At 39.1% G+C, this 144,179-nt stretch overlaps 1 protein-coding gene and 1 long non-coding RNA gene across 4 annotated transcripts; one reads left to right on the top strand and one right to left on the bottom strand.

Moving 5' to 3' along the window:
- Window positions 1-27,879: 27,879 nt before the first annotated feature.
- LOC103278835 (uncharacterized) lies at window positions 27,880-41,990 on the top strand. Of its 3 annotated transcripts, none has more exons than XR_010006876.1 (4): window positions 27,880-28,983; window positions 29,219-29,309; window positions 39,478-39,697; window positions 40,717-41,990. It is a non-coding gene; the product is annotated as an uncharacterized LOC103278835 (long non-coding RNA). The 3 variants fall into 3 exon arrangements; XR_010006877.1 differs by having other exon boundaries at window positions 27,885-28,983; window positions 39,478-39,499; window positions 39,607-41,990; XR_010006875.1 differs by having other exon boundaries at window positions 27,888-28,983; window positions 39,478-41,990.
- Window positions 41,991-64,749: 22,759 nt separating this feature from the next.
- Window positions 64,750-128,560, bottom strand: nuak1 (NUAK family kinase 1). The gene is made up of 7 exons (XM_003220888.4): window positions 127,616-128,560; window positions 95,307-95,427; window positions 81,241-81,392; window positions 79,748-79,813; window positions 72,500-72,619; window positions 72,067-72,199; window positions 64,750-70,069 (listed from the first exon to the last, which is right to left on the bottom strand). The coding sequence occupies exons 1-7, from the start codon at window positions 127,925-127,927 to the stop codon at window positions 68,925-68,927; spliced, it is 2,049 nt and encodes a 682-aa protein (XP_003220936.2). The 5' UTR covers window positions 127,928-128,560; the 3' UTR covers window positions 64,750-68,924.
- Between the last annotated feature and the right edge of the window lie 15,619 nt (window positions 128,561-144,179).

The raw sequence follows: 144,179 nt of genomic DNA, 5'->3' as shown, positions 1-144,179 counted from the left end.
AACAAGAGGCATAAACAGTCTGACTTGTAGTCTGTTTAAACAGTGAAATTGTAGTGTTATGATTCTAATTCAACATTCATGGCAACATTTGATGGAATCTTGAGGTTGGCAGTTTAGGGAGGAATACTAAGAATTTTCAGTCGGAAAGTTCCAGTGCCTCACCAGAGTATAAGCCAATGAATGTTGTAGGTTGTTGTGATGGTAGTGAAAGGGGAATGGTTGAGTATTGTGAAAGGGTCCCTGAAATGAGACAACATTCTGTGGCTATTTGTAGCTCATTGGGGGATAATTTAATGTCTTGAAATTGTTAGTATCCCCTAGAGTAGACCTACTGACTAAAATTTTGAATATATTGCAACAAGTCACCTCTATTTGTAGCTCGTTGGGGGGGGGGGGGGTAATTTAGTGTCCTGATATTGTTAGTATTCTCTTAGTAATAATTTACCCTGCTGTATGGACTTAAATGCATTTAATACTTTTTAATTGTATTTTAGTATTTTATTTTATCCTAAATGTTTGTTTTATTGTATTCTGTCATTGAAGGCATTGAATTATTGCCTATGTTGTAAAGCTGCCTTGAGTCCCCCCCCCCCCCCCCGGGAGTTGAGAAAGGTGCTGTAAATAAATAAATAAATAAATAAATATTCACTAAAGTAGACCCATTGGCTTACATTTTGAATATATTTCCACAAGTCTACTCTAATTGGCACTACCAATAGGATTCAGGCCAACATTTCAGATTACCACTGACTGCATGATTCCAGTTGTTTCTTGTTTGCAGTTTTCATTCCAGAATATTCATTGCCGGGATTAATGCAAACAAAAATGAATGTCTGTTGCCTTCAGAAACAAAAAGAATCTGCACAAAGTATGGACCAAGTTCTCAACTCCCTCTAGGAATATTACATGACAAATCAGAAAGAGGAAGTAGCCATGAGTTTTATGTGCTACTTATGTCCCTAATTGATCACTGTGAAATGCGACTTATTGATGGCATTTGCTAAAAACAAGCCAATAAAAGCCATAAGCCTCTAATGACAGATGACAATACGCCCATTCATTACTGTGCCTGTGCTTAAGAGGGGAAGCAATGGAGCCTGTTGCTATGGAGATTCAAATGAACCAACCCTCATTTCCTATATTTCAGCACAGTGAGCAAATTTACAAAGTGAGATAGAATGGCTGGATTTTCATGGCATTTAAAAGGTGTTTTCATATTAAAGCATTTGCATGGCCTGCAGGGTTTTTCTGAAATTTAAAATGGGAACAAAACAAAGTGCATATTTTATAACAAAAACAAATAAAATGCACATTAAAATACAGAATACATTTTACCCAATGAGGGAAAGTTGCATTAATGAAGAAAACTGCACAAAGAAATGCACAAACCAGGGAGGATTTCACCCCAATAGGAAAATGGGAATTTTGACAACAAAATACAAACCAGAAGGAAGAAAATGAAGGGGATATTTTGAAAAAGTCAACACTGAAACTTGTACATCCCTTGTTTTGATACAGAACCTTACAAATTAACCTACTCCCCATGTGTGCAACTGCATGTTTAATGCCTTAGCTTACCAATAGGTTTTAGAAACCAGGAGAGAAACCTATTAAAACTAAATGTATATTTTGCCACCCTCATGGAAGCAGGACATGTTGGCAGAGATATGGCAAGAAGTCCAATGAGGAGCCTTCTACACAGGCAATACAATTTAGTTTGAAGTTGTTTCACAGTCACAGTGTCCACAAAACATCCATCCTCAGTGCACAATGCAATGTTCATCCAGCTGGGTGACCATATGCATTGTTCATATGCATTTAGAATTCTACTCATCCTGTTTTTAAGTGGTCTTATCAGTTTATGATTCTGCTATGCACTTTCCCTGCTGAGCAAATTGGATCTTTGGGCTGTAATAAAGATTGATCAATTGACTGATTGATTTATAGTCAATGCAGAGCATAATCCCAAGACCAAAATGTTGAGTGCTTGTGAGGACAGGGCTAGCGCTGAAGCATTCAGGGGAAGAAGTGGATACACAAATTGCCCAAAAGATAAACAAATTCCAACATAGAGGAAACCACAACTTTCCAACGAGAACATTGGCTTTCTTTTTCTTGCTTTCCCCTTCTTTCACCTAGCTCTGATCCTCATTGGACAGGCACATCTTGCAGATGAGGTAGCAAAGCCAGGTCTCTTGTTCCACATTCTGACCTGGTTTAAATGGTTGAGTAGAAGAAGCCTATATTTAGTCATACTTCACAGGAAAGAATAAGCTTTGTGTGTCATGGGTTTACCTTGCCAGCTGGAGTTGTCAGATCAGAATTATCCATGGCTCTGAGATTTCATCACCAGAACCTAAGATCTTGGAATGACCACTTACAGTCTCACAGAAGGCAGGTCTATGGAGATATGACAAAGGGCAGCCCTATGGGATGTCATTAAGCAAGTCACATCAAGCACAGTTGTACAGAGCATGTCTCTGCAATAAAAAGAAATACTTTTCAAGTTACTCACTTTGAGGTTCTTCCCTTTTGCCTTGAAGGCTAGATAAAGGTTCCAGATCCTCAAGGCCTGGCCCTGAGACCAGGGAACCCCACTGCCAGCAGCAATCCTATATCATTCAGGATTATAGTTACAAATATTGTATTAATGTATTTAATGAATGATAGAGATACCTTTTTATACAGTTACATAATAGTCCTTTTCTAATCCCTTGATTTAATGATCCGTGTGAAGGAAATGGCTTTATCTTCCCCTTCTTCTTCCATCCTTGCTGCAGATTTATACTCCCTTTCCAAAAACTATGATTTAACGCTGTCATTTTTATACGTTCAGATCTCCTTTTTTCTCCCTCTTCTTTCAGTCTTTGAGACTGGTGAAGGCTGGGTTGTTTTAAAAAACTAACAGCCATAATCTATGTAAGCAATAAAGTATAACGCCATTATTTGCGTTTCCCCTGTCAAGAGGAATTCCACCTCTCCCAAGTCCTCATCTTCATCAGTGATTGTGGTACAGGAAACTGAACATAAAATCACCACCCTTTTCCTTTTTCCTTTTGGCTGTGCTTTCCAATCGGCTTGGTGAAAAATGCAAGATTTGAAATATTGCGCAGGAAAAACAAAGCCACTCCCAAACCTCTGGGATCTCTACTCTCAAGTCTGTTACTGATAGTGCCTATATTAACTTTAAAAATGAAGAAATTAAGTCTAACTCTAATTTGTTATGCCTATCTGGAATAAACCCACTGAATCAAGCATTGTTAGTTAACACTGTCATTCCAAACAAACTGCAGAATTACAATTTGGCACCACTTGAACTGTTATAGCTCCATTCTATGAAGTCCTGGGATATGTTGTTTTTTGGAACACCAGAACTCTCTGACAGATTCTACCTCTGTAAATACCTTGAATTCAGTGGATTTATTCTATTTGGGAGTAGCAATTACATTTAGGCATCAATGTTGGGAACATAAGAGACCATATAGATCAGGCCTGCACAACCTGTGGCTCTCCAGATGTTTAGGACTTCAGCTCCAGGATTTCTTTACCATTGGACAAACTGGCAAGGGCTTCTGAGAATTTGGAGTCCCAAACACATGGGTGACCACAGATTGTATAGACTCAGTTTGGACCAAATCTCAGGTTCTATTTAGAACGAAAACACAGTATTACTATAAAAAAGATTTTCAGTCTTTCCTTAAAACCAGGTGAGATATGTTCATAGAAGGACATTTAAAAGTTTCTTTATAAGAAGGATATAAATGACACCTTACCCACAATGTCTGACTTTTCCTTGAATGTGGAGCAATGCAATAGGTACAAATCTAAAGTTTGCTGTAGGACAGTGCTTCACAATCCTTCTCAAGCTTCAGAATTCCTACAAAATGGTTTTTTTGGCATGTGAATCAATGCAGAAATAAAGAGTTCATAGAGAGCAATGTTGCAAGGCTATAATGGCCAGAAAATATTAGGATCACCCTGGATAAGTGACAATCAGGGATTGTCAGGAAGACGCAATAATCAACCAGGAGGAGGTAAATGCTGCTTGCTTTATAGTGCAGCAGAGGGGGGCATATGGCAACTACCCAAAACAAATTTACCTTGTGATAAATGCTTTCTCCCTCCTATAATGTATTTCCCAGCCCTCAGATTCAAAGAGTTTTGCTCCCCACCCCTGTCCGGTTGTGCATTTAGAGAGTGTTTATTTTTCAAAAAGGCTATTATCAGCCAGCTGCTCATAAAGTCTTCTTTCCAATGCAAGCATTTTTGTGCTGTGTAATTGCCTTCCTTTGCTAAGTGCTTATCCCACTGGTTTGAATTAACTGCTAACTCCTTATGATTATGGCGATCATTCATCTCCAGCAATTTAAGTCAGGTTTAGACTGAGCTGTGGTTACATCACCCTGTTGAAAAAAAAAAGCCCACAGGGACTTACTGTCCTCAAGACAGGGCTGGACCTGTGCTGTGTCTTTCCTTCTTCCTGCTCTCTTTGCGAGTATATAGAAATCAACAAAAACTTCTCTCTGTCATTTTGCTTTTATGCTATGTATCTTATTCCTATCATGCATCCCTTGGGAAGTTGGGTGTTATGTCTAACTAACTACTAGGTTCCATTTGTAAATGCATTCAGATTGAAATGGATTTACGATCTAACTTAATAAAAAAAATTGCACAGCACATTCTTTATATCTATAGTTGTCTCCCTTTTTGCATCTGAAGTCCATTGTGCAATGTTTCTTTTTGCTTTTAAATAAACAAAGGCATAAAATGTTTAGTTTCAGTTTGGTTGTCTTGGAACAGACACACGCTCATACACAAACAAACCCTCTGGATCTACCATAAACCTTCCATCTATGATGCACAGTTTTCATGAATTGCAACTGCTTAGTGTAGAAGCAATAGCTCAAAAATGTGATTTACTGGACGATATTGTCTGATATCCTAATTCAGCTACTTAGTTGTATACAAGACCTACTTGCTTCCATGTGCAAGTGCAAATAGAAATACAGTAGAGTCTCACTTATCCAACATTCACTTATCCAGCGTTCTGGATTATTCAACGCATTTTTGTAGTCAATATTTTCAATATCACTTATTTGGTGATAGCCTTCCCCATCACATTTGGAAGAAACAGGCTAACTTAGGAACTGTGTGTGTGTGTGTGTTGGGGGGGGGGGATATATGGCACACACTGGTTCATACAGTATGTTTCAAATGTTTCCAATGATCAGTCAGGTGAGGCAATGGTCCTAGTCTTCCTAACAAGGCCAGCTCTAAGTTGTGGACCACAACAAACAATGAAGAGTGTTTTTAACAACAAAAATTCAGGGATAACCACAGAGAGACATGTCTTATATATTGGTTTAAGGAGGCATAACAAACAAGAGCAGTAACCCTTCCAAGGTCCTTCCATGTGAGAGCACCTGATACAGTCCAAATAGTTATCTTACAAAACTCAGTGGGTTCAACAATATTTAGGGGTGTCAGCAAAGGTAAAAACCTTAGGTTGCAGAGTATTAAAAGAAAAATTTAATAAGGCTGCAAGAGAGAGAATACAGGCAGAATGCAGAGAATATATAAATGAAAAAATAGCTCCACCTGTATCTGATTGATAAAGCTCAAAATACAAGCATACTACCAGTTAAAGGTACAGACCTACTGACTAAACATGAACTATATAATTTTGCAAACATTATAATACTTTCAACATGGGGGTTGGGGGGCATAGTTTTGCTAATCTCTCTGCATATGATAATGCTGAAACTTATTTCTGGCAGCATGAAAATAAAGCAAAGATGCCCTTGCCTGTATCATTAAAGACTTCACCAATAGAGTAAGGGTCAATTTTCATAAATTTGGACTGTTCTAAATGAGTAGAATTGCTCATTCATTACAGCATCCCTATTTATTGGAATTACACACCACCATTAATTTGGGGCTCAGTTCATTCAGTCTACAAGATTTCCCTCATTGCCTTCTCACAGTACATAGGTTTCCTCTCCACTCCTAAAGTTGCTGAAAGTAACAACAATTTCACCACCATCAAAAAAGGCCTCCCTAACCTTCTGCCCTAGCTCAGATAATAACAAGCCATTGGAAGAAAAATGAACAGAGCACAAGCTGTTTGCTGTTCTAAATGATGGCTCCAAATTCCAAGAGCTTCCTGGCCCAGCTTGTTGTTCTTTTTTCTTCTCTGGGCTGGAATTTTAATGGCTGTGATAAGAGAAAAACACCAGCTTTCATCAGATGGTTGTTGTGTTTATTTTAGCCCTCCATTTCCTTCTCTCCAGTTGCTTCTGCACACAGGCCAACACTATCAGTTGAAGACAGCCAACCTTTTCAGCATCTGCACCAAGGCACTTGAACTATCCATTACCCCAAACCTGCTTGAGATAAAAATAATAATCTGCACTTGCAGGGAGATGTCAGCAAAAGAAATGAGGCTCCACATATGCTGAAGTTCAGCCTTGGTGGCAGGAATGAAAGATCAAATGGGCCAACCAGTCTGTCGAAGGAAACTTTAAAATGTGCTATAGTATTGTTACTGTGTGATTTCCAAATTATAGGAACCCAAGGCGAACCTATCAAATCTTCTCAGCAAAACTTACTCAGAAGAGGTCTGCATTTCCACTGTCAAGTGGGGATTTGAACCCTGGCCTCTCAGAGTCTCAGCCAAATGCTCAAAACACCACACCATACTTGTTCTCCTAGTATTTTACAGGGATCAAGAAGAATACATAGTTGTGGTTCCTGGTTCAAATCTAATTTCATAGAATCATAAGGTTGGAAGAGACCACAAGGGCCACCCAGTCCAATGTCCTGTTATACAGAAATATATAATTTCAACCATGGATCCCCATCAAAATGTGGCCCTCCAGATGTTGCAGGCCTGCAGCTTCTGGAACTCTAGCAAATTGGGTCACTTTAACAAGGAAGAGAAAACTGCAATATCCTTTTATGGTCGGGGTTTTCCACATATTGGACAGATATAGGAAGGTATGGCCTTCCAAAAGGTTTCTCTCCCAGGGTTCCTAACCAGGACTGACCAAAAGTGAGGAATGATGAGGATGCAGATGTGAAGGCTCAGGAAAAAACATGGAAACATTGAGAGGGAGGAAAGTATTTTTTCATTCATTATTCAAAGAAAAAGGGAGAGAAGTTGAGTGTGTGAGAGAAGGAAAGAATAAAATGTTTATGAGAAAGTTTCATATATTTACTCTCCGCAAAGTTATTTCTAAAAATTATGTAACAGGAAGATGTTTATGTAAGACCAGGTACAGTATTATATCATTGCAATTCCCCATCTTTCCCTTTTTTTCTGTTCTTTTTCATGAAAATGACTGTGTAATGTCTGCTTGACATGATGGAGAAGTGGAAGAGGCAAGTAGATGGTTTCTTCTGTTTTGGTTGGGCTTAATAATAATAATAATAATAATAATAATAATAATAATAATAATAATAACAACAACAACAACAACAACAACAACAACAACAACAACAGGAAAAACTCAGCCGCTATCAGGACCTCAAGATTGAACTTCAAAGACTCTGGCAGAAACCAGTAGAGGTGGTCCCGGCAGTGATCGGCACATTGGGTGCTGTGCCAAAAGATCTCAGCCGACATTTGGAAACAATAGACATTGACAAAATTACGATCTGTCAACTGCAAAAAGCCACCCTACTGGGATCTGCGTGCATCATCCAAAAATACTTGAGAAGTGTTTGACTTGTGATTTTGTGATACGAAATCCAGCATATTTATCTTGTTTGCTGTCTCATACAATGTTGTTATGTCAATTATAATAATAATATATTCCTTATAACCCACCTCCATCTCCCCAAACGAACTCGGGGCGGCTTACATGGGGACAAAGCCCAAAAAACAAGAAGTTCAATATACAATTAAAACACAATACCATATACAAAATTAAATTGAATAACAGAACAAATAATTAAAAACATATTAAAATACACCACACAATATCATCATCACAGGACAAGAGTAGGACTATTCAAATTGCATGGGAAGGGCAGGCTTGTGCAAAATACAGATGATAGGACCTGCTTTGCCAGCTTCCAGTATGTTGGCCAAACCAAACAGGTTCCTTACAGTTCAGGATCTTGTGTTTATATTTGTAATGACAATAAAGTAACAAAGTTTAATAAAGATAATTCAGCTCAAAAGAGAGCTGGTGTGGTGGTTTTTGTTGTGTACCTTCAGGCTGTTTCCAACCAAATAGTAACCCTATCATGGGATTTTCTTGGCAAGATTTGTTCAGAGGGAGTTTGCCTTTGCCTTCCTCTGAGAGACTGACTGCGACTTGCCTATGGTCACCCAGCTGTGTTCCATGACTGAGCAGAGATTCAAACTCTGTCCCACATAGTCACACTCTGAAATCACTACACCTGAGAGCTGGGTCTGGTCCTTGCAAAAGATCAAAAGGTGCACCAACCTCCGCATTAACCACAAAGAAGCAGCAATTGTGGAACAGGAGGTAAACATAAGCCTGTATGTGTCACTAGCCAAGTGCAAGCTCATGACTAAGAATTGATCCATTTATTAATTTTATGAAAAATTTCATAGCAATAAAGGTTAGACTATAGGTGCATTCAACATTGAATAGTTCAAAGAAAGAATTCCAAATGTTTTGGGCCATTTCCTTTTTGTCAATTCTTTAGGGGGTATTATTATTATTATTATTATTATTATTATTATTATTATTATTTAAAAAAAACTATACAGCACAACAAATGACATGACAAGTTACTTTTAAAACATTGTGATTATTAGATTAAATAGCAGGGACAAAACTAACAAAAAGAATGTCAACAAGGACAAAGTAAGATACTACACTTATGCAGAAAAAATGAAATGCAAAGATACAGGATGGGTAATGCCTGGCTCAACAACAGTCCATGTGAAAAAGATCGTGGAGTCTTTGGGGACAAGTTGAACATGAGCCAACAATGTGATGCAGCAGCTAAAAAAAGCCAATGGAATTTTGGGTTACATCAAAAGTATAGTGTCTAGATTGAGGGAAGTCATGGTGCCTTTGTATTCTGCTTTGGTTAGTCCTCACCTGGAATACTGTATCCAATTCTGGGCACCACCATTCAAAAGAAATATTGACAAGTTGCAAGGTGTCCAGAGGAGGGTGATAAAAATGATCAAAAGTCTGGAGACCATGCCCTATGAGGAGTGTCTTAAAGAACTGGGTATGTTTAGCCTGCAGGTTAAGAGGAGACATGATAGCTATGTATAAACACGTGACAGGGTGTCACAAGGAAGAGGGAGCAAACTTGTTTTCTGCTGTCCTTGAAACTAGGATTAGGAGGTGGGCTGTGGCACAGCTGGTTAGTAGCCTGCAATAAATCTCTACTGACCAAGAGGTTGTGAGTTCAAAGCCCAAGTCGGATTTGAGAGCCTGACTGTTAAATAGCCCCAGCTTGTTGTTTACCTAAGCAACCTGAAAGACAGTTGCATCTGTCAAGTAGGAAAATTTAGGGACCACTTATTCGGGGAGGCTAATTTAACTAATTTACAACACCAGAAAAACGTCTAGCAGCTTGCGTGCCGGATGAGGAAGTACTCCATCCAAAGGACCCGTCACAGTGGATGATGAAGCAGCAGCTCCTCCTGTGGCTGGAATTGAACATACCCTCACAAAAGCCAGAAGCTGGAAAGTTAAATAGTCTCTATGTCTGTCTCTGTGTTGTTTGTCTAATGGCATTGAATGTTTGCCATATATATGTACATTGTGATCCGCCCTGAGTCCCCTTTGGGGTGAGAAGAGCGGAATATAAATACTGTACATAAATAAATAGGAGCAATGGGTTCAAATTACAGGAAAGGAGATTCCACCTGAATATTAGAAAGAACTTCCTGACCATACGAGCTGTTCAACAGTGGAACTCTCTCCCTCAGAGTGTGATGGAAGCTCCTTCCTTGGAAACTTTTAAACAGAGGCTGGATGGACATCTCTCAGAGATACTTTGATTGTGCTTTTCCTGCATGGCAGGGGGTTGGAATAGATGGCCTATGTGGTCTCTTCCAACTCTATTATTCTATGATGAGTAGCAGCCACAACTGGTTTTGAAACAGCTGAAGTGGCAACACATTACTTTTAAAATGGTTTCTTCCAAGTTCTGTTAAATGTTGCGTGTGAAGCAAGGGAAGCAAACACTTTCTGTATGTACAATTTTACATACTTCAAGCATTTGCTCTGACTATCTAAAAGTAAGGCAGAGTGCTCTTTTATCCCGTAAAAACACTTGACATTGTCAGACATATTTTGCTATTTGACAAATTTACCTGTTTCAGGATGATTGAATGAAACGGTGCATTCAGTACTGACAAAAGAAACTATGTCTTTCCACACATCTTGCATTGGCTGTGGTAGTGGTGGAAAATGAGGAGGGAGAACAACATGAGAGAAAATATTTTAAGGACCAGAACTCCATAATCAAAATGGCCAATGGCTCTGTTGAACTGGGGGGATTTGGGGAGATATAGTCCAAAATGGTAAATTTTCCAAGCTCTGGAAGCTAGCTGCTATAACACCACAAAGGTTTGGAAAATACAGTACTGGATGCATTGTCATTACTTCAAGACATATGGCAAAAGTGCATAAGAAATCACTGGCAAGAGTCTTCAACAACATTTCACTCCCTGTAATGTATTATGTGCAGGTTTTTTATGATAGCCAATAAATATTATTTTACCATGTTGTACCAACTAGGTAAGGTACATCTTACCTTTCAAAGACACAAACAAGATATCATAATAAGAAGTTTGGAGAACAGGTCTGGCCATCTTTGATGGAAAACGTATCTCACTGGAAGACAGATTTACAGTGCAATGCTAAAACATGCAGGAATTCCAGATATCACAAAAGAAATCATGTTGTTCACAGAACTATATATGCTAAGAGAAATGGAGATGGCGGGGGGATATCTTCTTGGGGAGAAAAATAATTTCCTTGGCTAATTCTGCACTTACTCTGGAAAAGGGATTTTCTGTACTTTAAGTAGTTTTCCAGGTTAAGACAAAGTTAAACTAGAAGCCTTTAACAATGGGCTTTTTATAGCAATCTCTAACCCTATCAAAATAGCATATATATATTTTTTTATTTTCTTTGCTAGCAAGGGGAAAACCGATTTCAGAGAGAGGATATATGCTCAACATTTACATTTCTGCCAGATCTTTTTTTCTCATGTGATCATTGCAAGTAAGGGCTGAGCTTGACAGCAGAAGTGGATTAAAATCCCAGGCTTCCATATTGTGTCTTTGAAGCACGTGTGTGGCTTCCATCAGAGTCATGGAAGCACAGATTGGACTCCCAGTTTTCATAGTTTCCCTACGGAAGTTAAATTAATGCATGTATTATGGACTTGTCTACACTGATGAAAAAATGTAAAACTGAGGGGGAGGGGAGGTTTTTGAACCAGATTAAAATCCAAAGAAAATCATGAACATCATGTATCAGAATTGCAGCATCTATAAGATGGGCATGGTATTTTTAAAAGAAAAGCTGTTACAGATATTTCTTTCCTACACAGGATTCACTGTGCATCAAAAATTTGGTAGGAATCTTTTCTCCATGATGCCAGTTATTCAGGCCCAGCATTATCTTCTTACATTCCTTCTATCTTTTGTTTGTTGTTTGCTTCACCACATAGAGCACTGAGGGCAGATTACAGTAGAGGAGAATGTTTCTAAGAGTGTCATTCAACAACAACTATATAATTCCCTTAGAGATGAGGAAAGTTAATTTGTTAAGACTTTAACCCTCAGAATCCATCAGAATCCATCAAGATGGTATTTTACAGTATGTTTCATGCATGAAAATAAACCCAAACTGTAGTCCAAAATGATAACTTTCTCAAGCTCTAGAATTCCCTATTCTTAGGTCCTCTGGAAAATACATATTGAGCTGAGAACAAGAAGTAGTACTGGAAGTGAATTCCAGAAGGTGGGAGCAGCCACTGTGAAGGCTTTTCCTTATTTCCTCACCAAATGAGCCTGATATAATGGCAGAACAAATAGAATGCCTTCCCCTTAAAATTTTAGAGCTCAGGTAGGTTCATATGAAGAGATGAGATCTTTCAGAAAGTCTGGACCTAAGTCGTATAGAGTTTTATACGCCATAGCCAGCATGTTGAATTGTGCCCAGAAAGAGACTGGTAGCCACTGAAAAAAATCTAACAACATTTCTGGGAAATTATGTTTGCCAGGATCACCACTGATGAGTTCTAAATACCATCTTCTCTAGAAAATAGTTTAAAATCTTAGCAAAATAACGTATGCTCAAGGCTCTTCTGAGCCACTAGCTGGAGAATCACATCAGTTACACAGCCTCAAGAAAAACAGGAAGATGCATGTTTCCAAAATGTTTTTTTTAGACTCATCAATTTATTTAAGTACTGCCTGTTTGGTTGTTGCAAAGTGGAAGCTTCACTATAATTGCCTTTAGCAACAAGCAGACCACAACAAAACAGAGGTTTGATGTTAAACAACTTTGAAAAGACAGAGAATAAAACTTTAAATGTTTTTTGGTGGACATGGATTGCTAGTTGGTGCATCTAGAGAAGATGCAAGAAAACTAAAATTTACATTTATTTCAAGCCACCAATTAAATCAAGACCATAAATTAATAAAGCAACCAGTCATGAATGATCATCCAGTCCATCAAAGTCTATGCTGAATGGAGTTGGATTGGCTCCTCCCTGGGGTCTCTTCCGATTCTATGATTCTAAGTATAGTTTCACACCATGTTTACACCATGTTCTTGTTTTAATCATAGTACCATCATGACTACAGAAAGTTTGTGGACAACACAATGCCCTACATTCTGGTGGTTAGTCCCAACTTGAGTAAACCCACTGAATTAATTTCTGATGGTCCAATTTCTTATTGTTTCACTGTTTTGGTTTTATTGTAAAATTTCAGTTATGTATTATTACAAGTGGTCTTAACCACAAAACACCATGTTTATCGACTAAGAGATGTATCCAGCATTTCCCAGATTTAAAACCACATTGTCCTCAACCAACCCTGGGCTCACTCTTTCCCTCCACTCTTTCTCTTCTCTTCCTTGTCCTTCGACTCTTCTTATTTTCTAATCAGTTTGCCTCATTCACTTTTGGTGCTTACTCATTTTCCTTTCAGCTCATGCTCCTCCCTGCTATCTAATCTAACAGCAGAAGTTTTTCTTGTTAGGTCTGTAAGCCCTATGCAATGCCATACAATGCCATACTATATAGTGTTCTATGGAACAACGAATGTCCCAAGACTGCCTCTAACTTGATGTTTAGGGAAGGCTGAAGAAATCTGCCATCTGGTGATTAAAATGGTATGACAGAAAACTAACAGATTTTATTTAATGAGAATTGAGCAATCAAAACACAGTAATTTTGCATATGCATTCTGACAAGTTGAAAATATGTAGGCTTTATGTTCTTGGAGCTAGGGCAGAGAAAAACCAACAAACTGATATTAATTTTTAGGGACACGGTCCTTACCTTGAATTTGGAGTGTTTACTTTGCCAGTTCTTGTAATACTGGCATTTCACTGGACAAAAAAGGGCTTTCTCCATGAAACTTTATTTGTTCAAAACATTGACATTGCACTAAAGTAAGCCTGACTCATATTTTTGCTCCTCTGTGTTGGAAGAATATCTAGAGGGCATAAGCTTTTTTAAATGTCACAAGCAGTAAGTAAATATGGGAGATATAAACAATATTTAGATAAACTAATGCCACTTGTAAAAATAACAAGCAGCTTAATATACTTCAAAAGTGCAAATACTGAAGTCAAGATGATACAATGGTGCAGTGGTATAAGACCAAACAATATCAGGCTCCATTTCTTTGCCCTCAAAATGCCATAAGTTTTGGCACGGAGATAAAAGTGGGAATAGATTCAACTGCTAACTACACCAGAAGCACTTTTTTCTTCTAAACAGCAGTGCTGCACTATACAAAAGCAATTCAGCTGCACATGTTTGGTCTATCATTTTACTGTCCAACCAACCCTGTTTATTTTTTGTGCCTCATGGAAAATTGGTAAGGTTTTTGTTTAAAAGTTAGACTTGATGGATGGATGCCAAAAATGTTTTGAGTTTTTTCACACACAAAAAAACCCTGGAGTAGAAGCATTTCCGCTTTGTGTGCATGCTTGAGGAGTTGGGTGGTTGATGAAGTTGACACACCAGTCCACATTGCTGCTGCAGCCACATGAGAGATTGTGGGCAGAGTGCACATGTTTGTTTCCAGTGCTTCCTCTGCAGCTGCTCTCACAGGTACTGTTGAGCCAAGACAGGCAGGATGGGTGGTGGCTGAGCCATCTGGCAACTTGGCATGGACATCCATGAGAACTGCTTGCACACCTCTTCTCAAACCCACTTTGACTTTTACCAAGCATAAGAAGACGGGGCAAGCACAGCCCACAAGATCAAAAAGCACCAATTTTGAGAGGAACAAACCATGTGCTTCCTGTTAGCTCCATTCCTACTGGGAGACTTTTAGGCCCGCAATACTAAAAACGAAGTGCTGTCTGCTCCCATCCTCAGGGTCTGCTTGACCTACTAGCAGGACTTTGAATCAGAAAGTTGGCAGCTACTGCAAATATTCTTTACAACTCCCCAAGAAAGACCTTTTTGACCTTAGCATAACCTGGGTTATTGTCAGTTAGACATTGCCCTTCTTTGTGTGGCTGCTTACTGTTGTATCAGACCTGCTTGTTTCCTCTTTATTTCCTCATGGCTTCTTTATTCACTTTCCCCACCTGATTGGTTTTTTTTTAGATCCCACTAGTTTATATGTCATTAATCTATTGTTTACTGATGGATTACACCAGTAAATAAAAGAAATTAAGTATCTAGGCCAATCAGTCATGGCCACCTGATTTGGATAGCAATTCTCATAAACCCACACCATATGCCATGTTGACAATTCCAGACCTGGGCTATGGAGGCTAGGACTAAGGGGAGTTGTAATCCATCACCAGTTTGAGGAATGGTCTAGGTCGGAGATGCAAGCTCTCGCAACCAGAAAGAGCCAACTTTGTCAGAGGAAGAAAATGCAAGATATATATCTCAACTGTTCTTCTGTTGCAGAACAGACCATATAAGAAACCTCTTAGTCCAAATGTTCCATAACAAGGGCACACATAGTCCACGCCATGTAGACTTCGGCATCAGCACCAAGTGCCAATTCTAATGTCATCAAAGCCAGGTATTTCCTTTGAATTATATTAACACAAAACATGTTCATTCTGAAAGCCTTTGTGTTGTGTGTGAGAGAGAACAAAGGAGACCTATAAAAATGTAATAAGCCTGCAGGAAATGCAACAAGTAAAATTCACTATAATATCATTAAAGAGACTTCCAGGTGTTTGTTAATGGAAAAAAAAAGTGACATTAAATGTACATGAGATTGGACAGGGCAATGATTTGAAATCAAGTTTATGTTAAATTATTATGATTATTATTGACACAACAACATAATATGACACAGCAAACAAGATAGATATGCTGGATTTCATATCTATTATTATTATTATTATTATTATTATTATTATTATTATTATTATTATTATTTATACCCCACTTTATCTCCCCTGAAGGGGAATCAAAATGACCATTTAAAATAAACAAATATACAAACAGTAAAACAGGATTAAATTTAAACAGTATTAAAAATTCCCAGTTAAAAATCATTAAAACAAAATTAATAGATTATAGCAGTTTAAAGACCCTCTGAATGGGCCTGTATTGATTTAAATATTTTTCTTGCCAGAATGATAAAAACAGAGAACTCCACATATCTATAGTCAAAGGGAAACAATAGTTTTGCTTTGACATCAGGGACATCACGGCTAACTTACTATATTTTCTTGCTTTTGAACATCTTCCCCAATTTAACAGAAGCATCATTCCTCAACTTGAATCTCCTGCATTACAATTTCCATAATGTCCAGTCAAGCACGGCCAATAGAATTGCTGGCTGGAAAAGATGGAAGTCATAGTGTGATATATCTGGAGGTTAAGATTGACACAAGTTGAGGAGAGCTGCTGTAGAAAGCTACAGAAACACGGGGAATCTGTTGATAGGACAATCTTCAACTTTAGTGCTACTCAAAGTGGTGGTCCACAGACTGATGCCTGTCCCTGAGCCATCTGCTGCCAGTTCCTGGAAAGCTTCTTTAAAAAGAAAGGAAAAAAAACAATTTTAGCAAATGGACAACACAATACCTGTCCCTGGCACAACGGGGAAAAGTTGCCATTCCTCCATATCAGAAACACACTACTTTACATGGCATCCTTTCAGATATTAAAAACAAGGTTATTACATAACTCACAATAATTATCAAAGTTACACAGCTAGTAATTCCTCGTAGTTCATGATTTCCAGACCTTTGACCAATTTCGTTGCCTTTCTCTGAACATGGTCCAACTTGTCAGTCTCCTTTTTGAACTGTGGTTCTGAAACTGGGGCGCATTATTCCAGGTGAGGACTGACCAAAGGAGAATGGAGTGGCAATACTACTTCTCTTGATCTGACACTATACTCCTTTCGGTGTGGTCTAGCAGTGCATTGACTTTTTTTGACATTACATTACAGACTCATGTTTAGTTTGTGGCCCACTAAGACACATACATGTCAGATTTCACCAATTCTGCATTTGTGTTTTTCATTTTTCCCTGTTGAAATTCTAAATAGTTCTCAATAGATGTGTGACAGCTGGTGTGACTAGTTGCCACCTGGGAGAGGGGTAAATATGGAAGTACAGAGAGCTAATTTGGGTTGTTTGATATGTTTTCTCTGTTTTGTCTGCTCCCCTCAATTCCTCCCCTTTCCCTTATACATGTAGCAGTCCCCATTTTATCTCTCTTTTCCAAATAGACAGTTCATTCTAATAAACTTTCTGTTCACTGAAGTTTATCTTTTGTTGATGATTCCAGACGTGGACATTCATATAGATTAACACAGATGTCATTTTTTTTAAAAAAAGGTAAATCAGAGGCAGAATGGTTTCCAGAGACAATTTAACACAGTTATTAAAATTAAGGAAACCTTTTCTTTTCTTTTTTTGGAAATACAGTAGATTTTTCTAGGATGTTTACTTTTTCTGAGCTCAGCAACATCTTTGTTTGAACTATTTTCGTTTTCCTTTAGAAGGACAGTAGCAAAGCAAAGAAGGGTCTCTCTGGGGTTATGTAGCTGGTATTTTAGCAGAAGAACCAGATGTTACTCTGGAGCTTTGTGGCTTAACATGCGTATTTTATTTTATAAGAAGATGCTATTTTTGCCTTACCAAGCAAACTTAATGGCTCCACATTTGAGGGTAGGGGCAGAGAAAGGCAGTTTAAATTTCTTTTTAATTCTGTATTTCTTGGCCTGTTGTATCAGGATTGAAAGACTGTATGATCCTCACATTATTCCGTTTCTATTGTCTGCCTTTTATTCTTTTGGTGCTTTTCAAAGAGCACATCTGTTAAAATAGAAGTCTTGTCCTAACACAGCAACAATACATGTAAGGATTATATAAATGATACCATTTCAGTTTCTTAGCTGGAACATTCAAATATCCAGGTGTTTCTTTAATCTTTCCAGCGTTAATCTTAAATATCATAAAGTTACTCTGGACCACACAGTTTTGTGAATGACAGAGCATCAGCCAGCCAGCCATATAACTTCTCCTCAGATGTAATGATGCAAAAAGGTGTAAAATCAATAAACCAGACACTGAAGTTTATCCTTTTTGATGTCTGAACTCACTAAACCTAAAGGCCAAATAGCCTAGTATCAAAGCTAGAACGCATTGCTTGTTTGGATTACATCAGCATGGGTTTTCACTTCAGGAACAATGATTTGTTGGATTCTGAATTTATTGTGTCTAAAAGTAAATCTCCCAAATTTGCTTGGCATGATCAGCTATTACAAACAGCTGACCATAGCCCAAACCCATTCCCAACTATTGAATTCACTGTTGAATTGTGAATCAACGTATAAATAAATCTTGTTGTTTGAATTGATCTTCTCTAGTTGGGACTAATAATAGGATCCTGACCCCTGAATGCTGGAGGGCTGCAGGCTGTGCAGGCCTGATCTAGGGCATTCTGAGAAATGTAGTCACAAAAAGAACTTCATACCACTGTTTGTTCACTTGCTCTGTTCTTCAGTACAATTATATGTTCAATTTCATCCAAGAGGGGAAAATCTCAAAGCAAGCAAGAATCCTGTGTCAATTCCTTACTTTTGTCAATGCTTGTATTATCAGAGGAGCTAAATGAACAAGTACCAAATGCAAGGAGCAGAACAAGACATTTTATTGGTCAGTGCTATCTCCCTTGAAAGCATGAAGATTTTGGAGATATCCAATAATTCAGATACCACTGCCAGCCCTGCAGCCAAGTTATGGATGGGTGATAGGGTGAATGTTAGAATATACAAATATCTATTATTGGCTGGACTCAGCTAATTTTCCTGATTAAATTATACATTGGCATGGCAATTCATAATCTTGACATGACATATGTATTTTACTAAGTTACCTACAGGATCATCTGAGGTCCTCTTGGGGGCAGTGACTCCAGCCCACCAGAACCTCACTGGCCACCTTTTCATCATCTGCCCCAAGACTGTGGAATGATTTGCCAGAAGAGCTCCCACCGCTAAATGAGCTGTTAGAATTTAAAATCCATCTAAAGACTTATCTCTTCTGGTTAATATGGACACATTAACCTTTCTGATATCCAAATCATAAGGTAGACACATTAAAACAACAGACTGGACTCTCTTCAAGGAATGGTTGAAATAAAATAAAATAAAGATATTAATCTAATCACAAGAAAATCAGAGACTAGAATACCGCCACAGATGGGGTAGAAAGTAGAAGAAGACTAATGGACCCCAGTGGATGAATCTTTTTACAAAATCACTATAAAGAAGAATGGAAGTACAAACATAAACCCCATTACCCCCTTTCCTCCCCCACTTTTTTCCCTCCCCCTTCCCCCTCCCCCTTTCTCTTTTCCTTCCTATTTCTCCCTTCCTTTTTTACCATTCTTTCCCCTGTTTTATTATGTGTATTAAAATATTTCAATAAAAATTATTTTAAAAAAATAAAGGCCTATCTCTTCTGGCCTCCATGCAGTCATGCTGGCCACATGACTTTGGAGGTGTCTACGGACAACGCCGGCTCTTCGGCTTAGAAATGGAGATGAGCACCAACTCCCAGAGTCGGTCACAACTGGACATAACGCCAGGGGAAACCTTTACCTTTTTATCTCTTCTGGAAAGCCTACCCAGATAGTTTTAAGCATAAATATATAATCTTGTGTCTTGTGTTTTAAAATCTGTCCTATGTATTTAATATGTATTTTATAGAAATACATTTTAATATGTATCTTTTATATGACTATATTTTAAAATGTGTGCTTTTTGAATTTTTGCAATGCTTGTGTGTTTAACTGTGCTGTGACCCGCCTCGAGCAACAAGGAGAGGCAGATAAAAATATTATTATTACTATCATCATCATCCTCATCATTATATCACTTTATGTATTTTTTGTTTTCATTCGATGTTGCCATTTGCCTAGCAGGTGTTTTTTAAGTATCTTGTTAGAAGTCAGCTTTATCCAGATAGGTTTCCTCCTATTTATATCCTCCAGTATACCCTCCTGCATTTCACAGATGGCAATCAGGACACATATGGCCAAGCAACATCAGAGTCTGGTTAGGATGTCAAATAGTATTAATGAGGGAGAAGATACAAGATAGCAGAGTTTACAACAGCTCCCTTTGGCTTAAGTCTACTTGAAGAAGTGAGACTTTCTTCTCCTTTCCTCTATGTCCTGCTCTATCCTGCTGAGTTAAATTGAATGCAAACTACTTTTCCACTTTGAATGCAATTTGCAGAATTTTAAATAAGCTGAAGAAAATTAGAAGGAGGGAGGGGGAGACACTGGGACATTTTTAAAGTAGCTTAAAAATGGAACAATTTAGGATTAACTGGGATTGTCCCTATCAAATTGGATAGTTGAGGGTATGCATTAGGTCAGACAGTGCTTTTCAAAATTAATGGATAAATTGGTGTAACACTTGTTTCTAGTCTCTGTTTTGTTGTTTGGGTACTCTGCTTCCTGAATTCAAAGGGATCAAAAACAAAGTAGAATCAGGAACTGGATTCTAGAATATATCCCTAGTGTAATTTAGACTTTTCCACATAGTCTGATATTCCATCCCATAGTTATATTTGACATTTCATGGAAGTAACCACCACATAATTATAGCTAGACAGTATATAGCTGAATTGAGACCTTGTGCTAGTAATCTTACATGGGCAGTACCACAGTATAAAATGGATTGCCGTCCTCATCTTTCCAAACTGTAACTTCCTAGCATGCAAGAAATAGAATGATTCCTAATCCTGCACACTATCATTTTCTTTTCTGGAGCATTAGCAATGAGAACACTAGCAATTATCTTCGCAGCAAATACTATTAGGGGAAATAAAACTATGTAACGCTTGGCTAAATCCAGCCACAGAGTTTGACTTGCTGACCTTCTGTTGCATCAAAATCCTCGAGATGATTTGTAGGGTAAGCCGCTTATTCTGGCAGCTTCCTTCAATGGTTACAATTTTCTCTATTTCCAACTCATCATTGGTCTACTGCACCCTTCCAAATGGAAAGATTAAGAGAAATGAACTACTGTTGCTTTAAAGCTATAGACAAACAAATTCCCACTCACCTAATCTGGCCTTCTCTGGTGACTGATAGATTTCCTGTTGGTGGAGTGGTGAATCTCTTCCAAGTTTTGATTCCAACTTCAAAACTACTGACGCCTATGTCCAAATGGGTTGAGCAGTTTGGGTAGCTTCTAAAATTTCAAATTGTAAACCCAGAGCACATCCAAAATTACCAAATAGTTTGTAACTGTAGTCACCATCTTCACAGAAATCAAAGATGGTCAACTGCTGCTGTTTGGCCATTTTCCTATGCCAGGAGTGCCATGACAGCAGGCAGAAAAGTAACAAGCAAATATTTCCCTCAATTATGCTACCTTCTTGTTATGGAAGGCTTCACTTACATAGCTTCTTTGCCTGAGATTCTGCATCAGTCATGCACAATATCATGGCTACAATTGGTCTCTCGGTTTGACTCCAGAAACCCACCTTGAAATCGAGTCAGTTCCACCAAGAGATGGAGTTCTGCAGGGTAGGGCACTGAAGGGCCCAGACCATTCCTATTCACAATTGGCAGTATGCTGAGAAGAATCAGGAACCATTCGATAGTTCCTCAGTATGTCACCAGTTGCTGGTGGAAGGAAGCTGAATATGTTGGTATAACAGACAGGGCCATAGCCAGAAAAAAATTTCCAGGGTAGAGGGGTTGAAACTCTTTTTTTTTTTAGCAGATCATGAAGAGTAGTTCCACAATGCAAAATAATTTAGAAATCAGGCTTTATGGATAAACTTCAGTGGACACTCAAGACAGATAAACTTCAGTGGACACTCATGGAGATTTGGTTAATCAGTTAAAATTCATGACTACACCAGGTTTTTTTTTTAAAAAACGTTTAAAAATCGGGGGGTGAACCCCTAACCCCCACCCCCCCTTGGCTACAGCCCTGATTTTTGTTTTGTTTTTTTCATGTCAGGAGCAACCGGAGTTGCTTCTGGAGTGAGAGAATTGGCCGTCTGCAAGGACGTTGCCCAGGGGACGCCCGGATGTTTTGATGTTTTACCATCCTTCTGGGAGGCTTCTCTCATGTCCCCGCATGGAGCTGGAGCTGATAGAGGGAGCTCATCCGCACTCTCCCCGGGTGGGATTCGAACCTGGCAGCCTTCAGGTCAGCAAGCCAACCTTCAAGTCACAAGGCTTTTATCCCCTAGGCCACCGGAGGCTCCTACAGCCCTGATAACAGAGGATTAGTGCCAAACCAGGATGCTGGAGTATTGGTGTTACAAAACTTCTCTTTGTGAGAAGTGCAAAACATTATCTAATGACCTTTAAAACACTACTGACCCAATGAAGAGAAGTCAGACAAAGAGTTTCTAGTGCAAAGAGAAAATCCATCAAAAGATGAGGGTCCAATACCAAAAGAAGGATGGAGGGCAAATGACAGAAAGGTTTTATAACAGCAAGGTTCTATTTGTGGAATGCTTTGTTCATGTATGCAAATGGTGCTTTCCCAGCTGAGACAAAGTTTGCCGTAAACAGGCTGCCTTTATTTAGTTTTTAAACCAAGGATGAATATTAAAGTTTGAATTTGATTACCTATTTATGTGGGCCACTCCCCACTGACCAGATTCAAATAAAAATATTAATATTCTGTCAGAGAAGCAGCATACAAGATAGGGTGATAGCAAAATGATTTGCTTAACCTTATAAAATACTGATTTCTTTTTTATCTGACATGAGCATCCTACACACCATATGTTTCCCTAAAATTAGCAAGTATGGGACTCATATGTGCCTTGTTCTTTTTATAACTGCAGTGCCTGCTCTCCAATATCTGTACATTTTCCTCCCACTTTATATGCTTTCTTTTTCTTCAGTTAAACTTACTGCTGTACATGTGGAAACATGAATCCTGAGGGATGGTGATTTCAGGAAAGTGGCCAAATAATGGCCATAGTTACAAAACCATTCTGAAGGTGGAGCATTATGTGGTTTCTGGGCTATATGGCCATGTTCTAACAGCATTTTCTCATTTTGTTTCACTGGCATCAGAGGATCTGATGGTAGTAAAGCAAGTGGAGTATATATACCTATGGAATGTCCAAGGTGGGAGAAAATGACCACTATCTTTTGATCAAGTGTAAAGGGTGCAATTAGCAAGCTAGATTTGTATGTGTTGAATGGGATCCACTCATTAGCATATGAGTAACCACGAAGATAGCATAGTCAATTTGTGAGGGCTTCTGCATAGAAGTAGCCTGGCCTTTGTTCCTTTTGAATGGTTTGCTGCCTCAAGACATCCTTTGTCTGCATGGTGCATGCCTTTGATTGGTGGTGTTCATTAGCTACTGTCTTGATGCTAATGGTTTTTCTAATGAAATGATTTTAGTGAGAAACATTGGAATCAAGTCAGTGACAACACTACTCAGACACAGGAGGTCTCCAGGCAGGAAGCAGTCAATGTTCCCCTTTTTTAACTATTGGCAAAAGGAAAGTTTAGCAGTTGGATCATTAATGAGTCACACCTGTGTTGCTGAATAGACGTAACTAATGAGTCACTTAGTAATGAAGCTGAAAACAAGATGGTGAAGAAACATGTTGAAGCTAGTTGAAGATCTAGGGTGTTTCCCTTCGTGTTCTGGTTTGGATTTTATCATCTACTGCAAGAAATAAACTGGAGGCCATGTGTTTGCTGTCAGGTGGTAAGGCACTTGATCAAAATCACATTGATGATATTTGTTTTCATGAGGCCACTCCTTAGAAAATATATTCTTTAGAGAATCCCCCCCCCCCAATATGTAGTAGGATTTTGATCCTACATATTGGATAACATATTGGTTTTCAACAGAGCCACAGGATTTAGAATTACAAAACATGCCCAAAGCCACATACCAATTTTCTAGAGGTGAGCCTGAAATGGAGGTGGCAAAGTGTGTTAAAAGCACTGAGCTGCTGAACTTGCAAACCGAAAGGTGCCAGGTTCAAATCCCGGGAGCGGTGTGAACGCCCGCTGTTAGCTCCAGCTTCTGCCAAGTTAGCAGTTCGAAAACATGTCAATGTGAGTAGATCAATAGGTACCGCTCCGGTGGGAAGGTAATGGCACTCCATGCAGTCATGCCGGCCACATGACCTTGGAGGTGTCTACGGACAACGCCGGCTCTTCGGCTTAGAAATGGAGATGAGCACCAACCCCCAGAGTCAGACATGACTGGACTTAACGTCAGGGGAAACTTTTACCTTTAAGGAGAACAAACTACTGAGCTTGGAGAAGAACAATGGATCTGGGGGTGACTCACAACTTTTTGAATGCTTGAAGCAAAAGTTGGGAGGGAGAGGAGGGGATGAATGGAAATGATGGTTAACAATGAAAGCAGCAGCTGGAAGACCCTGCAAAAGAACAGGAGAGGTGTTTGGTCCACTGGGTATCTTTTTAGATCATATATTGGCAGGTGGGGGGAAGGAGGGAGTGTGTACAACAAATTCATTCCTTGATCCAGGCCAATTTTAGAATGTTCTGGAACCAAATATAGCCCATCCACCCCAGGTTTATGTAGTGTACAAACTGATAATTGAATGAAGTGACTGCTCACGTTTTTTGGGGTGGGGCACTGCTTGTTTGCTTTTGCAGTCACCTGCACTCAAGACCATCCAAACACCATCTTTTTACATATTGACTAAGCACTTCATGAGATATCAGGTAATAAAATCAGCTGCAAGGTTTCTCTGAAATGTGCTGATCTGGTAATATGGCAGTACCTCCTGTTCCAGAATAATAATTCTGTGGCTTCAGGGGAACAGACAGTATGCAAAACAAATGATAAAGGAGGGCACAGAATAGAAATGTGCAACCAATACTGCCATCTCAAAACAACCTTAGGAAAACAAGGTACTAATTATGGATCCAATCCAACAAGCTGCAAGTCAAAGCAAAATTGACAGTAATTCTGAGAATGGGTTGCATAATTCCCTTGGTAAACATTGTGTAATGCTAGATGTTTTTCACTTTGTCAGAGCTCACCCCAGGAGTCTTCAAGGGAGGCTTGTACTGACACTGAATACTCCATCCATTGGAGAACTGAATATTCAGCTTTGCATTACGTCAATGCTGAAGAGCAACAGTGGACCCATCAGCTTCTAACATGAGCATAATTTTGACCATAGTTTGGAGGCATTACTCCTGGTCAGTAGGAAGGCAGACCAGGGAATAGGGATTCAGCCTGTGCTGGATGGGATTACACTCCCCCTAAAGACACAGGCTCCCAGGTTGGGGGTCCTCCTGACTTGGCATTGAACTTGGAGGCCCAGGTATCAGTGGTGGCCAAGAGGGCCTTTGCACAATTAAAACTTGTACTCTACTGCGCCTGTTCCTTGAGCAGCCAGACCTGGCCATGGTAGTACATACCTTAGTAACATCCCTTAGTTACAGTATCAAAATGAGCTGTACGTGGGGCTGCCTCTAAAAAGTGCTTATCTGGTCCAAAGAGCTGCAGCCAGGTTGCTAACTGGGACTGGCTACAAGGAGTGGACAACCCTTATCTACCTGTTTTCGGGAACAATTCAAAGTGCTGGTTATGACCTTTAAAGCCCTAGATGGATCAGGTCCAGGTTATTTGGCTGACTGCATTCCCCTTGTACAAACCTGCTTGGGCTCTGAGATCTTCAGGAGAGGCCTTTCTCTCAGTCCCACCTCCAGCTCAAGCTCAGTTGGTGGGAACTTCTTCCATCATATTACTGCTCCAAGTGAATTAGAACTCCTTGGTAAACCTCACCAGCTGCTTTTCCATAATAAAAAATGAGTTTAATCATGGATCTGCCATGTAAGACAGTTTTAAGTGGTTTGCAGCTATGGTTAACTGCAGAGGACAGAATTGTTATTTGTCCTGCATAGTTTGCTGCTTTTCTAAATCTCCATTTATTATAAGTACTTTGTGGTGAGTCTGGCAGGTCTGTACTAGTACTTGCCAAACTTATATATGAAAGTTATATAACAGAATGGGACAGTATATTCAGGCTTCTTGTTGACACACAGAAATGCTCAAGGCAACAACCAAGCAGGGTAAAAAACAAAGCAGATTAAAACCAGATCAAGCGATGAAATCATTAAAACCATCACAATCAAAATAATTAAAACCATCACAATGGAGTTCAATTCAGATTAAAGAACCAGTTGAAAGGTCCTCACGTTCTCATACTCCCCAACATTTCAGAGATTAAAACTGGGACACATGAGGGCAAGCAACATCAGAGAATAGTCAAGATGGCAAAAGTTACTTAGGGACTCATCAAGACTGAATAAAAAGACCAGAAAGTCCCTGATTTTGTTACCCCTTTTCTGATTCTGTTTTCGAGAGCCATGCACATTTTGTTTATCCCAGAATATTTTCTGTCAGCTCCAGATACAATTTTTTTTAACCAACTACCCAAGTTAGATGGGAAAGAACAGGAACAAAATCAGGGATTTTTCAGTTAGTCTAGATGTGTCCTACAAGGAAAAACAGATAAGCTAGGGAAGGCCACAGCCTTATAGGAAGGGCAAGATTCAGCCCCTTACTCTTCTGCTGAAATAAAATCTCCTCTAAAAATAAGTTAATTTTCCACCACATTTCCTCTATTGCAGTGAAGAATCTATCACACACTGAGGGCATTTCCAGACAGCATCAAAATGTGGGTTTAAAAACTGGGGTAAAAAATCCCAGGACCTGACAGCAAGTCTACACACAGACCTGTCAGTCATGGGAAATGGTCCCCCATCCACCCCACATCTTCCTTTGAAATGAATCAAAATGGAGGGGGATGGGGACATCCAGCAGAAGTTTTTTAAAAATCTCTCCAAGATGCACTGGACTTCATATGTGCCTATGGAGATCCCAATGTACATACAAACAGATTTTGTATCACCCAACTGTTAATTCAAGCTCTGTTTATTATTATAAGAAAAAAGGAATGGTTGCAGAGAGTTCTAATTGCTTTCCAGATGTGCTTCCCTTTGGCCACCTGTGTCTCTGTGGCTCTATTTTTTAACAGCACGATCAGATGTTTCGGACTTTTAAAACACGCATGTGCACTGGAGCAGTCCACACAAGGGGATGGGAAGTAAGTCACATGTTTTGCATGACTGCAGGAATATACAGTCATGTGAAGGTGCACATTTTTGGGTTGGAATTGGGTTTTAAGAGAAACAGATGGTCTGAATTATATTTGCACATTCTAATCCATTAGCAGGGGTATGAACAAAAACAATGGCCTCATTGCACACTGCATATATTAACACTAATGTTCTTGCTATTGAACCTTTAATAAAAAGGAATATTTTCAGAAAGGGTTTTGAACCCAAGGAAACTGACTTTTGGTAAGTAGATTTATTGCTTTCACACATCAACATGAACTTGTAGAGATCTGACAGACCTGTATCACTTTCCATAACCCTTTGAAAATTTAGGGCAGTTTCCAGATCTTATTACATTCTGTTCCACTCCCATAATTGTGTAAAGATTCTTTATATCTCTCAGCATTCCATCCAAGGAAGTGGGTTTATATCTATGAAAACTCATGCTAAAGTAAAAATTAGTTAGTTTTAAAAATCCTGCCATTATATATTTTTCTTTCTTTCCTTACTTTCCTCCTTTTTGTGAATAGAGTTTGCTCAGAGGTTTGAACTATGAATCCATTTATTAAATGAATCCATTTAATCAGTATCAAATGGCGCAAGATCCCAAAGTGACTCTTCCTACTGCAATAAAATCTCCAAAAATAAATGTGTTTTCCACCACATCTCCTCTCTGGCAGTGAAGAGTCTAGACATTTAGGGATGGTTTTTCAAGCAGTTCTTTATTACGAATGGCTAAAATAGAAATGCTAAGCTTACATAATGAATGTTAAAGGTTTGTTACTTTTCCCTGTATGGCTAGTTTAGCCAACACTTAACCATAGCAAGTTCAAATCAATATATTTTATTAAAGCTACACTGAAAGTTTGCTCCTTATCGTATTTCAGGTGAAAACCGCTGGTGTGACATGGGGGGTTGTATATACATGCTGTATGCTGTGAGGCCATCAATAGGACAGTTCCGTTTAAAGTGGTGTCAAACTGCATTCTATAGTGTAAATGCACCTAGGCGTAATTTCTCATGCCCCTATTATTGGTAATTTAAATATGCTACTTATCTTGGTGCTCCCCTGAGTCCAAATTAAGTTGGATCAATTGAAGTTTTTTGGGAGGCGGCTTGGCCCTTTCCACAATAAATTTCTTTCATCCAGAATCCCAGACATTTTATGTATACTATTTGTGACAGGATACATAAACATATGTCTTGCAAACTAAATAGGAGGTGTAATACCCCTTAGTCTTTAAGTAAACATTCATGCTTACATTGCTGGATTCTTGGAAACTTTCTTTTAAGAAGTATTTTCATTTGATGTAGCCTATGCAAAGACAAGGTGATTACAAGTGCATTGTAGTGTATGACCAAAGAATGATCCTGCCACATTGAAACTCATCATTGAAGCAGTTGTCAGTTTTACCAAGCACTTGCAGTATTGCATTGTTTTAGTCTATGAATGAATGACATGAATCCTGAAGCTCTGAAATTCTCTAAAAGCCAAGAACTAAAAAGAAATACTATTGAGCATATAATCCCCATGTAGCAGATGGGGCCATTTTCAAGGTCTTCAAATGTTTGTTAGATATATGTAGGTCACGAAGAGTCGGAAACAACTGAGTGAATGAAGAAGAAGATGCGTATATGTGTTATTTACATTTATTGGCAGGCTAATGGCTGCCCATCTCTATTTCTTAATTTTGGGGATATTAGATAACAAAAATAGAGGCTGAATTTATCAAAGAAAATGTCTTCATTTTGGGGAGGTAGAAACAGGATTATGTTATACCCTGAATGAAGATGAACGTTAAACTACAATTCTAAGAATCATCCCCCCATTCACTTTGGTCTACAGCTCAATTTTGTCAGCTTCCTGTTAACAATTTACACAAAAGTACATGCAGATTGTGCACGCCTAACCCTTTTTGGAAGCGGTGCAGAGAGCTATTTGTGTGACCTTGCACTCCATCCAAAGGCTTCTCACTGATAGCAAGTGTCAAGCTGCAGGAACAGGCCTTACGGATCATGCTTACTGGGGAGAGAGGAGGCAATTCAGACAATAAAGATCTGACTGACTGCTCTGTGCTCTCAGTGGAAGGAAAGGTCGGGTTCTTCCCTCTGAGAATGGCCTGTCATTTCTCTCCTGATGCAAGCTGAAACCAGACGTGTCTACTGAATCACTTCTTCCTCTTCTGGTAAGCAACAGGTCCCTTACTGTGGTTGACTAGTGTTAGGTAGTGGTATGATATAGAACTATGCATGCAGAGCTATGCACAGGTGTAGGATCTCAAACTACACATGTTACCTTATGAAGAATTTGGGAAGGTGACTTATCTGAACCACAAGAACAAGTGGAAAGATACTTCCAACTATCTGACTGTCTTTATGTCTATTCTCCCCTTCTCTCTCCCCCCCCCCTCCAAATTACAGCTTCCAACTGTGACTTCCAAAACGTCTCCAATGAAGAGAATAAAACTTTCTGTTTCACAAGCAAAGTCAAGTCAACCCTCCACATTTGCAGGTTTTCACTTTTGTAGGAATCTCTAGGTTCTCCAGCATGACTTTAAGGGCAGCTTTTTTCCAGAACTTTGGTCTCTAGGTGTTTTAGACTTCAGGTCTCAGAAACCCTAGCTGACTTAGCCAACCGTTAGGCATTTTGAAAGCTGAAGTCCAAAACACTAGTAAGACCAAAGTTTGGGAATCACTGTTCTACTGCAGTTTGGCTATTATACCCCAACTACATTCACAGCTATTGGGTTCTTGTTGCCTCAGCGGACAGCATATCAAGCACAATCACTGTTCTTTTTTCTCTTTTGGCATTTCATGTGTTGGCAATGTCTTGGCAAATGTGCTGTTTCTGCTCCGATGCCACCTTCTTCCTCCTGCTTTGGAAATCATTTATCACACCTCTTAAAATGACCCAAAGATGTCATACTTCTCTCTCCACCCCCTCCTCTCTCCCTCCCTCCCTTGGTACATGTCTGTAAATTAGGGATTTTTATTTCAAACATCAAAGCTGTCATCAAGCAGGTAATGCAAATTACGTTTATGTAGGAAAAATATGTAGTCATCAAAAGGATGACAAAATTGGAGCAAATTAGATAATATTCTTTGTTTCCCAAGTTTCCTAGGCAATTAAAGATAAACATGATCACTTAGTTTTACTACTTTCTAATGTAAATACACTTTGGTTTGTTGGGTTTTTTTTTTAGCTTATTAGCAATTAATTAGAAATATCAATCTTTATTAACTTCTCTATCTCTGGAGGGTAGACTTTATCGTTCACATATGGTGCAGTTTTGAAGGATCTAACCTATAGTAATAAATAATCTGGATGACAATAGAAAAAGTGGAAATTGCTTTATTCCATGTCAAACTACCTGTCCATTTATCCCAATACTGGCTATTGTGAGTGGGGAAAGTATATAATGTCAACCTGCATCTGCAATCTGAAGTGTAACAGTCCAAACAAGAAGTAATAGTTGAATCTCTCTATTATATATGCACAATTCTGAGCAAATATTTCACCTAATATCTTAAAGGAGAGAAATTCTCCAAAAAAAAATTCTCACTAATGGAGCTTGTTATCAATATAAGTCACATCAACTATGTTGGTAACATGGGTCCTGTTTTGTACTTCTCATCATTTTCTAGACCTAGTATCATTCTATGACATTTGGGATAAGATGGCAGGGAATGTCAGGCTCCAGATACACACAAAATGGATGGAGAGTGTTTAGATAAAATCCCACAAAATAGCATTTTTCTAGGTGGTTGAGAAAGCTACATCTCAGCATTTTGTGTTATTTGAAAAATTCAAGTTTCCTCTCACTCCAGTCAAAGGTCCAGGGCAGAGAGCACCTATCTCATGTTATTGTTGGTGCAGATTAGTGACAATCAAGAAGAGGAGATGGTTTTCAGTATGATTTGAAATTATCTGTGTAATCTTTGGCTTTTGGGAGCCTGCCTACATAAGAAATTTACAAATATGAGTTTTTTTTATCAGAATGTCATTAGCCGCCAGTAACTAATCTGTAAAGTGACTGCTCTTATAAGCTATACCCCCGAGTGAACATTTTCCTGGCTAATCGTTTTGCCAGTTGGGGAAGAATTACACAGGCTTTCTCTGAATCGTTTCCCTTGCTGATTAACATCCAGTTGCATTCAGGGAATTAGGTTCTTTCTGAAAAGGTTTTACCACCTACACATATCATCCTAATGCAGTACTTAAATTTTATACTGACATGTATGAGCTGCTTTCCTAATGTCGGTTGAAGTCAGAAAGAAAATGGAGCTAAATTTAACCATTAGGTATTGATTTTGCTGAGCTTCATCTCACAAAAGTGGGTCCCTAAAATGCCTTTAAATCTGTGCTGTTAAAGGAACTATGATGCATCTGTCATCTCAGGATATATATATACTAGCTTTGCCCTGCCACGTGTTGCTGTGGCTTATGGGAATCATTTGTTGGCCAGGTGGAATAGCAGTGAATAGCCTTGCAGCCTCAAAGCCTGGCCATTTTCTGGAGTAGCTGGAGTAGCACCCTCAATCAAAGAGCCTCTTTGAAGCCTGGCTACATCCTTTGTAGGGGAATCATTGTTTTGCCAGATTGAATTGCACTAAATAGTCTGCCTGCTTTCTACATCGGGCATCCTTTCTAGGCCAGGTTGAATGGGATGGAGTAGCCTCGTGGCTTCAAAGCCTGGGGATGTTTCACCTAGGGGAAATCTTGGTTGACCAGGTTGAAAAGTACTGAATAGCCTTGCTGCTTGCAAGCCTGGCCGCTTTCTATATTGCAGAATCCTTGGTTGGCCAGTTTGAATAGCAATTAATAGTCTTGGTGTGGCAGGTATGAATGCTGCAATTAGCCACCTTGATTAGCATTTAATGGCCTTGCAGCTTCAAAGCCTGGCTGCTTCCTGCCTGGGGGAATTCTTTGTTGGGAAGTGTTAGCTGGCTCTGATTGTTTCCTTTCTGGAATTCCCAATTTTCCTGCTTTCAGAGTGTTGCTAGGATATGAAGAGGGCGGGGCCTAAAGGCAGCAGAGCCTACTTTTCTAACTGGCAGTTAGGGCGAGAAAGGTTATTCCTCATCCTCTGTAATTTGGACTATTTTTCTATGTTTTTTTTATTGAAAGACATATTTTGAATGACTATGTCTTTTGTGGCCATATTTGGTGTGATTTGGTTCAGTGGTTTTGTTGTTTACTCCATAGTGAAACGAACATTACATTTTTTATATATAGATAGGCAAAGTCTGTATGGCTGTAAACTATTGCTTGGAAAAGCACATAAAATGCAGTGGTACAACTTCTGATTGAAAGCCCCAGCATCTCCAGTTTTAAAATAAAAAGATCTGATGTAACTGTCTAGAAAAAAAATGAAGTGGTTGCTAGTCAGGACCAGATAAGATGTGGCGTTATTCGTAGTTTAGTATCAGGTACATGCAGGTGTTGCTTTAACTAAATAACCAGTGCATGGGGAACTGTCTTAGATTGGGAGCAGAGGATCAATCTCACTCCCTTGCTGCAGCTATCAAACAAAAATAAATACAGCATGCCCCCTGTATTCACGATGGATACCTTCTCAGACTGTTTGAATTAATATGCAAAACTGTAGACAATTGTGAACCCTAGTGAAATGAATAACTTCTGAACCAAGTATACCATAGAGTTGTGCTAGAGAATCTAGAAAATGCTTAGAGAGGATATATTTTGCCAGATGTGTATAAATGAAAATACAGATGTCAATCCTGTAGATACAGGAGGTCACATTATGTGCCAACTGAAGTAATAATGTGCCATATCTCTTATAGCCATTGGACTAGTAGCCTAACTGAGCTTCAGGTACATTGAATATTCTTGAATATGCGAGATTCTTGGCTGCTGTATTAAAGCCGCCCTGAGTCCCCTCTCGGGTGAGAAGGGCAGGATATAAATGTTGCAATAAATAAATAAATAAATAAAATGAAGAGGGTATTTATTTTTATTTTTTTATTTACCACATTTATACTATGCCTTTCTCACCCCAAAGGGGACTCAGAGTGACCTTACAGTAAGCAACAATTCGATGCTACACAAATACATACAATAAATAAATATGTTAACATCCAAAAAGTTTAAAACATCAAACATTAAATCAATTCATTAAAACCATGTAATCCAAAATCGTAACCCAGAGCCATTCCATTCGTCATTGCTTTTAGTCATAATGCCTCTCACTCACAATGGAGCCACTGTGATCTAGAGTTTGAATGTTGGACTTTGTAGACCAGAGTTTGAATTCCTGCTTGGCCATGGAAACTCAGTGGGTGACCATGGGCAAGCAACACGCTTTGAGCTTCAGAGGAAGGCAGTGGCAAACCCCCTCTGAACAAATCTTTCCAGGAAAAAGTCCATGATAAAGAGACCTTAGGGTTGCCATAAGTTGGAAATGACTTAAGACACACACCAAAAACAATATTTGCCATGACAAATGTATAATTAATTGTAGATGAAGTAAAGCAAATATCTGTTTATTTATTAGGAGCCAAAGAAAGCATTGCCATCACAGTTTCTAAGCTGGCCAAATGCCATTTTCATCATTCAGTAAGATTACTATTTTTGCTATTACTGCTATTATTCATAGTCATCAAATTTATAGTTCTTTTTCTTTCATGGTGAAACTCCAGGATAGTGCACATAGGTTTCTTTGTATTGACTAGAACCAAATCTGTTTAGCTTCAACATGTTTGCTGTGTCGTGTGTCTTCAATATAGACTTAGATTACAGTTTCCTTAAATCATTATTCCTAACTGTAATGAAAACAGAATGCAGAAGGGCTGAATAAAGCAAATAATTGAGGTCTCTAGCTGGAAGCTTTCCTGTAGATTAGAAGGAGAAACCCAGGAGGCCAGATGTCATTTTCTTTGTTCATTCTGCTTCTGCTATTTGTTTGCATTACATTCTGGCAAGAGTTAATTCAATGCAGTCATGGTTTTGATGGAGACAGGTGGCATTAGAAGTGAATGGCACCAAGTAGTATTGCCAATATGGGCTGTGTTAAGCGGCTCAGATATCAAAGAAATTCTACTTCATTCGAGAACACATTTAGATGATTAAATAATGTCTCGGGGTCTGATTAGCCTGCTGCTGCTGCTGTCGCTGCACTTTTAAACATCATTTTAGCCTAAATGCAATTGCTTTTAAAAATAGCAGCAAGAAATCAAATAATTATGATGATACATATAATAACAACATAGAAGGGAACAGCCCCAAACCTATGTGCATGAAAACAAGCTAAAAACAAAGTAAGAAACATTAAATACCCCTGGAAAATATTTTTAAATAATTGTAGGATTAAATTACCCATGAAAATCTTCAATGGGATTTCAAAGCAAAGACCAGAGGCATGAGAAGGGTCTGACTGTAATAAAGAGCAATGGCTAGAATAGGGCCCGAATCCTGTTTCATCTGTTTCTTTCATGGTTTTGTACTGTTCCGTCTATTCAGATAGCATGGAATGGTACAACCCCCACCGGAATTAAATAAACAGTGAAACAAAAGAATGAGGGGAATGGTAGCTATTTGATCAGCTCATTTTTGGCGTTTGGTTGTAGATGGTGGCTGGACCTACAGCCAAGCGCTGGGCTCTCGATGCTCATAGGCCTGACTTGCAGGGCCTACAGCTAAGCGCCGGGCCTGCTTGGCTGTAGACCCTGGTTGGCAGGCCCTGTGCTGCCCAAGACCCAATAATCTTTTTTTTTTCAGACCTTGGATGGAAAAGCCCATTTGTATAGGCGTCTGTTTCTGTAAGTGCCAGGCAGAAACAGAAATGGGGCCATACGAATAGTACAAATAGAAACAGACAGTGATTCCATACAAATGCACAAGACTAACAATGGCAAAATAAGAAATCTTGCAAGGAGAAAACTGTTGATGTATCTTAGATTTCCAAAGTTAAAGTCTGATTCTGCAGTTTAGAAGGCTGACATTAAGTTGAATAATTATACATAATAGTTCCCTCTTTAATTGTACTCTTCCCTATTTGCTAAGCTATAGTCGAAGCCAGAACCTTATCCAAAAAGCGGCAAACCACAGCTGAAGAAATCCTCTAATATTTTATCTAGTCTCTCTCAACCTGCAATTTCTATAGATATTTTATCTGGAGATGGCTTCCTTATGTTTGTATTAATCCCAATAATGGAACACAAAAGAGATTTGGTAGAAATATGGACTATTTTGCAATGTTTTTGCCTCCTCTTAGAATCATAGTATCATAGAATAGTAGAGTTGGAAGGTGGGGACTTCTGCTTTGTCACAGAATGCTCCCCCAATAATGATACAATATATCAAAAGGAAAGAATATAATTGGTTAGTTCATTTAGCAATTCATCATTGGCATCACTAAGGATGCACACCACTTTAACTTTCCAATGCTATGGAACCATGGTAGTTGTAGCTAAAACAGTGCATGTTACAAAAGATAGAAATATTAAACAATTCTATTATATCTGTAATTAAAATAAGTTTTAAGAGCATTTCAAACATACCTTCAATATGTTTTAAGGAATTACAGAACCTCCTTTAAAAGACCATTTGCAACCACCAGCTGACAGCCAAAGGGCTGTCTAATATTTTTAAAGACTTTTGCCAGCAAGTTGAAAGAGAGCAGAGGGGCCACCAAGCTTCCCAGTCTGAGCAGCCACCAAGACAGCCATCGCTGTCACAATGTATGTGACAGTGACAGGACCACGACAAAAGAAAGCCCTTCCTGACTCAGGTGGGGTTATAGTGAGATATGGTTTTCTGATGTTTGGACCCAAGCTGTATAAGGCTTTATGGGTCATAACCAGGACTTTGAATTCTGCCTGGAAACAGGCCAGTGGCCATTGAAGAAATCTAATAGCATTTCCTTTTGCTCACCATCCACAATACATTATAATCAGAGGGTACTCTGGGAATAAACAAGTGTCTCTTAATTTATTTCCAGGTTTTTACCCTAGTTTCTGTTGTTCTTGTGCTATGTCTAGCACTCTGGATTTCGTATACTGTTCTCTACATTGTGCAAGTCTAATGATGAAGTGGGAACTCCCACACCCAACTTCTTTTGTCACTTTATGCCTGCAGAAGTGATGATAAAGACTTGGGGTGTCACTTGCCATTTGTGGGTTATTTCTGGGAAATAGCAAAAAGGACGCAAACCTCTCCCCCATCTGACAAGTAACCAACCTGGTACAGAGAGGAAAAAGTTATACAAAGGTTATTTTCTGCATTTGGCAGGTAAGGCCCTGGCACCTTGTCCTCCCTGATTATTGCAAATAGGAAAAGTATTCTTTTTAATGAATCCCTCAGGCACAGAATAAACTGGGCGTCAAATTTTTCATCCTTTGCAAATAAGCTGTTAATAATAGTACAGTGGTGTGAAACATACCTTCAAAAACCTCAAACTGGCAAAAGCTTGTCTCCAGAATCCAACCCACGTTTTCCTAATGAGTTTATTATGGTAAGCAAAACAGAGCCAATTGTCGGCAAGGTCTCAAGCAAAATTGCTTTTGGAAAAGGCAGTATCCTGCAGAGTCTGATGATTTCTGGTGGAAAACATGGCAAGGATATTGTTTTGTGTGGAGAGTGTCCCATTTGAGCTCAAAATCCAATGTCAGCTCAGGGAATTTGAACCCACAAAAAACAAATCCAGGAAGCAAATAGTACCATAGTGCCTGCAAAATGAAATTGCTGAGTGTCAATGGCTCCAGTAAGCTGAATGTTCTTGTTGTGCACCTACTCTTCTAAGAAGGACAGCTATGGAGAAAACACTTTACCTGTAACTGATTGATGTGCGTATATAATGCAACAAACCTCCTACCATTTGGGGGGGGGGGTTGTTGGGTACTGGTTCTTATTTACACAAATTTTGTATTCCTTAATACCAAGTGTGTGACTGGACTATGTGGTAAAGACTTGCCCAATGTAAACAACAGTTATGTGCATGGAATACAGCTTGCGGAGTCCCCCAGCCAGCATGGCCAATGTCCAAGGAGCTTTTCCTTCATTCATGGAAGGCATCTCCCACAGAATCCATAAAGGTTAAGAAAGCAAGAATCATTTTGTCCCTGGTAAATAGTTGGCATTCTCTGAAGACAATATAAGGCCATGGCTGATTACATTTCTTTTGGTAAACCATCTTTTGGTAAACTCTTACATAAAGCCTTTGTATGAGAAGAACAGGCAGGTCCATGCATGCAGTGAGGCCATATGACTGGCATCTTGGCCATTCTGAGGATACAGAGTTAGCACGTAGACCCTCTCTGTGCCACATGTCAGACTTTGCATAGCATTGTGTGCCTTTTGCTGCTTTGATTAAGCTTAGACCTGCTGACGGCAAGCCTGTCAAACACACTCTGTAAGAAACAAGGCAGTCTTGGCAGGCTATGCTGTTTTGTGAATATTGCACACACGCATAGAGAACAACTCCCCAAACTGGGCACTCCTTCTAGCAACACCTCGGAGTCACACTTTGAGACTGTCTCCCCACTTCATTTTGGTTAGAAAATACCAATGTCTACATAAATGAAAAATGTAGGATTTTTTAAAACAATAACTAGAATATTGGGACACTCATACAATTTCTTTATCAGCCATGAACCTCACTGCATGCCCTCAACAGTCTTCTCTCTTAGTTCAGCTTTACTTGTACAGTCTGACTCACAGGTTATGATAAGGTAAAATGTCTTGAAGCTCCTTGAAGAAAAACGGCAGACATTAATAAATAATCCAACTTCTGCCATCATGCAGAACTATTCAGTAAGAAGAATACAGGTGGGGAAAATTACCGTACATACACAACTCCACAAAAACTGGGTCGACTTGTTCATGGATCAATATGAGTACTGTACCTTAACAAATTAAACATCCCCTTCTCTGAGTAGAGTGGCAAAGGGCAAGTGCTCAGTCTGTCCTGGGAGAACTTAAAAGAAGCATTAACCTTTTCTACTTTCTCTGCTGTGATGCAGCTTCTGGGATTTTTTGAATGCCTGGGTGGGAAAAAACATGGTGGCAGCAGCAGCCAGGGACTCCTAAGGTGGCATTAGTGCTGTCCTCTCTCCACAGAATGACCCTCAACTTATTTAAAGGTCTAATCAAAATCCAGAATATTGGCCCAAACCCTGCTTTCAACTTATACATGTCACAGACAGAATGCCACCAGATAAGATTCAACACAGTTTATTAAAGATACAGAACCAAAAAATGCTCGTAAAAAACAAAGGGCTAGGCAAACACTCGCCTTCAATATGAAAAGTCACTCAAAAACGGTTCAAAAGATAAACCGGATTAAACAGGAGTTTAATCCGGGTTAAACCAAAAATGCTTATTTCAGCCTGGCACTTTTAACAAACAAAAGCTGGTAAACAAAGATTCAACAAAACATAAATACTGGCAGCAGATTCCTCTCTGCTACTCAGCAGCTGTGGTTGAGTAACTAAGTTGTTACTCCTCCGTGCAGCGGGCGAACTCCGGGTCCAAACACATCAATCAGGGTTGCAGCGGTCAGCGGGGTCCCAATCCGGTCCGAGGTCGATAGCCAGGTGCAGGCGTCTAAGGTTCCACGAACTCCACCGATAGCCACAGAAAGGATAGTCCAAGGTCGTAGTCAGTCAGTCAGTCCAGCGTCAATCCAGAGTAGGTAAACAATGTCCGTCAAGAAGACGACGGAGGTCCAAGCTAATAAGATTAAACACAGGTTGCACAACAAAAGCCCACACAGTTCCTCCCGCCGTCTATGCCCAATGTCCTTGGTAACTTACGTATTCAGCAAACGAAACACACCCGTCTTCAGGAAATTCCCAACAAGAGCCCAAGCGTTCGTCCAGATTACCTTGCCCAACGCAATTAGCCCTGGATTCAAGACCCCATTTTATGCCAGATACAACTCCTCATCACTATCAGCTGTTACCCTAATTCCAGGTGCCTCATCATCATCATCCTCATCAGAGCTGAAACATCTTTGACTACACCCCACAGCATCCCCAGCTGTGGATCCCGTCCCATCCCTCCAACTTGTCCACGGGTCCGATCCTGCAACCCGCCAGTCGCTTCCCATGCTATCATTACCAGGAACACCCAAATCCTCCCTTACACGAGTCCATTCCATGTCATCCTCCTCTGAGCTAACCACCTCTTCCTCCATTCTCTCGGTAAAACCCTCAAAGGAGTCTTCGTCAGATGGTTCTGCAAATAAGTCCCGCAGCCGTTTCCTCTCTCGCTCCTCAAGAGAGTCTGACTCTCGAGGAGTCTTACGACCACGTCTCCCAGTATTGGAGCCATAAGGCTCAACCATAACAATACATGAGTTGAATATTAATACTGGTCATTGACTGAAATAAAAAATATTCATTGTATATGTATGTGTCTGTTTATATATATATATATATATATATATATATATATAACACCCTCTGCCCACATTTAAAAAGAAAAGGACTTTTGTAGAATTTTCTATTGGTAAAATGGTTTGCAAACATATTTTGTGCTTTTTGGGGCTTCATATGACCTATAGGCTACATTTCACAGAAATTGTTGCATTGAATTCCTCCTAACCTGTTAGCCATAATGTGACTAGCCACTTTATCCATTACTCTGACAACCACATCCAAATCCCTCACTTAGTAATAAACTGTTTGTTTGTTTGTGTGTGTTTCTGTTCTCTTCTCAGGGCATGCTGTTTCCCCCATAAGGTAAGATAATGTAGCTGTTGCAATTTTCCCTCTTGTGTATATTTTTAAATCTCAATATCACACTCATATCTATTTGCTGCCTGTAATTTTGTTCACTTCTCAACTAGGACTACCTAACTGAAAACCAGGGCAATCTCTCCTGTACGTTTAATGGTTGTGTAGAAGAGGGATTTCAGCAGGTGCTTGTCAGGCAGCCAGGTAACAAGCACACTTGCTGTAATCCTATAAAATACATCTGTCATAAAGAAAGGTTTCACAATTGTAAATCAATTGCAATTGTTTTAGAACCCTCTGGAGCTCATAAAACATGAACAAAAATATTCTTAATAAGTGAAATCCAAGATAAAATATCCAATTCTGAAAGGAGCAAAGAGTTCCAAGACGACTCTAGTGAGATTTCACAGATAAATTTCCACATTTCTGATTTTTTGTTTCCTTTGTGAGCTAGTCCACAAAGTAGCAATTTTAATATAACGAATTTGTCCATTTAAAATTCAGTCTTAATCAACTAGTATGAGCAAGGGCACCAGTGACACAATGGGTTCCAGATGAAGTGCTGATCTGAAGGTTGGTGATTTGAATCCGCGAGACAGGGTAAGCTTCCGTCTGTCAGCCCTAGCTTACAGGGACATGAAAGAAGCCTCCCAGCAAGTTAGTAACACATCCGGGTGTCCCCTGGGCAACGTCTTTGTAGACGGCCATTTCTCTCACACCAGAAGTGACTTCCAGTATGTTCACTTCTGGCACCATTAAAAAAAACTAGTATGGGCCAGGTCTTGACTAAATCTGTTCTGGACTTTTCTGGCATAATATAAAGAGCCTTCTAAACTATACTGGTTTTCAGTGAATATTAGTTATTTTGCACCAAGAAAAATAAATAAAATGGCTAATCAAATAGAAGTATTTGGATGTTACCTAACACACAAAGTATTCTTTTGGGGACAAATGCTCCATTTACCAGCCAAAAGGAGAGGCTGGGCCATAGTTAGTAACTACACAGTCCTGGTGCAATTGCATAGTAATTATGTGTTCCAGCAAAGTTAAACAGCTTGGTAATTATGTTCAGTGGTTCCCAAAATATCATTTAACACGCGTCCTGGTTTGTAAAACTAAAATAATGATGAGTTTGCTTGGTGATTACATAGCGCTTACCACATATATGTTCTGCCAGTGCACGATAGCTATATACCCTGTCATTAAATATCACAATTTTTCAGGTCATAGAAAGGATCTCTAAACAGTTCCGCCTGTATATTGAAGCTTCATTGGAAATGCAGCACACGTATTCACGGGGCTATTCTTCTATATGGACACATTGCAAAGCCTTCAGATGAACTTCATGTAGAAGTCTTTCTTCTAGATCCCTGATGCCAATTAGTAAGGAGAGAGCAGTTTTAAAGGCACATGCCTCCTGCTCCCATGCCTATTTACTCACAAATAACTGAATTCAGCGGGCTTTCTCTCCTCATACAAAAGAGCAATTTCTCAAAAGTAAATCTCATGGAATTTAATAAGACTCACTTACTCCTGACTCCAGGTTTCCATCTTTTCTTCATCATGCTCCTGTGGCTTTAACAATTTGAGTTCAGTACTCTGGTTTTAATTATCCTTTCACACCATATAGTTATAGCGCTATACTCCAAATTAGCTGTCATCAGAGTGTCCCATGTAGGTGTGATGTCTCATGGGCCTTGTAGTCCCGTTCCTAGTACTATTGTGGCAGACGAAGAGGAAAACATGGGATTTTCACCGGTTCAGCCAGAATCGGAGCCTCTGCACCTGGAGGATGTTTGCCCTCAAGAAGTCAGCCAAACAAGCCTTGGGCAGAATTTTCCCCCGTTTTCTCGAAAGGACAATTATAATAGAGATAGAGGAGCGAGGGAGGCGAATCGCCGGAGCCTCAGAATCGCAGCCAAACAATTAGCTGATTAGGTCTGCTTCCCTTGGGAAATTCTAAGGAGTCATGCATCTGGACAGAGTTGGGTTTCACTTCTAGTTCTCCGGGGAAAGTGTTCTTCTGGCGGGAAACGAGACCCTATTTAGGTGTTTTGCCGCGAAGGAAACCTTGCGGAGTCAACTCGTCAGCTTGAGGAGTGAGATCGTGTGTGCACTTCGTAATCCCCAGTTCCTTGTTTCCAGGACCAAGTTCCAAGCCTGCCTTGTTTCACGTTTGCCGCGGACCTCGCCACGGACCTTGTTCTTGCTTCTTGTTTGCCTCGTATCAAGTCTTGTCTAGCCAAGTATCAAGTTTGTTTTCCAGCCTTGTTGTCAAGCTTCAATGGACTAAAAGACCTTGTCATCTCCCCACACTATTGCTTAGCAAAGTGTGTGTTTCGGTTATTGGATTATAACTTTGGACTCTAATATCACATATTGGACATTGTTTTCCTGGACTATATTTGACCTTTCCTGAAAGGTCTACTTCTGAACTATATTCTTCACTTGTTTTTATTGACTTTATATATTCCTATAATAAAGATATTAGATAGAATCCGGCCTCTGCGCATGGTTATTGGTGTTCTGTAGCCTGGGTCCTGACAGTAGGGACAGTTTTAACTACCATGGTAACATCCCTAAGAATCTAGGGATTTGTAGTTTAATGAAGCACTAGATCTCCCTGGGTGAGTTCTAAACATCCTTCCCTGAAATCCCCAAATAAACCTTGATTTTGCCATTTTATACAAGTGACATCCTTTTACTATGCCATTATATAAAATGGGACTTGAGCATCCAGGGTGGGTCCTGGAACTAAACGCCAACAGACATCAAGTATCCTCTGTAATACATGGCTGTTATAACTGTATATAGATGCCAGAGTCTTCTAGACATCTGATGAGGGATTGCTGGATAGTCTTCAGTATTACTGATATGCAGAAGGCTTTCAGAATAAGTATTTTTTTAAAGCCCAGTTAAACAGATGAAAACAATGAGAGCAGAGAAAATGAAGCCATAGTAAACACTGGACCCTCCTTCACCCGTGGGCTTATTTCCTGCTCAGCAGGTGCAGTATTTAAATGGCTTGGGCAGGGGGAGAGGGAGCTAGACCACAGAAAATATGCCAGACCACAACAGACAGAACACATGTTGTGAGCTGCGTTCTTTGTTCAGTCGTGATCACAAATGCCTTCTTTGAAAGCCACATATTTTCATTAGCCCCAGCTTTTAGGGGAACCGCTGTTTCCCAGTTATTTCTCAAATGTTCATTTGCTTTGGGCCTCTTGGAGACATTTAGGGAGCTGATTAATCTTTCTTATTTTGTCTTTTAAATCACACACAGGACTGCATGATCCATTACACTGAATATGCTACAGCTCAGAACTCTAGACAAATTAAAATGCCTTCTAGCATTGTTTGTCCTTGTTCTAAATAACTTGCACCACGATTCTACTATTAGTATGACAAAGAGGTCTGGTGAAGCTCAATGAACTATAACTATCTAAAATAACACCAACAAAGGCGAGTGTGGGGACTAATATTGGAAGGTCCACAGCACCCAAAGCTCTACCGAGAGTGGTGGTCACACATAGCGAAATATAAGGAAGGGAGGAGTTTTTTTTTTAAATGACAACCTTCTCACACAAAACTCTCACTTGTCTTGATAATTTTTGTCCCTATTACAAGCTTCCTCCCATAGTTCAAGGTCATAAGAGGGAAATGGAAAAGCTCTGGATCCAGTGGATTCCACAATCTCCCACCTACCATATGGAGAAAATACTTCTCCATTTTTTGCCTCAGTGCTCCAATGTTAGTGACACCCAGATTCTTGAGGTTTTGATGGTAGATTGGTGGCATTACCAAGGTCAGATCTGAACCTCCAACAGTGACTTCTCTCTTTATCTTGGACGTGAAGATCCCAACTTCCTACAGTGGTTGGCACATCTGCCCACAAACCACAGAATTATAGCCTGTGTATTTAGAACTCTAGTCCACAATTTCAGTTTTAAAAGGTTATATATTTGAACTGTAGTTCTCAGAATCCACCAGCCAATTGTCATAATGGCTGAGTTATTCTGTCCTCTAGAACAGTGGTTCTCAACCTGTGGGCCCCCAGATGTTTTGGCTTTCAACTCTCAGAAATCCTGACGGCTGCTAAACTGGCTGGGATTTCTGGGAGTTGTAGGCCAAAACACTTGGGGACCCACAGATTGAGAACCACTGATCTAGATGATTAATCCTTTGATCATTTACTCAGATGGTAAGTGGAGATCACAGCTTTTCTTCTTTGCCTCCCAGACTTTAAGAAACTAACAGAATGGTCATATGTACATGGAACACTTTTTCATCCCTGAATCTCCCTCAGTTGGGGAAATGTACACCTGTTGAATTTCTATCAGACTGGCTGCTTTTAGTTGCAGCATATTTGCACAAACTTTGTATGTGAATGGTTTGGGAGGACAGACGTTCTAACCTGAAGTAATTTTCCCTGGCCAAATAATCTCTTTCAGCCACATCTGCATAGTGGATCACAGCTAGAACGACATTTTGTTGGCTCCATTTTCTGCAAAGTTGAGGAAAGAACTCCCACTTAGACAATTCCATAACCTCACTGGAAACTAGAGGTGTGACCAGACATCTCTTATAGTCCTCGGAGGAGAAATGAAGACAGCTCCACATCTGCTACCCTTCACAGGAATGATACAGCTCAAACATGCAGTTTAGGCCATCAAGCTGCTTCAGAAACAAAATCGCATGTCAGCATTTGCATGATTGTAAATCAAGGTTAATAGCCTGAAATAGTGTAAAAGATACTAAACATATAGATTGCTGTTGAACAAAGTGATCCTCAAGATACCAATTGAGACTGTGCTGTTCAAATAAAAAGAGTGGCTTTCATCACCGAGAAGTAAAGTTCCTCGAATATGTTATCTCAGCTTTTCCAAAATAAGATTCAGATTGAGAAGTCGTGATGGAAGGTTTTCATACCTCTCGGACCTGAAAGTTATTTAGAGCTACAGCTCATTGCTTCAGGTTGGAAAAAATGTTTCTGGTGAAACATCCTGTAATCTGTGCAGTCTGTTTCACACAAACAACAGATGAAATGGGGGGAAAGCAGTTCCACTTTAAGCTGCAGGTGGGAGGATTACATGATAAATTCTTCATATTGTAACCCCACCATTCTCTATTCATGGAGAAAAGTTTGTTTCAGGGACAGCTGGTGCTTAAATGTCTCACTGATATGCCCATTTTGCATTTCAAGTATCTGTATTATGCACTGTAGACTTTGTTTCAGAAGAAGGAACTGGCAAAATCACCTCTGCATATTCCTTGCAGAAGAAAAACTTGTGAAATTCATGGGAGTGCCATAAATCAACAATCAACGTGAAGGTACATATAAACACACCTGTAGCTTAAAGGCACCAAATCCTGTCTGATTAGTACTTAGAAAGGAGGCTGCCAACAAATACCAAGTGCTGTAGGATATATTTTGGAGGAAAGAAGTAACAAAACCACCTCAGAAAATTCCTTGCCTAAGAAAAACTTAGGAAATTCATGGGGTTACCATAAGTCAAAAGGCAACTTAAAGGCACATAAATGTATATTCCTAGCCATATCCCAGGGAAACATTCCACTAGGCCATCCAATGCCGGTGGTCTGCATCCAGGAATGGTATCCTACTCAACCACAAAATTGGGACTCACAATTTAAAACATAAAAAGTGAGTATTAACATACACTCCTCCATGTGGTGTCACCTACTTTAACACATCAGAAAGGTAAAGGAGTTAAAAGAACAAGTTTAAATAGCTTTTAAAAAATTTTAATTGTAAATATCTTTTAATGAGATATTTGAGCTGTTTTAATATTGTGGTTAATTTAATTCTACTCAAATGCTAACTTTTTGTATATTTTAACTCAATTGCTCTTTCAAACTGTAACGACCTTGAATTCCAATTTTGGGAGGAAGCCAGGATACAAAGAAAAGGATAATGATAATAACAAGAGTTACATTAACAATAATATTTAGCAAGCAGCTAAAGCAAAACTCTACAGTACTGGAATGGAATGGCTGTACAGCTGGCCCTCCACATTTGTGGATTTCACTTTTGTGGATTTGATTATTTACAGATTTGATAAATATGTTATCTCCAGGAGTTTCTAGGTACTTTGGAGTGACTATGTGGTCAAATTGTATCACAGAACTAGACATTTCTAGAGAGAACTTTTTTTCTAGCCTTTTGTAGGTCCTCCAGTGTGATTCTATGGTCAAAGTGTTTGACCATAGAATTACACTGGAGAACCTAGAGATTCCTAGAAATAAATTATCTCAGGAAAAATTGTATGTTTCATACTTCATAGTTTTTCCTACTTCTCTCTCTCTCTCTCTCTCTCTCTCTCTCTCTCTCTCTCTCTCTCTCTCTCTCTCTCTCTCTCTCTCTCTCTCTCTCTCTCTTTGCAGGGGTCCTGAGCCTCTAACCCAGTGGTTCCCAAGCTTTGGGCCTCCTGGTGTTTTGGACTTCAGCTTCCACAGTTCATAACAGCTGGTAAGCTGGCTGGGACTTCTGGGAGTTGGAGTCCAAAACACCTGGAGGCCCAAAGCTTGGGAACCATTGCTCTAACCCCAGCAGATATAATACAATCAACAATTTTCTCTCCAGCAGAGCTGTGTACAAATACTGGGGAATTTTACAACCAGTGATCCAGTAGTCAAGGTGAGAGGTTTCTGATGTAGTTGCAAGTACATGTACTGTATTATGAGGAAAGTCCCAGGGTGCTCAAGCTGTCTTATATAGGAGCAACAAGTTTAGAATCACAGGCACTGTTCCTCTAAGGCACACTCCTGAACTTCTGTCTTTCCCATTGCCCTGAGATGTGTATATATTCATTAACAAACTCAACCACCTCCACACCAGATCATCTGCATTCAACAGCATACAGGGAGGGTAAGATTTAATGATCCACCTACTCTTGAAACTACATCTTCAGGGTCAGTGGAATTTTTTTATTTGGTCCAAGTGCAGGTGCAAGAATATGGGGTGGTCTTTTCCTACGCAGATGTAATGCAGACATTACAGTTAGAGAGATAGCATTGACTCTGGCAAGAAGAGCTTCATGCTAAAATTTCCACTGAATCACAGTGCAACTCACTGGGTGGCCTGGGACTAGTCCCTGCCTATCAACTTAAGTCTACCTCACCAATCTTATATATTGTGTAAACACTATGGAGGTTGCACAAAAAGCTTTCATTACTATTAGAGTGAAAGGCGGCAGGAAATCAAACATTGGGTTCATGATACATGTTTTATATTATTGAGATATTTAAAATCCTCTTCTCTGGAGCAGGAAAAACTATAGTCTGCACAATATCCCCAGGAACATCAGAATGATTTTGAGATTTGTAATCCAAAAAGTAACTTTTCCAAGTTATGATGTCTTATTATAACTGGAAACAAATAGCAGATATACATGTCGTTAGAATGTAAATCCCTCTATATTCATGAATACCCATAGATCCCACTATTCACAGTTTTAAAATATTCTTTTCCCTCCTCCCCCTCCCTCCCCCAGAAAGATCATGGTTTTGGGGCCATTTTATATAAGGGATAGTATTTATATAAATATATATTCCTCAAAGACTAAAACCTTTTTATTCAGACAGGCTTTCAAAGAAGGTTTTAAAGATCAACGCAGGGGATACTGTGGTTTTAACTTTAAATATGCATTAAATATGTTTGATTGGTTTTTAACTGTGCATTTCTAATACTTTATATTTAATTCTGCTTTAATGTTTGTATATTTGTATATTTTAAATTGTGTACTAATGCTTATACGTAAACCACTTTGAGTCCCCTTTGGAAGAGATAAAGCGGGGTATAAATAAATATAACAGCAACAACAACATTTTTCTACATTAAAATGGCAAAAAAAAAGAGAATAGACATCGTCTGAAGTCCAATTCTGTTTGGAAAAAAACTACTAAGAGATGTAGGGTAGGCCTGCAACCTATTTAAAGGATATATTAGAGCTTGTGAAGGTTTCCAAGAACAGTGCTTCACATTATTTCATTTGAAGAGATATTGGCAAGAGATTTGGGGAAATATGGTCTACATACCACCACAATGGTGCATGAAGTTCCAAAATCTACCAGTATAGAAATGCAAGCTTGCAACAAGCATCCAGGACAGATTTTGACAAGGATGCTCAGAATCTGTGATTGAACAAGATAGAAAGCAAGTGGTTTAAAGTCCCCTTCTACAACTTTATGACTGTTAGATATTTGGGGCTGTATCTTCCAGACAGTAGCATCAAAAGTCTAAAACACTTGGGGGCAGGTGGTCATGCAACCTGTTATCTGCATGGAAGCTTTATACAAGCATTAACCCCCTGATCCTCCCTTCCCCCCCAGAAAAATCAGCTGAAAAAATGTCCTTTTGAGTTGGAAAATTACTCCATTGAAATATTGCAAAATTGAATTCTGGTAAACTGGATTCACTTCCAGTTAGCCCCACATACAGGGTTGGGAAGAAGCTAAAATAGCATACCAGTCATCTGAGTATGCCCTCTCTTTGTTTAACAAATCTGGAAGGTATGTAAAAAGTTCTTGTAGCACCTTAGAGACTAGCTGAGGCCCCTTCCAGATTGTCCTTATTTCCCAGGATCTGATCCCAAATTATCTGCTTATCCAAGATTATATGGCAGTGGAGACTCATATAATCCAGTTCAAAGCAGATAACCTGGGATCAGATCCTGGGATATAAGGACAATGTAGAAAGAGCCTGAGAGAACAAAGTTGGTAATATAGTATGAGCTTTCATAGACTAACTCTTTTTTCCTTGATGCATGGAGTGAAGTGTCTAGAAACAAACCTTTATAGGCAAATTTGTGTGTATATAGCTGTATAATTACAAAACATGTGGGTATGGTGACAATGGGTTGACCAGAGACAATGGTATCATGGCATACTACACATATTATAATACAGTGAACAACCCAGCCTCATGAGGGCTTTTTTGGCCAGCTAATCATATCTTCTTTCTGGTTCCAGCCAGCATTGATCACACTACATCCCAATACTCTCTCCACCATTCATTGAGTTATCTACTCACTCTGACTTTAGGCAACAGCTTTCCTGCTGCCTTTGTCTCCCAATGATCTTGCCACTTAATTCAAAAACTGAACTTGTCGCTTTATTACTATATGCATAGAAAAATGAGGGTGACTGCTCAAGTGTATTCAGTTGCAGCACAGTCTAGGGACTCCATACCATGATGCCATTCCAAGCATTTCTATACACTTGAAACACGGAGCCCCATGGAACCCATCAGACAATGCAAGATTGCTCTGTGGTTTCCCCATTTGAGCCCCTTTCTTAAGTTTGTAGAAACACAAGGAATGTAGAGACATTTAGGAATCGACTCCAGATGATTCCCTGTGCATAGAGATGGGTTAAAATGGTGAAATTTAAGTGTAATGGGAATTGTTTTCTGTTTCCATGTTCTTACAGTTGTGTGTTTTTTTTCCCCCTGTGAGTGGTATTTAAATGTGCCCCAAAGATACAGTTATGACAATTATTCTAAGGACAGTAGACAGAGAAGTAAATAATTATATTTCTTTTTTTTATTAATGAGTGTTTGCAATGCTGAAGTAATGTTACTTTACTGTATAGGAACCGAGAAGTCCTCTTTTTTAAAAGAAACACTGGGAGGAGCTTGTACTCTCCTGTTTAATGGCAAAGCAAACAGATTATTTCTGTAGAAACAGGGGAAAGAAAAAACAAGTGATGGGGATAAGCCACCTCTCTGGATCCTTTGGAGACTAAGCGACATGAAATGCCATGCTGAGAAGACAATTTCCTCGATCTCTCCTTCCCATGGGATGAAGTCCTAGCACTCATAGATAAATGCCTATATCATTTGATTTATCTACACCAAACAGCCCAACATTAGTTTTGATCTGACACCATTAAAATGTTATCATTAAGCCATACATAATGTGATGAGAATTCTTCCATAATGGCTCATTTATATGTTGCAGTCAAAGAAGAATGAACACGCAAAGGGAACCAGCTCTGCCTCAGAGAGGGACCTTCTTACAAGTTACTAACACAGATCTTATTCATTTTAATAGGGCACACACCAAAGAACACCCCAATTGGTTGTGACCAGAACAATCTAACAGCTGGTGGAGCTGATTTCTTATTCTTGCGACCACACATCACCATTAAAATATGCCTCTCTTGAGGAAAGGGGACTGGAGAATACTGTGGCTCATTATGGTCTTTAAATGTCTTTTGAACCTTTCTAATTCCTGGCAGGTGGCATCAGAGACTAGCTCGGCACTTTGTACTTCGTTCCAGGGCATTCACTCTTTGAAAAATAAAGCGGGGAGGTCATAAAATTTCCACCGGTCCAAGCAATGCAGATGATGAAAGGAGGGAAAGTGAGGAGGGAAAGATCTCATTGCCAGACTTTGAAAGAAGGAATGCAACAGCACCAATGATCACCTAAAAGCTGCATGGGGAAATTCGTTTGGTTTACCACAGAAAATGGGATTTTCCCCCCACACATTTTTCGTGAAATGTCTCATATGAGCTGATAACAGACTATCCTGGATTATGCAGAATGGACAGTCCATTGATTGAAATCTCCAATCCACAATCAACCTTAATTCATGAAATAACACGTTCTCCACTTGACATCTGGCTTGCTGCACTGCCAAGGAGTGCCCATCAGTGTCATTTCTTTGCATAAATATCAGGCATAGGCAAACTTGGGCCCTCCAGGTGTTTTGGACTTCTACTCCCACAATTCCTAACAGCCGGCAGGCTGTTAGAAATTATGGGAGTTGAAGTCCAAAACACCTGGAGGGCCAAAGTTTACCCATGCCTGATAGATAGCAATGAGACCCCTAACATATGGTTTCCTAAACACCGCCATCTCTTAATCATCTGCCTAAGTTCAGCCTTTGAAGGGAACTAGATGAACATATTTGCATGTGCAAGCTCATCCACTAGATGAGAGCCTGGAAGTAATGTGTTATAAGTATCTGTACATTATAGTTAGTGATGTCAGTTGCTTAGGTGGTCACTCAGTATTTTAAGTAAAAAGTAAAAGCTAGTAGCAATATCTTCTAGTCACATGTATTAATATTTCCTAAAACGTTGCTTTGGGGCAAGCATTTGGTGGGATTTCTACTGTTTTCAATAACAATAGTCCAAAACAAGTATCCAAAATGAAACTCATTAGCCAAATTCCTTCTTTAGCAACAAGCAATGTTATTAAGGTAACCCAAGCTCTGAACTGAAGGACAATGAAAGAGAGTCACTTCTCTCTTCAGCTGGTCAGATTTTTTTGGACTTCCATTCCTGGAATTCCTGTCATTCACCATGATGTCTAAGGTTCCTGGAAGTAGGACTCCAAACGACCTGGAGTCCCAATAGTGCAAATGTTTGTAATGATCTCATGCTAGCCAACTACAACAGCAATCTGAGATAGAAATCATATTATTTGGTCCTTAGTTGTGACTAACATACAAGGAGGTGAATTGGAGATTAGTCCTCCTTCTGAACTACTTTGACCTAAGCCATGAGAAGGCTTGGTGGACACAATCCACCAGAAGGTTCACCTTGATATGCCCCGATTATATTTTTGGTGATATTCTTGAACAATCTCATTCATACCAATAGTACACAAAGGCGGGAGACCTTTGAGAATTGCATTTTCTGGAAATGCAATTACCTCGCCAACCCCAGCTCAAGTAAATGGGATATTCCCAGCTTTTTTTCCATCCACAACATCCATAATCGCCTGTTCTTGTTCTCATAATTCAGTCTCTTTCACATGACTTCCTGAGCAGCCTGCATCTTTCAGGGAAGACTGGAGCAGGGTACCTTACATAACCTTGATGGGGAAACAACTTGCTATACCAATTGTTTTCGAGTTGCTAATCAAGGAAATACACGTCCGTCTCTATTTACTTAGAAAAGAATTAATGACCCTCATTCTTGACTGCATCCTCTCACACCTCACCTTTGCAATGGAAAGCAGACACAACTTGACTGCTAGAGTATTTAAGCCCTGCTCTATGACTTAAGTACTGTGTGCCATGCACAGTGGTTGCTAATGAGACCTAATAATTCTCTCATTGTTATTTTAACACGGTGCACCAGGACAAGTGAGCCTGTAAACAGAGCTCCAACTAAAATAAAACAATTATAATCACAGCCTGGGTTGTAAATCACAAGCTAGGGTGTTCAGCTGCGGTTTGACTCCAAGCCAGGGAATAGTCAAATAATCAAACTGCAGATGGCAGGGCAGCAAATCTACTTACATTTAAACAGTGGCAAGGCTCCAAACGACAGGCGGAAAAATGCTTTGCATGACACAGGAATTCTCCCACCTCCCCATTTCTTGTTAACTAGGTCTATAAAACGACCAGATGCATTAACTAATAATAATTTTGGTTCCTTAAAAATGAGTGTGCCAACATGGATTCCTGGACTCAACCGAACCTGTTATAAGAACCACTAAAGAGGGGCCATACTCATAATAATTAACGTTTAATTTCCAGGCAACTGCAAGGTTCCTGCCACCTTCTAAAAAGATGAATTTCTAGTGCGAGGAAAATCCAGGTGGTTCAGCAATTTTGCAATGCAAAATTCTAGCTTTGCCACCTAAGATAAAAACACAGCCATTTTTCATACTGACTCCCATTATTCATACTGGTGTTGCCATGACCACAAAGGCATCAATTGCAAGCTCATACAAACTGAACACCAGATAAAACAGGCCTAGGTTTGTGAGATCATAAAATCATAGAATTGGAAGAAACATCATGAACCATCCAATCCAACCCCCTGCCAAGAAGCAGGAAAACCGCATTCAAAGCAACCTCCCCCGCCCATAAATGGCCATCCAGCATCTGCTTAAAAGCCTCCAAAGAAGGAGCTTCCACCACACTCTGGGACAGGGAGTTCCACTGCTGAACAGCTCTCACAGTTAGGAAGTTCTTCCTAATGTTCAGGTGGAATCTCCTTTCCTGTAGTTTGAAGCCATTGTTCCATGTCCTAGTTTCCAGGGCAGCAGAAAACAAGCTCCCTCTTCCCTATGACTTCCCCTCACATATTTATACATGGCTATCATGTCTCCTCTCAGCCTTCTCTTCTGCAGGCAAAACATGCCCAGCTTTTAAAGCCGCTCGTCTTACAGATTGTTCTCCAGACCCTTGATCATTTTTGTCACCCTTCTCTGGACACATCCCAGCTTGTTCATGCTTCAGGGAGGGATGAAACCTGGTGAAGCAGAGCACAGTCGTTAATCCTTGATGATTGGTTTGCTTTTAAAGAATGATTGGTTCATGGAGTGACTGTTTATGATATACAGAGCTTTTACTATTTAGGATACCAGTCAAATGTTCCTTAGAAATGTGTAATCTTTGGATCTGCCATAATGCTGTTTGATGCTAAGGAAGACCTAGAACTGTTGTACAAAACGGTGGATTAACACTGTTGATTAAAATAATGTCTTATGGCAGTCTATATTTCATGTTCAGAGACCCCATGTCATTGCAGGTTGATTATCACTTATCCAAAATGCTTGGCATCAGGGTGTTTCAGATTTTGATTTTTTGGAATACGTGTGTTGGCACACACATATAGTTATCCTGGAGATGGGATCTAAATCGAAACACAAAATTCATCTATGGTTTATACACACCTTGTACACAAATCCCAAAGGTAATTTTATCTACAATATTTTAAATAAGTGTGTGCATGAAATACAAATTGTGTACACTGAACAATCAGAAAGCAATATTGTCCCTATCTCTGTGACTCATGTTGACAATTTAACAAAATAGGCCCAGGATTGTCATAGCCTCTGGGAAGGTGATGCAAGCTTCCCAACTTATATCTCAAATGGGAAACAACCCTAATTTTCTCATTAAGTACACTAATATTGAGGCTTTCTGGGCTTGTTGGTTAAAAGAAGGAAGGAACTTGCAACACTTCTATGTATTCAACACAGTTTATTTATTGTATCTTGTGATGGATTCCTTTACTAGGAATTCTGCTACTCACCCTGTTCTTGCTTCCCCAATTTTTCCTCACTGAGTTTGGTTATTGGGCAGGCTGATCCCTATAATTGTTTAAAACAACAAGAGACAAGAGGAAGAACTAGAAAAATATAACCCCCCCCCCCCAATACCCAATTTCAAAATCCTTTCTCAGTCAGCTTAAAACCCTTTCTGTGACATCTCCAAATCCTGTCTGAATCATCTCAGAGGCAAGTCTCTGACTTTTGATACATTCTGTTCCCTCTCAGCCCCTTCACAGCCTCCCTGAGCTGTGACTGGCGGTCTTCATGCCAAGTCTATTTAGTGCCTCTTTCACATACCTGTATTAAATCGGCATTCTTTCCCCTTTCCAAAACTGTTTCTTAACTATGGAAGACACAATGACATTCAGACAACATCCTGGAATCCTTTTTTTGTCTGCCAGTCGAAGCTAAACAGAATAGAATAATCATAAGTGGCTGTGTTGAACATGCATAGTCCAAACTGTCAAAGAGGATGAGAAGAGAGTTGTAAAATACTAAAATCAAACACATTTCTACTTCTACTTGTCATGGTGGAATGTGTTTAAGCATTTCATATCTTCACTTCTCTCTCCATGCTGCCAGCTCCCAGCAGTATTCAGAGACCACCTGTCAGTCATAATATTATTTTTAAGAATAGAAAAGGCTTAAGAGAAAAATCCAGTCACTCAAGAAGCAAGAAACTCAGGGCCCTTCCACACAGCCATATAACCCAGAATATCCAGGCAGAAAATCCCACAATATCTGCTTTGAACTGGGTTATCTGAGTCCACACTGCCATATATCCCAGTTCAAAGCAGAAAATGCAGGATTTTGTTCAGCTGTGTGGAAGGGGCCTCAAACAATGGGTTTCCATGGCTGAGGAAGGATTCAAATTCTTTGGTCTCCTAGTCCAACACTCAAAACACAACACTTCATGCCTTTTGTACAGAAGAGTTAAAACATATCATTAAGAATCAGCTCTACTAAGGACCAAATGCTAAGAATATTAAATACTGTGAATAACCCTGATTTTGTCATTTTAGATGTACTCTAGCAATCTTTCCATTTGGTTTGTGCGGCACACTTTTCTGTTTTCATTGTACAAAACAAAAGACACTTCTCACCACCTTACCATTGATCAAGCTACCTGGGATTTCTGGAGGTTGGAACTCAAATCACCTGAAGAACCAAAGTTAGATTAAAAAAAACTGGCTTATGTGAAACACAAGGAAAATTGTATGTGAATGTTATGGTGCTTTCCAACTATCCATAAATATGATAGCATGAATCCAAGGCAAGCAATCTATGCCACATGTGAACTAGAAACAGGAACACACTCAGAAACTTGAATACATGAATTCCAAAAATGTAGGACCAAGAACTGAGAATCTGACCAGACTACAACACCATGTCCCACCAACTCCACCCCCTTGCAACCTGCCTACAAGTATGGCCAACCTTTCTAGCCTCCCAAAATCCTCAGACATCAGAGTTTAGAAAAGAAAGGTTAGATTAAAATTGAGCCCTGGCATTTTCTTCTAGGAATCAAGCACTGTGATCCTGTCTGAAAGAAGGAAATTGTTGTCTGGACTAGTCCCGAGTCTTGCTTCCTTTAAAAAGTACACTGTGTTCTTTAAAGGTGGAAAACTCCCTGACTCTAAAAAAAATCCCTTTTCACCAATATAACATTAGACGGAAACAAACGTTACTCTCAGAAGCCTTGCTTCCTAAATTATTGCATTACCTTGGCTTATACAAGTCCAGTATTTCCTCTCTACTGATTTGAAGTTGACACATGTTCTCCAGACTTTTTTAAAAGTGCCATTCCTTCACACTTAGATTTACAGTAAATCGGTGTTGCTCAGAGGAAATTAGCTGAGAAATCCTTTTCCTTTTATGCATTCCTAAGTCTCTTACTTAGAGAACAAACCTGGTCTGGAATGTATTTCCCCTGCTTACCATCCAAAAGATAAAAACAGAACAACATTTCATTGCCAAGATGGTGTAGGGGTTTTTGGGTTTTTTTTTAAACCCACTACGTCTATTATTCTTCTATCTTTTATGCAGAAATTGAGCTAGTCTGTGTGCAGCACTGAATTAAAGTAATTTAATCTTTGAATAAGAAAAAGTGTGGGGGAGAATGTCACATCTTTCATTCTGTGATACCAGAACACAAAAGCAATGGCAGTGATAGTTAGTGTATAGTATTGTGTACCCCCATAAGACAAACCTGGGCAGAATTTCCTGTGCCTGGCCATCAAATTTAGTGGGTGGTCTTGGATCAGCCACTCATTCACAGTCAAATCCGCATATGAATGGCACAGATGTGAGCCCATCTGAGTTTAAAGATCCTCACCAGTGTGCTTTCTTTCAGTCCCACCACCATCACAGATACAGAAGAGGGTTGGTTTTTGGTGGCTGATGTTCAGATAAATTCCCTCATAGCAGACCAGGTTGGCCCCTGCTCTGCTTTCTTTCTCCCAATGGACAAAATGTTAGTAAGTTGTTGCAAAAAAAAGACTTTTAATAGCTGTGCTGTGCTTTTTATTTTCACTGCTACATGAGTATTATCCCTTTCCCAAATACTGCCTTTTCCCCTCTTTGGAAGAACCTTATAGGTCCCGCAGCCTTAAGAGCTCAGATCATTCTTGGGGATCCATTTCACCTACCATATTCTTTTTTAAAAAAAAAATATTGCCATCTGGCAGACGAGACAGGATGACAAAGACAAGGACAACTAGTCTGAGAGATAGCTTTTATCCTAAAGCATTAACTATATTGAACTCCATGGTTTCACATTGATGTGGCACTGGAGGCTGTGAGGTGGTGGTTGGAGTGTGAAGGGATGAGTGCGTTATTTTGTGGTGTGTGCTGTGGAAAGCATTTAATTCCATTGTGCAATAGCACAATGACAATAAAGATATTAAATTCAATAAGAAGTGTTTTGGGTTTTTCTGGATTTTGGAATACTCGTGTCTGCATATCCATACATAATGAGATATCTTGCAGATGAGACCTAAGCATAAATATGAAATCCATTTATGTTTCTTGTACACACAGTCTGAAAATAATTTTATGCAATGTCTCTAATAATATTCTGCATGAAACAAAGTTTGTGTAAATCAGAAAGAAAAGGTGTCATTCTCACAGCCATCCATGTGGACAACTGCAGATTTTGGAAACCTGTTTAACATGAATATTTTAAAATGCTTTTAACTGTTTTTTTTATTTTTAAACATTTTGTACTACTGGTTGTTTTATCTGCATCTTGTTTTTAATCTCTGCAGAAAGTTGTCTTGGCTCTCAAGTTGGAAAAAGGTGGAAATATTGAATAAACAAATAAATAAATAATGTATCACAATGAAGGATTAAAATAGGAGAACTTTCTTTAACACTTTGGAGGAAGAGTAGGATACAGATGATTTGAACCACTAGTCTCCAGTGTCTTAACTCATAATTTATCTGTTCTGCAGCCCCAGCATACTAGCACAGTAGTTGAAACATGTTGGGAGCATCCGTTTCCTACATTAATCTTTGGAACGCACCCTCCCATCTCTCCAGGTACAGTCACTGCATTCTCTGCTCTCCAGAACAGATTTTAAAAAAAAATTGCAGACAGTATCACAGAAAAATCTCTTTGAAGAATAGTCTGTGGGAATGTTTGCAGTTCTTACAGTCCTTTGAAGATTTACTGCTTTAGCCACTTTGTTTTCAGTGGATTTCTGCCCTGTGCTGTTACTCTTTATGTTTACTTTTGCTTGTAATATGTGGAATCCCATGCATATTAGCAAGGCAATGATTTAGGGCAGTCAAGTTGAGAGTTCTCATTTACAGACAGTGAAGTACCGGTATTTATTCAGGTTGGCTTTATTATGGAACAAAACATGAAGTTTGTATAATTTATGATGCCGTTGTTAGAATGGATTTTGTATTTGTTGTTTGCTAATCTGAAGATCTTAGGCCCCATCAACACTGTCATATCATGCTTCTTTCAGAATGTAGTTTAACTGCATTGAACTGGATTGTATGGCAGTGTGGATGGGACCCCAGTTGCTGAAAGTGGTTCTCAGCATGTGGGTCCCCAGATGTTTTGACCTTCAACTCCCAGAAATCTTAACAGCTGGTAAACTGGTTAGGATTTCTAGGAGTTGTAAGCCAAAACACATGGGGACCCACAGGTTGAGAACCACTGCTCTATATGGTAACACCTTCATAAAAGTATTCCTACCAAAGGGAATGATTGTCTATCATATGCCCTTGGAGTTACTATGGAGTTGTAATGGATGATCTAGAAAATTCCTCGAGAAGATACCTTCGCCTTCCAATGCAATTCTATGGTATACTGATGTTGGAACTATACTAATTTGAAGTGTTACATGAAACTCTTTCTTTTTTTGATGTCTTTATTCTGAGATAGAAAATAAAATCCTAGGTTTAAAAAAACGGGGTGGGGTTTGTGTATTTTGTTGGTTTGTGTATTTTGTTTGGTTTTTTGTTGGTTTATGGGACTAGCCTAAGGCAAAAAATGGTGGTAGACAAAGAAAGAAAGCAAGAGCATATGGAAACCAGGGCAGAGAACTGACAATAGTAAAGGAGATCTTTGGGAGAAGACAAAAATGATGGAACACAAACTGATTTTCAAGAGCTTACATGGAATTACTGGAAGGACGGAAGAGGTCATGAACCTTAGCAGGTGGCATCTGACAAAGCCAAAAGAAAAGGAAATTTGGAAGTAGGGAGCTAAGCAGAATGGGCAAGGAGGAAGGTTTAACAATCACATTGAGGGACACTGTTCTAGGAAGAGAAAGAAAGCACATGCACATAAGAATGATTTTTCTTGGGAACAGCAGGTACCAGTAGTGCTCTTTCCACTTTAGCACACCATCTTTGACAATGCCGTTTTTATCACTGATCACAATCTACAAGTTCACTTAAAAAAATTATCCAGAAATAAATTCTGTCTTCCTCTGAAAGGCAGTATCACTGTAACACATTTTTAATGTTTTTCAGAGTTATTTTTTGTTATTCACTGCATTGCAGCTCCCAAAGCAAACTGAAATGACCTTTCAACAATAGGTTGCTTCTGCTCTGCCGGAACTGAACAAAAGCTTTCTATTTTATAAGCATGTTTATTGCAGCTGTAGATACTTCGTGGTGAAAGGTCAAGACATTTTGTGACCTTTGCAACGGATGACCTAATTGAAGAATCACGATGCCCTCTTTTGTTGTTGTTGCTGCTGCACTTTTAGGCAAGAACGAATGAGTCGCTTGAATCTCAAAACACTCCAATTCTACAAGCTTTTTGGAAATTACTGGAGCGCACTGAGCAGCTCTGACCTATTTCAAATAAGAGAATGTAAGTAATTAATTCAAGTTGTCATGAGTGCACCTTCCATATAATCTTGGGATGTGCAACTTATGGAGTTCAATGGTAATTTAAGACAGAAGTTATCTTAGCCCAACCTCTGTAATAGTATTATCACGATGAGAGAAACCAAAAGGTGACTTAATTTGCCCCTTTGCTCCATTCTTGCCTGTTATCTCTTATGCTGAAACTATGCTTAAACTGGGTTAACAGTCATGGGAACTACATTTCTGTGAGGCGTATGTTTCACAAAAGAAAATCACTGGATTTATGTGTAAATGTGTATAGATGTTAGAGCTTAGAAAAATTACTCCTTCAGACTGCTTTGGCATGGCCAATGGCCCTGTTGGCTAGGGCACTCAGGGAGTTATAGCCCAAAATTTTTCCCAAGCTTTAATGTGAGGTGGACAAACAATTCCACCTCAGGTGGACACCTGTAACAATGTTTGCAGGTGTGTGTATTAAATTATAAGAATCTATAACTAGTAGTAGATGATTGTCTACCATCCTCTTGCTAGATCTGATGGCATGAGCCAAGAGGTGTGGACATCGGGTTTTCAGCCTTTTCTTTTGAGTACTTCTCAAAGGAAGTACTTCTTACCGTAGCACTTATTTAACTGTTGGCTTCACTTCCATAGGATGTAATGAAACTGTCAATTTGGATAACTTTTTAAAAGTGGTTAGACAAATTAACAATGAATAATGCTATCAATAAATGTTAGACACCAGTTAAACTCAGTGTTGGTTGATGGCAATGGAAGTGAGAGGGTTGAAGTGGACTTGTGCTGTTTGTGGGCATCCTATGAGTTGGCTACTGTGGGAACAGAATGCTGGACTTTATCGATGTTTGATCTACCAGGAAGGCAGGTGTGGGAGGAGGTTCACATTTTTACTATGAAATAAGACTGGAGTTTCTTTTTCAATTAACAGATAGACTGGCCAGGCATAACTGCATGAAAAACCTGGATCTCTCAATTGATTTTTATAGGGCAGCAACCATTTGTCCCACAAGCCAGAAAAAAATAAAACAAAATGACATAAATATGAATCAGTAATATTTTCTTTTAAGACAATATATACATTTTGGCATGAGTGTGTTGATTGACATGCCACCTCTTCATGGGCCGGGACATTGCACCGGGAGTCAACGGCGAAAGGGAAGGTGTGAGAGGTGCCTTGTGATGCCCCATGCACTCTTCCTCTTTCCCTTATCACATGATGGTGACAGGACAGGGCGCATTGATCACACTGTCCGTGTCGCCATAATATGGAAGAAAAGGTGGCAATGCGCATTGCCCCACCACACTTTCCTCCATCATATGGGGAAAATGGAAGGGAAGTGCGAGTAGGGACTGGAGTTAAAAGAGAAAAACTATTTTTATATGTGCTACTTTAAACTCTTGTTGCATTTCTGTTCTTTGGGTTCCGGGCCATCTCTAAATTATATTGGATTGAATATAAATTTATGTTTTAAATTATTTTCTCCTGCTGTCTATATAGCATTAACAAGTAACACATGCCAGACCAAAAGACATTCTAAGTCCCTCACTTTTTAAAAATATGCAGAGCTTTTTCCCAGCTTAGTCATGCAGTCTGAATGCCGCGTTACCTCCTTCATCTGGGAGAGTGTCTCCCTTTTTCAATTTTGTCCCAAGCAGTACCAGCATGGTCCCAGTCTTCTTGATAATTTGAGAATAAAACACTCTTTCTGAATGCTGAATGTAATGCAACTACTGTCTTTCATTAAACTTTGTCTCCTGATAATTACCAAAAATATATATAATGGATTTGTGTTGCAAATTTTATTTTTGCACGCAAAGCAATGGAGGTCCCCCAAGCTCCTTGTCTGCTGTCAGCACTTAAAGAGGCAGTCAAGAGAAGCCCTGTCTCCCTGCTGTGTTAATGGGCACTGCCTGCTCTCAAACATAGGACTGTCTTGGCTCTTGGTCTACAGAGACATAAGAGAGCCTGCTGTGTTAATAAGTAGTATCCCATTCTGTAAAAAAAAAAAAAAACACCACTGAAAATATTCTGGATTTACATGCCTATAATCTTCTGCCATTACCATAGGCCAATACTTAAATGAAGGAATAGCCCAGGCTCAAATTTAGTTGAAAGGAGTGGTTAGATCAGGCAATTACTATAGTTGCAGTTTGGGATGTGGAGGGGGGAAGATGGAGAGAAACCATCATTTGGCCTGATTTTGTATAGTTAAGAATGTGACCAAAATATTGATTTAGGAACTTTTTTTGTAAAGGGCCACTGTGCAACTTTTAAAAATACGTATCGATCCCCTTTTCCTATGGAACTAATTGAAAATTTGCCATGATTAGTAATTTAAATGCATCACAATTCAATCTTTTTTGAAAAGATTGAAGTCACCAGTTGGTGACTTTCTGCGTTGACTTTAGGCAACAATGGGCTACAGAAAGCATAATGTTATGTGGCCCAAGGATTAGTTGGCTTTGAGCCTACACAGTTATAGCTCTATTAATCTGTCATGGTTCTGTCCTATGGTAGCCTGGAATTTGTAGTTTGATGAGACTCTGGTGTATTCTGGTTGGGAATTATATATACCCCTCCATAAACTGCAAGTCATAAGATTTCATAGCATGGAGCTGTGATACTTAAAGTCGAATAACATTGCTTTAATTCTGTACTGTGTATTGGCCACTAGTCTAGCTGCAGATTGGATTGACAGGACCTCTTGTTGCTCTTTACTTTAGCATAACCCATAAGACCATGGGATTTTTTTGACAGCTTCCTTTCTGTATTCATGAGCTATCCCTAAATACATAAAAGCATTTGTTTTTGCCCATTTCAATGTATTACCATCAATATTATTAGATAGTTGGTTCAATAAGATCCCAGCTAATGAGCAAAAAAAAAAATGTGTGCAAGAAGTACTGGAAACAGTTGATCACAGAGTTTTGTTCAAGATTGCATGTAATATCTACTCTGTTAACAACTTTTTTCTGAAAATCCTTTTGTAAATATTTCTTCTGATTATTTTTAATATTCCTACCCCTTAATTTCTAAAAGAGCAGACAGGAGGGTTTTTTTTTATCTCAAGGAAGATTAGTGGCAGGAAAAGTAAAGATCTGTGTTTTATTAAGTGTGCAGTTGTTTGACTTTTTGCAGTCTCCTGTAAAATATTTTTTGGTCTGTGGCTGCAATGAACACCAGTGACGCTTTGAAAAGTAACTGTCTGGTCTAGAACTTCCAGACTCCCTTATCCAGCATCATCACCATAGAGCAAAAATGTACTTTTCCAAGTTCTGATTGGAACTGGGCTACAAATGAGACTCAAGGTAGCATGGTATTCAGTATATTGCATTTGTGATGGAAAAGCCATGTTGTGCAGTTTATTTAGTAAACGTGGACTATTGTCTTGAATTTGGGGAAATTACTGTGACATATTCTAACCTTCCTGAGTCATTTTGAGAATGAAATAAGGCAATGCCACAACACAACTAAACATACATTTGTTATGTGTATGTGCCTTTAACGGCCCTTCCAGACAGGGCCCAAAATCTGAGGTATCCAAATCTGAGGTATCCAAATAACGCCTCCGGTAAAAGAAATAATTTGGGACAAAGCAGTTAAACTCTGCTTTGTATCGAATTAGATACCCCATTAGATCCAGGCCTTCCTGAAAGGACCGGGTCTAATGGGGTATTGGGCCTGTGGGGACTGAATCCCGGGCATCAGTCTCCACAGCCCTCTTGGTTCTTTGGGCTCCATGAACCCAGAGAACCAAAAGGACACCCCCCCCTTTCCAACCCCCCCCCCCCAAACCTGCTTTAATAGTTTAAAAAACTTACTGGGCTGCCATTAAGTTCTTTTGGCAGGCCTCCTGGCATGTAGAAATGATTTGTCAGGAGGCGGAGAGGTGATCTAGACACCCCTCAGAGAAAGCCTGGGTTTTGGAGGAGGGTGTGTGGACCCAAATCCGCAACAAACCTTGAGAATATTATCAAGACTTTAATAAGACTACTTTATGTACCAATAATTATATTTGTTAAAATTAGACATTGAAATATGTACTTATCTGTACAGTTGGAATATATAAACTAATACTACAATCATAATATATAAGTGAAAGTACTTGAGAAAGTATAGAACTATAACTTACTTTATATTATATTATATTATATTATATTATATTATATTATATTATATTATATTATATACCATACTTTTCCTTTTTTTCCATTTTGCTTTACCCCTCAGAGAAAGCCTGGGTTTTGGAGGAGGGTGTGTGGACCCAAATCAACACCAAAGCGGGTTTTTAAACCCCATTTTGGCATGAATTTGAGCAATGTCCGGAAGTGCCCCAAGTTGCCTGTTGACTTATGGCAACTTCATATATTTTCTAAATTTTTCTTAAGCAAGGAATATTCAGAGATGGTTTTCTCAGTCCCTTCCTTGGAATCATAGACGACAGCATCTGGCATTTGTTGGTTGCCTCCCATCCAAGTACTAATCAGAGCTGACCTTGCTTCACTTCCAAGATCAAGTAGTATCTGATACCTTTTGGATACATTGGTAGCTTTCTCTAATCAGTTGCTAGGACATCACTTTCTCCTTTCAAGTATCAGACATTTCCAAAAAAATAGAATCAAGGGAACCTTTTATACTTCTGAAAGCTCTGGCTTCATTACATCCTTCCATGAACTTAAAAATCTTTTCCAGAAGAAGGACCTTTTTATTCAGACTGAAATTTTATGGCTTGATGGAGGCTTTTACTTTTATTTACTGTACTTTACATTTAGATTTTCAATGCATTTTTAAAAGTTACTAGCAATAACTCTTTTTCAAATACACGGAAGCATATAAACAAGAAGAAAAAATACATCATTGAAATGTCTCTCGTGGGACCCTAAAAAAAGCCTAAATGAATCTAAGATTCAGTCATGCTTGGCATTTTAAGAGGGATAATAATTAATGCAAATAAAATCTAGATCCATGCACATTTTTGTTTCCTCCCAGGCAACCAATTTAAAAACTAAAAATGACCTTCTTTAAATCATTGCACATCTGATCATAGCAGATGGTGAGTAACCTTTTGTTCAATTAGGGTCTGGATACAAAAAGCTTTTAAAAAAGAAATCAGGAAAGTATAATTTCAGAGGAAAATATGCGGATTTTATCTTTCTGCTGGTTGTTTAGAATTTTATTTTTGTAAGTACTCTCGGCAACAAAGGTCCACATGGTTAAAACAATGGTATTCCCCACAGTAACCTATGGATGTGAGAGCTGGACTATAAGGAAGGCTGAGCAAAGGAAGATAGACCCTTTTGAACTGTGGTGTTGGAGGAAAATCCTGCGAGGGCCTTGGACCACAAGAAGATCAAACCAGTCCATACTCTAGGAAATAATGCCCGAGCGCTCACTGGAGGGAAGGATATTAGCAGCAAATATGAAGTACTTTGGCCACACAATGAGAAGACAGGAAAGCTTGGAGAAGAGAATGATGCTAGGAAAAAGGAAGAGGGGCCGACCAAGGGCAAGGTGGATGGATGGTATCCTTGAAGTGACTGGCTTGACCTTGAAGGAACTGGGGGTGGCGACGGCCGACAGGGAGCTCTGGCATGGACTGGTCCATGAGGTCATGAAGAGTCCGAAGCGACTGAACGAATAAACTATTACTACTACTACTACTACTACTACTTTTGAAGTATTTGAAATGAAAAGTGGAATATACATTCTCTTTAAAAACCTGCTGAAAATTCCAATTCTTTCAGGCTGCAATCATACTACAGTTTATGGGTCATATTTGAAAAGTTATAGTATTAATTCCCAATGTCAGACAAAGCTATGATACCATAATTGTAGAATTCATAAATACAGAATTCATGGAAAAGAATAAACTCCATTCACATTTTTATTTATTGTTTTTATTTCGTACAAAAAGACAATATCGGATTAATAAAATACAAACACTTTGGGTGATTATCCAGCTTTTCCCCCTGCCTCATAGAGATCAAACCAGCCAATGAGCAAAACAAAAAGAAAAGCAAACATTTGAAAGGTAACAATTTGGCCAGAGCTGTAAAATAATGCTGCACCAATTAAATTACACCAAAATATATTATTATACCTTTGAAATGGCTTTCAGACCAATAAATAAAAAAAAACGACAAATTCAAATTTTAAAAGTCAGCTTTGAAATTAAAAAAACATTCCCAAATTAAATAAGTAAAATACATAACACTAATAATAATAATAACAATGTGCAGTCAAGTGTTCTGCTTCTTCTAGGAATGATAACATGCCAGTAAATCCCTACAGAACATTCTTTTTCCAGTTTGGCAGCAATCAATCATTCATTCACATTTGTACTCAACATGGCAGGCTTGGGCATCAGCCTAGGTAGAGCTCAATCTGGGAATGATTCTTGCAAATTCCCTCTCCTTCATTACATACATCAATTAAATGTTTACATGAACTTCATGGACAGGCAGTATAAATCAGCATGGTTCGGCTGAAAACAAGCTCCATTGCGGCAACTTTAGGGAGCAAGGCTTGCAAATCCCTGATTCAAAACATTCCCTGTATGCTGATGCAAAGTATATCCAAATCACTAAATGATCAATTTCCCCAAACTCAAAAAATGTTCCAAAAAAGGCACAGCAAACCTTTAAACAGCTCTACCCCTCTAAGGCTGTAATCCTATGCTCACCTACTTGGGAGTAAGCCTCAGCATATTCAGTACAACCTATTTCTGAGTAAATATGCTTAAGGACTGGGCTGCTTATAGTATACAGTACAGGTTCATAAAAGGTATAACACTGGGCATTAGACTGTCTCAGATATCAAGTAGTATTTAAAACAAGAAAAGTTCCTTGCCATGGGGGAGTAGGGAAATTGCCCTCAAACCTGTTAAATATGGTGATATGGATTTGGTGAGTATTCAGTGCCATTTTGATCAAGGTTGTGATCTGGAAGAATCGTTATTGGAAACTAGAACTAGCCTACCTGCAGTAGTGCATTGAAAGTGTTTTTATGTGAAATCAGCCACCTGGACATAATTATGAGAAATATAAAACCACACATTCTTCTACCTTGGATATTTTCATGTTTCCTTTGGAATATCTTCAATTTGGCACTAGTTTCCTGAGATTCTGGAGCCACCATCAGGTGGACCAATTTCTGTTCTCAACTAAAATCATGACGTTGGCACAGGTTAAACCTAAGAACAGAGTCTTGGTCTATTACTCATTGTTAGATGTGACTACTGACTTGAAGCTGCAAAGAATGTGACATGACCTTAATTCAACTCTATTGAAACTAAAGAGCTGTTTACAGGAACTGTGAACCAAAGTAAGCCAAGTGGTTCTGAATAGCCCAGACTTGTCAAACAAATAGTGCCTATTTAAAAGGAGGCTTACATTCACATAATCCAGTAGACCCAATGGTACCTTTATGGGAGTTGAAGCCTTTTAATAGCAGTATTTAAATAATATCCATCAGACATGTGTCCTGTCATCTCTCATTTTGACCTCACTGGCCATGCAGTATCCACAATACATATACATTCTGAAACTAAGTTCCTCATCAAGTCTATTATCTTTTCCTTCTTCATGAACTCTGTTCCTTCCCTTCCCTCACAATTAGTGACAAGGGCTCTGGAAATCTGTGCTCAGGCTCCTGTTATCTGTAATTGTAAAACTCAAATTCTACAGTTGAATGTTCCACAATTCTATGATATCAATTGCATAAGTCAAGGTATAGCATACATATTCTTAAGCTTCATGGTTCATACAATTTGAAAAGATGAATAAATGCATCTGCCTCAACATTTCTTCTTCCAGGGCAACTGTCTTGGTAGCTTTTTAGAGACATCCTGGAAGGTCTTCAGTGCATTGTCTCAATTATCTTAATTGATTCTAGCTTTTCTGTGGACTGCATACATAATGTATTAGAAGAAGTTACCGGCAAGGAGATATTCGCTCTGACTGGTACTGCTTAGGTTTTCTATTTCCCTGCATATTGTCATCTTGTCCTTACCTTGTTTTTGTTGGAATTTAATCCCACACTGCCCAAGACTGCAATCCTCAATGAGGAATAGTTAGTTAGCTTAGAATAGGCTACAGGAAATCCCTTCACTCTCCCCCCCCCCCCCCACTCCTGAATGACAGCTGAAATATATCTTTTTCTTCTCTCCTCTCTGTTTCTGGTCTCATTCTGATTGGTTATGTAGAATGGATACTTGCAGGTGCATGCCTTTTGCTTCTGACTTTCTACTTTTACATCTTAGTGCAGGCATGGGCAAATGTGGGCCATCCAGGTGTTTTGGACTTCAACTCCCACAATTCCTAACAGCCTCGGGCTCCTTCTTTTTCTTAAACAGCTGAGGGGGAAAAAGAAGGGGCCTGAGGCTGTTAGGAATTGTGGGAGATGAAGTTCAAAACAGCCGGAGGGCCCAGGTTTGCCCATGCCTGTCTTAGTATGTGCTGTATGTATTGAAACCTCTCTCTGCTTGTATGCCAGGAGAGATGTGTGCTTGGAGATTTTTCCCTCTCTTTTGAACCCTAGAAAGATGGAATTAGAGTAGCTCAGACCCAGTTATTTACTATGATGAAATGTAATTATCATTTTTGTAAATAAACCTTTTGTAAATTTCAAGACAGAACTCTGGATCTTTGCTTCCTATGCTCTAAATTCTTTACAGCCACAACACTTCACACTCTGCTTGCTGTGAGCTGAATGCTCAGCCATAAGTATCGTGTTTGCGTATTTTTGGATGCTCTGCTGTATTTCTGGGAGTTTTCCCCAACAGAAAATCCTAACAGTTTTAAATTATCAATTGCTCCTTGTAGCATGGTGTTTTGATCTGACCCGTTCAGCTATATTTAACTTCTTCCTGTATTATTTTGATTCTGAAAATACTAAATATTTTTCAGTCTTGTTGTCCAGCCTGCCTAGTAGAAAGGGAAAAGAAATGCAAGGAAGATATAGAATACAGACTAATGCAAAAAAAAATCAATGTATTCCTGAAAGCAGTAGAGCACAATTCTTTAACAGAACAGTAAAGGTACATAATTTGCAAAGGGAATCAATTACCCTTTCTTTGGATTGTGTCTACAGTTCAGTGGAAAACACAGATGCACTGGTAACAAGACTATATAGAAAAAGCAGGTGCATTGAAGTTTAAGTAAAAGCTCCCAAGATATTTTCAAGTTTTCCCCCCTGAAACATAGTGAAAACTCATGATCTCATTGAGATGGCCATTTCTCTTCAATTTAGAGCCATATTCTGGGGTTTGCTTACTATGCAGATTTCCAGAGCACTTGTTTGATTCGCTTTACTTGGAAAAACCTTCTTCCTTACTCTCACCTTTTCATTAGTTTACTACATTGCTATGTCTTTCTAGCCTAACTTCTATACAAAACACTTCCCACTGAAATCCTAAATGCTTTTCACACGACAGCTATAACTGATAATGCCAATCTTCAGCTGGGGCAGCATGTATTCATCCATGTGTGCAACAGTAGGCCTTCTGCTGCATATTTATATCTCTGGATCATGGCGTCATTTGGCAGGGAATCTGAAAATATAATTAACTTGAGCATATGGATGCTAACAAATCCACCTGCAAATAATTTTTAAAACTTAACTTCTGTTTTTTCTCCCTTTTAAACAATTCTTTCAAAAACCTTTTAGCATTATAGCTTTTCCAGTGGTTTGTTACCTTCCCTAATATAAATACATGTACTCTTTTTTCCAGTTTACATTTTGTCTAGCCTCAACTTACAGCCACTGGAATATGATCTTTTTCTGTCTGCCAGATTCCAGAGGTTTTGCTTCATGCATTATTGTAACTTCTTTGGACATTAGGTAGTATTTTGATTACATGAGCTATAAGGTTGCATAATGAGCATGAGATGAATTTTTCCTTAACATAACTGAAGGATTTCTGCTCAGCCTGTCTGTTCTGTGTCACTTCAATGATTATATAACTGTCAGCAAATTGATAATTGAGCCAACTCCATCATAAAGGTACCTCAAAACCCTTCCCATCCAGCCTTCTTATCTCCTATCTGCTAGTTAAGTTTGTTACAGATCTCCAGAGCTTTCTTGTAGACCTGAGTGACATCATCCATGTCTGTAAGGAGGGAAAAACTGCTGTCGCCTGTCCGATTCCGATAGCGCTTCAGGTACTGCGGTCGTGAACGGTTTTGGAGTCCCTGGAAATCTTGAATCTGAAGGAAATTTTCAGCTGACACACAGCTCCTGATTCTAAGCCTGTTTTCTTGAAAGTCCACCAAGTCAAAAGAGTCACTGGACAGAATGCTGTCGTCGCTAATCACGCTAGAAGGACGGCTGTAACTTCGAGATAATCCTTCACCAGGCAGGACTGGCCCCTCCATGGCTTCCAGTGTTGGTGTATCAGGGCTGATCAAAGCTGAATCTGTGCTGCTGGTTGAATATTTGCTGCTGTGTTTTAAGATGCCCTTGCGCCTGTAGGAATGGCTGTGAGACTCTATCCGTAAAGTTTCAATGATGCCTGGAGATGTGTCTCCATTTGTTGCTTCCTCACCATGGTCCAAGAGTTCGGAAGATTCACTCCGTTCTGGAGATGAATAGTAGCCAGACTCTCTTTGCTGAGTTTTCTTGAGGATTCCTTTTTTTGGCATTAAAGAAGACTGCTTAACACTGTATTTCCCTGTTACCTCCCCTTCCACAATGTTCTTAATGGACGCGCCTGTCCGACATAACTCCTGCTCCAATTTAAATGTGGAGGGCAACACTGGACTGACTACTCCTTCAATGAATCCTGCACTGTGAGACCGGTGTTCACTGTTGCTCCTCTTTTTCAAGATGCCTTTGGGCCTCTTGGAGTTTAATTTGCATGCATTTTCAACTCCTCCTTCCTGGATAGACTGTGAAATGTCATTTTCCTTCTTTGATTTTTTCAGGGACCGTTGTCTCTCTAGCGTGACCTCAGATCCCTTTGGTTTGGAAAGGCACTTCATTTTGGTATCAGTGTCTGGCTGGAGGCCACTTGAACGATGATGCCAGTCTATGAACCTAGACAGCAGAGGGGATTCAGAGTCCTGGAGGGCATCACAATCACAAACACTGCTTTTATAGCCCCAGTTCACCCACCAGTGGTTGGCTATGTCTTCAATGGTTGCTCTGCGTTCAGGATTCACCATCAGCATCCATCTGATCAAACCGCGAGCATCTAGTGACAAAGAATACCAGTTAAAAATCATTGTATCCTTAAAAATTCACTGTAATTATAAATCAATAATATTATAAAAGACAAGGCACTTCAGTAATGCAATAGCTATATGGAAGCACATATGTATGCTATTCCCTTACAAAAGCATTGTGATGAAAATTATCCCTGTTTCTGTAACCCAACCCAGTTTACTCATTATTTCCAAAGTGGGGTAGGGGTGAACATTTTTCCATTTTTAAAGGTACATGTGTGCATATCTGTGCTACTAACACATCACCCTAATCCCCAGTGAGAATATTACAATACAGAACCATTAACACTAATGCTTTAGATATTTTATATAACATTTCAAAGTTCTGAATAAGCCAGATCTAAGGAGAATTCAGAGCCAATAGTTCTCTCTGATTTCCAGCTGTTGCATGAAGCACTGTTCCATTCTGTCATGTAAATTCCCACTTGTAGTGAGAAGGAGTGTAGACCAAATCAGGAATTTTTCAAGGTTTGTGGATCTTTTGCTTTTCATAATTCTCAAAAATTTGGCTTAGTGCAACTGAAACTTGGTGCAATATAATTCTGGGTTCAAAGAAAGTTTGAAATGTTTATAACAAAGCATAAAATGCATATCTTAGAATAAAATGCCCATAAAATGTATATTTTAGAGTAAAAGCATGCAACTGTGTATTTTGTAAGGAAAACACATAAATGTGGTCTGTATAAATTGCAATCTGATGTGGAATAAGCATGAAACAGATTTAGGAAAGAAACTGGCTTAGAATGGAAGTGATCTAATTCATCTATTCATAGACCAGATTCATCTCTCCATATCCAACTATTTTGCATTCATAAGTGGCTCACAATAAAATTTTCTCTAGAGTCAGCCACTACTTTTCTATGAACTGCCTAACATTTTTGTTGTGTGCATTCAAGTCAAGTCTAATTTATGACAACCTTGGTGTGGGGTTTTCTTAGCAAGATTTATTCAGGGGAGGCTTGCCATTGCTTTCTCTAAGCATAACTTGCCCAAGGCCACTCCATGGATTTCTATGTCTGAGCAGCGACTCCAATCCTGTTCTCTCAGACACCAACACAAACCACTACATCATGCTGTCTCAATGCTGCCAAACAATAACGCACTAACATAGTTCATGGCACTCAAGAAATCTTTAGACATACAGTACTTAGTAATTTTATGTTATGTTAATAACCGCACCACTACATGGCAATAGACTCCTGAAATATTGATATATAATTAGACAAGCAATGTGTTTTTCACTGAAAGATATTTTAAGATATATCCTTGGTGAAGTTCTGGTCCCCAGGCATGACTTATTTCAGGAACACCTATTTATTATAACAATGAAACGAACCAAAAATAACCAAGAAATGCAAAGCCTCGTGGAAATTAAATGGTCAGGCTATTAGATTGTCTTAGCATTTTAGGTATAATGAAACATTTATTTGGATTATTGTTTTTAACGTGTTATCTATGATAACTACATTTGTGCCTAAAATTGTATTAACCTTTTGAAGTTATATGATTCAATAGCATTCCCCTGGTTGTATGATTGGCAAACCTGTCTCCACATTTTTCCTTTTATTACTCCAAGTAGTAGCACAGTTCAAATTGAGAGAATTCCAGGAACTACATGGCCAACCCATAAAATAAAATAAATTATGAATTGTAGTATCCTGATTGTTTCCATTTCTGTGGAGTAGTTTTCCTGGAGGAAAACCTATTAAAGCTATCAAGAGCAATCCACTAATATGTCTCCACCATCTTTACAATGCTGTTCCACAATTCCTGCAAATGTCTTTTACAAACTATGTATATTTCAACTAGGTGGCACCAATACAAATCAAGAGCTACCAGTTTTCTTCTATTCGTCTTTTTGCTTCAGACACTACAGTCTTTCATAAACCAAATTTTACAAAACAGGTAAAGCAAGGCTTTATAAATGCTTATCATTCTAACTCGCTATGCCAGATCTCTTTGATACCTGAGGGCTGCGTTGGTTCACGATATTCTCCACTGCTGATCTGCCTGATCAGATTTTTGTGATCAAAGCCATCAAATGGCATTGTTCCATAAACCAGAGTATAAAGCAATACACCAAGGGCCCAGCTGTCAACCTGAAGCAGAGAGACAAGAAACATAAAGACTAAGAAAATCAGCTCCCAAAGCCCAAGAAACTGCAAGAACAGGATATCTAGCTATGCTTAATAATGAACACACTGATATCTTGTTTGAAATCTGGCACTCAATATGAAAACCAAATGAAAGAAAGATCTCATAGGTCTTCCATGCCAGAAATCTATTTCCGTTATGACAAAAAACTTGTGATGATTTAGTCAGATTCCAAATATTCAATGCCCCAACCATGGGAATATATTTTCCTTTTTCTTTCTTCCTTCCCTGCTCCTTCTGCTTACCTCTGGACCTCGGTAAGGTCTTCCATTGACAATTTCAGGAGATGCATATAGTGGGCTTCCACAGAACGTTTGGAGAAATTTATCCTTCTGGTAAAGATTTGAAAGTCCGAAGTCTGCAATCTGCAAGGAAAAATACAACAATATTCTAAAGGACAATGTATGAAAATATAAGTAAACATCAGCAGTAGATATCATTCAGGAGCCTTAGCTGGTGTTTTTGTTTTTGAAATGGCTAAAAGTTTTTTTTCCAGGCTGTTCCTTTATAGTTCCACAAGTTCACTCTCAAAATAAAAATCATGAGCGATGCCTAAAGATGTGGGATTCCTAATTTATTTCTTCTTCTTTTTGGAAAACAAACATCAGGCAATTTGGAAATCCAAAACCCAAGGTGCAAGATTGTCCCCAGAAAACAGTGTTTTATGGCACCTTGTAGACCAACATTTTTAATTTGCTATAAATCTTTGAGAATTACAGTCCTTCTCATCTGACGCTCCAAGTTAACCAATGACTCCAAGGAATCTCTCCTTCCTCCGATGCATATGGATTGTTTTGTTTGCCTGAGTAATCTGCACTGTTCTACTAAATGCTTCCTGCACTTACTAGGCAGTGTTAGAAGGGGTAGTTTTAACCATTACCTGGCATATTAAGATTCAGATGATGTAAACCAACCTGGAAAAGGTGCCATAGATATAGTAAAAAGTTGTGGTTTAGGGAAGAAAACTGAAGATGACCCGCATAATGATTTCCACCAGCAGTTTTGAACTCTTCATTATTATATACAGGACAGGAACTAGATTGTAGTTCATGATTTCACTTATGTCATCTTTAAACATTATTTATTTTGTGCTAGTTCACCATGCATTTACACCATGTTTGCTGAGTGCATGTGTATATGAGGGGGGATGATGCTGAATATGCAGCTGTTCTCTTTTCATTTGAAATCTCATTTTTGAAACAAGTCAGCATTTCAACCCACATTTTAGCAGTTTTGAGTATGCAGACAAAAACAGTGCTCTATAAATTCTTCAGCATACATCTGGAATCTAGTTAGAAGAAGTTGGTGTACAACTGCAGTCTGTAAATGTAGTCTTGAGGATCAGATTGCAGTTAATTACCTTAAAGAAATTCTAATTTCTTATCAAGTCACTCTGCCTGGTTAGCAACAAGTCAGTCATGTTGGTTCTGATACTGTGGTGTATGGTTGCTTAGGACAGTCTGTTCCCTTATCATCACACAATCTACAAAAACATGGATATCTCCATGCCAATATTAATATACACAAAAATGCTTTTTTTGTATTCATTGTGGCCATTCAGGAAAAAGTAATTCTATCACAACCAACTCCCATATTCACAGACTAAAGTTTATCAGCTTTTCCCATTAAAGTTGTCGTTTTCCCTCCTCCCACTATGGAAAAAATGTCATAGTAGCCAAGATTCTTTCATGTTCTTGGCACTTAAACACAGCCAAAGTATTACATCAAAAAAAGCTTTCCCAAACAGGGAGGGGTTGCAGAAAAGCCAGACTTTGTATTCCCTTGCTTTACCTTAAAGGAAATAACTGTTTCCACTGCTTACAAGAAATGTGATGAAACATACTCATGGACCATGAAACATGTACTCCTCTGAAATATTTGGGCTTAGTGTAATTTGGAATTGCTACTTTATTTTACTTCAGTCTGAAACTGGACCTTTCTCTATTAGCCTTTGATTTAGAAAACGTCGCTGAATTATAGACAAGAGACTACAATGTTCATGAAATCCAAGATTTGTCTGTGGAGTATACCGTACAGTTCCAAAGAAACCAAATTATATGTATAAACAGGGTTACTAAGCCTAATTTCGATTGCTCTATTTATCTTGTTTTCTCATTCTATTTTCCATTTGCTAGTAAATTGACTTTTTTTTACTCCTGCTGTAGTCAATTTCTCTGTGTGCCAGAGAAGACAGTTATCAATTCATTATAAATATAATGACAATTCTTTAGCTTAGGTCTCCTGGCTTCCTAACTGTATACTGTCCAGTTGCAGTAAAGTGTAACATTTTCCAAATATTGTGACTCTTTCTTGTCTTTGTAATTTCCTCATTCAAAGATCACAACCTTTAATTCACTGCATGTCCAGGAAGGCTGACATGGTCTGTAATTGGATTTTAGGTACTGCTACTTCAAATGTCAGATTTGTGCCCATTTGTCCTCTTGTGTAGCACTGTCCTTTTCATTCAATGTTGAGTATAGGCAAGCATTGTGAAAAACAAGGACATGTACTTCTCATGTTGTGAATGATTTTATTCCCCCCCCCCCCCCCGGTAATATTGCAGGGACAGTAATGTTATTCTCAGAAGTGTAATAATTATGAGTGAGTAGAAATTGGCAGAGTTTGGTGGCTAGGTGTGCTGTAGCCTCATTCAGAATGGTATTCTTGATAGTCTGTAGTTCATCCTACATAGTGTGAGATGTTGCTGTAAAAATACAAAAGAGGTTGTGGACAGACTATATTTTCCTCAGAAAAACAACTGGATCCTTCACATAGGTCAGGGTGGTATGTCAGTCCCTTATAATATGGGATTTCCCTTGTTATTGAATAACATACCCTAAGAGGGCCTCAGAACACTTCCATCAGATCCAGGAACTAGTTTTTATCAGGATTGCATTGTAGCCAAGAAAAATTTAATTGCAAAGATTAAGATCCATAAGGGAACTCCCTTGCAATGTTTACGGGAGATCAAATTCTTCTTTAAAAATATACAAAACTCTCCACAAAGCTAAAACGAAGTACAGCATGACCACCCATATCCATGGGAGATACATTCCTGGATTTCACATGGATAGGCAAAACCACAGATAACAAACCCTATTTAAATGAAGTGTTGCACCTCGGGTTAGCTTCACCTTGCTAAATATACCAGACAACACACAGGCTGAAGTCTTTTGTAGTTTATTAAAAAATAGAAGGTTAAAAGTTCTTTAAAAGCAAAAATGAAGTTCCAAAAGTTCGTTACAAAACAAAGCCTTAAACTATAATCCAAGAAATCACAAAGAATAAAACAAAGTCCCAATAACATGAACACAAAGGTTGCAAGATAATCCAGGAAACGAGAGCTTGCTTCTTGGTTAAACAAAAGTTGCTTTGGCAAAGGTTTTTTCTCCAAACACACTGCTTTAATACCCTTTGCCAAGCATGAAAGCATTTCTTTGGCCTCTGACCTCCTTCTTATTTGCTATTCTCACACTCCTTCGAACCCTGATTTCCAAATGAATCTAAAGATTCTGTTTCATCAAGGTCAGTCAGCTCGTTAGCGTCAGCCTGCTTGCTTATCAGACTGAGAACCAGACTGAGAACTGTCCTCCCTTTCTGAGTCAATTTGCACCTGGCTAGTTTCAGTTTCATCAGCATCATTTCCTGCTATGGAAAAAACTCTCTGTTCCTCATCCTCTACAACAGAGACATTCTGAACCTGATTTTGAACCTGAATCCCATCATCCCCATCAGAGTCAATATGAGGTTCCAGCTGAGTCACAACATGAAGGACTTCCGGCCATGAATACCAGAGTTGAGCTGGAAGACCTTGAAAATGCCAAGTGAGGCCATATTTTGTCAGAAGTGGATAAATACTCAGTAAACCATAAGTCCTAGTTTTGCATATATGGGGGTCATACTATATTTCTCTTTAGCCCTTTAGCCAAACAGCTGAGTGGAATAATCTTGTCCATGCAATAAAATCTGGTTACACGGTTTCCTGTTGGCACTTCATAACAGCACATCTTACTTCTGGTTCTGTATGTTCCCATATCCCTGCAGAGAGCAGGGAGACATACATTTCTATTCTATATTTAGAAGAAGAAGCGCTTAGTTTTTGTCCAGAAAGTATTTTAGGTCTACTATCTAAGTTTCAGAAGCAATCAAGCTGATAAATCTTGCATGTTGGCATCCCCATTTTTTTAAAAAAGGAGGAAAGTCAATTCCAAATAGTATTGCTCAATTGGCCAACTTGCTACATTTATTTATTTTCAGTATTTATATTCTGCCCTTCTCACCCCGAAGGGGACCCAGGGTGGATCATATTACACATATAAGGCAAACATTCAATGCCTTAACATAGAACAGAGACAAACGCAGGCTCCGAGCTGGCCTCGAACTCATGACCTCTTGGTCAGAGTGATTTGTTGCAGCTGGCAGCTGGCTGCTCACCAGCCTGCGCCACAGCTTTTTGATGGAAGCTCCATGACTGGATGATATGAGAAAGCATCCTGGATAATGAACAAGGCAATTTCAGGTCAGGCTGATCTACTCTGGATCAGGTTTTACTTCTTCAATGCTTACTGGAGAAATATACCTTTACACTCAAAGGCCTTAGAGCTGCTTTGGTCTCTATCTCCAGAGGTAGATCCTGATTTAAGCTTAAAGCTTTGACAATGGATCATTCTGATGCCATTGCCAGGTACACACCTGGCAACCAAAGTCCAAGAGAAACCGCAGAAATAGTTTGGCTGAATGGAAAAGAGGATAGGGTTCCTAAACCTAACATATTTGTGCAAAAAATAAAATTTAACCAAGCTGTGCCATCTGAAAATCCCTTTTCTGCATAACTATTAAAGGTGCAAAAACATTTTTCCCATTCCACCTGGCCTTCTAATTACTATAATATTAGACATCTTTATCTTCAGAGACAGTTACCGGTATATTATCATATTCTGGTCACTACTTTTATGAAGCCTCTAAAGATGACATTGAAAGCTCTTTTACTCAGAATCCTGTGACCCTGATAGAGCATTATCACATGGATATTTGCCTGACTTATAATTATGCAAACTATTAACAAACCATAGTCCTTTGAAAATTGCTAGATGAAATATATTACCTAAGGCAAGTTAATAAAATCTTTAAAATATAAAAAGCATTTACATTTACTTGCAGACAGCCCATTTCTAGTTTCCTAGAAATACACATTTCCCAATATTTTTGGTAAATGAGGTTTTCCAGATTTGCTCGACTGAACATCAATAATTTACAATCCCAGATGTGTTTCCTTGCCAACAAATATTGTTTAGTGAAACAATGGAGAGGCAGAAGTCCCTGAGATCAAAACAGAAACCACACTAAAAATGAAATCTAAACCTACAAAATCAAACATTATAGTGTCATTTGTTTTATATGATCACTGTTGATGTGCCTGAGCGCAGTATGGCAAAGTAGATATAAGGAGGAAGGGAAATGTTTAGTTTGACAAAATCCAGATTCTGGTATTGTAGGCAGTGATGAGAATAAGAGTGGGGGATAAAATGGAAATTGTCTTCAGTTCTAACATCTCAAAATGTTTATTGTTATCAAAACACCAGGAACTTCCTTGAGTACACAAGGAATATTAGTATGGACATTACTTTTTAGTGTATGCATATTGATGATATTCAGTCATCAGGAAAGTATGAACAAAGTAATAGGAAAGGAGGGGTATGTTTCTTTTTCTTCCTATTGAATTAATCCAAAGAAGAATATTAAGAAAAAAAGCCATACACTGGATTCTCCTTGAATATTTGTTTTTGGTAAATAAAGTAAACAAAATATTAGGGGAGACACTATGCAATATCATCATACCTTCCAAGCAATTCTAAAAGAACACAACTTAGCACTAGATTTATAACTTTAAAACCGCCAAATTATGTTTTATTGAGGAATAATTTGGGTACCCGGCAGTGCTTGGGTTATTTGAAAAGAGCCTTGTTTGTTTTTAGATGTTAGGTAATATCAGTTTAGACATACGTTACGCTATCTCTTAGAAAAAAACTCAGTCTTTGCTTTTGTTTTTTATGAATGCTCCCATGAGATAAAGATGTGGATGAACTACAAATCCCAAAAATCTTGGGTCAACTCTCCCCAAACTCCGCCAGTATTCACAGTTGGTCATGTTGGGTCTGTGTGCCAAGTTTGATTCAGATTCGTCATCAGATGGGTTCAGTATTCTCTGAATATGAGTGAACTATAACTCCTGGATGTCAAGGTCAATCACTCCCAAACCCCACCAGTATGCCGATTTGGCCATGTTGGGTCTGTGTGCCAAGTTAGTTCCAGGTCCATCGTTGATGGGGTACAGAGTGCTCTTAGATTGCAGGTGAACTATACATCTCAGGACCTCCAACTCCTATAAATCATGTTGAATTCTCCCCAAACCTCTCCAGTATGTTCAGTTGCTGATCAATTCCTCTGTTTGCTGTGTCCCATAGGAAAGGGTAGGACACGGTTAAGAGAGAAGCAGTGGGTGGGGTCATACAAATAGATGTGCTCCTTGTAACTTGAAATGTCCTGGGAGGGAATGACTTGGTGGCTCCTTAGCACTGGGAACTATAGCCTATTTGTGGAGGCTGCGGACACCCATGCCACATACACACATACAGATTTTCACTTTTATTCTGTGTATAGATTTATACGGGGAATGCTATGGATGGAGTAATTGTATGTGAAGTGTATAACAATTGAAGTTTGGGGTTTTATTCCTTTTTTTTTTTTTTGCTTTTATTTTTTGTGCCAGCAAGCTTTCAGTATCGTATGATTTCCAACCATTCCTTGTGAAACCAACTGGCAATGAGAGGAAAGTCTCTATCATCATTCAATACTTTGAGTTTTAAACAGCTGAAGGTAACCTGGGAAATTAGTGCTGTTCCCAGAACATCACCACATATCTTGTATCATAGCCATCCTTTTCTTCCAGGAAAAATGAAAAGGTCATTCCCATACTTGCACTATGGATTTTTGTCATAGTTATGACATCACAAAAAGGCAATCTGAAAGCTATCATTGTGCTTGGAGTTCTAAGGCCACTTCCTAATGAAGGACATGTGCTATGCTTGAGTTTATTTTGAAACTAGATTTGCTTATTTTTCAGACATGATCAAAAGGATGTTCAGAGTGCTCCAGAGGAGGCACTTGAACCTTACAGGCCAAGAACGTTTTCATGGTCCCAGCAGCCAGCAAAAATACCATCTGCAAAGTAAATCAGCTTGTGCTGAGAGTCTACTGTTTTGCCTGCTGATTTGCTATTGTTCCCCTTCAAAGGGAGGAAAATCCCATTCCCTTTCCTCCACATAACATTTGAAAAAAACTAAACATGTGCAAACTTTTGAGAGCTCTTTGAAAAAAATTAATTGGGGCAGCAACTCAATTTAATGTTAAAGTCACATTATCTGCATAAGGCTTTGTATTGTGACATTGTGAAAGTTTTACAAACTATACAAGAACAGCAAAAAGAAATTTACCTTAATATTGCAATTGTCATCAAGAAGAATATTTTCCAGTTTTAGGTCCCTATGGACAACGCCATTCTGTGGGGAAAAAAGAGAGAAAAGGACATTAGGATGGACAGACAGGCATTTTGTGGGAGGGCTTGATACCGAATGGATTAAAGAAGGGAGCCATCAGGGTGGTCTTTGCATTTCGATTGCAGTCATGACACTTGCAGCCTAGTAACTAGTGACAGGAGATGTATTAGTCACTTGTTGTGTGGTTAAGGGAAGAATGACTGGAATCTGTCCTCCCACAAAGCCTGTAAAACAGCAGGGGATGCTTTTAGGACCTTAATTCCAAGGCCAATCCTTCTTCTACTGTGTGAAAGTAATATATGCTTCCCAGGCACCAGAAAGCCCAGTCACTCTCACTTTCAGTGTTAAGTTAACCATGATAAAAGATCTGGTTGCACAACTGGTCTTTTAGGCATGATGCTATAGCCCTAAAAGACAAATGTTAGAAACTAGATCTAACAAACTGAGCTTGTTATAATGTCACTGAAATCTAAACACACAGAAACATGCTGTTGATTTCCTGTGTTGTAAAATAGAAAAGCCGAAACCTACAGTCTTAAAAAATGTAGTTAATTTTAAAATATAAAATGCAGTGGAAAAGGATTTAAACTTATTATCACCATGCCAGAGTTTAGAGAAATTTTCTAAACACTTAACAGATTATACCCCTTTTTCAAATAAACTTTTGTTATTTAAAAGTCTTTTATTTAAAAAAATATTTTATTTAAATTTTTTATTTTTATGGTAAGGATTCAGAACTCTATTTTTTTCACTATGAATTAGTAGTGGCACGTATACATTTGGAACAGCAAGTGTGTGTGTCTTTTTATGCCTTCACCACATATACTGGAGTCCCTGGTGGCGCAATGGATTAAACCATTGTGCCGGCAGGACTGCTGATTGAAAGGTCAGCAGTTTGAATTGGGGCAGCGGTGTGAGCTCCCGTCTGTCAGCTCTAGCTTCCCATGCGAGGACATGAGAGAAGCCTCCCACAGGATAGTAAAAATCCGAGCATCCCCTGGGCAACATCCTTGCACATGGCCAATTCTCTCATACCAGAAGAGACTTGCAGTTTCTCAATTTTCTCCTGATGCTGAAAAAACCCACATATACTAGTGTCCCTGTATCAGGGCCAAAGTGAGATAAAAATTAAAAAATGCAAAATATTTGAAGCCATTTACAAAGCAATAGCAAGCATTAATGCAGATATAATCAATATATGAGACTATTGTGCAATCACAAATACACATGTCTTTCACCATGACATATCTGCTTAGAAGCCAACAGCAAACAACATCCAAAGTATCTGATCACTTTTAAAATGAAATGAATTCCATCTTCAGCTTCTATGAAATAATTTTGGTTCTTGGGACACAGCCACTGGGAACATAGGGAACAAGATACAAAACAAGCATCACCACATGAATGTGCCATCTGTTGATGCGGCTCACCTTATGGCAGTAATGCACAGCAGAGACAATTTGCCGGAAGAAGTGTCTTGTCTCTCTCTCATTCAGCCTCCGCCTTTCGCTGATATAATCATACAGTTCTCCTTTGCTTGCATACTCCATGATGATCACAATCTTATCTTTATTCTCAAATACTGCAGATAAAGAAACCCTCCACATTTAATTCAATACATTTAAGAATTAAACTCATATAAACTCACAAAAAATCTTGAAGCAACGTTCTCTTCATCCCCACCCTTCTGCTGCCAGCATCTTTCACTTAAAAGGATGGATAAATCAGTCTGTTTCTATTCTGTGTCAGGGTGCATCTACACAATAATGCAGTTTGACACCACTTTAATTGCCAATTGTAGTTTGGTGAGGCACCACTACTCTTTGGCAGAGAAACAACAAACCCTGTGATTCCATAGCATTGAGCCATGGCAGTTCAAATAGGGCCAAACTGCATTAATTGTACAGTGTATACACCCTCAATTTCACATGTGCTTATTCATAACCTTGTTCGTCTTTTTTATGTGATAACCTGTAGTTTTCACTCTGTAGTTTTGTACACCTTGAACAAAAATTAGTATTTAACACATTTGTCATAAAATGTACATTCTCTGAGTTTATTATTTGCATAAATATAGCCACACTTCCATGCTCCTTCTGTCTTAATATACACAGTTTCTGGTGCCAATTGACCTTTAAATTAAGAAAGCAAACAAGTAAGAAAATACAGCTGGTGGTAGGAGATATGAAGTTGTCTAACAGGACTGTTACTCACTCAAGTCAAGAGATTAAGTGGCTTAAATGGGTGACACAAGGTATAACCCGCATAGGAATATACTGACATACCAACACAGTACTAATTTCATTCCAACATGTTTGTCTTGTCTAGTCAAGTAACTGGATTCCCAACTGAGAACAGAAATGAGGCCAAATTGAAAATTGAAGCCACTTTCAGTTCTCCTTCGTCATGCAATTACATCAGGAAGACAACCCAAATACTTCATGCACAGGCATGTAATCCATGTAAAGCATACATTTCTTCCTAATGCTTTGCAAAAGAAGAAAAAAACAAAATTAAAAACAATTAGTTTTGTGGGAAATTTTAACAAAAGCTGATTGAAATAAAAGCAAGCTCTTACGCAGTGTTTAATTCACCTTTTTGTTTTCATTTTATGCTATTGGAAGTATATAACTTTATTACTGCTATACTATTTTACATTTTATAGCTATTCCAACATGCCTTCATTGAAAAAAATAGTGTGTGTGTGTCCTAAAATAAATAAATACTCTCAAATAATCATTTATTATTTGATCACTTTTCAATTGGTTTCATCACTACAGAACATCTTAACTTTTTCTCTGTCCACAATATTCATTGGATACCTAAGGAGGGAAATCGTCCATAGGATAAGAACATTGCTTTTTCACTTCTGCATGCATTCAGTGTCACTTCATTCACACAGAGAGAAGCCTTGCAGAAGTAAGATTATGTTTGGCAGGTCTTTTGAGTTAATGAGATTATCCTAAACTGATATAAGTAATCTTACTTCAACTGGTGCACTGCCTTAAAGTTATCCCCAATGCACATTTTAAGAGTGGTAAATACACAGGGAGGAGGTCTCAAAACTAAAACTGGAGTTTCATTCCGAGTTGTCATAAATCCCTTCACACTTTATCACTGTTGTATGAGACATAGTACTGATATGTTTTCCATCCTGTGTGTCTGTGTGTTTAAAAGAGTGGGGAGAGTGATAGGAAGCAGCCAGATAAACACTAGCTGCTGTTGACTTGTCCATCCCATTACAGCTTATGAGGCCCTGATGCGTTCCAGTGATTTCACCCTCATTAACAATGAACTTTGGAGACCATGGGAGCTGTTTATGGATGAATTACATTGCAGCATCCAAATATGATAGGCTGAAATTCTCTAGGATTGAGTTAACATTATTAAAATAGCCTTAGTTCTTACATAACAAGAATGGCTCGTATAATAGCAATTACACAGTTTCTAACAAGCCAGTATTGAAATGTTGCATAGGTGCATAAAAATAATTTAATTTTTGGAATGACAAACTGGTACAGTGTCCAACATAATTTTAATAAAGTATTATATTTATATAACAAAACGTATGGATATATTTTGTTATATATTTATATAATGAACTCTTACTAGATGCTACAAATGATTTATCATGCTTAGATCAAAGCTTTCCAAACACTTCATGTTGGGGACACACTTTTTGCAACACAATAATTCAGTTTTACCAAATGGTAAAATGAACCCCTTATAAGAGATATAGATAAAGGTAAAGATTTTCCCCTGACATTAAGTACAGTCATGTCCGACTCTGGGGGTGGGTGCTCATCTCCATTTCTAAGCTGAAGAGCCGGCATTGTCCGTAGACACCTCCAAGGTCATGTGGCAAAAATGACTGCATAGAGCACTGTTACCTTCCTGCCGGGGCAGCACCTATTGATACACTCACATTTGCATGTTTTCGAACTGCTCGTTTGGTAGAAGCTGGGGCTAACAGCGGGAGCTCATCCTGCTCCCCGGATTCGAACTGGCGACCTTTTGGTTAGCAAATTCAGGAGCTCAGCGGTTTAACCCACTTGTAGGGGGAGCACAACATATTTCATGAAACCCTCATTTATATACTTCAATACAGTATATGATTTATTATTTATATCAAATGGACTCAGTATGTTCATGGGACACACCTACACACTGCAGTTGACACTCTAATTGTGTAGTGACACACTTTGGAAAGCTCTGCTTTAGATGTATCAGGAAATGACACAATTCATGACAAAGACAATACCAAGGCAGGCAACATCACAGTTAGATTGTTTCAGTAAAGGAAGCCATGGCCCTGAGTCTTCATGACCTGAGCAAATTATTCACTTTGGTTCACAAAGGTCTACCACTCATAAGACTGCTGTGAGTCAATGCTGACTTGACAGCGAAGACAAAATAACAAAATATATGAACAGGCTGGTAGGCCCCAAAATTTTACAAGTGCACTCTCTTTTCTACTGGAATAAATCATTCATTTATTTAAGTGCCTTGAGATGTTTCAAATATGGTATAATTTAACAACATACTAGCAACTGCCTTAAATTTAATTAGATTATTTATGCATGCTATAACTAGTTGATTGGGGAAAACCTTCCAAGATTTTGAAGATATGCCTTTCTAGGCCCTGATATCTGATCCTTCAATTGGTGACAATAAGAAATGGACTTGTAAAGTGGTTGATCTACCACAGAACTCAAGTCTCTCCACCACAAATCCATGTCTGGAGAAACAGACATTATGTAACATCAGTTCTCTTAGACACTATCATCTGAGCATGAAATGGCATATCTTCATAACACTGCATTGAGGGAAGTGTTGCTATCCCCAGAAATAGGGTATTTGCAATATTATTGATTATTATCAATAATATTGATAATATTATCCTAATAATTAGCCTAATAAATACTCTTCCCTATTAAGACCTACATTTTAAGCTGACTACTTGATTTACATTGTATTCCTACTGCACTTGATTTATGACCTGACAAGTCTAATGCAGGTTATTCTAAAGCTGGACCAACTTTTAAAGTAGTTCTGTAAAGTTGCTGCCACCACCTACTATGCAAAAAAAAAAAAAAAACCAAATTGAATCATAACATTTAATGGAAATGCTAGACAAAGAAATGCTAACCTTAACTAAGGGGTCATCTTCAGAGTGTCACTGACTTTGACGTATGGCAGATGGTTTGAAATGGGTGTTTTATGAATCCTGCCAGCTCCTTTTCCCTGGAGCCCTATAAGTTCTTACAAAACTCTCTTTCATAGAGGTATTTCACTGACTATGTATCTTCCAGAGTGGAATTTTGATTTTACAGTGACTGCAAAAAAAGTTAAGACAGGTGTATAATCCCCATTCTCTTGAAATTAAATCTTTACAGAGAGCTAAAACCAGGAATCTATAGTTGTGCATGTAGTTATCCATTATTACACACTACCAATACAGCAGTGTGTGACTGGTCCAGTTTAGGGAGATACACGATCCCTTCCAAGGAAACTTGGTGGGTCACAGCCCACTGCCAGAAAGCAATTCTGCCATGTTTTCAGCCTTCTCTGGGCCATTTTGTTTTTCATTGTGTGCTCTTCCCAATGGGTTGCGCTGATGTGTTTTGGAACATACCAAGATATACAATGTCATTTTGGCTAATTTTGACTTTTTAAAAATATTTATTTTCTGTCCGATGAAGGTTCAGGGAACTTTTGGAGAGTCTGGAAAAGCAAACTGTTGTGATTTGGACACATTCTGGATGGATTGGGGCAATAAATCATGTGAAAATCAACATATTTTTAAAATAGTTGGAGAATGGGGGACACACTTGGGTATCCCAAGAGGTGTAAATGGTCCACACTTTGCCTATGTCTTTTCTAACTCAGCCCCCTATGCATTCCAAAAACTGATTATGCAAAAGAGATATGGGAAAGGATAGGGTGTTATGTTCCATGTGTTATGCTGGAAACATCAGATTGAGTTTAGGAAACCAGAAAAAAGTGTTTATATTCAGACACTCAATATATTTGCTTACACCCCTTAAATTCAAAAAGCAAATATTCTGATTTGGGGCACATATTTCCCTTTTGTTCCTTGTTTCTAGACAGCTAATTTAAACTTTGTGCTTTGGTATGAGATTTTATTTAAAAATCGAAATCTGGAAGGATTTCAGTTCTCGTTACCAAAGATGTGCCTGAGCTAAAGAACATTTTGTAACACCATCTTTCTCACACCATTATTCTCCATCATAGCCTGTGCTGCTATCATAATAACTCCTGAGTGCAATCTGTCTACTTTGCTATATTTAGAAGGCTTGAAATGATGAGCTCAGTTTCTATTCAGGGGACTTTATTAGCACAGAGACTTCCTTCCCTATCTGCTTGTTCCGAGTTCTCGAATTCACAGCACCCTGTGAAGCATGATGATCATCTTAAAATATTCTTGCTCATCAAAAAAGAATAACATTTTGTAAGCATGCTGAAAAAAAGGTTTATCCATTATTAATGCAAAAATATGAAGTGTACGTGCTCTCTACTAGTAGAAGCACATACTCCTAGAAGAAGCAAATTAAAAAAAAACACATTGTCTTGCCTATCTTTTAAAAAAAGATATTTATATATATATATATCAGCTGTTTGCTTCTATTCAGCTACGACAGAAAGTAAACACACATCTCAATTTATTTTGATGTTGTACTAAAAGGTATAAATGTACAGTATTTTAATGGAGATCCACCTTGAGAACTGATTGCTTCCCGTTTACATGTAACCCCAGGATAAGAATTTTAGTTTGTTGTTTTAAGAGAGGCAGCCAATCCCTTCACATTGGAACCATCTGAATTCTCCTCGTGCCTTTGCTCTATATCAGAGCAATCTTCTAAATTAGTTCCAGTGTGTTGACATTCCTTCCATCTGGTGTCTTTCCATAAAGTGGTATTTTTATTACCCTCCTTACAGCAGTAGACAGAAGTACCTTTGCAACCATACAAAGTGCTCTTTTATTAAAGGTCAGCCAAATCAGAGCAGAAAGTGAGTTTGTCTTTAATTTTAAGAACCAGGGTAAAGTAACCTTTCCATTCACTAAAATATCTAAAGCAGCTCTTTGGTTAAAGGAGAAATAATTATTCTAAAATACATTTGAATACTTGAAACCATTCTTAAGATGCAAGTCTACTGGATTTTTATCTACTCACATTTCTGTGGGAAATATTTACCCACCCTCTTAATTTATTTGCATAGATATTTAGGCTATTCAATATCAACTGCATTTCCAGATTTTAAGTGTTGCATAAAGGTTTTCCTCTGACATTAAGTCTAGTCGTGTTCGACTCTGGGGATTGGTGCTCATCTCCATTTCTAAGCCAAAGAGCCAGTGTTGTCCATAGACACCTCCAAGGTCATGTGGCCGGCATGACTACATGGAGCGCCGTTACCTTCTCGCCTGAGCGATACCTATTGATCTACTCACATTTGCATGTTTTCGAATTGGCAGAAGCTGGGGCTAACAGCGGGAGCTCACCCTGCTCCGTGGGTTCAAACCACTGACCTTTCAGTCAGCAAGTTCAGCAGCTCAATGCTTTAACACACTGTGCCACCAGGAGCTATATACTAAGTGTTATATATTAAGCGTTATATACTAAGAGGGAAAACAATCTGCTTCGTAACCATATACCACACTATAAAACATTTCAGGTTAGAAATTTTTAACAATGGGTTACTCTTTAAACAGAGTAAAGTGTAAATAAATGTTTTGGCATTTACATGATTTATACTAGTATTTTGGATTATGATGGAACTCATAAAATTGCTACATTTGTGAAAATTTAATTCTATTTAATTGTATTTAATTGTTTTTGAGAACTCTTCAGAAATAACATGTGCTTGGCTGTGGCCTCTTTTTTTGTGTGAAAATCAGGAATCATCTCAACTAGATACTATGAAGTGTAAAACACACATACTCATCTCTCTGAGTATCAGTTATGACTGAGTCCAAAGTCTGAAAGAAAGTGTATAATACAATCATATCGCTGCTAGATGAAAACTCCAAATGTGCAGCTATGTTTTAATGCACACATAAGAGATAAAATTTCACTAAAAATAGCTTCTCTTCTTACAGTGAGGCAGTGACCATGTTGTTTCTGCTCATAAAACTATATTTAATTCATAAAGATTTATGAGTCCTCAGGTTCTTGGATATGACAAGCTGATCTACGATACATGCACTCAGTATCTCACGTATCCTTAATTTCCTTCTAGGGGCATCATTGTAGGACTTTCCATAAGATGTCAACATTGAATTTAGTACAATAATCAAATGAATAAAAACAAATCATGAGATTGGTCCAGATCATTTCAACATTTACAAGCATGTCACAGAGACGTACAATCTCAGCAGAACATGACAGTAGCCCAGGAATGCGCAAACTTCAGCCCTCCCGGTGTTTTGGACTTCAACTCACACAGCCAGTAGGCTGTTAGGAATTGTGGGAGTTGAAGTACAAAACACCGGGAGGGCCAAAGTTTGTTCATGCCTGCAGTAGCCCTTCTGAACAAATCTTACCAAGAATACCCTATGATAGAGTTGCTTTAGGATTGCCATAAAAGAGAAATGACATGAAGGCACACAACAACCACCACAAAAATGTTACATTTGCTCCCAGCCAGTAGCTCCTAGGAAAACTCTGTATTATAATTTATAATAATTTTCATATAAATTATTAAAATAATATATTAAAAAGACAATAAAAGCTGACATAAAAGGTTTGGGTGATGGATTAGGACTCTGGGAGACCAAGGTTCAAATCTTGTAGTCACCATAAATCAGAAATGACACAACAACAGATATATTGTTCTCTTAGTAAAAGCAACAAAAAAATGAGGCAAATCAAAAAGCTCCCCATATATTTAGGATTTTTGTTGCATTTATATGAACATTTCAAACCTGCAGACATCAGTGAAAAGACTACTGACTTAGGCTATTCTGGGTGGAATCTGTATGGATCTTCAATTCTGAAAATCCAGGATAGCAATGTGGGCAATTAAGTTCAATGAACCATTTTCATATATATTTCCATAATCAGTATAGGATTTTAATATGCATATTCAATTCATGGGAGACTAGATTTCACATTTTTTTTAAAAAAAAACCCTGCTAATTGAAATGCAATTATGTCCCACAGCAAACGTATATTCCTTTGATGTCAACATTTTAATTAATGTCTCATCTCTCTTCTATTATGTATCCAAAGGCAATTTACAGAATCCCAGTCTCCTACTAAGGCACCAATCAGACCGAGTGCCATTTTAATGAGGCCGCTGCAATATAAATCTTTTAATCTTGCTCCAGAGCTTATATGTGTCTTATATCTTTTATTGTATTATATAACTTGTGAAAAAAGTATTTTAAACCTTTGACAGATTTTCTCCTAATACAATGGAACGATAGAGGACATTTCCTCAACTGAAACTGTTCATCTAATATTATGCTACTTACAAGTACTATACTGCTTCCAAATAGATTTGCAAGCGACGGATCCTCCTTTCTTCCATACATCCCCACATGCTTCTGTTTTCTTGCCACTGAATACTCATTAAGGAGGAAAAGAGTATGTCTGCATCGTGTCTTCTAATTGGTAGTTTCATAAGCCATTCATCTGGAAACAACCTGAGCTTATATAACTTTACTGGTAGGGAGGTATATGGATAAGCATGTTCAGGTGATATTCTATTCAGGTTTTCCCTGCATAAAAATTGCCAGACATGACATTTTTTGGCATTAGATTACATTTTACTCCCTAAAGATTCAAGTGTTGAACACAGAATTTTGGGAGAGGAAAGGTTTTGGAGCGGAAAGGCTTTTGTTTTTTATTCATGCCCTGAAATTTGGAACACTTCTGGAAAAGTCAGCTTAATCCACCCAGTCCTCAAAAATTACTTGAAAGCCGTTTCCTTCCAGCTGCAGTCAAAAGGCTGCCAATTACAGTCCTGTGGAGAGGATGGAATTTCTTCTGACTCCAAACTGGGGGTTGGCTTCTTTCAGATAATACCGGAGATAAATCCATTTTGATCAAGTTACAGAAAGAATTCTGAAACTAAAAGGCCTGTTTACATACATGTAGATTTGGCTACCATTGAAAACGGGTGGTTTGTGTTGACACTGAGTTGACAAATGCAGAGGTTAATCACCTTTAGCCAAACAAGGTCAAAAGGATACCAAAACATGGATCCTGTTTACTAGAAACACGTGTTTCAAATCCTGATAGAAAGGCCTTTCCATGAAAGAATTGGGCTCACACCAAAAGGAAAATTTAATGCACCCATTAACCATTGGTCTCCAATCTTCCCAGAGGGAAGACCAACCTCCAATCTGACATTTCAATAAGAGATTCATTATTACTGCTGCATCACATATGAGATTTCCCCCTTTAATTTTTTCTCCTGCCCTTTTCATTTTTCTTTGTTATTTTCCTTTCCCAAACCCATATTACTTCAAAATTAAAGGATAATTTATTATTGTGATGATAGTACAGTAGAGTCTCACTTATCCAACATAAACGGGCCGGCAGAACGTTGGATAAGCAAATATGTTGGATAATAAGGAGGCATTAAGGAAAAGCCTATTAAACATCAAATTAGATTATGATTTTACAAATGAAGCACCAAAACATCATGTTAGACAACAAATTTGGCAGAAAAAGTAGTTCAATACGCAGTAATGCTATGTAGTAATTACTGTATTTATGAATTTAGCACCAAAATATCATGATGTATTGAAAACATTGACTACAAAAATGCGTTGGATAATCCAGAACGTTGGATAAGCGAGTGTTGGATAAGTGAGACTCTACTGTACTGATGCCATTAATGTGATTCTATATAACTTTCCAAGCATAGAGATGTGAGAGTTTCATTGCTGAATTAATACTTGACATTGAGCTCTTAAATAAATCTGATTGCAAATCAAGCCTGAACAAAGCAGATGACTAAACTGAGAATGTCATACTTCTGACATATGAGATAACGTGACTCATTAGATTAGACTCATTCCTATTGCTTTCCACTTTATGGAGCAGATGATACTGCTCCATAAAGTGCAAAGCAATAGGAAAAAGTAAGGCTACATTATGGATATATTGATTAAGTGAAGGGACCCACAGTCCTGAGTTGGTAATACAGTAGAGTCTCACTTATCCAACATAAACGGGCCGGCAGAACGTTGGATAAGTGAATATGTTGGATAATAAGGAGGGATCAAGGAAAAGTCTATTAAACATCCAATTAGTTTATGATTTTACAAGTTAAGCACCAAAACATCATGTTATACAACAAATTTGACAGAAAACGTAGTTCAATATGCAGTAATGCTATGTAGTAATTACTGTATTTACGAATTTAACATCAAAATATCACGATGTATTGAAAACATTGACTACAAAAATGCGTTGGATAATCCAGAATGTTGGATAAGTGAGACTCTACTGTATATGATCATGATAATTGATCCTATTCCTATTCACGATGGTTGCCACTAGCTGAATTCAGCTTCACAGCAAAACAAAAACAAAAAAACCAATAAATATAACTCTGAGAAGGGTTTGGGGGAATGTTTTAGGAATAACATTCTTGCCAATCCAGGAGCTGGGTTCAGAGAAAGGCATTTTTTAGTAATTATCTCTTTCCATGACCCCCTACTTAGGGACAGAAGTGACAAGTGCCCTGTAAGTATTATATTCGGTCTAGCTCCACATTTGTTCCACGCAATGGCTTCAATAAAGTATAAAAGAACAGGAACACAGAAGAGAAACATTTCCTTCAAAACTGTGTCATCCTGTATAGCAGTGGTTCTCAACCTGCGGGTCCCCAGATGTTTTGGCCTTCAACTCCCAAAAATTCTAACAGCTGGTAAACTGGCTGGGATATCTGGGAGTTGTAGGCCAAAACATCTGGGGGGCCAAAGGTTAAGAACCACTGCTGTATAGGTTCCTGTAGATTAAATTCAATAACACCATTTTCAAAGTATAGTGATGCAAGATCTTCAGTGCCAGACACCAAACCATAATGCTTAAATACAATAGAGGAATGTTTCTCAAACTGTGCTCCTCCTGGTGCTTTGGACTTCAACTCCCAGAAATCCCAGCAAGTTTATCACCTGTTAGGAATTGTGGGAGCTGAAGTCCAAAACATCTGGAAGAGCACAGTTTGAGAACCATTGGTCTAGAGGCATTGGATCCCATCCGTTCTGGGAAACTAAGCAGGATCAGAACTGGCTAGTACTTGAATGTGAGATTACCAATGAATACTAGGCACTGCAGGCTCTATTTCAGAGGAAGAAACTGGCAAAACCACTTTGGAGCATTCCTTACCTAAGAAAATTCTATGAATTTTATGGGATTGTTGTAAGTCAACAAGTGAGAGAGACCTGGAAAAAATATAGCATTTCCAGCTTTTCATATGTGACTCCTTTGTTTTTCCTAATTAGCATCATGCAATAACATTTCAGTCTGCTTCTTCAGGGCATATGAACAAATCAGACTGCTGATAATCCTTAGATAATTCCTTTATTTCTGAAAGTACAATCAGGCCAAGATCCAACAGAAGTTGACCATAAAGTCATGATCGAGGATCTAGTGATTTTTAAAGAGAAATCTTCTCTAGACCCTCAAGTGCAATTCTAAGGCCAACGTCCAGTGTAAGTTATGGATAGAGTAGTGGTAGAAAACTTAGGAAGGTGTTCTCTCAGGTTAACAATAGCTGTTATTTTATTCGGGGGTTTCACTTTTGTGGGTGTCCTGTGCCCCTAACCCCAGGAAATGTGGAGGGCACACTGTTTAAGCAAAGAACTGCTCTGCACTAATGGCAGTCACACATCTGATACAGAGGAATTAGCAAGAAAAGAGTTTGTAATACCAGAGTGTAATATCAGTTGTGCAATTCTTTACAGCCCAGCCCACTGCAGAGTTTAGCTCACCACTGAAAATCAATAGGCTTAGGCATGTCTAATTCTGCTGAGGCAATGGCTGCTAAGTAGTTTAACTGTTCTAGTGAAGAACAACAACAACAGGCAAGACAAAAGTTTTCAAGAGACAGATTTCTGGAAGTCTCGGCCCACATTCTGAATATTTGCGCCATTTGCAATGCAGATGCTGACACAGCAGTCCTCACTTTCTCTGTTCCCAAATCCTGCTAAGATTTTCCTTAATAAAAGAGTCTGATACTCATCTCCTTTCAACTTTCAGCAGAAAATGCTTTTGAATAACTCGGTATGTGATACTGTAACACTATTCCAAGTCATTCCTTTTTTTTTCAAAATCATGTATATCAGCTCTAGGAATGGAATTTCCATTAAGGCCACGAGTTTTAACTACTTTAATTGGTAGATTTACCAACTAAAGCTTTAACTGAAGACAAAGATCAGTCCCCCCCAGCAAAAATGGATCAGGGATCTAACAGAAAAACACAACTTTATAGAGGCCCTAATCCATATCCAGCTGCATGTTGCATGTGCTATAGTTTATTAAAGTGCAACAGAAAGATTTTTCCTATTTACATCTAGACTCAGAAAACAGTTCCCATCGTGGAGGGGGGAATAAAAATGTGGAAGCTAACATTTTCTTTTAGCAATTAATTGCAATTAAATAAGAGTTGATATAAGATGCTGGAATGGGAATAGTCATGGACTACTAGTGCCTCCATCAACTACAGTCCAGCACCTTACCTCTTGTGCCATCTGCACTCTGGTCTCTTGACAAGCCTAGAAGATTAAGCTCTAGAGAGCAAGCAATACATAGGCTGCGTTAATCTGATTATATTCAGCCGGGTAACCCAGGCTGAATATAATCAACAGGCTGCACAGGTCAGCCTCTATCCATTTGCCCAGTAAAACTGAACCTCAGTACCTCCTCCAAGCAGTTCATCAACAAGAGTAGCAGTGCTGAGACTGCTTTCTGGATTTGGGCTTTCTTCTATTCCCTTGGATCGTGACCCCCTTTCCCAAAACATATTCTTCATATTGGCAGTAACTCTATCTATGTTACTATCTTCTGACCAGCTTCCACCTTCCCTGCATTTCAACACTGAATGCAGATCCTTTCAGAGACTCTTACACTGATGCTGTGAGAGTTGTTCTAGGAGTTTAAATTATAGATATTAAATGCACTCAAAATGTGGAAGTTCACATACAGTCATTCTTTGCATGGTTCCTACTTTTAATTTCCTTACTTCTTTAGAGCATGGATTTTTATCAGGTTTGGCTTGGGAGGCTACTGACATTCATTTTGTATAAAGCCACACATATTAGCACAACCACAGGTGATTGCGTGCATAAAGAGATTAGTGAACCAAGACAGCAATTATCCCCTGTCTATTGTACTCATCCTCTAGAAAGTTTGACAAGGCACGGTTCTCTAAGGTTCCCTGGTACTCTGTGGTGGACTATCATGGTCTTGCTTTCCACCAAAATGTTGGCAGATACTTTTTCTTCACTGTATGTATAAAGGATATGGTCTTCACCTAAACTTTCACCTTGATATGCCAGCCTTCATTTTCTCTCAGATCTTTACAAAGTTACCTTTTGAATTGCCAGTAGTCAACCTGGTTGGAAAATTCTATAAGTTACAGTCTAAAAAAGAAGACTTTTTCAAGATATGCTGACTAGGCCTGATGAACATTGCAATCCAACTACTTCTAAAGGGCAACAAGATGCATACGCTTATTTATTTTATTTATTTACATCACTTTTACCCCGCCTTTCTCTCCAAGGAGACTGGCATGAGATCACCCCATTTGCCTATGAGAGAATGAGTTTTTGGCACATGTTCCTCTAATGCAGTGGTTCTCAACCTGAGGTCTCCAGATGTTTTTTGCCTTCAACTCCCAGAAATTCTAACAGCTGGTAAATGGGCTGAGATTTCTGGGAGTTGTAGGCCAAAAACATCTGGAGATCCCAGGTTGAGAACTACTTCTCTAATGCAACAGCGTGCATGGTTCCAACAATGTTTGGCAGAACCATTTCCTGGCTGAGTCTTCCTAGGAAAGCTGTCACTGTAAATAACTACTTTCCAATAAGGTGTTATCATTAACAACCATCTGCTGCATTTCCTCCAAATCAAAAGTACAGTAGTCTGGAAATATTTTAAAATTGAGAACAACTAGTGATGATTTCCACAATACGATCTCACTCACACTCTTGTGTAGCTCCTTGAGAAGTTGGTAACAAAGCAAAGCAAACACGGAGTTTGTTTTCGGAGGATTTCCATAGTCCACAATGGTCTGGAATATGTTACCATATCATCTTGGTTGGCTTTGAAGTGTCTGCGGGTATATCAGTAACAGGGTACTGATACAAAAACAGCTGTAAGGTTAACCCCATAAGCAACTTTCCATACAAGTAAATAGAAGATAAATGTTCAGAGTCACATCAGTGTAAAAGGTTATGAGAAATTTAGAACTGAATGAAAAAATGGTATAGATGATGAAAATAACACCAGGCACTAACCTTCGTAAATAGTGATGATATGAGGATGGCTGAGAGATGACATGATCTCAATCTCCCGTCTGATGTGAACCATATCTTGTTCATCCTTAATTTTGTCCTTACGAATGGATTTTATTGCAACCTATAAATTCAGGAAATTGAGCATTACTCTTAGAATTAAGCAGATGAAAGTAATCCATTAGGAGAGTTCAGAAAATAAATACAGATGTTAGATGCTGGCAAAACATGGAATGAACAAAATAAAGCTTTTCCTTTTTATTGCATTATAGAAAACGTAATTGATCTAGCAGGAACTAGCAGTACTATGAGATCTTTATTTGTTCATTTTCATACAGAGTGCATTCTAATGCACATAAAAAATGTTTGGGATTCCAAATTATATTAAAGTGCTGTCAGTAATGGCAACACCTTTAAGCCAAGCTCTCGACCCAATCCATCATTCTAAGCGTTCTTTCAAGATAGATGCTAATCACACATGATTATTTGCAATGCATTCGCTCCAAATGTTGATGCAGCATAATAAATATAAGAGACCTATTTTGAAAGTAAGGGTATTGTATAGTCAATACAAGTTCCAATTCATATACAGAAGTGGAAATTACAAAAACTAATGCCACTTGTCAAAATAGCTAGAAAAAAATAACGTATGTAGATAAAATTGCTAACTCATACCCAATATAAATCAATTGTTTAAGTATATATGTGTTATTCTTGGGCTACTCAAAGCAATTGCCATTCAAAAAGTTGTGCCATCAATTTACAAAGTACAGATCAGTTATACCTAGTTTAAAACTAACAAAAAGTATCAAGAAAGCATTAGCTGCTTTTAGAAAGTGCAGCTAATGCAGAAGAATGTATCATTCGGGGCATGGAATGGGGCTTTTTAGTCCATGCTTATCACTATCTTAGTATCTGACCTGCTTGGACTCCTGGTTTGTTTTAAGCTTAGTGTCAAATGCCAATTATCACCTTTAAATACCTAATCAGTTCTGGTCTGGAATATTTAAACGACTGCCTTTTTCCCACATGCTCATTCAGAACTGTGAGATTGCGTACAGATTTGTGTCTTTAGACTAGTTTAGAATGGCATTGAACTACAGTATATGGTTTATAAGATTTTCTAGGATTCTGTGGAGACATCAACAGATTTCTGCAGTGAAAGAATATTAATATACTCATGTAGGTAATTGCCATTCTTTCCTTGTAACATTTCATTGAGGCACTCATGCACATCAGTAACAGACTGGAGAACAGTGAATGAAATGAGAAATGTGGTACATTCTACACACAATTCCCAAATTAATTTTAGGAATACTTCCAATTACACTAGAACTGAGTAGGATCAAAGAATAAAAGGAAATAAATTGGGACATTTCTAGTTCAGTGAAGCAGACATTACTAGCATTTATCAACTTTCTACTGTTGTCTCCTTCACTATAAAAGTTGTTCACAAGTCTTGCGTGGCAAGATTCAATTTTTTGGTTACTTTCCAAAGCACTATGTACATTAGGGACCTCATCACTCCTCCTTCTATGAGGAGTTGTGTGTACATCCAACTCCTCAGAGATCAATTTCTCTGTGCTAGCGGCATGTTGCTGCACAGAACCCCACCGGAAGTAGACCTGCATCATCTGATGGACTCCGTGCTGGCAGTGCAGAGAAGTGCAGAGAAGCACAGAGAAGACGCTTCTCGACTTCCATGTGATGAAGTCAAAAATGTGAAATACATTTTAAAGGAAAAATTGCAATGAACCAGCATGTCTGGTACTGAACATGCTGCTCTGCTCATCCCAGGCTCAACACAGCCAAGATATTCAAAGATATGGCCATGATAGATGGTATCAAGGACTGGGCTTTAGAATAGCAGGATAAAGGACTGGCTGCAATAAATCTTGTCAGTTGAGAAGTTGAGAGTTCGAGGTTGGCAGTTCAAAGCCTGGGTCAGGGTGAGCTCCTGACCTTTAGCCCAGCTTCCACCTACCTAGCAGTTCGAAAGCAAAATGTGAGTAGATAAATAGGGATCGCTTAAAAGCAGGGAGGTATTAAGGCACCCATAAGGAAATGCTGACAATTCGATCAAAAGGAGGAAGTTACGAAAAAAGCTCTTCGGCAGGGAGCTGCAGCAACAGCACCCCCTGTGGCCGGAACCAAGCACAAGCCTCCAAGAAGCCGAAGATGGGAAAATCCTATATACCTCTATCTATGTTTACTTGTCTGTCTTGTCTGTGTATAAAAACAACATTGAATGTTTGCCCCATATGTATGTTCCGTAATCTGCCCTGAGTCCCCTTCAGGGTGGGAAGGGCGGAATATAAATGCTGTAAATAATGAATAAATAAGAATCAGTACACCTGGCATCTTGTAACACCTTTGAGACAAACTGACAGAAGGAAGTGTGCAGCATAAGCTTTTATAGACTGGGTCTACTTCATCAGATCGAGGATGTATCTGACGTATCCAGATCAAATGTACCTGTAAAAACATCTTTCTCTTGGTTAGTCTCAGAGGTGCTCCAAGATTATTTTGCATAAAACAGGAGAAAAAGAGAAAATATTACTCTGTACTTATAGTACAAGATGAAACTGAAAATAGTTTGTTTTCAGTTTCAACTGAAAATAATTTTTATTTTTGCTATGCTTATTTTTGTATTGTATACCGGCATCGAATTTGCCAGATTGTGAGCCACCCTGAGTCCCTTCGGGTGAGAAGGGCGGCATATAAATGATGGAAATAAATAAATAAATAAATAAATAAATAAATAAATAAATAGTTATTTCCATCATCATTGTTCTTTGAACACTGCATCTCCATGCCCAGCACAGCTCTTATGCAATCACTCAATAACCATATCCTTCCTGCATCCTTCCTTAATCATGTGCGTAGACATCTTTCCAAATGGAACAGTGGGAACAGAGGAAACAATAGAGATGAACTTGCATCACAAAATCACAGTCTAAAACCCACATGGGAACTTGTGTTGCCAGTGAGAGACAAGCATATAAATGCTCATGAAGACTGTAACAGGCAATACAATGAAATATAAACCAGCACATATTTATCTATATATACAGCCTCGAACACATTTTGTTTTAAAATGTAAAATGTCAAAACACAAAGATTTCCTGATTGAAACCAAATGACCTGACAGATGCCAAGCATCACTATGGTATAAGGCAAATCTTTCTTTGCTTGATAACAGATATAATTCTTGTTCAGATCCATTGCTGTTTATGTATTCCACAGCACTATTGTACAATTGCATTATTTTCCAGTAAACTTTACCATCAGTTTACATGGATCCAAAAACTGTTCCTGGTATTTGAAAAATTGCTGATTTATAGTACTTCTCAACATCTCTGTTATATTGGAAGACAAATCTATACAGAACTTCCAGAACAGTTGGACACTGCTTTCATTGTGTTTGAAAAAAATAAAAAGGATTGGCTCTTAACAGGTTTTGACAATTAAAATAAACCCCCTTTTATAGTTCTACTTCAGTTTGGAAAGTTAACAATATAAATGGTAAATGTCAGATAAAACAAAGTATATAGTTAAGGATGGTTTCTAATCTTTATTTAGTTATCCTGGAGTGACAACAGGGAGTCAATTAAATAGAATGTATAAAAGGATAAGGTGCAATCACAAGAATTGCAAATATATGTATTATATATGTTTATCTAATTCTTAACATCAATATTAAAAAACATGACCATGTGATGCCTTTTTATGTGTATTTGCTCCAGATGAAATCAACTGTAAATAATATGATTAAAAGCTTAAATAAAGCTTAAATTGAAAAATACTTCACAACATCAGAACAATACTAGATACAGAATAACAAAAATGCATAAAATGATAATACTGTAATCCACACAAAAAATGATCAGGAAAAACCGGCACTCAACTGCTCTGAGTCCCCATTGGGGAGATAGGGCAGGATATAAATAAAGTTTGTTGTTGTTGTTGTTGTTGTTGTTGTTGTTGTTGTAAGACTATTTTCTTCTTTAGAAAGGCTACCTTCCTTTCATTCCATGAGAAACTGGCTAAACACCTACCAGTACCACCCTATTTCTACTATAGCAAGAAATAAGAAAAAAGCATGGCATTTCCATGACCCTGAATAGTCTAAACTGGAAGGCATCCCTATATTCTTCTTCTTGTAGCATACCTTTGGCTTAAAGGATCAACACAATGTAATTTTAGTCACAGTAAGAAAGAGGAACAAATGCCTAAGTAATTCCAAAACGATGGAAATCAGCATCCACTGGCAGAAAAGCCAGCTTTTTCTTTCTCTCTCCCATTATTCCCTGGGAGAGGCTGCAAATGCATATATGCGCTGCATGAAAGAAGGATGTGGGTGGCTTTTGGAACCAAACATACATTCCTGGGGAAAAAAATAAATATAGACATTGATAAAAATATGCTTAGTCTGAAACAGCCCCGCACTTGGCTCTCAGAAAGAATGTTAAAAGGACGTTATTGTCAAACACATAAGGGAGCAAATTCTTCACCATCTAGGGTCAGTGAGGGAACCACACCATCTAGAAAAGGGAAAGCAATGTTTCTGGATCTTGACCCTATTTGACAAATACTACAAAGTAACATAAATTGGATACTACAACCCTTTCCCCAAAAATCCTGAGTACAAAATGTGAACTACATATCCACATAAATGTTAATTAACAAACCTTTTGAAGTCTTCTCTAATGCCGTTTGGCTATGGTCCTAGGTCTCATTAAGAGTCACTTCATGCTGTTTCTTTATAAATTGCAAAGCTATATGCTTTATTTATTTATTTATTTAAAAATAAAGAGCAACCAGGCTGCCCTTCTGTTCACAAGGCTCCCAATGTTACTCACACAAAACCAGTTGCAATGAAATCAATAAAAGCACAACAGGCCTAAAAACACTCTTTCAGAAATTTCATTATGCACTGGAAACAACCAGCCAAATAAATAGGACTTTTCTGTGGCACTAAGGGAATGTTTTCTGGAAAGATGCACATATTAGGTGAGACAGCAAAGAAAGCCTTCTCTACCAATATTCCCTATGTAATTTCAGAAATGTGCTTCAATCTAAGGCCACAACTACAAGGCTAAAATGAAGGCTCACAACTCAGTTGCTGTGGAGAGTCTGCACAATGCACAGCTGGATTTGCAGCGCAATTTTTATACCCAGCCATTAATCCATTTCACTGGAATAGGATTTACTCTGCACCTTTCTGAAAGCCTGGGGGGATCTCACAGTTTTGGAGGTGTGGACAGCTGGGCTGAATCCATCCTAATCCACTGTCCATGCCACCAATGGACCCATCACTCTGTTGCTCTCAGCAAGCAGCTCCATCCCAAAGGCTCACTGACAATATTGTATGTCTGGTAATAATAAACCAAGGCACTGAGCCATGTCACCAGAAACGCAACATCATCTTCGGGCCTCTGGGAGAGAGCTCTTGCTGCTGGTGATGCAGTGATTGTGGCTTTAATGCATCTTCGACCCAAATGGCTGTGTTGATGTCCAAAGGGCTTTGGGGATGCTCCTAGGCTGCATCAGAATAGTAACGGAGCCCTTTAACCTAGATTTATTTAATAGGTGTACATGTATGTCTCCACAGTCTCCACAGGCAGCAGCATGTACCATGGACAATCATCTCCACCTTACTGTATTGTATTGTATGGTAACCAGGTCACCTCTGTTCAGAAGGGGAGACAGTTGGTGCCACATGCCACAGCTTGGACATTCAATGACATGATTAAATCTATCTACATTCCCAGACTTATGAAAGGTTAAGAAGAATAAGCAAATTCACAATCTCCTAACTTTCATAGTCCAAACAGTTAACTTTCACCAACAAGATGAGGCAAACACATTAAGAATGTAACACTCTACAATGTAAACACACTCTATAATAAGCCCAAGCTATTTTCATGGATAACTGGCAACAAGAGAGTAGGTTGCCTATGATCTTCTATAACTCAAAATCCCCACCTGGATACTATAGCATAGTGCCTGAAAAAACTGGGAGCAACAAAGTCGACCTTCAATTTGTCACCACTGAAGAAGTTGTCCTAGGCAATCAGCCACAGTTTCCCAGCTACAACCCTAACTCCACTTCTGCATTCTGAAGATTACTGGCTTATTTTAGCTGGTGAGGATCACAAAAGAAATGTCCGTGCAGCACTCTGAACACTCAAGAGCACTATATAAATGTCAAGCAATATTATTGTACAGAGGTGCACAGTGGCACCCATACCATAATAAAATAAAATGATGTCACTTGGGTGCCAATCATGATTTCTTATTTCATATGCTTTGAGAAAACCTGCCAAGTGAAATGAACAACAGAAAGCTGTAAAATCAGTCCACAGCTGAGGATTTCAATCTGCTACTCAAAATAATTTTGTATTGAGATCTTTACAAATATTCACCTACTAGTCTAATAGTTGTTCTTCAGCGTAACAATGAGATCCATTTTATTACAGTATCACAGAAATAAAGGCCTCTTTTATACACACTATAAATACCACAGACAGAGTTCTGTTTATGAATGAATTTCAAACACAGCTTTGTTCACAAAAATATGAAGAATCTTTTAAAATTTGTTTATACTTTTTGTAGTAGGGGTTCTGTGGCCTCCATTTGTTTACATCTCAGCTATGGGATGGATGCCAAAAATTATGTAATATGAGCCTGAAATGTACATAGCTATTATCTTACTTGAGAATGACCTCATGCAAGATTGTTTCTTCATCAAGCTTACTTCTTTCTTGGAGAGAAAGAAGTTTTAGTTTTACTGGTTACAATCACTTATTTAAAAGTGGACACAACTTTGGCAAGAAATCATTATTGGGATCTTGCATCATCAATGTAACTCTGACAACAGTTCTTTTGTTGTAACTACATCTGATGATGCAATTCTCCAAAAAAAATCTACATTTGCAGCCTGGCAACACACTGACCAAGCATTTCTGGGACATTGCAAACTAGGGTGCTGAGGAACAATGCCTGCAGCACAGTTGAGGAAATCTCTCTAACTATCTGGTCTCAACCAGAAAAATGTGGCAGATATCATTTCCCAGCACCCAGATCTCCAAGGTCTCAGAAATGCTTCTGTTAGGGTTTGGCCTGATTTTAAAGCTGGGTTTTGGGGTTCACATTAAGTCATTCCCCACCATAAATGCAAAACCTTAGCAGTTACATCTGGGGTTTCTATCCTTCATCACTTCCTTGTACTTTTTCTCCTTCCTCTCCTACTTATGATATGTCACATCTAGGCTCAAGCTGCATTTCAAGAATTAACTTTCACCAATTTCTATTTAGTCCTTTCTAATTATTATTCAGGAACTTTAGTCAAAATGTTAAAAGTCCTCCAGCAATATTATACTACTTAAGCATTAGGATCGCTTGATTGGCATTCAATCCGGGTCCTGCAAAAAAGCGCTGTGTTGCTTGACAGCAGCTATCTTAGTTAGTTCCAGTATAACACAAAGAGACAGCCATGGAGAGGTACATTTCATTTCAGGAAAGACTGGGTTAATTTAAACTGATCTGGGGAGTGGGAATGAAAAATCCTTGGTAATGCCAAGAGTTCCCTGGGAATACTATGGAATGGGGAAAATGTCATGTAGATGTCCAAAATAAAATCGGTTTGTACAGGAACATAACCTCAAACTTTCAGAGAATTTTTTTTGTCAGGGAAGGCTAAATGTGACTGCTAAACCTCAATCTGTAAAGGGTGCCCTAAAGCAATTCTTGATCGTATGGGATAACACACCTAGAAAAAACTAATGACATCATCCAAACTTCATGATCAAACAACTTCCTAAATGGTTGATCATAGTCTTAAAAGCCTTTTCTGATTAAAAGTAACCAGCCTTCAGATGCTGGAGGACTGCAAGTTCTATAATCCATAATAGTATAACACTGGTCTAACCAAATTGTATTTTTGGGCAGATTAGGGTGGTTTATCAATGAGGCAAGCTCTACCTATTCAACCTTATTGGGACTTGAAATATTATTTTTATTTTTATTATTCCCTTCAGAAAGAAAAATGTCCACGAGGGTGTGTTAAACCATATGATGTCTCAATCTAGCCTACTTCATGCTATGCGGTAAATATAAAGCACAACAATCTATATATATAAAATGATAAAGTTGTTTGCGCAGTGACTATAACAACAAAACTAAACATCCCAGAAATACGAAATTTGGCAACATAATGCAAAAGGCTTGCCTCCAGGTTACAACAACACAACCACACCACAAAACCACAATCCAGACCCACAAAACTCACAACAACGCATCATGCGATAACAACACAACTAAATGCCCCAGAAATACAAAACTTGGCAACACAATGCAAAAGCCTTGCCTCCCAGTTGTAACAACACAACCACACCACAAAACCACACAGGACCCACAAAACTCACAACAACGCATCGTGACTATAACAACACAACTAAACGCCCCAGAAATACGAAACTTGGCAACACAACACAAAAGCCTTCCCTCCAGGTTGTAACAACACAACCACACCACAAAACCACAATCCGGACCCACAAAACTCACAACAATGCATTGTGACTATAACAACACAACTAAACGCCCCAGAAATACAAAACTTGACAACACAACACAAAAGCTTTTTCTCCCGGTTGTAACAACACAACTACACCACAAAACCACAATTCGGACACACAAAACTCACAACAACGCATCGTGACTATAACACAACTAAACGCCCCAGAAATACAAAATTTGACAACACAACGCAAAAGCCTTGCCTCCCAGTTGTAAGAACACAACCACAACACAAAACCACAATCCGGACCCACAAAACTCACAACAACGCATCATGACTATAACAACACAACTAAACGCCCCAGAAATACGAAACTTGGCAACACAACACAAAATATTCCCTCCCGATTGTAACAACACAACCACACCACAAAACCACAATCCGGACCCACAAAACTCACAACAGTGCATCGTGACTATAACAACACAACTAAATGCCCCAGAAATACAAAACTTGGCACACAACTAAACGTCCCAGAAATACAAAATTTGACAACACAACACAAGAGCCTTTTCTCCCGATTGTAACAACACAACCACACCACAAAACCACAATCCAGACCCACAAAACTCACAACAACGCATCGTGACTATAACACAACAAAACGCCCCAGAAATACAAAATTTGACAACAAAACGCAAAAGCCTTGCCTCCCAGTTGTCAGAACACAACCACAACACAAAACCACAATCCGGACCCACAAAACTCACAACAACGCATCATGACTATAACAACACAACTAAACGCCCCAGAAATACAAAACTTGGCAAAACAATGCAAAAGCCTTGCCTCCCGGTTGTAACAACACAACCACACCACAAAACCACACCGGACCCACAAAACTCACAACAACGCATCATGACTATAACAACACAACTAAACGCCCCAGAAATACGAAACTTGGCAACACAACACAAAAGCATTCCTTCCCGATTGTAACAACACAACCACACCACAAAACCACAATCCGGACCCACAAAACTCACAACAATGCATCGTGACTATAACAACACAGCTAAACGCCCCAGAAATACAAAACTTCGCAACACAACACAAAAGCCTTGCCTCTCAGTTGTAACAACACAACCACACCACAAAACCACAATCCAGACCCACAAAACTCACAACAACGCATTGTGACTATAACAAATACAACATTTGACAACACAACTCATCCACCTCCCCAATCCCTACATTCACACTTGGCCTCCAAAAAAACAATTACAATAATAACAATGACAACAACAACAACAATAAGAATCAACACCATCACAAGCAAGAAACAGCCAGGCACTGAGGCTGAGAGGCCAGTCAGTGCTAAACTGGGCCTCCAAAAAACAATACAGTAGCATCTAACTTATCCAACCTTCATAATCACTACAACAACAATAATAATAAACACCTACACAGGCAAAAAAAAAAGACTATTGTACCACAATAAAAATATAAACCGCACTCAGCAGAATCAGACATTACAATTAACAACAAACCAAAGACAACAGGGATCTCAAGCAATTATCAATCAACACAAAAATTGAAGAAGGTAACAGACTTCAAATACTACTACTAATGTGAGTATAAAGAAGGGTGGAGGTCACAGCATCAATACAACCTAATGTAGACTGACCAACACCACCAGACTAAGCCACAGCAACGCGTGGCCGGGCACAGCTAGTATATATATAAAAGAGTAATGAAATTTTGGCCTAGGACAAAGCAACAAAACTACACATGCCAGAAACACTAAACTTGGCAGCACAACCCCTCATCCATGCCTCTACGTTCCTACAACAAAAAGAAAAGATAAATAAAGTCCTAATTAGAGGGAGAGGAATAATTGTTTTTATCCAATTGCTGCCAGTTAGAAGGCTAAGCTCCGCCCACTTGGTCTCCTAGCAAGCCCAGGGGACAGGCAGAGTTAGGCCTCACTTAGGCTTCTTCCAAACTGCCTATAAAATACAGATTATCTGATTTGAACTGGCACTGATTTGAATATGGCAGTGTAGACTCAAGGCCCTTCCACACAGCTATATAACCCATTTATAATGGACTTAATGTAAGGTAAAACCTTTACCCTTTACCTTAACTACCACCAATTCCTCAATACTTTATTTCCCATACCACCAGACTTTCCCACAGCAATGCGTGGCTGGGCACAGCTAGTCTCATATATATTGCTTTTGAAAGAAAAGTGTTGGAACAACAACAGGTGAATTTTGGACAGATTATGTATCTCCTGGTAATTTTAATTTTTGAACTGCAATACTATGATATGATTTCTTTGTAACAGAGATGTTGGGCATTCTGATTGTATTCCACACTTGTTATGTTTTTATTTATAGCTATAAAGAATTTGCATAGTTATGAATATTACATGGCTAGCTCAAGGCAGTTGATGCACATTTGGTGATATCATAGTATGATATGTTCCTTTCTTTTTATGGACTTTCCATCTTACAGGCCAGAAGTAAAGAAAACTTAACCTTGAAGACACTGGAAAAATTTTCTTCATTTTTCTGACACCCTATCCAACTGGTAGTATTTAGTCATGGATTTTAATCCAATATGATTTGTGATTAAAACATAAGAGATGTAATCCAAGGCAACTACAATATGTGTTTGCAAAGAGAGAGGCTGGAATGAGGAAAAAGAATGTAACAATATAATCCCATGATGGAATAAAACACAATATTGTCATTGGGCAATGTAATAAAACATACCAGACACTGGGATTAAAAGGAAATCATTATAACAGTTTCTTCATCACATATGGATATTTATTCCCATGTGTATGGGTCTACTGGTGCCCCTCACCCACATTTGGTTCCTTCATTAGTTTATGTAACACATATGTAGTCATCCTGGCTATATAATGCCTATGTCAAATCAATCAATATATGAAAGTTCTGAGGTGAAGAAGATGAAGATTTCTTGATGAAGAAAGGTGAGGCTTTGAGAGTCAAGGCTGGGACTGTTCAGCTGCCTGAAAATGTTTACTGTTCAGATCCTCTAAGCCAGATCATCTCCATGGCAATACAGCCTCAGAAAGAATCATGCAGCTAAAGTCAAATTGATTATTTATAAGTGACCTAATCTCATTGTTTAGAGCAATCACCAGGGATGTTTCTTCAGTGTTTCACACCAAGTAAACAGTGTGGTAATTTGTACCCAGCGCAATCCTGCTGTTTTAAAACCACTCGGTCCTGCCCATCAGATTTCCTCTTCTTTTATTTTTCAGCTGTGTAATGAAGACGCTTACTGTATTTTAGCAACTTGTCACCATATAGTACAATAATATACTGTATACTCTTATAATAAAGTTTGTTTCAACCAAAGCAGGAAGAAGTGTGCTATGAGGCTGAGTGGCAGAGAGAAGTACCTATCTATCCAAATGAGCTATGGATATAAGGAGCCATGGTGGCGCAATGGGTTAAACCCTTATGCCAGCTGGACTGCTGACCTAAAGGTTGAGTTGCTGACCTGAAGGTTGCCGGTTTGAAGCTGAGAGACAGAGTGAACTCCCATCAGTCAGATCTAGCTTGAGGGGACATGTAAGAAGTCTCTCAGCAGGATGAGCAACTTCTCTGTAGACGGCCAATTCTCTCATACCAGAAGCAACTTGCAGTATGTTCTCAAGTCACTTCTGATATGATTTTTAAAGAGTTATGGATGTATGGAAGGGTCGCAATGTGAGAGAAAGTGAAGGGAAAAGGGGAGGATGAGGAATGTGTAGAAGGGAAGAATGAAAGGAGGAAAAACTCAAGGGAAAGAGGCAAATGACAAATATGGGAAAAGGTGGGAAGGAAAAAGAAAATATGGGGAGAGTAGGGTAAGGAGGGCTCAACAGTGCTGATCTCAGATATTTGGTTGCCTAAGGTGAAGAATATGATGGTGTCCTTTCTCATTCCATGTAGAAAAGCCAATGTGGTAGCAGCAACTGAATCTTTCCTCCACTGTGGGGATGTGAGAGCACCTTTCATCATATGTGAAGGCAGCATCCTAGTTTAAGGGATGTAGGGGAAGTCTTCAAGCACGTCCTCCTTTTTCTCCATTTACCTTATTGCTACTGCATTTTAAACATCTACCAGCTAAGCATCTGCCTCAGTTTGCCTAATGTTAGGGCCAGCCAGGAGGAGAGAAAGAAATTGCTGTCTCCAAACACTTTGGTGAAGAGGGAAGGAATGGCTCTCAGTAAGGAAAAAGAGAAGGTGGCAGTAAATAATTAAATAAAAAATAGGAAAAGAGAGAAGATCAGTAAATGAGGACGATATCACATTAGATTTTTAAAGCAAGTGCCTCCACTTTGTGACTGCCTCCTGCAGAATTCTAGGAAATTCCTTTGGAATTCCCAGCTAGAGAGGCCTTTAGTTTCCTTAAACTACATTTCCCGGAATTCTGCAGGAGGCAACCACATACACAATCGCAAAGCGGAAGCACCCGCTCCAAAACATTAATGTGATATTATCCTTGGTCAAATGGGACATGATCGGTTCTTGAATATTTGACCCATTCATCTTTTCCTATGTTCTTCTTTGTTGTAACTTAGACTGAAAGTAGGAATGAGGAGGAAGGAGATCAGGACAATGAAAGAGGGAGATATGTTGCACAAGATCTCTAGGCAAAGCAGAAAGATCACTATGAAATCAGAGACTACAAGAGTGTAGTGGTGGGGAACTGAAGGGACAGGAGAGAGAAAATCTATATATTTGCTGAAGTCATTCCTCCTGGAATTTTCTTTTATAATAGATACAATGCCTTAAAAACACCCAATGAAATCATCATGTAGAACACAAAGGAACATCGATGACTATCTAGTTTAGTATTCAACTTCTTTAGGTCACATAAAAAAGATGTGTTTCCTAAAACTAAGCTTGATTTACAGCCACTGTGTCACCGCTTGTGAAAAGGAAAAGGAAATGGGAGAAACCTCTCCTCTCAGACACCAAATGGTATGTAATACATGATAAATGTCAAACCCATGTTTTATCTGCATAAGCTGATATATTGTGCGCTTCTCCTGAGAACTAGGATGTGTTTCAGTTTTGCATTGCCAATTTGCCTGGCTGTAAGGAACATTATCTTATCAACACTGGTGACTCAGCAACAGAAGAGGAATTAGGGACTGAATAAGGAGACTTTCATCCTCGCTATTATGCACAAATTGAAAAGCCAAACTGTGAAGTCAAACCAAGCAATAAAAATAATGGATTCATGTTTCGCTTACATAAGCCGAAAGATGGGAGTATATATGCAACACCCTTCCTACCCTCTGTTCTCACCTTTATGGGGCTACAGGATTTGTATGCGTATTTCCTGAACACTGTACCGCTTGCCAGAATTACATCCTCTCATTGTTTAGTATTTGCCATATACTGCTGTGTGAATGGAGGTTGGCATTTCTCTCCCCCCCCCCCCCCCCATAGAACATCCTCTTGAGTTGACTAATAATACTGTAATTTAGCATTTAGAATGAAAGCAATTATATGTTAACTTTTAAAGATAACTCCACTTGATGTTTCAGTTGATTCCAAGTAACTCTATTAGGACAGAGCCTTATCTTTAAAAAAAAACCCTATCAAGATACAAAACAGACCAATTGTACTGCATCAGAGCATTGGTCCATCTATCCTGGTATCATCAACTCTGACTAGTAATAGTTCTTCAGGTTTCAGGCAGGATTTATGTAAATAATTCATGAAAATAGTATGTAAATAAACATGAGTTCTTCTAGTACATATGATAGATTCTCAGTGAACAATAAGCACCTAATCCATTCCGTCAAACTCTAATCACTGGCTGAAATTCAACAGCAGTCTTCAGTCTGTGATTGTTTTATCCTAATTTATGGCATATAAATTTGGAAGCCTGAGGCCAGCTCCCTGTAGACAAAGCAATGCTATATACATCAACACAAAAGTATTTAGTAATAAAGACCAGCATCTGAAATATTATCTCACCCAAGAGTAACAATGTTGTAAACTTCCTGGATTTTAGTAAAAACAACAATGAAAAGCCTGCACTCTAAAATATGCAACTGAAAAAATATGACATTTGCATCTTCATATCCTGAACGTTTAATGCTACAGTTGGGTTTAGGACCTTGAAGATAGATATATGAAGATAATTCCCAATGATATTAGAGGAATATCAATAGTCTGAATCAAGACTGAAAGGAGGAAAAGTGGTTTTTTTTTATAAGCAAGGAATACTCAGAGATAATTTGCTAGTTACTTCCTCTGAAATATGCTTAGCTGAAATCTTCAAAACATCCCTGTGTGTTAAATTAGGAATATTATCCCTTATTGCAGACAAGATAATTGAAGTAGAGAGCCACATGCCTTAGGCTATTTAATCCATTCAATATGTAAATGAGATGCACCTCAGGGAGTTTCCAAATAGCAATTAGTCTCTTAGCTACTAGACTACATCAATTTTCAATATATTTTCTGTGTGGTAATTCACTGATGTGCAAGAAATCTTGCTACGATTTTTTTTACTCTGATGTCATATAGTAATACCCAGTCTATGTATTTGTTCCACAAGATCACAAGGTCTTGGAATGGGTTACAGCATATCCAACCTCATTTTGACTTCACATCAAACATGCAACAAAGCTTGGAAAGTTATTTAAAAACTAGTTACAGGGTCCCAAAATTAACTGAGTCATTTTCATAGATTTTCTTTTGAAAGTAACTCTTTATCATTTATCACATGTATCTAAAATTGTTATTTTGGGAGTACTTTACAAACAAAAAGATTCAATCCAGCAATACAAAAAGTGTCATAAGCCATTCATTATATCAAACAAAAGAATGTCACATCTGTATGAATCCAGATTTGTACAAGAAACCTCTTGTTGTACATACAGGATTCTGAAGAATACCCAAAACTTTACATAAACAGAAACCCTGTCACATAAAATAAAATTAGGATAAGTTTAACTGTTATGGGGCTGTACCCTTTGTATAGCTTTTCACACAATTTGGATGGAATATGCCTTGTTTGAATAAAGATGTGTGTACGGCCACTATCTCTTCAGATAGCATCTTACAGATAACACCATGCTCACTTGGCAAAATGATGTATCTGATACATCTGATGAAGTGGACCAGAGTCAAAGAGGTCATATGCTACACATTTCTTTCTCTCAGTTGTTCTCAAAAAGTGCTACAAGATTTTGTTATGTCATGTTGTGCTGAAATAGAGTAACATAGCTATGCATTTCAACTCTATACAAGTATGTTGTCGAAGGCTTTCATGGCCGGGATCACAGGGTTGTTGTATGTCTTTCGGGCTGTGTGGCCATGTTCCCGAAGCATTCTCTCCTGACGTTTCGCCCACATCTATGGCAGGCATCCTCAGAGGTTGTGAGGTACCTCACAACCTCTGAGGATGCCTGCCATAGATGTGGGCGAAACGTCAGGAGAGAATGCTTCGGGAACATGGCCACACAGCCCGAAAGACATACAACAACTCTATACAAGTATGCTGGAAGATGCTGCTGCACATCTTTGGTTGCTACCCATCCGTTTTCAAGAGGAAAGGATGTCACACATAAAAAAAGAAGTGTCACAGCCTAACATACCTAAGATCCTAACACATTTAAGCACAAAAAACTAGCTACTACAAATAAGAAAAAATTAAGAACTCAATGCTCGAGGATCACTCTGTTCTGATTTACGTAACTGCTGCACAATTTTCTCCAAATGTTAAAAAAAATCCATAGCTTTGGTTTTTTATCCATCATATAACTATTATCATAATGACTGTATGCATAAAACACTAAGCCAGAACAGAACTCCTCAAAATAATGGCTTATAGTGCATGCTGACCGATTGTCCATGCAAGGCAAAATAACTAAATTAGCCTAGGCTTACTAAGGTGGAATAGCTAAGTCTTACATCCAAACCTGGTTTGTTGCTTCTCTGACAAGATTAGATCTGGAAGTCAGCTTCAAAACATGACATTAAAGTTTGGTTAGTCAGAGAAGCAACAAGCTGGAATCCCTGGTTCTGTATAACACTACACTTATTAAACCTTATTACTGTATATACTCATGCATAAAGACATTTTAGGCAATAGGTTTGACCCCAAAAACCTGGTTCGACTTATCCAGGATCAATGCAAATACATACCTTATCACTTATAAAAAGAAGGAACCATCCTGTTTTCCAAGTAGAGTATTAGAGGCCTTCCTGACAGGCCCTATATCTCAGGATTTGATCCCAGATTTTTTGTTTATCCCAGATTATCTGGCAGTGCGGACTCATATAATCCAGTTTAAAGTGGAAAACCTGGGATGAGATCCTGGGATATAGGGCCTGTCTGGAAGGACACTCAGAACAGTGGTTCTCAACCTGTGGGTCCCCAAATGTTTTGGCCTTCAACTCCCAGAAATCCTAACAGCTAGTAAACTGGCTGGGATTTCTGGGAATTGTAGGCCAAAACACCTGGGTTGAGAACCACTGCCTTAGAAGATGAGAGCCTAGTCTTCCCAAGGAGAATTTAAAAGAACTTCAAGTCCTTCTACTCTGGCACTGAACTGCTTCTGGCTTTTTTGAAAGCCTGGGTGGGAAAATAGTCACTGCCAGAGACATCTGGCCCCCAGAGGCCATGGAATGACCCTTGACTTACACTCAGATTATATCAAAATCTATAGTTTTGGCCCCAAAGCTTTCCCTCAACTAACACATGAGCTCAACATACATGAGTATGTATGGTAAATTATGGGTTAGCCATAGACACTTCTTCGGGAAGGAGGAGATTTAAGTAGTGTGCATCAACATGCCTACCTACAAATGAAAGGACAGGACTCTGGGGAGGTCTGCATCAGCATTTTGTGCAAACACAGATAAGGAAATAAGAAAGAAAAAATGAAACACAAGGGAGAACATGCTCCCAAACAGCCAGCAAGAAAGTGTCAGCTGTGGCTCAAGGCCAGTGTTAGCCACTTAAAGGTTTCACAAGCTGCAGCTATCTTAAAGCAGCTTTGTCAGCAGAATGTGCATCATAATCCTTCACTCACAGAAGTATCTTCAAATACAAAGTCATTTAGACAACAAGAAGTTGGTTCAGTTCACTGACAAGAAAAATTATGAGAAAAACATCCCATGTATTTCACCAACAACCTACACTTACTCTTGAGGCATATTGAAACATAGTAGGGTGATTTTGAGCCTAGTGTCGAGAACTATTTCAAAAGACAAATAAGTGGGTCTTTTTTGAGCAAATCAAATCAAGCCTGAACCTTCTCTAGAAGCCAAAATTAAAATGAAGACTATCCTACTTTGGACAAGACTCATTAGGAAAGACATGAATGCTTTGTAAAGTGAAATGCAGTAGGAAAAGAAGACCATATTACAGATTGATGGACTCAATCAAAGACATCACAGCCTTGAGTTTACAAGACCTGAGCAAGGCTGTTGACTCTTTGGAGATCTCTCATTCCTAGGGCTGCTATAAATCAAAGTCAACTATTGTGAGGACTCATGGGCCTTGTAGTCCTGTTCCTAGTACTATTGTGACAGACGAAGAGGAAAACATGGGGTTTTCGCCGGTTCAGCAAGAGCCGGAGTCTCTTCACCTGCAGGATGTTGATGTTTGCCCTCAAGAATTCAGCCAAACAGGCCTTGGGCAGAACTCCCCACCGTTTCCCAGAAAAGAATCTTATTCCAGAGAAAGGGGAGTCAGAGAGGCCCAACGGAGGAGTTTACGCTTAGCTGCCAAACATCAAGCTGATTAGGTCTGCTTCCCTTGGGAAATTCTAAGGAGTCACACATCTGGACAGAGTTGGGTTTCGCTTCCCGTTCTCTAGGGAAAGAGTTCTGTTGGCGGGAAAACGAGACCCAATATAGGTGTTTGGCACGAGGGATTCTTTGCGGAGTCAATTGATCAGCTTGAGGAGAGAGATCGTGTGTGGACTTCGTAATCCCAGTTCCTTGCTTCCCGGATCAAGCTTCAAGCCTTACCCTGTCTCACGGTTTTACCACGGACTCTGTTTCATGCTTCATGTTAGCCTCGTCTTCAGTCACGGATCTAGCCAAGAATCAAGTTTATTTCCAGCCTTGTTGTCAAGCTTCATTGGACTTTAAAGACTCTGTTATTTCCCCACACTATTGCTTGGCAAAGTGTGTGTTTCGGTCAAGTGGATTAAAACTTTGAACTCTAATATCTTATATTGGACAATACATTTCTGGACTATATTTGACCTCATCTGAAAGGTCTGCTTCTGAACTATATTCTTCACTTGTTTTTATTGATTTTATATATTTCTTTAATAAAGATATTAGATAGAGACTGGCCTCTGTGTAAGGTTATTGGTGCTCTGCAGCCAGGGTCCTGACAACTATGATGGCAATTAACAGCAACAAAGAGCTTGTAATGCTTGCCAAAACTTAAAATGCACCTCTCTAAATAAGTGGTACATGCCAGCCATGATAACTTTACATAAGAAAATTGATTTCTAATTCAAGGAATAAAGAGTTAACATAAGAAAAGAAGAAGTAATTTTGTGAGATCCCTAGTGACTGGTTTTCCTTTAACACAGTGGTTCCCAACCTGTGCTCCATGGACCACCAGTGGTCCCCAAGAAATAAAATGTGGTTTGCGACCTCACCATTACTACACCATTGCAACAAGAGCAACTGGTCTCGCGAAACCCTCTTATAGTGCTGAGGCAATGGGGATGTCGGGAGGGGAGAGGCTGACTACCTATAAAAGGCACGACAACAAGCCTTCTGACTGCTGCTTCTCCTCTTCTTCCTCTCTCCCCCTGAGCAGAGCCATTCCATGTGGTGACTGGAAGTGGGGGCGCCTTGGTGTCTTCCTTTTTAGGCCTGTTCCTGGGGATATTTGGGGTGATGATTCAGAAAATTGTATTGGATAGACCACATTAGCTCTAGATTGTTTTCGGTGGGCGAGCAGATGGCGTCTACTGGATGGCATATGTTCTGTATAAGAAACTAGAGCTAATGTGGTCTATTCAATGCAATTTTCTGAATCAGCACCTTAAATAACCAGACTGAATCTAAAGTTGACCAAAAACTGATTTGTAATCCCTTTTGCTAGTAATGTTGGAGAGAGGTCCATGGTCAAAGTGGTCCCTGGTCAAAAAAAGGTTGGGAACCACTGCTTTAACACATATCTGGTTGATAGATGCAACAAAACACTACTGAAGTGACAATAGCTTTTTGGTACTGGTATTCCCAGTTTCCCAACTATGTATGTTCCTAGAATTTTTAAAACAGCTTCAATATTTTAAATATTTTAAAGCCTCCATCTATTGATAGTGCTTTTCTCTGCTACTTATTTTGATTAATGTTGTTTCATTTCTTGCATTTAAAATTTGCAAACTAACTTGAATTCTTTATTCAAAACAGCATATAAATGGGTTAAACAATTATGCCAGCATCCCCATCTGTACCTCAAAGTTGTACAGTCCACTTTTACTGTGTTAACAGTCTGCTATCTTGCTCTATTAGACCTGGTCGCAGACATGAACCACTATCTGCAGGCCATGGATTTTTGTTGTTAGCTTTGACAGATTATACTAATCCTTGTGGATATTTTTAGAAGCGCTACTGAGGAAGAAAGTTCTGTTCAGATAATAGTTTCCTATCCTTCCTACACCCACCAGATAGGAGAAAACTACAGCTCAAAGGGAACCTTATGTTGCTCCTTTAAAATATCAGGCAGGCAGTACCAGAACAACCATAAAAATACTGTGACTGGCATAAGACCGGAGGGTATGGGGTATGGGGACAGCCCAGAATTACCTTTTGCAGCATATAGCAAGGCCAAGATTAACAGAACAAGGGGAGTCAGTCTTCCAATGCTTCAGATCTTTTTGCCAATCCTTCCCTCCCACTCCATACAAAGCCAGGCAGAACAACAGCAGCAATTCAGTCTTCCTGCTTCAACCTGCCAATTGCCTTAACACAGACTTGGATATACCACCTTCCCCTGAGTGCAGAACAATCCCCGGCTCTGACCATTCCAGCCAGAATCTCGTTTTAACAAATACCACAAATCATGTCATACTGGGGGAAAGTATTTTAAAGCGAGGTTGCGCAATGTGAGCTCCTCCACTGCATGGGAATGAGCCAGCCTCCGCCTGAGCTAGCCCTCTTTAACGTCTTTGTTTTCATTTAAATTATCCTAGAAGAGGCAGCTAGAAGAGGAACTCAGAACAACGTCCCACTAATTGGAGACTCAGCATAAACGGCAAAACTAATTTAATGCTAAAATCAGCAACCTAGCAAGAGAATGGTTTAGACATTTTTTCCACATGAATTAATCAGCCCTGTTTCCTAGAAAGAAAGAGTAAGCCCCAAGCTCAGCTAAAATGAAACCAAATCCATTTATATTTAATGGAGTTACAACACATTTTATTATTTCCATAGACTCTGACAGAACATGCATTTCCATGCAATTAACATTCTCCTTATGAGCACACAGGAAAAGGGCAATAAATAATGGCGATAGCTTCCAATACAATAAATTAACAAAATTCACAGTGTAAATTCTTTGGTTGCATTTGATAACCCAATCTTAGCATCCCTCTTTTGGTTTCTTTAACTACTGACATGTGCTTTTCAATGCACATACCAATTTAAACGCATGGCAGTGTTTGAATTAGCTTATATAACAGGATATTAAATGTCATAGCAGGTTTTGCTGGAATGATAATGAGAAGAATTTGTACGCACAATGAAACAAAGATGCTGGCTCCTGTGCCAAACATTAATTTGATGGCCATACTTCAAATAAAGTATTCCTTACAACAACTGTACTGTCATATCCTACAACCTCATCCCAAGCAACCACCCAGCTGAGCTCAATAAAGCTATTTTCCAATGTGCTGTGTACACATACAAACACCCATACTTCCCAGATGTTCTCTGTGTAAAACATTTGGTTTCTAATGCATAGCAACCCTTTCCAAAAAGCCATTACATTTGTTTAATGGACTCATACAGTTCAGCTAAAATATCCTGGAGCAGACATCTGACTGCATTTCTGCTCTATGAGCTCCATCTGCAAAAAGCACAAAGAGCAAATGAGAATGCTTTATATGATTTATGTTGCCTTTATGATCAGCCAGTTCATAAAGCACAAGATTTGCTCAACAGACAATAACACAGACTGCTTTCAAGTGTGTCATTAAGCTGGGGTTTTTTCTGTTTTAAAAAATTCTTTCCACTGAAGCAATGGGCCCAATTCTAAAGTAATGGGATCACTGCAACTAGGTGCAGAATTTGACTCAAAAGGCACCACCAAGAAAGCAATTTCCTGTTTTCCCTCTCCTGAGGATGTCCAAGACAGATAAATCCATAATGTGCATGGTGACAGATTTCTTTCCATCGGAAGAAGCCTGAAGGAAATCAAGTAACATTACATGATGAGTTATTGCTGTTAATCCCATTCATCCTCACAGTAACTATGTGAGGTAAATTATTGGTATTACATTACAGCTGGGAACTGAAATATAAGGACAGTTATTTGTTCCAATGATAACATATAAGAGTTCTACTTCCAAATCTCTCTTTCTCATGACATCCATTGTGGTGGCGCAATGGGTTAAACCCTTGTGCCGGCAGGACTGCTGACCAAAAGGGAGTGGGGTGAGCTCCCATCTGTCAGCTCCAGCTTCCCATCCCACAGGATGGTAAAACATCCGGGCATCCCCTGGGCAGCATCCTTGCAGAAAGCCAATTCTCTTACACCAGAAGTGACTTGCAATTTCTCAAGTCGCTCCTGACACAGAAAAAAAGTGACACCCATCTCACACTCATTTAATGTATATCTACATCACCTACATATATAGGTATATCTACAGTGTTCCCTCGCTACTTCGCGGTTCACTTTCTGCGGATTCACTGTTTTTCAATAAACTCTAAAAGACTATTATAAATGATAAAAAATTACAATGTACAGCCTAAGAAAGGGAGGAAGGAAAAGCCAAAGGGAGAGAAAAGGACCCCAAGCGGCAACAGGAGGAGAAGGAGGCGATTTATCAACACACGATTGGTTGATAAAGACTTAAAATAGTGTATAACTACTAAAATAATGTATAAATATTAAAATAGATATAGTGTCCCTACTTTGTGGATTTTCACTTATTGCGGGTGGTCCTGGAACCTAATCCCTGCGATAAGTGAGGGAACACTGTATTTCATTCTGTTAAAACTCAAGCCCTTAATTTAGTTGTTAATTACATTTATATCCCACCTTTCCTGCAATGACCTTAAGTCAGCATACCTGGCCACATTATTCTTCCAACAACGCCATGACCTCAAAATCACCCAGCTGCTTTCATAATACAATGGGGACCTCCCATGAACAGCAGAACAGAGAAATATGGAGAGAGCAAACAAGGAGATGACATCCCTGGAAGTATTTTGAGGGATAGCAGCCTAGAAAGCTGAAAACATTTATGTTGCTATATGCTTACTGTCAACAATAATGAAACATCCAATAGGTAAAAAAAGATGATACTTCATCCTAATGCCAGGTCACTTTATTGGCTTGCATGCAAGATGTTAGCAATAGCAACCTATTTTTAAAAAGAACTAAACAGCAGCAACTGTTCCAATCCGTACCCTTTTACTCTTCGCCCTCTGAGTTACTATCAGCACTGGTCCTACAATGTTTCCATAAACAGAAACAACCCAAGGACAACCTGCAAACTTGTCAAATGAAACTCATTCTCAACATATCTAATTTCGTGAATGTCCAAGGAAAGCATCTGTATCCATACACACAGAAATCATGAGCCCAAACAACTCTTAACTACTCTTGTTTCAATAAAAATCTAAATAGCCAGGAAGACACAAATCATATATTTTCTGCATACACTCGCCAAGATGGAGATGTTAAGATTCCCAGTGTAGAAACCCAAGTTTTGGACTGTGTTCTTTCATTCTAATCTTAGGTATGAATTATTGAACGGTTGCCTTCTAAACTTGGCATTTCTCTGAAGAAAACATGGAAATGCACATGGTTCTCCTCCTTTCCACTTTATCCTCATAACAATGCTATAGAGCCAGTTTGAGAGAGATTAGCTGGCCCAAGGCCACAGAGTGAGTGTCATGGCTCATGAGGAGATTGATCATGGATCTCTTCAGCCCCCAACCAACACTTTACCCACTGTATTACATTGTCTCCAGGCAACTTTCCACCCTTATCCCATTTTCTATAGCTGCCATCTAAAAAAAATTAAAAAGTAATCAATCAAAAACATATTTTAGTTCTCCAAAAGTATAAGAACAAACCCAAGTAACCACATTTGTACTAGATTTAGGGCTTGTATCCAATCTTGAACCAGTGAGCATGTTACAGATTTGCTTTGTGCCAGACATCAAAGCTAGTAATAAATGTTCATCCTCTGGATATTTGAGATATCACAAATATTAAATAACATGAACATATTTTATGGACAATTGGTACATATGCTGGTTTCTTTTAATCTGAACATTAAAGAGCTTTGTACTTAGCTTGCTGCATGGAGGCAACCACCCCCTCGCTTTAAATTGTTAACTAAAGGTTACTGAAGGGCCTCTATATGTATTTAACATTTGGAATTTTTGATACGAATCCAGGATATTTGATCAGTATTATGGGCAACCATAATACTCCCAAGGAATATCTCACCCAGCCCCCTAGTGTTCAATGTCTGGGATCTCCTAATTTATACAAAGTACAGTGCTGTCTGTGCAGACATGGTGATAAATATGTGCTGTTTAAAAGCAGATACTTCACAAACTATAACTTACAGATGTTCAGGGCTTTCATGTGGGCAAAACAATATGAGAATCCTATGCTTGATTGCAGAAGTTGAGTTCAGGAAACAACAGGAGGAGAACACATAAATGAAAACCCTGAATACACTTCTGGTTTTATTGAACTGGTCATCAAAGACTGCACAGATGCACTTATCTCACTTTGTAGTTTTGTTCCATAATAATATATAGTAATAAGAGAGTTTTTTCAAAAAATCGTAATGGTAAATGGAAACAGGAAATATTCACATCTGTTTAAAAAAAAGAGTAAAGCAACTTTGGCTATATACATTGTATCATTACAAGAAATGTACGACTAGAATTCTGTGAAGAATAAACAATTTCTATCAAGAACTGCTTGTTCCCAAAAGCTTCATTCAGCATGTATAGTACCAAAACAACTTTATATATTCTTTCAGATATAATCTTCTCCATATGCCACACATAATGTCCTAATCTTGACGCTAATGATATATATAAAAAAAAACCCACACACATGGCTGAACACAAAGTACATTAATGGTACATATCCCTTCTATTATGATTCTTCTCAAATGATGTTTTGAAGCTGTTAGTAATAACATACTACAATGCAATAATACTTTTGGTTGAGAGCAACTTGGCAGACTATGAACTACATTCCATTATGGATTTCACTTCACACAGTCAAAATTCCTGGCCCTAAAAGCTACAAACCAAAAGTCTGAAAACACATACCAGAACATACTCTACACCAGGCATGGGCAAACTTTTTTGCCTTGGGGCCAACCATTGTGAGCCTGACCGAGATGGTTGGGCCAGAAGGGAGAGGGCATGTAAGAGGGTGGGGCCAGGAGGACCAGGGTCATCCTCAGGTTACTCACCCCATCCTTATGCTGGGAGGAAAATGAGACATGTGGCAACTGCCCCAATCCACCTATCCCGATCTTCGGATTGTCCTCTTGGCATTATGCTGGGAGGAGGGTGAGACAGGCTGTGGCTGAGAGCACTCCAAAGGGCTCTCAGCTGCTGCATGCCTTCCTACTCTATCCTTTCTGAATAAGGATGGAGCAGGCCACTGTGTCCTTATGCTGAGAAGACAGGGAAAATGAGAAGGGCCTGAGATAAGTGCCCACAAAATCCCTCACAAGCATACTACAAAGATTTCAGGCCACTGATATATATGCATATGTAAGTCTTCACATATACAGACAGCATTCTGCATTTGTGGATTTGACTTTTGCGGATATGATTATGCGTGGATTTGATTAATATAGTTCCTCTATGATTTTTGAGGTACTCCAGCATGTCAGTATCCACTAGAGACTCTCAAGTTAGGAAATTGTGTTTTTATTTGTCGTTTCTTACTTTCATATGCCCCAAACCTGAGTGAATGTGGAAGGCCTACTGTACACAGACCCACCCATTCAACCACTAACAAACCTTTCCAATAAATAAATATGCCAATAAATATATACCAATAAACAAATCTCAAATTCTAGAGCTCTGCTACTGATAACTCCAATTCTAAGTAAATGAATTCTAATGCAGCTCATTCATCACTCTTCTCACCATCTTCCAAACCTTCCTTTTTGAGTACCACTTAGGCTCCCTTAGCCAATATTTGCTCTCTCCAACTCTTCTTAGCTCGACCATTATTCTCCCATATCAAGCCTCTCTAGTTCTCTCTTCCTCCTCCACTCCTTCTCCTCCTTCCATTCATCATCCTAAAACATCTAAGTGGACACTTTGCACCAGGATGTGATCTTATTGTTACACCATCCTACTGCTTCTTTCTGTCATTTGTTATCTTTAAAAAGCAAATTGTATTTCAATCACATGGATGTTGAAGGATATTTTTAAAAGCTGGAACCAGATACAAAATGTATAGGGAAGAAATGTGCATGCAGCACACATGAACATAGACTACTCCTCACCCTTTAATCAAATCTACAAGAGGGACAAGAATATATTCACATGCATTCGAGAATATAGTTATAAAGGCAAGTGTGAAACTGGTTGTTACACACTTAATCATTTATTTTATTTTACAAAGGCATAATGTGAACTCACTAACGAATCTCTTGATCAAGCAGCCCACAAATTATGTTCAGGCTATTTAACAAGTACACAGTGAAAGTGCTTCTTAATGCATGAATTATGTCCTTTCCTTTCCTGGAAACATTTCTGTACAGGACTGCACTGTTCCCCATTAAAATCATATGGGAACCCAGGATAAAAGTGAAATGCTACATGAGGAAAGATTTGTTTGACTGATCTGAGCATGAATGAAATTTTCCACATTTTTTCCAGTATATATCAGGAGCATGAGCAACTGGAGGGCTATGAAGGAAAATAGAAATGCTACTCATACAGGCGGTGCTTTTGTTCATTGTGAAACCTCCTCAATAAGGCCACAGCCCTTTTGTTGGTGTTAACCATAACATGTTCAACATGTGCAACATCAGCCTATTTCCAGAGACAGACCTATGAGACAATAGCAAGTTACTGGTTCACAGCATGCATCCATTCAATTTGTCCCTTTTTATGTATCTCGCATGATGCTGAAGACTCCATCATGTCTTCTAAAACATAATTAGAAGCTATAGAATCTCTTAATGAAAGAAAATCAGGTAAAATGTAAAGTGTATGAAAAAAAAAGATTTGTTTGAACATAAATGAATATTTCCACATTTTTCCTAGAACGCATCAGCCTTATACAAAAGCCCACTTTTTAAATTTGCTACCAGTTGTCATTTCTGCTATAACCACCAGCATGAGCAAACCAAAGAGCACGGTGACCATTTCTGGTAAACTATATCTCTCATCTATATTCTTCTTCTTCATAGACTTTTTGCAGATTATAGAACAAGAAAAATGCTAAAAATATGTCTGGCATCCATTAATAATTCTGTTGTCACAAACATAATGCATAGACTTCTGAAGAGACAAGTGGTTAGAATGGAGGAAATCCCAGGACAGTGGCTATATTCCCAGATTCAATGCATAACCTAGTCACTAGTTGCTGTATTATTAAGTAAACAAGTTTAAATAATGTGTTGCCAACAACAAACTAAATATAACATCAGTAATCCACCTCAGAGTTTCACAGCCAAGACTGGAAAAGTATCCTGGATTTCTTGAAGCCTTAAACTTTTAGGCTCTAGCATTTGCAGAGTTGAAACAATATTTCAGATTCTTAGATTCTAATTTTAGAAACTTGTGCAATGTTGCAGCTGGGATTTTCCCTGGCCTGATGTAAGCACATTTGGAAGAGGGGGGAAACAGAAAGTAGAGTGGAACATAAATTATAACCCTAGACTCCTTTTAAAACTGCAAACTTTGCATCTGACTTCAGCTAAAACTAGTTGATGTCATTAAGAGTGCATCTACATTATCGAATCAATGCAATTTGAAACTACTTTAACAGCCAAACTCCAATGCTATGGAATCATGGGATATGTAGTTTGGTGAGGCACTCTTTAGAAGAGAAGGCTAAAGTCCTTAAAGGAACACCTCCCATGATTCCATTGCATTGGTCTCAAGCTTCATCAATTCTATAGAGCAGATGCACCCTAGGACACAATCAAGCAAATTATCCTCTCATTTGTATAGTTTTAGTGTGTATGTTTTAACTGGCATGGCTCTATTCCACAGTACAGCAATTTGAGATTTTAAAAAAAACTCACAATGCTGTATCTGACACTGCTAAATGTTTCATATTTTATATAGCAGTTATCCATAGCAATATCCTGCACAGCTAAATTGCAGTTAATTAATAAAAATATTCATGCAATGGCATGCAAAACCTGGAAGCATTTCTGGTATTCTGCTCTTTTGTTGTTACTGTATCTTTCCATTAACATTAATTAATAAAAATGTTAATGGAAAGATGCTCTAGTGGCAGCAGCTCCAAAGAGACAGACTACCAGAGATGTTTCCAGGTTTGCATACTGTTGCTACAAGGCTCAAAATATTTATGTACTGCTGTGTAAGAAAAGGTTACCTAACTCGGTAATATGACAGCAAGCAAATGACATAGGTGGAAGTGTGACCTTGGGGTTTCTGATACTTAACATCTCTTCATTTGACAATTTGGTGTGAAGTCACAATAGGAATAGGTCACACAGCTCCAAGAACCCCCTCTGCTGGCCACAGTACACTCTCTGTTCAAAGCTTTTAGTGATGCCATAAATGCTGGTGACTAAGGGGAACAGACACAGAGCAAAGAAAGGAAACAGCTTCATGAACTCAGTCTCAATGCCAATGCTCAGCTCAAAACCTTTGCATTGCCTCCCTGTCTTTTCTATGGCATTTGTGGCCAAAGGGGAAGATAAGTTCTATATGTTGGCTAGGAGGAAAGGCAAAAATTTCAAGAAATAAATACAGTATCTGGCACATAATTAAAGCAACCAATTATCTGATACATGAGGCAACATAAATAGGTATAAATTTGCTTTTAGAAAAGCATGTCACTCTGTGCAGTTTAAGAAAATACGATCCAATGCCATGTCATGTCTTTCTAGAATGTGAACCTCTTTATCCTAGAAATAAGTACAGTAGATGGAGTAGGCACAGAATTGCTACTGTGGTATAAATGCAACTTTTGCAGTAAATCTCACTATTTTCAGTGGTTTTATAGTCAATTAACCATGTATGAAATTTCTGCTTAAGTAGTCATCCATTCCATTTCCCTCTATTATGTGTACTTGACAGCTTACGCAAAGTTACAAGCTCCATATCCAATTCAAATCAGATCGAAGGCAGGATCTAGTGTACCTTTAAATCCTGTCTCTCGTGTACAAGATTAGCATGGTACAATTATAATATATAATGTAACCTGGAGGTTTTACTAGTTTGATGAGCATGAAATATGATACCGCCCAGGCAGAACTATATAAAAAGACATGCTGTCATACTGAACATGTGTATTCATCTCTGCTTTCTATCTAGCTATCCTCCTAATGGTTTAATAAAATGAAAGGATACATAGTATGACATGCCTACAAAAAGACTTTCCAGTTTTTATATTGCAATGAGACTGTTTTCATGCTGGTAACTCTCATGATTGGAAGCCTAAAACTCTTTATATGTAGGTTCAGTTGCCAAATACCACATATATACACATCACACACATTGGGCACTTTTCCCCTTTTGTTATTTATTTGCTTGTTTCCTTGAGCCTCTGGCCCAGCATATTTGTTAACTAAGCCAACAGCAAGGGAAAGTGTAATTGCAAACATATAAGTCACTTAGAACCATGTTTTCTTCTTGTAGCAAACCAAGTACACTGCTTTAAAGTTTTGGTTGTAAAGTGTATGCAAACTCAAATGCAGAGCCCAGGCATGTTGTTGGCACATAGCCCTCCTAATATATATTCACAGCAATAAAGAAAATAACAATGCCTCCAGCTTCTTACACGATGAGCTATGCATGCTGAGTGCAGGTTATCCTGTTCCGTGAAGGAATCTTGTAACAAAAGAAGGACACGTTTGGATTGGAATTACAGCACACTGTAGTTATCAGTACTGTTGTTAGCTGGCACATGAGCCAAGTGGACTCTAAAACTCACTGAGGTAGAACAGCAACATCAATATGTTTGTTTATAGGGGTCAGTAAAGTTCATGCCAGGGAAGCTAGCGACAAATTGTTGTGCTTTGTTTTTAAAAGAAACATCTAACCTGAAGGGCTTGTTCTGATTGACTTACAGGAAAATAAGGCATGCTCACGTTTAGAGCAAATACTAAAGGGTCGGAAGTGAGGGCAGGGAAAGGGGTGATGCCAATTTACAAACAAAACACAATCCTAATCCAGGCAACGAACATCTGGATTCCATAAGAACACATCATTCCGTCTTAAAATTGACTGAAGTTGAAAATAAAAATCTGTACTCAAATACTTTGGGAGATTCCAGACTGCAGAAACAGCCCTCATGTAGCTATAGTCTCAGAACAGGAAGGTGGGAAGAGATTACAGAACATCTTCCAAGATGCCAAGAGTAGGGCTGCAGATATAGAAAGGAAAAGCTGGGGATCTTTAGGTTGGAGAAGGGTGAGGGGGAGTTAGAAACACAGGATTTGAAGAGTTGGAAAGAACCAGAAGTTCAGCCCTGGCCATGCAGGAATAGACACTGAAGGAACTCCTGGAAGGTACCCATCCCATTTATGTTTAAAGACCTCTAAAAATAGAGTTCCTTCTATGCCCAAGCATTGAGGTTTGGGCTGGCCAGAAGGAGATGTCCTAAAGAAGAGTTTGGCACAACACTTTAAGTAGTGACATGCTTAGACTCAAAGGCACAACACAATAAAGTAGTGACAGGATAGGAGTTGGGGTGTATCCGTGTTATAGGATGAATGCAGCTTAACAGCACTTTAACTGCCATGGCTCCATGCTATGGAATTATGGGAGTTGTAGTTTTACAAGGTCTTTTGGTCTTCTCTGCCAAAAGTGTTGGTGCCTCCCCAAACTACAAATCCCAGGCTCCCATAGTTTTGAACCATGGCAGTTAAAGTGTGTCCATTGTACAGTGTAGATCAGGCATGGGCAAACTTCAGCCCTCCAGGTGTTTTGGACCGGCTGTTAGGAATTGTGAGAATTGAAGTCCAAAACACCTGGAAGATTATAATTTGCCCATGTCTAGTGTAAATGCACCCTTGAAGGCAGGGCACAATGCAACAATGAAGAAGTGACAGGGCTTGACTTAAAGCAGTGGTTCCCTACCTGTGGTCCATGGACCACCAGTAGTCAGCAAGAACTAAAATACGGTCCAAGGCCTCACTGTTACTGCTACAAATAATAACAGCCCAACCAAAAAAAAACATTTTTCTTGGTGTCTTCGTTTTTAGACCTGTTCCTGGGGTCATTTGGGGTGCTGATTCAGAAAATTGCATTGGATAGATCACATCACCTCTAGATGATTAAATATGGTTTTCTGTGGGTGAGCAGATGGTGACTACTGGATGGCATATGTTTTGTATCAGAAACTAGAGCTGATGTGGTCTATCCAATGCAGTTTTTTGAAACAGCACCCCAAATAACCAAACCAAATCTAAAGTTTTGGTACTAATATTGGGGAGTGGTTCGTCCCTGGTCAAAGTGGTCCCTGGTTAAGTGAACCCTGGTCAAAGTAGTCCCTGGTTAAAAAAGGTTGGGAACCACTGACTTAAAGGCACAGCACAACACCACAGATAACTTGAAGGGTTAGACTTGAAGTCAGAACACAACAAAGATAGTTGGGATATGGTTAGACTGGATGGCACAAGACATGGCCACAAAAAGTAGTGATGAGGTTAGACCTGAAGGCACATCCAAGAAGCAGTGACAGAGTTGCCCACTTAAGAACCACTTTCCACCAGTGGTGTGGTTGGTGCCTTCAAGCCTAACCCTGCCACTTCTTCTTGAGTGTATTGTGCCAGTCCTTCTTCAGGGCATCCTCTTCTGCCATGCCCTGAAGACTCAAAGTGTGGAGTTTGGAAGAGCCACCCATTCATGGAGGTCTTGCCACCCTTCCCAAGAACCCCGCAGCCCTTCCTCACCACTCTTGCCTACCTAAAGACCACTTTCCACCTGTGGTGTGGTTGGTGCCTTCAAGCCTAACCCTGCTGTCACTCCTTCTTGGCTAAATTGTGCCAGTCCTTCTTCAGGGCATCATCTTCTGCCATGCCCTGAAGACTCAAAGCGTGGAGCTTGGAAGAGCCACCCATTCATGGAGGTCCTGCCACCCCTCCCAAGAGCCCCTCAGCCCTTCCTCACCACTCTTGCCTACCTACAGACCCCTTTCCACCTGTGGCGTGGTGGCTTCAAGCATAACCCTGCCACTTCTTCTTGAGTGTATTGTGCCAGTCCTTCTTCAGGGCATCCTCTTCTGCCCTGCCCTGAAGACTCAAAGCGTGGAGCTTGGAAGAGCCACCCATTCGTGGCGGTCTTGCCCCAACACCACCACCCGTTCCCGACCCCCGGGCGCCCTTCCTCACCACTCTCCCGGAGAACCTCTCGGTGGCGCGCTTGACTTTGCCGTAGGTGCCTTTGCCCAGCGTCTCCTGCAGCTCGTAGCGGTGCTTGAGGTTGTGCTTGTGGTGGTGCCGCTTGACCCCTTGCTGCTTCTTCTTCATCATCATCGTGGCCTCCGGAGGGGCGGCCGAGGGCAGGCTCTCCCGCGTGGGCTCGCCCATGGTGGCTCCCGAAGCCCCTTCCTCCTCGTCCTCGTCGTCTCCGTCTCCCAGGCGAGCCCAAAGCGGAGCCTCTCCCGCCCAGCAGCAGCTGCCCTCCAGCCCGGTCCCATCCATCTGCTGCCTTTGGCGCTCCGAGGAGGAGCCTGGGCGACCCTCCCTCCCTTCAGGCCAGCCTCATCCACCCTTTCTCTCCTCCTCCTCCTCCTAAAGGCCCCCGAAGAGCTGTTCCCTCCCTTCAGCTGCTGCGGAGCAGAGAAGCATTGGGCCACCGCTGGAGGGGAGGAACGGGTGGAGAAGAGCCGGGGTCCCGAGGAGGAGGAGGGAGGAGGAAGAGCAGCACGCCACAGCCTCCTCCTCCTCCTCCCTCTCCTCCGTCCCCTCCTTCCCGCTGTCAGAGAGCAGCCTCGAGAGAGGCAAAGGAAGGAAGAGCCCCGTTTGCCCGGCTCCTGTTGCCTTGGGAAGCCCGGCTAGTGTCCTTCAGGGCTTTCCCTCCAGGTCCCCGTCTCTGCCTTTGCCGGCCAGGCCCGGACAGACCCTCCAGAGAGACTCGGCCAGTCCCATGCCAGCCAGCCTGCTGCCCTGCTTTTTTCTTCTCTGTCTCTCTCTTTATCTCGGTCTCTGTGTGATTCTCTTTTTCTTTCTCTCTCTCTCTTTCTCTTTGAGGCCGAGGTTTGGAAGGGAAGGGCGTCGCTCCCGGAGAGTAGCGGATCCTCCTCCTCCTCTTCTTCCTCCCTTTTCCCAGCGAGGGGCGGGCTCTCTTTCGCGCAGCCTTACAGGCACAGAAGGCCTCTCCGCTCCGCCAAAGATCCTGCTTCCTTCCACCGGGGCAGCCAGATACATTGCGCAATGGATGCTCTTTGACGCCACATCAACTGCCAGGGCTCCGTGTTGGAGCAGGTCTTGGCTTGATTTGTATACCGCCCTATCTCCCCGCAGGGACTCAGGGCGGTTTCCAACATAGAGGCAAACATTCAATTTCCGGAAGGAAAACTATACAGACAATACATTAAAAAAATACCTTCAACAGTATAGCACAGGGGTCCCCAAACTATGGCCCGGGGGCCAGATGCGGCCCATCGAAGCTATTTATCTGGCCCCCACGGCACAAGGGCAGAAGGGGGTTGGACTAAATGACCCAAGGGGTCTCTTCTTCTCTTACAACCATTATTATTATTATTATATTGTATGACACAGCAAACAAGATAGATATGCTGGATTTCGTATCACAAAATCACATTATTATTATTGTTATTATTAACATTGAGGCTGGGTGGCCATATGTCAGGGGTGCTTTGCTAGTACTTTTGGTGCACAAAGGCAAAAGGGGGTTGGACTTAATGGCCCAAGGGGTCTCTTCCAACCCTTATTATTATTATTATTATTATTATTGTTATTATTAACATTGAGGCTGGGTGGCCATCTGTCAGGGGTGCTTTGCTTGTGCTTTCGGTGCACAAAGGCAGAAGGGGATTGGACTCAATGGCCCAAAGGGTCTCTGCCAACACTCTTTTTTATTGTTGTTGTTGTTATTTATTATTATTATTATTGCTCGGTGGCCAACTATAGTCCGGCCCTCCAATGGTCCGAAGGATCGTGAACCGGCCCCCTGTTTAAAAAGTTTGGGGACCCCTGGTATAGCACAACCAGGACTATAGCCAGAAAAAAAATCGAGCGGAGGGGGAGGTTTGAAACTTTTTTTTTAGCGAAGCATGAAGAGTAGGTCTATAATGCAAAATACGTAATTTAGAAATCAGGCTCCATTCATAAACTTCAGTGGACACTCATGGGGATTTGGTTAACCAGTTAAAATTCACGAATAAACTATTAAAAAAAAACCTGAACATTTTCGGGGGGGGGGGGTTGAACCCTTAACCCCCCCCCCCTTGGCTACAGTTCACACAACCTAATTTAACTTAACAAACAAAATAAACAAAAACTGAAAGCCTCATAAAAAGACAAAATCACGTTAAAACATGATAAAATAAATATAACAACATTAAAAGCCCATATCATTGTAGCTCCAGCAGTAGAGGTTCAGCAAACCAATGGCCAAGATTACCAAATTAACATGGTCATCTGTAAAAGGGGCTGGGCAAGGGATAATGCCAAGACCATAGCCAGAAAAAAAATATGGGGGAGGGGGGTGTTGAAACTTTTTTTTTTTAGAGAAGCATGAAGAGTAATTCCATAACGCAAAATGATTTAGAAATCAGGCTCTATCGATAAACTTCAGTGGACACTCATGGGGATTTGGCTAATCAGTTAAAATTCATGAGTAAACCAGTTTTTTTAAAAAACGTGAAGAATTTCGCGGGGGGGGGGGGTGAACCCCCTACCCCACCCCCACCCCCTTACAGCTCTGGATAGTGCAACAGCATATCAAAGGGCTGGGGAAGTAGATGAAGTGCAGGACAGAGTACTATCTGGTTACCAAGGGACTGGGCCTAGGGACTAGTCATTCTCAAACATTTGCTGGAACATTCAGGTTTTCGGGTCCCTACGAAAGGAGGACAATGTGGAGGCTTGCTTAATTTCCCTGGGGAGGGTGTCCCAGAAACGGGGGGCCACCACCGAGAAGGTCCTCTCCTTCATCGCCACTAATCGTGCTTGTGATGGTGGTGGAAGTGAGAGGAGAGTCTTTCTCTGCCTTCTCCAAACTGCAGCTCCCAGGATCCCATAGCCTTGAGCCCTGGCAGTTCAAGTGGGGTCCATCTGCATTCCTTCTCCAGGATGAACAGCTGTACCCTGAGCCCCTTGTTATCAAGAACTCCAGTCCTCAACGCCTTGGCATCTGATAGGAATGTCTGAGCTTCGTCTGTACACTCTTCCATTTGATTTTAATTTATATTTTTAAGAAGGATGGCAAAAAAAGAGAGTAGAACTTGATTCTGAAATATTACCAATATCTGAGGGTGCATCAACACCAGTGGTTCCCAAACTTTTTTGGCCAAGAACCACTTGATCAGGGACCACACCCCAACATTAGTCCCAAAAGGGTTATGAATTGGATTTTGGTCAACTTTAGATTCGGTTTGGTTATTTGGTGTGCTGATTCAGAACACTGCATTGGATAAACCACATCAACTCTAGTTTCTGATACAGAAAATATGCCATCCAGCAGTCACCATCTTCTTGCCCACAGAAAATCATGTTTAATAATCTAGAGCTGATATGGTCTATCCAATGCAATTTTCTGAATCAGCACCCCAAAATAACTCCAATAACAGGCCTAAAAACTAAAACACCAAGATGCCCCGCCGCTTCCAGGCACCACATGAAACAAGGTTCTTGCAGGGGGTTGGACTGGATGGCCCGTGAGGTCTCTTCCAACTCTACGATTCTATGATTCTAGGGGGAGAAGGAGGAGAAGCAGCAGTCAGGAGGCTTGTTGTCACGCCTTTCGTGGGTAGTCAGCCTCTCCCCTCCCGACATCCCCATTGCCCCTCGGCACTATAGGAAGGTTTAACAAGAACAGTCACTCTCGTTGTTAAGGTGTAGTAACAGTGAGGCTGCGGACCATATTTGAATTCTTGGGGACCACTGGTGGTCCACGAAGCACAGGTTGATGCACTTTGTAATGCACTTTGATACCGCTTGAACTAAGGCTCAATGTTATGGAATTATAGGAGTTTTAAAAGGTCTGGTAAAGACTGCTGGGGCCCTACTAAACTACAACCCCCAGGATTTTATGGCATTGAGCCCTGACAGCTCAAGTAGGGTCATACTGCATTTATTCTACAGTGTAGATGCATTCCAAAGAGGCTTGCATCACCGTACAATAGGGTACCAGTTTACCTATGCTGTGCAAAATTATAGCAGATTGACCCCACCATGAGCCATACCATTGTTGGATTTATAGTTTGTTTGGGTAGCAGAGCTCTCTGAGAGAGAAAAAATTCATAAAATTACAAATGCTTTATCATGTAGCAGCCATGGCAATTAAAGTGGTGTCACAGGGCTGTAATTCTACAGTGCAGCTACACATCCTTCAACCCAGATTTAGAAACAATATATGTATGCATCCATGTTGATTTCAGCCCAGCGAGAAAGAGTGACCAGGAGACCATTCATACGACGCAGTTACTGCTCTGTTATTTCACTTTATGCAATCATGGGAGTTGTAGTTCTGCAAGGTCTTGAGCCTTCTCTGTCAAAGAGCACTGGAGCCTTACCAAACTACAACTCCTAATATTTCATAGCATTGAAACATGGCAGTTACAGAGGTGCCCAGCTGCATAAATTATACAGTGGCTGCACTGTGCTTGTGGTAGTAAAAGAACAAAACTGAATTTTTAAGTCAACCCACTATTCTAATTGTCCCTTATTTTTTATCACAGCCATCTAACATGCTTGCTACATTCAAAATGCCACTTTCGCATCAATTGTAGCTCTTTTGTATATGTACGTATATGACTTGTCTATGATAGTAAAGGTAAAGGTAAAGGTTTCCCCCTGACATTACGTCCAATTGTGTCCAATGCTGGGGGTTGTTGCTCATCTCCATTTCTAAGCTGAAGAGCCAGCGTTGTCCGTAGTCACCTCCAAGGTCATTTGGCCGGCATGACTGCATGGAGCACCGTTACCTTCCCCCAGTGCAGTACCTATTGATCTACTCACATTTGCATGTTTTCGAACTGCTAGGTTGGACAGAATCTGGGGCTAACAGCAGGCACTCACTCCGCTCCCCGTATTTGAATCTGTGACCTTTTTGTCTGCAAGTTCAGCAGCTCAGCGCTTTAACACGCTGTGACACCTGGGGCCCTACTGTTTATGATACTAGACTCTAAATGCAAGAAATGGCACCCATAAATTGGAGGCAATAAGAGCCTGGAAGTCACAAGTCAAGATCAACATGCTATGTTAATCATTTGAATAAGTCTGAATAATAATTAATTGTTTCTTACATTTTACTCTCAGTTAACCAGAGCTCAAGCAACTGGCACAAAAATAAAATAAATAATACTTTAATAAAAATTAAAATAAAACCTATTTTACTGGAAATGTTACATTAAGTTGTCTTAATATGCTTTTAATGGCTGCATTTCAATATTAATATCAAATCAATGCAGAGTTTATAGTGTAATATGGAATATAGTATTATGTGTATTTTAATTATAACTCTAAAGTAACCAGAAACTACATTTAAACAGCATCTATCAATCCCCATGGGTGCTGGTAAAGTGTGAGTCTACTGTATTTAATTTACCTTACATACTCAAGTATAAGTCTAGAGATTTTAGTGAAAAAAACATTCATATTCCATTATACAGAATGACATAATATCAAATCAATGTTTATTTTTGGGTTATTTTAAAAAATTTAAAATCAGCAATGGATAGTTAAGTTTATGGATACAGAATTCATGGATACGGAAGACCAGCTGAAACACAATCTTTTTTAACATGATGTTCCAGTCTCTGGGAGCAGCCTGGCACAGCATTACACCTCACAATGTTAGTGCCATATATCAACAAGTTGTAATAATGAAAAAATACTATAAATTTTCCTTCCTGATTTGCTTGAATATAATATATTTTTCTCACCAACACATCATTAAGTATGAACTAGAGTTATTACTGGGCTGCTGATCTTACCAATACAAAGTCTAAAAAGTAGGGAAATACCTAATACATTTATTCAACACCCCATTTGCACTCCACTCATCACTTCACTTTCTTGCTTTAATTGGCTTTCTAGACCAGTGAGCAAATCTGCCCACGTCCTAAACAAGCAAGTACTGCACTTTACTGTACCATGTCATAAAACACAAGGTTTTAAGTTCTTCAGTAAGCTTGAAGAGGGTTTTTTGGTTTTTGAAGGAGTACTGGGTTGAGAGCTAAGCTACTAAACATATTTCTTCCCTGCAGGATTCTTGATCTAAATAGTCTTTGCTTTACACCAGTGGTTCCCAACCTGTGGTCCAAGGACCACCATTGGTCCGCAAGAACTAAAATATGGTCCACAGCCTCACTGTTACTACTATGGAGTAACTACTACATAGCCAAACCAAAAAAAAATTTTCTTGGTGTCTTCATTTTTAGGCCTGTTCCTGGGGTTATTTGGGGCGCTGATTCAGAAAATTGCATTGGATAGACAATATCTGCTCTAGATTATTAAATATAGTTTTCTGTGGGTGAGCAGATGGCGACTACTGGATGGCATATGTTTTGTTTCAGAAACTAGACCTGATGTGGTCTATCTAATGCAATTTTCTGAATCAGCACCCCAAATAACCAAACGGAATCTAAAGTTGACCAAAAACTGATTCACAACCCTTTTGGTACTAATGTTGGAGTGTGGTCCCTGGTCAAAATGGTCCCTGGTCAAGTGGTCCCTAGTCAAAAAATGTTGGGAACCACTGCTTTACACCCAACATCAATTAGAGCAAATCATACTGTTGTGGGGTTACATATGAAGACAGTTTAAGCACAAGGAGTTGCATATCCTAACAGGAGCACATTATAGTTCATTTGTTCATCTGGTTGTGACATAATAATGTAAAAACTGTGCTGGATCAGATAAAGGGTTTATCTAGTGCAACATTCTGCTCAAACAACGGTCAACTAGTTTACTAAGGGGAGTTTGTCCACAAGATAAGAGCATAAATGTACTTTCCATCTTGCACCTCCTGCTAGCTGATACACAGAGGCATATCTAGTGATCCTGGCTAGTTTCCATTGACAGCCCTAACTTGCATGAACGTATCCAATCTCTTTAAAAACCATCCAAGTTTGCAATTATAACCAATGTGCCACAATTATAACAATGAACGCCACAGTCCAACTGTACACTGAGTGAAGGAGGACTTCTTTTTATCTGTCATGAATTACCCACCTTCAATGGATGAGCCTTGTTTAGCATCATGAAAGAAGGATAAAGGCTTATCTAATTTCTTTGAAACATGCATTTTATATCATCATCTGCTGCTGCTATGTGCCTTCCTGTCATTTCTGATTTTTGGAGACCCTAAGGTGCAGGCATGTAGCCGGGGGGCTGAAGCCCCTCAACCCCCCCCCCCCCCCTGAAATTCTCAGGGTGGTCCGCGAGAAGGCCTTACATTTATTATTCAAACTGTTATGTTTATTCATATCATGATCTGATCACCATGCTCAATATATCCTATATGCATGGAGGTATTGGGATAATGATACAAAAGGTTTGCTAGGGTAGATCCTCTCTCACTCAGACTCAGCCCCCCCCCCCCCGAAACAAAATCCCAGCCCCTCCCGAAACAAAATCCTGGCTACGGGCCTGCTAAGGTGAATCTATTGTGGAGCTTTCTAGGATTGAGAGTGAGTGCTTTGCTCAAGGTCACCAGTGGGTGCCCATGGCTGAACACATGTTTTGGTCTGAATATAATATAGAGAAGCAATGAGCTAGAATTTTAAAAAGACTTATTTCATTTTAGTGTGTTGGTTTGGTTAGGTTCTTTTTATTTGGTTCTATCAGGCCAGATTTAAGACATTGTTATTCATGGAGGAATAGAAAATCAGAGAACTCCTTTTCTTAAACACATCTGGTCAGCCATTTCAATCATCACCAAAAGACTTTTTGGCTGTGACACATCCTGAAGATTTTCATTTGGCAACAGCCAAGGTCTTTTCTTTGGTAGCATCTAATCTCAGTATCATCACTACCCCAAAAAGAATGCTTTCTTTGTTTACTCCTTAAAAGTCTGGCTCTGAATACCTGTGTGTTTAACAATGTTTGTGCTACTGAAATAGGGTTGCAATTTCTGTTTCAGGACAGGACTTTTATGTTCAACAGCTACAAGCCAGTTAGATACGGTCCTCTTCGTGTCTACAAAAGCTATAGGGGTTAGGTAAGGGTGAGAATTTTGCTGAATTCATGTTTTATACAATAGATTGGTTATTAGGTTGATATGGATATTAGCAGGGCCATAGCCAGAAAAAAAATTCAGGGGGGGGGGGTGAAACTTTTTTTAGCAAATCATGAAGAGTTGGGCTCTTCATGTAAATCAGGCTCCATCAATAAACTTCAGTGGTTACTGAAGACAGATAAACTTCAGTGGACACTCATGGGGATTTGGTTAATCAGTTAAAATTTATGAGTAAACTAGGTTTTTTCAAAACCTGAAAAATTTGGGCGGGGGGGGGGGGTGAACCCCTAAGCCTCCCCCTTCCTTGGCTACAGCCCTATTAGAATGTATGCTGGTCTGTACAGTCATTTATTTTTATGAATCATATAGCAGCAGCATTCACTTATAGCATTGTAGGGCAAATGAATCCAAGGCTGGAGTTAAAATTTCTGGAAGAATCATTAACAACCTTACATATGCAGGTGATACCACTTTGGTGGCTGAAAGTGAGGAGGAGCTAAGGAGCCTTCTAACCAAGGTGAAAGAAAAAAGTGCAAAAGCTGGGCTGCAGTTAAACATCAAAAAGCCAAGATTATGGCAAAATTAGGGCAGCCAGACTTATTGATAACTGGCAAACAGAGGGAGAAAACACGAAGATTACTGCAGACGCGGACTGCAGTGAGCAAATCAGAAGACATTTAGCAATGACCAATCTCGATAAAATAGTTAAGAGCAAAGACATCACACTGGCAACAAAGGTCTGCATAATTAAAGCAGTGGTATGCCCCGTAGTAACCTATGGATGCAAGAGCTGGACCATAAGGAAGGCTGGCAAAGGAAGATATATGTTTTTGAACTGTGGTGTTGGAGGAAAATTCTGACAGTGCCTTAGACTGAAAGAAAATCAAAGCAGTCCATACTCCAGGAAATAATGCCCAACTGCGCCCTGGAGGGAAGGATATTAGAGGTAATGATGAAGTACTTTGGCCACATAATGAGAAGACAGGGAAGCTTGGAGAAGATAATGATGCTGGGGAAAATGGAAAATGGAAGGAAAAAAGAAAAGGGGCCGACCAAGGGCAAGATGGATGGATGTTATCTTTGAAGTGACTGACTCAACCTTATAGGAGCTGGGGGTGGCGACAACAAATAGGGAGCTCTGGTGTGGGCTGGTCCTTGAGCTCATGAAGAGTCGGAAGTGACTGAATGAATAAACAACAACAAGGGCAGATCTAGCCAGCATGGTTTGTGATTTGAGCATTAGACTATGACTCTGGAGTCTATGATTCAATTCCTCGCTCAGCCATAGAAACCCATTGGGTGTCACACTTTCAGCCCCAGAAAACCCCATGTAAAGTCCCCTTAAGTTGGAAACAACTTGAAGACACACAAAAAAAAACCAAGGAGTAGGAAAGTCCTCTGACAAGGTTATTGTTTCACCTCCCCATAGCTTTGAGTGAATTTCTGCTTAGAAATGCAGCTGCACACAGCTTTTAACTAGAATGTTCATAAAACATAGTGATAAGAGCAATGGAAACATTCTATAGTGAGTGATTCATACAGATAAGAGATAGAAAGAGAATCAAAAAGAGAAGAATTGCAGAAAAACTGCAAGCATTTCTTAGAAGCAGAGGTTGAAAATAGTTACACAATAAATAACATCTTGTGCATGTGATTTTTGTGCAAGCATGGCATATAAATTTCTGCTCAGATCTTTCTAAACTCTTATTTTTTATATGTTGCCTATGTGGCTGAGCTACTATTTTAGCCAATGACTAATCAACTTGTGTATTGGCACTGGTGGTAATGCTGACTGCAAAGAAAGACAGAGAGGACTCAGAGCTGTACATGATTTAGCACATTATGTTTATGTTGTAAACATCAGTTTTCCTTGATAATAATGCAAATGTGGGTGGAGAGCAAGATGCGTCATCCACTGCCTTGTATCTTCGGAGACCCCATTATAAATACACTTTCCACTTTATCGACTTATTGGTTTCAAGACACAGCTATGGAGAAAATGTTTAGAAACTCCTATATTTAGTTTTGTTTTTGAACAACCATATTATATCCTCAGATATCATAAAGTTAATTTTTTAAAAACCACATGGTTGTAATTCCAGGCCAAGTTCACTGCATGGTACAGGGAAAAACGCATTTCAAACTGGGATTCTGAGAACAAGTTGTTATCATAATAGTTACTATTTTTTTTAAAAAAAAATATTAGTTTGCCACTTCTAAAAACAAAAAAGAATTGTTGCTTTTAGTTACCTTGAATTGTCACCTGAATATTACAAGCTGCTATCTTGTGTTGTTATGCTGTTCTGTTTCATTGTGGCTTGAGCACTCACAATTGACCATGAACTAATAGTTGAGCCAGGTGATATTTCTCCCACACCATTTTGTTACGGAATATTGCCATAACTACAAAAGTAAAAGTTGCAACATAAAAGAATGACATTATTCCTCCTTCATAACTTGCTACTGTAATTCCACCTTCTTTATTGGTGAAAATAATTGGTTACGATGAGTTGGTTGTTAACTAGTTAAGTTAAAAACACAACTCTGCCAAAAAGTAAGTACTTGAATGGAATCCCTAGAACTAACCATGCTAGTCTTGCATTCCCAATAAAGCTTTAAATGTATGTTTATTTAGCTGTTAAAAACATCTCCTGCTACATGGTAAAATCTTTTTATTCTGGGAGATGAAGATGGAATTCCAAAAACAGCTTGTGAGATAACACATAGAATCTACTCTCCAACCAAAGAAGTCAAAAAATGTGACCAGCAATACTTCAGCCCAATTATTTTAATGCAGGTCCATAAATTCCAGGCACTTGCGGTCATAATAATGCAAAATCAAAAAGCAGTATTGGGAGGTTTTTTTGTTTCAGACAAATGCACAGCAAATGTTGACTGTACTCAGGTGAAGCAAGAAAGGTCTAATTTCGTAGTATTTGGCTTCTCATTTTGCCAAGAATAGTACTTTTGGCTTGTGATTCTTACTGCTTATTAAACAGCAAGGGGAAATGAGTAAGATAATGTTGTTTCTATAGCTCCACCAAGTGGTGGGAAACATTATTTTGTGCCAAACATCATCAGTCTATTCATACTAGTAGTGTTATAATTTCCATGTAGAAAGTAATGAATTATAATAATTTCCATGTAAGAAAGTAATGAATCAAAAAATGTAACTGGAGAAACAGCCATATCCATTGTACTTAGGCGATCCCTCATTGTCCGAGTATGATGGCCTTCCAAGTTTAGTGTCTTGGTGGTGGATACACAGGTGACTGTGGAGCCCATTATAATAAAACTATCCAACCAACCAGTTGAAGAGTGAGCACATAAAGTAGTAAGAAATGATCTTGCAGTAAAGCAAAGATAAGAAACCTGTGCCCTCCTGACATATTTTTAAAAATCCAAATCTCATCTCTCTGTCCATTGCCTATTTTGGTGCTGAAAGAAATTGTGGAACAACATCTGGAAAGCTACAGGTTCCCCTCTCTGCTGCAGTAAAAATCTGCACAGCTATAGTGCTATTATTTAATTTGAATTGCCATGGTTTCATCTTACAATTGCATTTTAGCTGCTAAGGAAGCTGACCTGATCTCCCGATCATCTCTTTCTCTGTGGGGGAAGTGGACTGCCAGATGGGAAAGCAACCTTCAACTTTTTTCTTCATTTAATGTGGGTTTGGACATATCACATGAAGACATAACTCATTAGAAAAGGGAATAATGCTTGGCTGGGTTGAAGTTGAAGACCCCATTTCAGATGGACAGGCTCAAGCAAGGAAGCCACAGCTCTGTGTCTGTCAGACCTCAGCAGATCTGTTGATAACAGGGTGACTTGGAAGACTCCCATTCAGAAGGTTGCCGTAAGTCAATGTTAACTTGACAGCAGTTAGCAACAATTATAAGAATGAGGTTGCAATAACGGTTGTTGTAGTTCTTGGGAGGTTAAATATCCAAATGACATTTCTGTTGTCCCAAACTATTTTCTGGCAACTCAGCAGGAACATTTTATTCCCAGCCTAAAGCAGGTTTATTTTTAATACTGAGATGTATGGCGACAATGTGCTTCCTTCTCCTCCTTTAATTATTTTTAGACATACCATGCAAGTGTAAAATGGCACATCTAAAAAAATATGAAAAGAAGGAAAGAATATTACATTTTAAATCATATGACCATTCTGACAAATCACAATATGGTTTTTAAAAACTTAGTACAGATCAATGAAATTGCTACAAACAACCCCCTGAAGAATGGAAATGGTGGACACAGTGGTGAGAACAACAAGCAAAACTTGGCTAACATCAAGAAGCAATATCATGAGGACTCATTCTTCTTTAGAACAATCTGAGAGGGTCTAAGAGAAATTAAAATGGGGATATTAGGGCCCTTCCACACACAGAATATCATATAACCATATAACCCAGAATGGCCTCCGGTGGCCTAGGGAATAAAAACCTTGTGACTTGAAGGTTGGGTTGCTGACCTGAAGTTTGCCAGGTTCGAATCCCACCCAGGGAGAGTGCGGATGAGCTCCGTCTATTTATTTATTTATTTATTTATTTATTTACAGTATTTATATTCCGCCCTTCTCACCCCAAAGGGGACTCAGGGCGGATTACAATGAACACATATATGGCAAACATTCAATGCCAACAGACAAACAATATACAGTATAGACAGACACAGAGGCATTTAACATTTTTCACGATTCCGGCCACAGGGGGAGCTGTTGCTTCACCGTCCACTAGTGGCTGTACTTCCTCTTTCCTTTCCTCGTGTTTTGCTGGCAGTTTTATGGTGTTGTAAATTACTTAAATTAGCCTCCCGCATAAAGCGTACCTACATTTCCCTACTTGACAGATGCAACTGTCTTTCGGGGTTGCATAGGTCAACAGCAAGCCGAGCTATTTAATGGTCGGGGGCTTAACCCAACCCGGGCTTTGAACTCATGACCTCTTGGTCAGTAGTGATTTATTGCAGCTGGTTACTAGCCAGCTGCGCCACAGCTCCAGCTCCATGTGGGGACATGAGAGAAGCCTCCCACAAAACATCCGGGCGTCCCCTGGGCAATGTCCTTGCAGACGGCCAATTCCCTCACTCCAGAAGCAACTCCAGTTGCTCCTGACATGAAAAAAACCCAGAATATCAAGGCCGAAAATCCCACAATCTTTGCTTTGAACTGGGTTATCTGAGTCCACACTGCCATATATTCCAGTTCAAAGCAGAAAATGTGGGATTTTATTCAGCTGTGTGGAAGGGGCCTCAGAAGCAAGTGGTATTGGGATCATTTTTCCTTCCTTCTTTTGGTATTAGTGGGGGAGACTTTTTCACATACTTATGTGTCATGGTTCGAAGGCTGAACACCATGACTCTTGGGGTGTAGAATGGATGCAATTTGACTCCACTTTAGTTGTCATGGCTCAGTGCAATGGAATTATGGGAGGCCTTCAGATGTCCCTGCCAAAGCGAAGATTAGTGGGTGAATTCGGGCATGCACACTCTCAGAGGAAAGCAAGTGCAAACATTTTCTACCATGAAAACCCCATGATGGGCTTGCCTTAGGAATGTCATAAGTCAGAAATGACTTGACACAACAACAACAACAACAACAACAACAACAACAACAACAACAACAACAACAACAACAACAACAATGTTTCAATCAGTTTTATCAGTGTATTAATCTGTCTGCACATTGTGTACCCTTAACCACTGAGCTATTTGGGTGTTTGGACTGTAATAAAGTTTGGACTAATTGATTGAACAGCAGCAGCAGCAGCAGCAACAATAATGTTGCAGGCCAAAATAAATGCAGGAAAATCTGTTCTTAGGAGGAAAGGGGTGAGTCCTACTTCCAGGAAAAATGTTGTTGCTATTGTTATTATTAATATTACTTTGATTTTTATTTGTATTCCACATTTATCTCTGAGAAACACAATAGGAAATCATTTTTGTATGCTCCCAACCCTCAACATCTACAATCAAAGCATAGAACGAGGAGTCAATCTTAACATGGCAATATAACATTACAAAAACATTTTGAAAGCTATGTTGCTTTTCAATTACAGTAGAGTCTCCCTTATCCAACGTTCTGGATTATCCAACGCATTTTTGTAGTCAATGTTTTCAATATATCATGATATTTTGGTGCTAAATTCGTAAATACAATAATTACTACATAGCATTAATGTGTAATGAACTACTTTTTCTGTCAAATTTGTTGTATAACATGATGTTTTGGTGCTTAATTTGTAAAATCATAACCTATTTTGATGTTTAATAGGCTTTTTCTTAATCTCTCCTTATTATCCAACATATTCACTTATCCAACATTCTGCCGGCCCGTTTATGTTGGATAAGTGAGACTCTACTGTACCACCTTAGCTGTAGGTGTTCATAATATGCATATATTATAGCTGAAAATGAACAAGGAATCTCAGAACACAGGGCACATTTGGATTTTCATTGAATGTAATATTCTTTCTCTTTCTTTTTCCATATTGCAACATTTTGGATATTTAATTTAAAATTAAATAAAATTGAATTTTAAATAAAACATTATTTTATTTAAAATAAATAATCTGATATTTAAAAACAGATTCAGGCAAGGAATATCAGGATAAAATTCCTCTTCTGTAATAACAGAAGTAGCAAATCTATTCTATTAAAAAAAGAGACAAATTATTCCCTGAAGCATGTCCTCGTAATAGCTTTTACCACATATACGGTATCTGTTTTTTAATGCGGAAAGCACCTGAGGCAATTAGGTCACATTTAAATAAACAGATGTAGCTTTATTGAGCCCTCTGAAAAGGGCAGTGGCTTGCTAGACAGAAGTCACTTATTCATGGACTGTCATAACTTTTCTGCTCTGCAGATTATGAATGTTAGAACTAAAGCTTCCCCTGGACATTCCAGAATTTGTAGCTCTGGTAAAGTTTGTATAATTCTAAGTTTATCATAAAACTGAAGATGAGAAGATGATTATCTGAAGAAGAGGTTGATTAGATAGATGCAAAGGCAAATGGACACTTTTATTTGCAACAGATGAATAGAATACATGTGGCCTTCAAGCATGTACTTGTGGCTCACATGCTCACCCAGACTGTTTAATTTTAGAGGAACATGCTGAATCAACTTTGCACACAGCATATATATACACATATACAGTAGAGTCTCGCTTATCCAACATTCTGGATTATCCAACGCATTTTTGTAGTTAATGTTTCCAATACATCGTGATATTTTGGTGCTAAATTTGTAAATACAGTGATTACTACGTAGCATTACTGCATATTGAACTACTTTTTCTGTCAAATTTGTTGTATAACATGATGTTTTGATGCTTAATTTGTAAAATCATAACCTAATTTGATGTTTAATAGGCCTTTCCTTAATCCCTCCTTATTATCCAACATATTCACTTATCCAACGTTCTGCCGGCCCGTTTATGTTGGATAAGTGAGACTCTACTGTACTTCTGCATCATCATAGGTTATCACTTGTGGTCGAGTATCAAAACCTTCCATGTGTAGGGTCTTGGCAGTGGGTCCATAGATAACTGTAGAAACCTATTCTTGATCTGCATGTTCTTTTTCAGAATTGGAATACATATATGGCCGTGTGGACTCAGATAACAGAATTCAAAACAGATATTGTGGGATTTTCTGCCTTGATATTCTGGATTAATATGGCTGTGTGGAAGGGCCCTAAGATAAGTTGGTCCAGGTGAAGGTGGCACAAGGGAAAGGGATAGAGAGAGAAAAGCTAAACATATTCAAGCAATTAGAAAAATTGTATTAGAACTATAAGTGCATTATACTTTAGACTGGGAAAGTTTTAAACTAAATTAGGTGCTTTTTATTATTAAATCTATCATTATTTTATGTCATTAAGTATATATAATAATTGTATCTTTATTGAATTTATTGGCTGACCTTATTAATATATTCAGAAACCTCCATACTATGATGTACTTTCTCGATGCAGATGCAGTTTTAATGTTTTTCTTGCATATGTTTTTGTTGGTTACTATATTTAGAATTTTGTTTTCTTGAAAAAATAAAAATGAAAAAAATAACATGTATAGTTTTCCCTTTCATTTCCAACTGCACATTTCTGATTTTGAAAATTTTTATCCAACAGCACATTTTTAATAACGGATCTGAAGTGTTGAACAGAAAAGCTTCCCCACTCTTTGGCCAGGGGTTTTATAATATTAGTGATGTAGCCATACTCTCCAATGTCCTCCAAACTATGGAGAATTGAGGGAGAGAAGAATCTCAGTCATAGGTATAAAAGTTCTGTTTGTGAAAAGAAAACTACAGATGCAGTTTACTTAATACCTTTTCTTTTATGCCAAGAAAGGCTATGCCAGTTGAATTTCAACCAGACTTTCCAGGCAGAGGGAGGGCAAACACCCAAGCGCCTCTGCTAATAATACCTTATATACAGATTCTTTAAGCCACATTGTGTATACACAATTCTTTTAACAAAAATAATGAAGTGATGTAGAACAGGGTGGAATGT

This window comes from Anolis carolinensis, chromosome 5 (assembly GCF_035594765.1).
Source record: "Anolis carolinensis isolate JA03-04 chromosome 5, rAnoCar3.1.pri, whole genome shotgun sequence".
NCBI lineage: Eukaryota > Metazoa > Chordata > Lepidosauria > Squamata > Dactyloidae > Anolis > Anolis carolinensis.
Note: the sequence above shows the minus strand (reverse complement) of the source record. Positions and strands in the feature narration are given on the sequence as shown.

Coding starts and splice junctions, on each gene's coding strand:
- nuak1 (XM_003220888.4), bottom strand. CDS start 127,927: ATGGATGGGACCGGGCTGGAGGGCAGCTGCTGCTGGGCGGGAGAGGCT. Junction 95,428..127,615: donor AGAGGTTCTCCGGGAGAGTG/GTGAGGAAGGGC, acceptor CTGAATTTATAG/GTTGCAATAAAATCCATTCG. Junction 79,814..81,240: donor CTGTGCATTACTGCCATAAG/GTGAGCCGCATC, acceptor TTTTCCCCACAG/AATGGCGTTGTCCATAGGGA.